This window comes from Quercus lobata, chromosome 4 (assembly GCF_001633185.2).
Source record: "Quercus lobata isolate SW786 chromosome 4, ValleyOak3.0 Primary Assembly, whole genome shotgun sequence".
NCBI classification, from domain to species: Eukaryota; Viridiplantae; Streptophyta; class Magnoliopsida; order Fagales; family Fagaceae; genus Quercus; species Quercus lobata.
In genome coordinates this window covers 13,806,473-13,940,942 of record NC_044907.1, presented here as the reverse complement: position 1 = coordinate 13,940,942, position 134,470 = coordinate 13,806,473, and the positions used below count along the sequence as shown (strand labels likewise).

Genomic DNA, 134,470 nt, shown 5'->3' with positions numbered 1-134,470 from the left:
AAGACCAACCATTCTAACATACTAACATTTAAGCTGGTAAGTTAATTTGTTAAGTACAATTTTTTAAAATGTATAACTGAAATTTTGTAGGATAAACCTATGAAGAATTTTATTTTATTTTATTTATTATAGAGAATTTCAACCTATGGCAGTGGGAGAGAGTAAGGCTTAGCATAATGATGGATTAGACTAAGAATAATTTGGTGGGTGGGTGGGTGGGTGGGTGGGACATGTTAGCACACTCCTTACAGAATTTTTTTTTTTTTTCCTTTACTTATTTTATGAAAATACGTGAAAGCATATCTTAAAATCATAACATTTATTTATTTTGAAATGGCCTAATTGGATTTTTTTTTTTTTTTGTTGGTCAACAAAGGACTATCATTAAACTTAGGAATTTATAAGTCTGTTACAACGAACGCAAGCTTTATCAGCCGCTAACAAACTATCCACCACAAGCAGCGGGTACAAAAAAATTACAAAAGAGTCTAAGCTATTAGCTCCAAGCTTGGCCAACGCATCAGCACATTGGTTAGCTTCCCTATAGATGTGGATTATCTGCTTGTTAGGAATCTCTTTCACCAGGTTCCTGCAATCAGTAAGCAACGGCTCCATTAACAAATTGTTGGTATTGTTATTCATGAGTAGAACAATACTTAAAGCATCTAACTCAATGATGAGGTTGCTTAACCCCATCTCCTTAGCTAATAGGAGACCATCCCTTAAAGCCCACAACTCTGCCATGCAGTTGTTGGTACACCCAAGCGGCCTAGCATAACCTTTCAACCAATTCCCATCATGGTCCCTAATAATGCCGCCACCACCTGCACGTCCAGAGGAACCAAAAGCAGCCCCATCTGAGTTAAGCTTAGCCCATCCCATAGGAGGTTTCTCCCACCCAACTGTAATGAGAGTTTTAGCTTTAGGCATCTTAGCATTCAGCCCAACAGAAAAAAATTCAGCACCATCTTTGATGCTTTTCCTGAAGCATGACCGGTCCACCCTACCAGTCCTAAAGATAACATTATTCCTATGAAGCCATAAGTTCCACACACCCATGGGAAACAATATCTTCCACGGGATGCCCATCCATCTGGACTTGATATCAGTTTTGCAGCTAGCTTCGAGCCACTCACAAACCGGCAAGTCAAAAGTTTCCCTCAGGCTAAGCGGGAAGTGAAGTTGCTGCCAAAAAATCTGAGCATACTCACAGCCCCTTAATAAATGATCAATTGTTTCAAAGCCTTTATTACATAAACAACAAATGGGATCAAGACTTAAACCCCTTGAACCCAAAACATCCCCGGTAGGAACACTGTTATGCAGACACAGCCAAAGGAAAAATTGAACCTTAGGCAAAGTTTCTACCTTCCACACCCAGGCTATCGAAACCGATTCAAGGTTCAAAGGGTTTAAACCCCTTGCCAAAAGGTAGGCAGATTTCAACGAGAAAAAAGCCGTTCTTGGAGAAGGCCCATTGAAGCGTATCCTCTGCCTCCTGATTGCAAGACAGCGGAGTAACTTTAATGGCATTGAGAATATGGTCAGGCAGAACAAATGATAGGCTATGGCCTTGCAATTCATAATTATGATCAAAACATTGCTTCACCGTAATCAAATCTTCATTGCGGTTCAAAGGGCCCTCAATAACAGATCTCAACACACCCATTGGAAGCCAAAAATCAGCCCAAAGCTTCACTGACTCTCCATTTTTTACCGACCATTTAAGCCCTTTAACATAAACCGGACCTCCCTCCTTAAACGCTGCCCAACAGCTAGAACAGGGGAGTTTCTTCCCTTCTTCAGTCATTCTCCTAGGGGAAAAGTACTTGGCTGTGATCATTTTTGCCCATGGAGCTTCCTTTTCACACGCTAGTCTCCAACACAACTTAGCTAATAGCGCATTGTTTCTATCCTTCATCTTATGCAGCCCCAATCCACCAAGTTCTTTGGGAAGTGTCACCTTATCCCATCCAACTAAATGCAATCTCCTTTTTTCTTCCGTTGAACCCCATAGAAAGTCCCTTATTAATTTATCCACTTGGTCACAAACCTTAGCAGGAAGAGATTGACACTGCATATAGTATTCTGCCACAGGGGTTGCAACAGCTTTAACAAGCACCAATCTACCAGCCTTCGACAATAATTTAGCTCTCCAACCATCCAGCTTGCTTTGAATTCTATTAATCACAAAGTTATAAGCATTCCCCATTCTACCTTGGTAAATGATGGGAAAACCAAGGTACTTACCTAAGTTACTAGTTTCGATAATCCCCAATCTTCTACAAATGCCTCTTCTCCTTCCACCAGTAACATTAGGAGAAAACAAAATTTTTGATTTCTCAAGATTAATTTTCTGCCTAGCAAGGTTGCAGAAATTATCCAAAACTTCGATAATGGCTTCGCAATTCTTCCTGTCTGCCTTAGCAAAGAGCATCAAGTCGTCTGCAAAAAACACATGAGAGAAGCTAGGCCCACTTCTAGATGCCCTAACCTTGTCCCATCTCCTACCTTCACACATACTAGTGATATGGGCTCCAAGGAATTCCATGCACAGAAGAAATAAGTAGGGAGAAATATGATCTCCCTGTCTTATACCTCTAGAGGGTTGGAAAGAATCCAGCTTGCTTCCATTGAACAATAGGGCTGTGTTAGTGGTAGCCACGCAGCTCATGATCAACTTAACCATACTCTCCGGAAACCCAAAGTGCTCAAGCACCATTTTGATAAAAGACCACTCTAAGCGATCGTATGCCTTTTGAAGATCAACTTTTATAACCATAACCCCTGTTCTCCCCTTCCTCTTCTTAAGGGAATAAATCAGCTCCTGGGCGATTATTACATTATTCGTGCCCCTTCTCCCTTCAAGGAAAGCTGTCTGCATAGGGGAAATTAGAGAAGGCAGCAAGTGTCGAAGCCTCAAAACAATGATTTTTGAGATAATCTTATAAATCGTGTTGCATAAACTTATGGGCCTATAATGGCTGACAGTTTCAGGGCCGGGTTGTTTAGGGATAAGGGCAATAAGGGTTTGATTAAGGTACTCCGGAACCTTTTGTCTAAGAAACACCTCCTTAATCTCCCTCTTAACCGAGTCACCCACCACAAGCCAAAATCTTTGGAAAAAGCCAGCATGTAGACCATCAACACCTAATTGGATTTTGTTAAAGCATTCTCATCAACTTCTTCAGAACCAAAAAAAAAAAAAAAAAAAATCATTTATTTATTTTACATAACCACTTTTACAACACATCCTACATCTCATTCTTTATTTTGTATTCCTAAGATATTAAAATAATATATTCCCAACACATTAAAATAATACCAGCCACTAAGAGAGGAGAGAGAGAGAGAGAGGGGGAGATTTTAATATTTGCATGATGCTATCGTAACATCTATTGTTAGATGTTATTCTAGCATCTTTTTTATTAGCTATAGTGATGCACAAACCATTGCAAAAGAGTTTTAACTTTTAAGTGTTTTTTTTTTTTTTGGCTACAGTTGCATTGTCTAATGGGAACTCTTGTTGGGGGAAAGTGTGGAAATATTGGGAATTTTTGTTTCATCAATAAGTTTATTGTTCTTTTGATTCTATAATTTTTTATAAAAAAAAAAAATATATATATATATATATATATTTTTATCTTATAAATAAAAGTTGATAGTCACAATTTTAAAATCTGAAGTGTGTCAAATTACTAGGACACATAACCAACTGGAATCCACGGAATCATATTGAAGTCATTAATAATAAAGTAGCTATTAAAATTATATTCAATTTTTTTTTTTTTTTTGGATTTGGTTTAGCATCTTTATATATTTATATACTAATAATAATTTCATTATAACTAATGAGTCAAAAAAGATGATTTATTTGTAATGGTTTGACTCACAAACCATTCTAATACCAAAGATGGATGAGTTTATTTCCTAAATGCAAGAAAATAAACTCAATTAACTAGATACAGTCCTTCACTCACTTACTTTTTATTAGTTGGTAGGAACAACCGCAGACTGATAGCACAGCTGCACAAGAGCCATACATTATAGTGCTCATGACCGTGTCAACTCACCATTTCACATATGATGTATATATTTTAAAAATATGTTATTGAGAGGAGAAGCATCGGTAATGCGTAGGGAAGAGAATGAGAAATTTGAGTAGAATAGCATTCGTAAGGCATGTGAAGAAATTGTTCAATATTATTGTTGCTACCATTGGTGTGGCTTGATTTCTAGACCTTTTAACTATTTAACAACAAAAAAAAATCCGACTTACAAATAGCAATTTTGGAGAAACCCACAAATTTCTTGTGCTTCTAAGAAAGATGAAAGAGAAGAAGTTGAGAAGAAGTTACCAAATGAATATGAACCACTTATTATACCTAATTAAAGAATTATTCATGACCCTTCAATAGACTCCTTTTAATTCAATATGCACGTTTTTGGTCAATAGGCACCTTTTCGGTCAATAGACATATTTTCGTTTAATAAGCACCTTTAATATCTATCAAATATAAAGAGCTATGACCTTTCAATAGGCACCTTTTGGTATATCCAATTTAAATGGTTATGAACTTTCAATAGTGTTAGGTTCATATTTTTATGTAATTGACATATCCTATGACAAAACGCACTTTACTTGTATTTGGGTAAATATAAGTAGGTTCAAGATAATCATTATAAGTGGTTACATTGAAGACATGACAATTACTTAAGAACTGCTCAAGAAAAACTGAATCAACAGGTCCCGATACCTCCTCAATACCTGTCAATCTATCGAGATTTATTAAAGCTTGATACCTATCTCGATACTTGTCAATCTATCGAGCTTATGGTATTTCTGATATAGCCTACAACGGTTTGATTCCTAAAGGCTATTTGTTTATGGGTTTGCATAATACACATTTAAAAGTCCCATTAAGCTCCTATTTAAATAAGGAGGTGGACATAGAAAACCCTAACCCTAGAAAGTTTCTTAAGGTTTTCTTTTTGAAATTCTAGCCTCCTCCTACAAAAAAAAGCGTTATTGCTGCATTTCTTGTACGTTTTTGGGTTCTATAACCAAGCAAATTCTCTAGCACCAACATTTAAGATCTTATTGGTGTTTCTATGTGAAGTTGTTGCAAATCAACTACGATAATCAAAGGGTTGCTATGGAGTTAGTCACATATTAGGATCCGTGCAAAGGAGTTAGTCGCAGATTAGAGATTTGTGCAACAAAGGAAAGAAGGCTGCTACAAGATCAAGTCTAATTGGGTATTGGAGCAAAGGTTCAACTGTAGATTGGTATTTTGGGATAGACCAAGGTAGTGGTAAGATTCCTTATACTTGTAACCGCTTGATTATTGATTAGTGGATTCTTGGGAATGATGACCTTAAATTCACTCGGTGGGGTTTTTGTCTTGCCAGAGGTTTTCCCCATTTGTCAACAAATCACCCATATCAATTTAATTTCCGCTGCATTTAGTTTATTTGGTGACTTATTAGTGCGTGCCTCCACGATTTGCATGTAATTTGAATTAATCAACTGGGGTCAATCTATTTTAACTCTACAAATAGGCACCTTTTGGTATATATATTGCAACCTATCGTGTATATACCTATATATACATTACATAACACAAACTAAACTAGAGATGTAACATTATGTCTCGTATTCCTTCCCACAAAAAACTAATAAATAATACAACATTACTTCTTCTTTTCTTTTTCTTTTTAATTTCCTAGAACTCATCCAGTAGACTAGTAATAATAATAATAATAATATCAATACGCAATCCATGTAAAAAATAACGTAAATCTAATAATAATTTAGCATGTCATAAGTTATAAGAAAATTGTATGAGTGATTGTTGTGATTAGCATAGCATTACTGTTGCCAGTTCGCAAAATAATAACACAGGCAGACAAAGTTGAATGATAAATCAAATTCACTTCTGTCAAAAGTAAACAATCAAAGGGGGAAGGTCTTCTTTCTCAAAAGAAAAGGGGGGGGGGGTGTGTGGAAGTTTTTACTTGAAAGTTGAAACTAATGTACAAGATTTATGATGTCATGGAAGCTTGAAGAAAACATACACATTTTTGGTTGCAAACCTCAAATTCACGAGGGATCTCTTGAATCCATAAGGTGATAGCTAGATCTGGAATCCACTAAAGAAAACAATAGACAAAATCTAAATTTTTATTAATAATAATATGAATTTATCTTTGGAGGTTGCAAAAGAAATAAATACAGAAAAGACAAAACCTTAGGACAATTAGGAAACCATCCAAAACCCCAATTTGCACTAATCACAAAATTAGGTGGCAAAATATCGAGTTTTACCAAAAATGACAAAATTGAGTTAAAAGTAAAACCATAAACCAAAACAAAGTAGGACCTTTGTAAGGTTGAATTTATTCAATCATGTGTTGGCTATATTTCATGCCAAATTTGCTTGTATTTCAACAATTAGATACCCTGTATTTACGTGGGAATTATGTAAGGGTTGTGTGTGAGAGAGTGTGAAGATTTCAAGTGTGTGAGCATTCAGAATGATTCTCGCGATTGGATCTCGCGAGTGACAAGCGAGGCAACTCACCAAAATGCCATGAGTGTGAAGCATGCAAGAAGCTGAATGGTCACGACAGCTGGAGCATTACAGGATAAAAAGTACAGTCTGGCCTGGCAGTTATCTCGCAACTCAAACTCGTGACTCATCCCATTCACAAGTGAGTTGCCAGAATGCCCTGTTTTGCAAAAAAATGACTTTTCACATTCCTCATGTACCCTACTATAAATACCCTTATACCCATGAAATGTAGAAAGCTTCCAGAGAGAATTTTGAGAAATAAACTCTAGAGAAAACCAAGATTGACTCATCCATAATCTTAGACAATTGATTCTCCAAATTCCTCTACTCTCACCTTCTCCATTGACATACCCTTGAGAGGTTCATTAGCTAAATCTTTATCTCACCATACCCATTTTAGTGAGGAGGTAATTTGGTACATGGGAAGCAGTTTGGAGATGACCAATTCACTTGGTTGATGCAACGGGCTTATTGTGGGATCCGAAAAGCTAAAGAAGACACGGTTAGGCTTAACCTTGTTGGAGCAAGAAGCTTGGATGGCTTAGGTGCATTGGGTATATTAGGCTTGGAGGGTCTATTGCTATTCGTGTATTCCCACTTTATTCTTTAGTGGATCATTTCACCGCTTGGAGGCCGGCAGAGAGGTTTTTCACTGAGTTCTTCAGTTTCCTCTTCAATAACAAGTGTCGATGTTATCTTTGTGTTTGCATCTCTCTAACCCTTACTCTCTCCTATTAATTGTTGTTGTGTTGTGATTAATTATGGTTTAGAGTAGTTTGTTTATTTGGGTATTGCTTATACTTATCATTCCACACATTTATTGTTTGAGTATAAGCATGTGTTGGTTAATTTGATATTAGGGGTCTAAACTTTCATTAGTGTTTTACACACTAAGTGAACTTTCAACCTTATTTTGACTTTTAGAGGTGTTAATGAAGGAATTCACCAAAATTGAGGGGCTCCAAATTTCATGCAATTCCGGCTCTGGGCCTAATGATTTGTGCTAGTGTCGTTTGCCTTGAGGATATGATTTCAGGTGCCCTTGCTATTCCAAAAAGGCCATTGCTGTCTGTCTGTCTCCAACTCCACTCAGTATTTTTTTATTAGATGTGAATTTTGACAAACTCATCATTAGATTACATTTTCTTCTCACATAATTCATTCTTGCAAAATTTTAAGAAAAAAAAAATCAATAGCTATATTATCAAAAAAGTTCAAATTTCAAGTTATTTTGTAATTTAAGATTATGCATAAAAAACAAGTTTATGGATCGAAAACATCCAATTGGCATGAAATTTGACATGCGTGTTAAGAACATAAATAATATACAATCCAACGGTTAAATTTCAAAATATGTAATCATGTAATTTTTTTAGTGGGTGTTGGAGTCAAACTTTGTCCTAATAAAAACTATCATTTTTACTCAAAATAGGGGGAAAAGTTTTTCTCTTGTTTTTTCTTATCCTAGATTTTTTCATCTTTTCTAGGTACAACTTTCTTCACAATCGTGAACTTCAACCTGATCTATTATTTCAGATAAAATTCAAAAAGCTAATGTGTAGTTTCTAAGAGCCTGTTTGGTTCACTCCATTTTATTCAGTTTCATAATCCATTTCTTGTTTTATGTAGGCCCCACCATCTCAAATATTGTTTGGTTTAGGTTTTTTAACTCAGTTTTCATAATTCATCATCCAAAAAGTGAGAATAATTTAAGAAAATGAGAACAACATTTTTGAGTTTTCATTTCTTAGAGAACTAAGTTAAATGGAAAATGAGTAATAAAAATGAAATACCCACATGCAAGACTTTTTATCATCAAGTCAGATTTCACACTTAAAGCTCAACGGTTCTTTCACTCCATATATAGAGAAATTATTAAGTCTACTAGGAGGACTACTGAATTGATCCTCCTAACCAATAAAACAATGTCATCTATGCAAATATGTAAATCAACTTTGTAATCAGTACAAGAAATAAAAATATAAAAAATCACTAGGTGATGTCACATTTGCATAAGTGGCAGCGTTTTATTGGTTGGGAGGACTAAGGAGGACCATGTTAGTAGTCCTCCAGTGGACCTAATAATTTCTTTCATATCATATTTTGCACTAAAGGTCCGTTTAATTGGGAGGATGAAAAAGTGGGAAGATAGAAAAAATTTTAGTTTCTCTCTTTTGTGTTTGGTTGGAAGGGTGGAAAAGTGGAGGGATTGAAGACTTTTTTGTTTTGTTGAGATTAAAAATGAAAGGATTGAAATAGAGTTTGTATAAATTTACAATCACGTCCCTTTTAAATAAAACAAAAAGTAACACATTATATACTTTTTTAAAAAATTGTGCATAGATGGGCACTTCAATAAAATGAGAAAAAAAAATAAGTATAAGAAATTAACCCAAAATTGTTTTCTAAAAAAAAAAAAAATCCAAAAAAAAAATATATGAGAAAATAAACATATGAGCACCGACCAAAAAAAAAAAAAAGAAAAAGAAAAAGAAAAAAAGAAGAAAGAAACGTCCAGATAAAGACCCATAAAAAAAAGAATCTAAAAGGTCCAAAACATCCCGAACGTTTATGTTGGGGTATATTTGTCCAAAAGCAACAAGGAGCAAAGCCACCTTGTTTTCTCTCCTATAATCTCTCTAATTTGGGGAGATTGGGTTTTGGTGAGCCTGAGGAGAAAACACCTAGCTCCCACCAGTTTTCTCTCCTCCCTCCCCTCCCAACTAAATTCCCCTTCCAACCATTTTCTCTCTCTCTCTCTCCTCCCCAAAATCATCTTAACCAAACATACCGTAAAAGAATAATAGAGCATTTCCTCTTATTTTCCTCTCATTTCCTCATCTTTGTCGCTCATCTCTCTTAACCCAACGGTTCTGCCTAGATCATATTAGCTCAGGTGAGTCTCTTTGCCTCACTCTTAGTTTGTTCACTATATTTCAAAACTCTTTTCTCTGTTCTTGATGTTGTGTTTGATGGGAATGACGAGATTACATCCCACAAACGAAGCTAACACTAATGACGAAGAAAGCATCCCTGACGAAGTCATCCTGAACAACGAAGAAAACAGTCATCACTGACGAAGGCAGGGGAGTCATTCAATGCAGTAAATCAATGACCTAGGCAGTTACCAAATCAACCAGGCAGATCGTTGGGAGCCTCTTAAAAGTCCCATTATTGGACCAGAGGCGTTACTTGGGAAAGCATTAACAACCACAACGGCTAGCCCCTAAAGTCGCATGTGTAAAGCCCTCACACAGTCAACAGAAGGTACACACATACACTCACACTTTAAGAGAGCATTCTGGTTCTTTATCTTGTTTTGTCATTACTCTAACTTTGGCATTGGAGACGTTGTGGCAGGCACCACATCGGTGACCCTTATAGAGCATACCCTCACACACAACATGGGATTCCATCTGCCCACTCTTACTGACGAGCTCGTGCTTCATCAGTTTGGCGCCGTCTGAGGGAAACGATATTTTTAGATTCATATTTGAAAACATAGTTTCCATTAACTCTCTACATCCATATGGAATCCAACCCAGATTCAGCAGCCTTGGCCCAACAAGTTCAAGCCCTTGCAGCCACCATTGAAGAACTCACCAAACAAAACTAGGAAATGAAGCTAGGACTCCAGCAGGTTCAACAGGCTCAACAGGACGAAAGCCGGTCCAAGGGTAACCTGGAGGGAGAAGGGGATAGCCACAGAAGAGGTACCCCTCAAAGGCCAGCTACTCCGGACGAACAGAACTCAGATCTTCTTTGAGAAATGAGGAAGGAGATGGACGAACTAAGGAGCGCCATCAAAGAGAAGACGGACCGAAGTGTAGACAAAATGGTAAGAGCTACGGATTCACCTTTCACCGCAGCGGTACTTGAATGCCCTGTACCGTCAAAGTTCCTTCCCAACCACTCTCAAAGGAGCTGCAAGAGAATGGTTCACGAAGTTGCAGACCTCGTCCATAGACAACTTCGATCAATTAAGTAGTGCCTTCTTGCGCCATTTCATAGGGGGGCAACGTCCAAAAAGGCCGGTAGACTACTTACTCATCATAAGGCAGGGAGAGAAGGAAACTCTGAGGTCGTATGTCAAACGATTCACCCGGGAGACTCTGGAGGTGGACGAAACCGATGACAAGGTGCAGCTGACGACCTTCAAGGCGGGGCTGAGGTCCAGAGATCTCGTGGCCTCCCTCGCAAAGAATCCACCAAAGACGATGGCGGAAATGCTCCTGAAGGCATAGAAGTACATGAATGCTGAAAATGCTTTAGCTGCCATAAAGGATGCCGAGAAGCCAGGCGACAAGGCCAAGAGGGAAGACGAACGTAGGGGGCAGAAGAAAGATCGACCAAATCGTCGGAACAATGACGGGAACAGGAGGAAAGATGATAAAAGTTCTCGGACAATAAGATTTACTCCTTTGGTCATGCCTGTTGACAAAATTTTCACGTAGATCAAGGACGAGCATTATCTCAAATGGCCCAGACCATTGCACTCATCCCCTAATGTCTGCGACAAGAACAAGTACTGCCGGTTCCACAAAAATCACGGCCACAACACGGAAGATTGCAGAGACCTAAAGGAGCAAATAGAGGAGTTAATACGGAAAGGGAAGTTACAGAAATATGTGAAGAAAGGAGAATATAGCAAGTTCAGAGACGACAATAAGATCCAGCATGAATCGTTCTCCGGGATGACGACCATCCGTCCCAGCCTCCACACAAGGTGATCGGGGAGATAAACACGATTACAGGAGGGCCGTTTTCAGGAGGGTCGTTTAAATCACTCAAAAAGGCATACCAGAGACAGGTTAACAGCGTCCACGCCGTACCCCCGTCCAAGCACCGACGAACATATCAGGACATGTCCTTCAGTGAAGGAGACGCCATGGGAGTGAAGCAGCCCCATAACGATCCCTTGGTCATAATGCTAAATATAAAAGGGTTCAATACCAAGAGGATCCTCGTCGATAATGGCAGCTTCGCGGACATCATCTACCTCCCAGCCTTCCAGTAGTTGAGACTAGATCCAAAAAGACTGCGCCCTTTTGACTCTCCACTCGTCAGTTTCAGCGGAGACAGGGTCTACCCTAGGGGTGTAGTAACATTGACGGTAACGGCGGGGACCTACCCAGTGCAGTTGACCCGGCAAGTAGACTTCCTGGTGGTGGATTGTCCCTCATCCTACAATGTCATCGTTGGAAGACCCACGCTCAACAAGTGGAAGGCGGCAACGTCAACTTACTGTTTGAAGGTAAAATTCCCAACATATAATGGTGTCGGTGAAGTGAAAGGAGATTAAGTCCTGGCAAGAGAATGCTACCAAGCCGTCCTGGCTGGGAAGGAGAACCACACGTGGATGATTGAGGAAAAGGAAGAAGACAGGATAGAGGCCCTGGAGACGGTGGAGTTGGTAGCAGGAGAGGCGAACAAGACGACCAAGATAGGAACGACGTTAAGCCTCGAGATGAGAACAAAACTCATAGGGTTCCTCAAAGAGAATCTAGACGTCTTCGCATGGAGTCACGAGGACATGTCGGGCATATCTCCAGAAGTCATCCAGCATAAGTTGAATATAGACCCAAAACGGAAACCCATCCAGCAACGACGAAAACCTTCGCTCCAGAACGAGACCAGGCAGTTGCAGAGGAAGTCACCAAACTCCTGACGGTAGGGTTCATCCGGGAGGTGTATTATCCTGAATGGCTAGCAAATGTAGTCCTGGTAAAGAAAGCAAACGGGAAATGGAGGATGTGTGTAGACTTCACCGACCTGAACAAGGCATGCCCAAAGGACAGCTTCCCCCTACCAAGAATAGACCAGCTCGTGGACTCCACAGTCGGACACAAGTTACTGACATTCATGGACGCGTTCTTAGGGTACAACCAGATAAAGATGACTGAGGAAGACTAGGAGAAGACCAGGAGAAGACCGCCTTCATCACAAGTCAAGGACTCTACTGTTACAAGGTAATGCCTTTTGGGTTGAAGAATGCCGGGGCTACGTATCAGAGGTTGGTAAACAGAATGTTCAGCCAACAGATTGGTAGGAACATGGAAATGTATGTGGACGATATGCTTGTCAAGAGCAAAGAAGAGTTCGCACACCTGGACGACCTGAAGGAGACATTTACAACCCTCAAAACACACCAAATGAGGTTGAATCCAAGTAAGTGTGTCTTTGGGGTTGCTTCGGGAAAATTCCTGGGATTCATGGTGTCCCAAAGAGGAATAGAAGCAAACCCAGAAAAAGTGCGAGCCATCATCGACATGACGTCCCCCAGGACCATCAAGGAAGTTCAAAAACTCACAGGAAGAATTGCAGCTTTGAACAGGTTCGTTTCCAGGGCTACAGAAAAAATCCTGCCCTTTTCCAAGACCTTGAAGCAGGCCTTTGCCTGGACCGACGAATGCGAAGCTACGTTCCAGGAACTAAAGCGTTACCTGAGCAGTTCACCCCTTCTAAGCCCGTCCAAAGAAGGGAAAAACCTATACTTATACCTGGCAGTGTCAGCCTCGGCAGTAAGTGCAGCCCTGATCAGAGAAGAGGGCAAGAAGCAGCTCCCGGTTTACTACGTCAGCCAAGCCTTCCAAGGAGCTGAGTCCAGGTACCCAAGGATCGAGAAGATCACGTTTGCGCTAATAGTAGCTTCGCGCAAGCTAAGGCAATACTTCTAGGCAAATCCCATTCTTGTAATGACGGACCAACCAATCAAGAAATCAATGAACAAGCCCGAAGCAGCAGGAAGAATGGTCTAGTGGGCGATTGAACTTAGTCAGTTTGACATCGAGTACCATCCCAGAACGGCGATCAAGGCGTAAGCTCTGGCAAACTTCATTGTAGAGTTCACTCTTCCAAACGAAGACAGGATTACCGACGAGGTAGATAGATGGACAATACAAACTGATGGTTCATCAGCTCAGAGGAAGGGGGGAGTAGGGGTCGTCATAACCACCCCTGACGGAGAAGTGCTGAAATATGGGGTACATCTAAGATTCCCGGCCACCAACAACGAAGCTGAATACGAGGCGATACTGACGGGACTGAGGCTTGGAAAGGCATTTGGTGCTAAAAACTTGTTGATTCAAAGTGATTCAAAGATAGTGATCAGGCAGATTAGGGGAGAGTACGAAGCAAAGGAAGAAAGGATGCAGAAATACCTCAAGCTGACGAAACATCTGACTCAAGAGTTCGATGTAGTGGAGTTCGTGCAAATCCAAAGGAGTCAGAACATAGGGGCTGATGAAGTCTCAAAGCTAGCGTCATCAGAAGAAGGGAAGATTAGCACAGATCTGGCAATGGAGGTCCAAAAACACCCCAGCATTGAAGAAATTGTAACATTCACCATCCAGGGCACAGACAGCTGGATGACACCCATAATATCCTACCTCCAGGACGGGCACCTCCCTTAGAGCACGGAGGAAGCTAAAAAGATCAAGAAGAGGGCGGCCAGGTTCACGATCCTTAATGACGCCTTATACAAGAGAGGCTTCTCTATGCCTTACTTGAAGTGTGTCGACGAAGAAGAAGCCAGATACATCCTGGAAGAAATCCATGGAGGAATTTGCGGCGACCACGCTGGCCCCAGATCCCTGGTAAACAAGGTAGTACAAACAGGATATTTTTGGCCAACCATACAGGTAGACACGGCTGAGATCGTTAAGAGGTGCGACAAGTGCCAGCGATACGGGAATGTGCAACGACTTCCAGCAGAGAGACTGACGACTATAGCTTCCCCATGGCCATTCGCACAATGGGGAATGGACATCGTCGGCCCGCTACCCCAAGGTAAAGGCCAGGTAAAGTTCCTGCTTGTTGCTATTGATTATTTCACAAAGTGGGTTGAAGCAGAGGCTCTAGCAACGCTTACTGAGGCTCAAATTCGGAGCTTTGTGTGGAAGAACATAATCTGCAGGTTCAGGATTCCCTTGACGATCATATCTGATAATGGGAAGCAGTTCGACAGCCAAGGTTTCAGAGAATTCTGTTCAAACCTTGGAATCAAGAATCAGTTCTCATCCCTGGGGCACCCCTAGGCAAACAGACAGACGGAAGTGACGAACAGGACGCTGCTCAAGATTATCAAAACCAGGCTAGACGAGGCGAAGGGTGCTTGGCCAGAAGAACTACCTAATGTCCTGTGGGCTTACAGAACCACAGCCAGAACCCCGACAGGAGAGACACCCTTCAAGCTTACCTATGGCACGGAAGCTGTAATCCCAGTAGAAGTGAGGGTAACAAGCATCAGACGAGGAACATTCAGCGAAGGACTCAATGACAATGAACTACGACTCAACCTGGACTGTCTGGACGAAGTAAGAGATAACGCATCCAGCAAGATGACAAAGTATCAGAAAAAGATGGCCGAGTACTACAACAAGAGGGTTAAACTCAGGCGACTGGACATAGAAGACCTCATCCTGCGCAAGACCACCACAGCAACTAAAGACCCTACTCAAGGAAAGCTGGGTCCTACATGGGAAGGACCTTACCGCGTCATTCATTACTCAAGACAAGGAAGTTACCACCTAGAAACCATAGACGGACAAAGGCTCCCCCGACCATGGAACATTGAGCATTTAAAGAAGTACCACTAATAAATGTAATAGACGAATGCATTCGTTCTTGAAATTAATGAAAGAATTATTCCTCTGATGTCTTTGTGTAGGCAGTTCTAGTCAATCATAAGGCCCATGAAACACTTAAGTAACAAGATTCCGTCTCAACGGATGTAAGTTACTGACGACCACCCTAACGGGTATAAATCACTAAAGTAACAAGATTCCGCCTTGACGGATGTAAGTTACTGACGACCACCCTAAATCACTAAAGTAACAAGATTCTGCCTCGACGGATGTAAGTTACCAACGACCATCCTAACGGGTATAAAACACTAACGTAACAAGATTCCGCCTCGACGAATGTAAGTTACTGACGATAACCCCACGGGTATAGAATACTAAAGTAACAAGATTCCACTTTGACGGATGTAAGTTACTGACGACCATTGTAGTGGATACAAAGGCTATAAAAGCAATAAAACGACTAAGTGACAAGATTCCGCTTTGATGGATGTAAGTCACCACAGGTACAACCCCCTAGCAAGTGCAAGTGACAAGAGCCCGTCTAACGGATTCACACAAAAAGAAAGGGTAAAGGGTAGAACCATGCAACAAATCAAAACAAACACTTAGACTGCATTCAAGATTGTCAAAAAAATCAAGTAACAGATTATTGACGAATAAACAGATCACAAAGTGCAAAATATGGACGAGTATAAATCAGCCAAAACATCTGTTAAACAAGTAAGTATGCTTCATTAAAAACCCATAACCACTGGGCCGCAAACATTGTTTTCAAAATAAAATTGATTGTTCCGGAATTAGATTTACAAAAAAGAAAAAGGCCGAAAACAGGACGGGCATCCACCAAAAATAAACAAAAGAAAAATTTTCTAAGTATTGAAGTCAGGCGTCAGCAACAGCGTCTTCACCGGCAGGTGCGTCAGTAGCAGGCTCAGAAGCATCACCATCCGGGGCAGAAGACTGAGCAGCTTCATCCATAGCCATCTCCTTATCCACCTCCTCCAGGTCCAGGCTCTCCATGTTGACCCCGGCAGGATGCTTGACCAGATACCTCCTGAGAAGCTCGAAGCCTTTGAAGTACCAACTGAAGAGTACAGTATTGTACTCGTCAGTGGTCTGGAAAGCCTCCACGAATCTGGCAGCGATGGTTACGAGTTTCTCTTTGGCTGAAAGAAGCTGCTCATCCTTCTCCTGAGTCAACTTGCGCTCAACCCTGAGGTCGTCATCCAGTATCTTGACCTTCTCCTTCAAAGAAGTTGTCTCGTCCATAGAGGCAATCAAGTTCTTCTTCAGGTCAGAGTTCTCTTTCTCCAAAGCCTCCATCTGGGATGTTAGAGATGCCACCTTGGCCTCTTGAGTGAGGTATTCGGTGGTAATATGGAGGCTCTCTCCCAACACCTGGAGGAAATTATAGAGTCGTCAGTAAAAAAAAAAAAAAAAAAAAAAGTGTGAAAGGAGAACACCGTACCTGGACGAGCTTGTGAACATGACGAGAAGCGACCTCGTTCAATGACATGTCGGAAAGAGCCCTCAAATCCGCTGGAGTGACAACCTCGTGAGCCCTGTCCACGGCCAGCCTTTCGTCATCCCATATTGTGGATGAACGAGTATCAGCCTTCTCCTTCTCCTTCTCCTTGCCAGTCACGCGTGGCCTTTTGGAGCCGGGAGTAGGGATCTCTTCTATTGACGTGGTTGGAGAGGCCGTCCTCGTCGTCTCAGAAGCTATGGGATGGACGGAACTAAGGGGAGTGGGAGTAGGGCCCTTCCCGGTCACACGCACAGTTTTCTTCCCCAGGTTGGACAGCGGTTCGTCCTTTTTGGATCTCATCTTCGCGTACATGTCTTTGTTAAATTTTGTCGTCATCTCTGCAAGAAGAAAACATTTAACAGGAATTCCTAAGTGTACATAAGAAGAATCAGCACTGACGAGGATAATACTTACTTTTTTTGTCCTTAATACTGACTTGACGAAGAACGTAAGGAGACGGGTCAGGACCGAGGTTGTAGAAAGCGAGGGTCCGGGGGTCAACCAGGTCGTCCCAGTTCTCAATCATCTCAGCGTACCCGATCGCAGTTTCAATGCGTTCCTTATGCCGGCTCTTAAGCTTAGGTCGTCTCTTAACTGTACCAAACAAGAAACAAAGGAGTTAGCAATACTAAAGCCTCAAAGGTGGCAAAATTAAAACGACGGGGAGAAATACTGACGCACCTAAGGTCGGGGTTCCCCACCGACGGAGCAACCTCGGAATATCACCCCAATCACTGCTGGATTGAGTCTCGAAGTCGTCCCCAGACACAAAGAAAAAGCGCGACTTCCAATACCTGAAGGACGAAGGTAAGCCCTTGACAATCCTTGTCTTTCTCTCCCAAGGGACTAACTCATAATATCCCTACTCCTTGGACTCTTTCAAACGGTATAGATAGGTGAGCTCACCCATCCTGATCATATCCCCGTTGGAGGCCAACCATATTTGCATACAGTTGATCACGATCCTCCACGAGTTAGGCATGAGCTACCCGGGAGCAATACCAAAATGAGCCAAAAGTTCCATCAGGAACGGGTGGACGGGGAGCCTAAGCCCGCAGGAGAAGGTTGACTCATAAAAACACACTTCACCGGGAAAAAAGTGGCCGGCCGTATCTTCGTCCTTAGGTAGACGGACACGAACCCTTGCCGGAAACTGGAACCTATCCTTGAACCTACTTACAGTTTCGGCGTCCAAACCACACACCTCCCTGAGGGCATAAAAAGCCCTAACCTCCCGAGGACCAGAGACGGCTGTATCCCCTTCCGCTGGGTCGCCATTAGACGACAACCCAATCTCGAGATCACTAGACCTAACCTCAGACATCACTTCTCTCCTTGCTAAACTCTCGAACCAATTAAGTGATTGACGGAGCAAAGGCAACAAGTCGCCCAAAACCACGCTCAGATAATTGCCCTCAAATACAAAATTTTCTAAAAACGGGTAAGTACCCAAAGACCCTCCTAGGCGCGCAAAAAGAAATGAGATCGATGGGCAAGCTATCCTAACCTCCAAACTATCGACCATGGAAGTATAGAAATCAGAGGGCAGAGAAAAACGATATAAGCTAAATCCCCAAAAAATCAAAGACCGACAAAAGAAGAGGAAGAAAAGGAAAGAGAGAATCAGAAGCTACACTGCAGTAAGAAAAAAGGAAAATATAAGGAAAGGACCAGTAAGGAAAAACGTACCTCCAATGGCGGAACACCAAAAGCACAACACAAACGATTTGAAGAAGAAGGAAGTCTCAAGAAAAAACGCTCAGAGTATCGCTTGGGTATTTTTTTTGTTTTGCTTTCTGAAAAGTAAAAGAAATTGGAAGAGGAGAAGTTTTAAACTTAGGCCAAAAAACGATTAAAAAACCAGCGGGAAACCCAAGAGTCATACCATTAATCCCACGGATCAGCACACGCCACGTGGCCACGTTGCGTGTAGCGCCGCCACTAAGCATTAAATGCAGAACAGAACCCCAAGAGTCACAGACAGCTCAAGAAAACTTTTCATCTTCCGTGATCGTCACAGAAGACCCTAGAACCTGGGGGGCAACTGATGGGAATGACGAGATTACATCCCACAGACGAAGCTAACACTGATGACGAAGAAAGCATCCCTGACGAAGTCATCCTGAACAATGAAGAAAACAGTCATCACTGACGAAGGCAGGGGAGTCATTCAATGCAGTAAATCAATGACCTGGGCAGTTACCAAATCAACCAGGCAGACCGTTGGGAGCTTCTTAAAAGTCCCATTATTGGACCAGAGGCGTTACTTGGGAAAGCATTAACAACCACAACGGCTAGCCCCTAAAGCCGCATGTATAAAGCCTTCACACAGTCAACAGAAGGTACACACATACACTCACACTTTGAGAGAGCATTCTGGTTCTTTATCTTGTTTTGTCATTATTCTAACTTTGGCATCGGAGATGTTGTGGCAGGCACCACACCGGTGACCCTTATAGAGCATACCCTCACACACAACAAGGGATTCCATCTGCCCACTCTTACTGACGAGCTCGTGCTTCATCAGTGTTGTTTGGTTTTTTGGTTAAATTTAAGTGGGATTTTAAGTTTCAGAGGTTTTTCAGTAGGTGTTTGGGTTTGTGAATTTCCTTTTTAGCAGTGGGTTTTGGAGTGAAGCTTTCAGTTTTAGTGGGTTAGTTACGTTGGGTTTTAAACTTTTCACTTATATCCGGTTTGTTTCTTCACTATCTCTTGCTATTATCCATCTATTACTACTTACTACCTAGTTGTCGATACCATATTTTGTCTGCCCTTGTTTTATACACAAAAACCACAATTTTATTTAAAAATGACAAAAATTCTATTTTCCACATTTGGATCACAAGGATGTTGAAAATAGTTTAATTTGTCCCTATAAATGTTGGATTAACCAATTTTATTGTTTGGCAATCAAAATTACCTAATGCCCTTTGTTGACTAAACTTTGTCTTAATTAACCGATAATCTAACAAAGTCAAAATTTAATTAAACCAATGAATTTCATCATTTTATATCAATATATACATTTTCAAACACTTCCCACAAGTTTGAGTGCGGTTAACTCGAACTTGACCTTGTTTTGACCAAAAATTTGACAATTTCATCGGAATATATTTGAACTCAAGATAAATAATATATTGAGACAACTTATTTTTCCCACCAATGTTATATTTTATTGAGTTCAGAACTATTGTTTATGCACGTGTGAGTAAAGTCTTACAATGAATAAGAATAAGATAGGTAAGTGATTAATATAACATAGTTAGTTCCAAACCATTGGGTCAAGTGATATCCCTATATGTTATATCAATTATTCATCTAGAGGCTCCCAAGGTGTTAAATCTCCCCAACAAGAACGTAATTATCAATTGCACAAATTAATCAATATTTTAAATATTAATTCATGTGAATATGGATGGGATAGTGCTTTTTATTAGACCAAAATTAATGGAAGGGTTTGAACAATTCATCTTCTATTGCTATGTTTGTCGTACACGCATAAAAACAGAGATACAGCGAGAGCAGAAAGGGCATGGTTTGAATTGGAAACAAAATCCCTTAAAAAAAAAAAAAATCAATTCAAAGGCTAAAATACTTCAGTGCAAACTAATTTTTGATTCACCAAGCCAAAGGCAGTAAGTAAATTGAACTAAAGAGGAAAAAAAAAAAAAAACCACCCTTCTTTTGAAGGCCCGAGGTGAACACATTGAGGAACCTTTTGCTGCTGAGCTGCATGGCTTGAGACTGGCATGGGATATCGGACTGAAAAGGGTGATAGTTGACTGAGAAAAAAACAACACCATCATTCTTTAAGAAAAGAAAAAAAAAAAAAAAATCACTGATAAAGTAAATGGTGAGCTACCCAGCGAAGCAAGAAACAATACTGAGATGCGAAATTTTGGTGGGCCATACGGGTGAGGTGGCAGGGCACATATGCAGAGTGTCAAATTTGTTGTCAATTTCCGTGCACAAATTCTATATCTATAATATTTTTACAAATCTTATCTGGTAGGCATTGTTACCGACCGGTAATAGTTACCGGTAATAGTTTGCTGCATCAAATTTGTTGTAAAATTATCATGAAAATATTGTAGATATGACATTTCTCATTTTTAGATTTATAGACTTACAGATTATTGTAATGAGAAGTGTTATTATCATACTATATTTACAATATTTTTACAAATATCATAGTTGGTAAGTTGATTTTGATTTGAATTCATCGTAATTACGTTTTTGTCTATTAGTAACAGTCAATATTAACTTGTTATATTTTTACAAATATTATAGTTGGTAAGTTGATTTTGGTTTGAATTCATCATAATTACGTTTTTGTCTATTAGTAACAGTCAATATTAACTTGTTATTTAGGAGTTGTCGTGAAAATGGTGTAAATATATTGTGACCATAACATTTCTCTATTGAGATGTCACAATATTTATCACATCACTATTCACAACTATCCTTTTACATGTATCTATCAGTAGGTGAGAAGTGGTTGTGATTCTATAGAATATTCAGTAGACTTTACTGGCTTTAGTCATCTTGGCAGTAATAGTCGGAAGACTTTCTTTGTTTCACACACCAAATGAGCACAGCGCCAACCTTAAACAGTCCATTCTCTTACCGACAGTACCAGCTGTCCTTCACCAAGCTTCTAGAGATAAAAGAAACTTGTGAACGATAGGAAATATCTTGGAAAATTTTCCACAGAGAGAGAGAGAGAGAGAGAGAGAGAGAGAGAGATTGAATTTTAAGAGTATCATCTCTATCACAACACACTGTGAGAGAGACGTGAGAAAGATGCTAAGGACTTTTTTAAGAGTCCAGGTGTGTTGTGATAGAGACGATACATGCATGCATTTAATACACAAGTTAAATGATAAATTAAAAGCCTTTTTTATGTTTACATTGCACTAGTAACATAAACTTAACTTGTAAACACACAATGTGTATAATGTTGTAAATATATTATTTGTCTACAATGTAAGTTTACATTGTTAGAGCACTCGTATTAATGCTTATATAATAGAAAATGTACCACATTTTAACCAAAAGTCCATAATTCACCAACATCAAGCCATGTAAAATTGTGTAAAAATACATAATTGTTGCATAACTGTGTATATGTATTCATTTTGTATTTAATTTTGTATTTTTTTTTTACATATTTCAAGGATGAAGAAAGAGAGTGAATGATAATTGTTGCATGTGAAGAAAGAAAAACAATTTTAAAAATCAGGAAAAATTGATATTTTTTTTAAATAAAATGTAGTGTAAAATAAAATATCTGAGATGGGGTATTTTAAAAAATAAATATGTAAAATAAAAAATACGAAAGTACATTTTAATATTAAAATATATATGAATTTTTTCACAAGATATGAATATTCGTACAATGTAAACTATGAATTTTTCTAAACGTTTTAAACACTCAAAAGGGAAAAGCTCCTTAAACGTGAATAAGTATTTTAAAAGGGAGCAAGTATTTAGAGAGTTGCAAAACACTTTCACAGAAAACATTCTCTCTCTTGTGGTACTCTTGTTTGCATTCTCTTGCCTTGGTTTTTCACCGCTCATGCCTTTCGCTAGGAATAAAGCATGGCTGAGACCATGGTGGTAGAAGCAGCTCTCTCTGCAATCTTTCACGCGGTATTTGAAAGAATAGCTTCTTCTGGCGTGGTCAACTATTTCATGGAAAGGAAACTCAATGATGAATCACTACAAAAGTTGAAGATGTTCCTGCTGTCTGCTAATGCGGTGCTCGTTGATGCGGAGGAGAAGCAAATTACAAACCCAGCTGTGAAAGAGTGGCTGGACGAGCTTAATGATGCTATTCATGATGCAGAAGACCTTCTCGATGAGATTGCCTATGAAGACTTGCAATATAATTTACGAGCAAAATCTCAAACCGGCACTAGCAAGGTATGGAATTCCATCACTGCTTTTATTTCATTTGACGAAGGGATACCATCTAAGCTAGAAAAGGTTCTGGCAAAATTAAAAATTATAATAGAACAAATAGGTGTCCTCCATCTGAAAGAGGTTGCTAGTGGGGTACCATTATCATCATCACGACCAACAACTTCTTGCCAAGAAAAATATGATGTGTTGGGTAGAGATATGGATAAAGAAGCGATATTTGAGTTGTGGCAATCAGATGATGCAAGTAGCGATGAGATATGTGTTGTGCCCATAAAGGGTATGGGTGGTATTGGCAAAACAACTCTCGCTCGATTTATATATAATGATAGTAGAGTAAATGAGAGATTTGACCTCAAAGCATGGGTTTGCGTTTCGGTGAATTTTGATAGTTTTAAAATATTTAAAACTATTCTTGAGGAGGTCAGGTCCGCTAATGACTTTCAAAACTTGAATTCTTTGCAAATTGAAATTAGAAAGACTTTGGCAGGGAAGAAATTTTTTCTTGTTTTAGATGATGTGTGGAATGAGAATTATAATGAGTGGGATGAGTTTCTTAAAGTCTTTAAATGTGGGGCACAAGAAGTAAAGATCATTGTTACCACACGGAGTGAAAGAGTTGCATCAAAATTATGCACAGTACCAACTGATCATTGTCTAAAAGAATTGTCAAATGACAGGAGTTGGGATTTATTTGTACAACATGCATTTGGAAATGGAAAGTTTTGTGCAGACCTAGAGGTAATTGGCAAACAAATTGTCAAAAAGTGTAGAGGCCTACCTTTAGCTATAAAAACAGTTGGGGGTTCATTGCGTTCAAATCAAAACCCAACACATTGGAAAAAGATTTTGAAGAGTCATATATGGGATTTACCAGAAGCTAAAACTAATATCCTCCCAGCTTTAAGGTTGAGCTATCATTACCTTTCATCGCATTTGAAGCGATGCTTTGCTTACTGCTCAATTTTCCCAAAAGATCATGAATTTGAAAAGGAAGAGTTGATCTTGTTATGGATGGCAGAAGGTTTATTGCAGCAACCCAAAGAAGATAGGAGTATGGAACCTGAAGAAATAGGTGATGAATACTTTAATGATCTAGTATCAAGGTCATTTTTCCAACAATCAAATAAGTCTAAATCACATTTCTTGATGCATGATCTTATTAATGACTTGGCAAAATCTATATCTGGGGAATTTTGTTTGAGGTTGGAGAATGGTGAGCCCAATGGAGTAACAAAAAAGACACGTCATTTGTCATATTATAGAGCTAACATTGATGCCTCTAAGAAATTTGAGATCCCTTTTGAGGCTAAAGGCTTGAGAACATTCTTAGGAGAAAGATGGTTATCATTTCTGTGGTGTGAATCTAAGGACATAATGAAGATGATAGATCATGATTTGTTTCAGAAATTTAAGTGCTTACGAGTGTTATCATTTTCTGGTAAAAACATAAGAGAGTTGCCAGTTTCTATTGGTAACTTGAAACATCTACGTTATTTAAACATTCGTAACACTAGAATCAAACACTTACCTAATTCTTTATGTAACTTGTATAATTTGCAAACCTTGATATTATCACCATACATTACTGAGTTGCCGATCAATATGGGTAAACTAATCAACTTGCGCCATTTGAATAACAGTGAAAGCAAAATGAAAAAGATGCCACCACAAATGGGTAAAATGAAGAATCTCATAAAATTACATATTTTTGTGGTGGGAAAACATGATGGGTCTAGCATTAGCGAGTTGGGAGAGCTCCAACACCTTTCGGGGAAATTGACTATATTGAACTTAGAAAATGTTCATTGCATTAATAAAGATACTATGGAGGTTATATTAAAGGATAAGCAAGATCTATCTAAGTTAGAGTTGAAATGGGAGCATGGTCATGGCACTGATGATTCAGAAGAGGAAAGAAATGTGCTTGAGCAGCTGTGTCCACATACAAAATTGAATTCTCTCACCATTGAACATTATGAGGGCACAAGCTTTCCAAATTGGTTAGGAGATTGTTCATTCTCTAATATGGTTTCCATAGTGCTAAGGAATTGCAAGTATTGCTTCTCCTTGCCTCCATTTGGACAACTACATGCCCTCAAGGAACTTAAAATTGAAGGTTTTGATAGATTATTAGGTGTGGGTCATGAGTTCTATGGGAATGATTCTTCTACAATTAAACCGTTCAGATCCCTTAAGTATTTAAGCTTTAAGAATATGCGAGAGTGGCAGGAATGGATTATATTTGAAGATGAAGTTTTCTCTTGTCTTCAGTGGCTTCACATAAATTATTGCCCCAAGCTAAGCAAGAATTTGCCCAATCAACTTCCCTCTTTGACCAAACTTGAAATTAGAGAATGTAAGCAACTTGTTGCTTCATTCCCTTGGGCTCCTGCTCTCCATGAATTGTACTTTGATGGGAAAATACAGTTGCCAAGTGATCGTTACTATCCATCACTTGAAAGTATGATCATGATTGGCGGCTGTGATTCACTTTGGTCATTTCCATTACAATTTTTCCCTAAACTCAAATTTATCGAAATTTTTAATTGTAAGAACCTTGAATCTCTTTCGGCATCAACAGGATCTCATCTGGATCTTACTTCTCTCACTTATTTAAAAATCTCTAGATGCCCAACTTTTGTATCTTTTCTTAGTGGAGGAATCTGTGCTCAAAAATTGACAGAGATTGAAATCTTTAGTTGCAAAAAGTTAAAGTCACTACCCGAAGGAATGGTCACCCTCCTCCCATCTCTTTCGTCTTTGCAATTGTACAACTGTCCAGAATTAGATTCATTTCCTAAGGATGGTTTGCCCTCCAATTTAAAAACACTTACGATCCAGTATTGTGAAAAACTCATTTCCTGTCGCAAGGAGTGGGGATTGCAAGCTCTTCACTCTCTGAGAGATTTCATAATTTGGAGTAAATGCGAAGAATTGGAGTCCTTTCCTGAGGAGGCGTTACTCCCTCCTACTCTTACCAATTTCAGCATCTCAAGTTTTCCAAATCTGAAATCACTAAATGGTAAGGGGTTTCAACACCTCACCTCTCTTCAAAGCTTGACGATTTGGTCCTGCGATAAACTCCAGTGCTTACCGGAACAAGGCCTGCCCACCTCTCTTTCTGTGCTACAAATCTTTGGTTGCCCTTTGTTGAATCAACAGTGTGAAAAAGAAATAGGGAAAGATTGGCTCAAGATTGCTCACATCCCCTATATAGAGATTGATTGACATGATCAGACAACAGGTATTATTCTACACTAATGTTTAACTTTTCTTCTACACATTTGCTCAATTTCATCAATACCCATCAAGCTAGGTCTGAGTTTTGTATGTATTTCTTTTCAAAGATTTTTTTTTTTTTTTTTAACTCCTCTAAAAACAACTTCATTAATATATTACAATATTTGCCCCATTTTCATTATACATCATCTTTTTTTTTTTTTTATGATAATTCTACCAATAAAAAGAGAGAAATAAAAATGTCTATGCTGCATTTGGGGAAAATTCATCTTCCCATAAAGAAAATGTTTTTATAAAAAAAGAAAAAAGGTGGGCATACTAAAAAACAACCATCTCAAACTACTCATCAATATGTTTACTGAATAGAGGAAGAAAAAAAAAAAAAAACCATAGAATTTTTTTTTTTTATATGGGGATATATGTTAATTTCATTGCCTTTTCTTTTGTAGTGTAACTTTTAGTTGTCAATAACAACTGCCCACACAATTGCTATCAATTTCATGCCACTGCTAATTGCTGGTCCATTTGGATCATGTATGAACTCCTATTTGATGTGTTTTCAAGTCACTATAAAAGCTCATTCTTTACTCTCATTCTTAATGGATCTACTCTTGCCTCTTTTTTTTTTTTTTTTTTTTTGTGATGATGTGAGACCTCAAACTCAAAAAGGTAGGCCCTTGGAACTCACCTTTGAAGAGTAAACCACGAATACATAACCCTACCCACCATAACTGTGTATCAAGTAATCCAAAGGAATTTTTTGTGGAGATTTAAACCCAAGATGTTTGGATCTACAACTCATCCAAGCCTCCCACCATTAGGCTGCACCTTGACGAATTGCTCTCTCCTAATTGTAGGTTTAGTACATATCTACTTTGGACTTTTGAAGTGCAAAAGACAGACTTTTCCGAAAATGATCAACCTAGGTAATGAACTTTTTCCAACATATGTCACATTTGTTTATTAAGTAAATAGTATTTTAAATAGTATTGTGATTTGACCTGCGCATTATGGCATGCTATTTAATCTCAGGTAGACACTAGGGGGGTTGAAAGATAGTGCTACTTATTTACCTTCTAATAGCAGATGAAACACACTGCTCATTTTTTGAGAGGAAATTTCTCAAACTCTCTCTCTCTTTGATATTTTGGAATTGGTGGTGGATGGATAGATGTCAATTCCTGCTTATGTGTGGAGAGGAACTTTCTCAAATTCTTTCTCAAATACTTGTTCTATAACATATTAAGGCCCATCTCCGAGCACTCTCATGTCATTACTAATACGCCCTTTGTTGTTAGATTTCTTCAATTGATTTTTCTTTTATTAGTTTAAACTTTGGACTAGTAATCATAAATGATTTATAAATCTTTATCAACTCTTATGCAGGTTTTTAGACACAAAATGGGAAAAATGTTGAGGCCAACACTACAAGCATCTTCTGTTTAGTTCAAGTTTTGATTGCCATATGTACCTTGATGTATTGAAGAGCAGAAAAGAGAATTGTGCCTTATTGCTTCAGTTTCAGCTCCTAGATTTGACTGGAAGCATATCCTTAAGGCAATTTATGGGAAATCAGTTACGATTGTGATCTCTGGAACTTTATCTTTTTTTATGTGAGTTTGCTTAAATGTTTGCTTCAGTATTCTACTTATTTGATTTTAATTTCTGTAATTTTGTTCCATGTGTGTTTCAAGGCCATTAATTATTTTTTATTAATTTGTTGTCTTTTTACTTGTATGTCCTTCATTTCTGAAACAATACCAAAGAAAGAAGGGAAATAGCGGTACAAGATTGCTCTCATCCTTTGCATACATATGAGCAACGAAGTCATTGTATGAGCCAAAATTCCAATGTGGAACAAGCCCTCGTTTTACAATCAGGTACTTTGTTGAATTTAGCTGCTTTTGTTTGATTTTATTTATATTTATTTTCAAGTTTATTTTTGGATAAATATGCATGCCCTAAAAAAAATTTATACTTAATAAAAGATTTAGCTAAAGAACAGTGCCATTATCAGTTTCTTCATCAAGCTCAAGTAAATGTCCGCCAAAAGATGGGCTGCCTACCTCATTTTCTTTACTGAGCATCATTGAGTATTGTCCATTTTTTAAGGAATGGTATCATATGAAGAAGGAAAAAAGGGCTAAATATTACTCACTTCCCCTGCATATCAATCAATTATTAAGAGATCATATGAGCCAAGAGTATAGACTAGTGATTCATCATCCGCTGTTTTCTTCATCCACACGTTCTGCAGAGACTAGCTAGCTAGTTGTCGAATTTATTTATTACCTTTAATATTGGATAATCAAAGTTATCCCACTAAATCTAACCCTTATTTATTTTCATAACAATTGAACGTAAAAATTCTTCATTTGGAGTGAATCTATAAAAAGTGAAAAAGGATGCATTACAGAAAACGATCGTGAGGGGCATTCTGTTTATCTTAACATTAGGCATATATTGACACATTCATATGTCCAGTATAATCCAACTTTCATCATCAGATGCAGCAAACTCACTCCATTGGGCTTGATAAGACTATATCTGTCTTTGAGACTTTGGATTTGGTGGCGGAAGTGAAGATATGAAGTCCTCTCCAGAAGGATGGGTGTTTTTTTTGTTTTTCAAGCTAACTGTCTGAAGGCACAGCTTTGTGGAACTGTCTGTCACGACCTGAACCCAAATAGGTCCAAATCATGAGAAAAAGAACCATCAAGAAAAATGGTAAGGGATTTTTTCCCCCTTTCTTTATGATAAAGATAAGTAAACATTCTGAACTCTCCACAATATAAGTCAGAGCTCTATAACACAATTACAAATGCTACAATTGAATCATGTGCCTCCAATTATACATAAACTATTTCAAAACTCCATATGAATTAACACAAGGTTACCCCCATTTATAGCCACACTTCTTTCTTTTTGGCAAAACCCAATTAATTTCCCCACCTACACCCCATCTATAGCCACAGTGCCACACTTCTTTCTTTCTTCTTTAGAGAACGAATTAGTTTCTTTTCATCTCAAGACCAAAAAACAAAAAACAAAAAAAAATGAAAACAAACAGATTAGTTTCTATCTCTCTCTGGTAAATTTATAGAGATCTACCGCCTACAGCTAGCATGGTTACCATATCCACAAGCCACCGCGACAAAGGGTGTTGGATACGAACACGGCAACCCAACTACTGTGTCCATGCTTTCCAGTTTGTAAAACTGTGAGAGAGTAGGATGAGCTAAAGCCCAGTAAGTAGCATAACTAATGGGGTGGGTGAAATGCAAGTTTAACGACAACGAGCACATTACAAAACATGCTATAATTTGAGAATTACTATTATTTTCTACAAAATCAATTTCAATAAAAACATGACGAGAATGATTATAATAATGTGGGTCCAAGCTTCCCAAAATAACCATGAAACTACATAATGTTTACTGTAAGTCATAAACAATGTCCAATGCTATTTCAAAACCAGAAACAAGGCCACATGACAAGGTGCCACAAAGACGTAAATGTCACCGAGACATCATACTGCCACAGACATGTTAGAACCCAAACACAATTGCATGATATGTACCTCTTTTGGCATGTGGTTTATCAGCCCTATAGGCAACACCCTCAATCACACTCTCAAGGATTTACCTCTCCCCCTCATGGGGGGCAGGGAATAATGCGTCATGTAGTACCTCTTTTGCATGTGGTTTATTGGCCCTGCCTAGCCTCACCCACACACTCAAAGATTTACCTCTTCCCGTATGGGAAACAGGGAATGACATGTCACATAGTACCCCTTTTGCATATGGTCTTTTGGCCCTATGGGCAGTGACCTTACTCACACATTCAAGGATTTACCTACGTCATGCAAAGTGGGAGGCTCTAATGTGGCTTGTCGTCATAAAGACAGGTAATCACACGTCACAAAGATATCGTCACAAAGACAGGGCAATCACACGTCACACAGACATCATCACAAAGACTAGGTAATCACCAGTAACATAGCACAATGGCAAACCCACATCAAAAGCCCATAAGTTATATGTATTCAAAAAACATATTTTACTTCCAAGTAGTTTCATAATATAATTCAATAGCCAAGATTTCTACAAAATTCTCAAATTCTTCAAAATCACTCCTTGCCAAAAAGATTTTGTATAACTTCCCAATTAATACAATTTAAGATAAAAAATCTTTTAGTATTTCCAAATAACACCATAAATATATGAAATACATTATCAAATGATGAGATCAAAGACGCTTGTCTTTCCATGCCAATAATTCATGCATTTCCCCATGTACAATATTAAATATGATGCACTTTCAATGTTTCATGTGTTTTCCATAATTTATTAACAGAATAGTTCAAATAGTATGTTTTAGGAAAACTATGAACAACACTTTAAAATGGGTTTAACTATAAAATACTTAAGTGCAATAATGATTCTTTTAAAAAATCCCATTAAGAAGCCACTTACCTCAGAAGACCAACTGATTTTACCTCAAACGGGCACCTTGTAATCAACCAATCCAATCACTAGGTCCATCACCAAGGATCTTGGAACCTAGAAACATTAGGATCAAGCCTATTAAGAATTGGGCCTATCACAAGGTATTATTACACTTTGTTTCATAAATCGAAACAACCCCCTAAAATCAAACCAAATGCCCTAAAGCCTAGCTTGCCCATTCTAAGAGAAGTACCCCTTTCCCAAACCGAAACCACACAAGCATACAAGAAACTCATACGGTTGTAAACAACCAAAGCATTTTATATCCCTACTGCAAATAATGTGCATTCATTAGATAAAATAACACACATCACTTTAAAAAATGGAGGTAGCTAGTCTCATGAATTCCATTTGGGTACTAAATAATAAGATCAAGCCGTAATAAAAATTAGGCAAGTGTAACATGTACAAATGAATAGTCATATAAAGAATTATCACATCCACAAACTCAAGCAAATACAATTTCATAACTCATTGAAGTAATTTATCAAACATTTGGTATGCAATAACCACATGCTTACATCCCTTAAACAAAGTTCAAAGTTAACACTACACTCACATCCACACATGCCAAAGCCATTCAAAATGCAAAGAAATTAAACACACTTCCAAAAATCAACCCCAATGATTGCTCAAGGAACCCAAATGATCACCACTTGTAAAAAAAAACCCCTTAACCATTTAACAAATGAGTCACCAAATCAAAACCCATATACTCAATCACGTGTATATCACTCAAGTAGCTTAGATTAAAAAAAAATCTTACAACAACATGAAAAGCTACCAAAATAGTTAAGATTTTTACCTTTAAAATTTGAGATAATGGAGGTTGCTATGGAGTTTTCCCCGGTAAATCCCACCGGAAAGTAATGGTGGAGGAAGTGGTGGTGTGATGCACCGGTGGGAGATATTTAAGAGAACATAGAATAACCTGCTTGCCATTGATGACATGGGTCTCTTGGATCATCTGGTCAACAACAGAAGGATCCTCATAGGTTATGAAACCGAATCCCCTTGGTCGATGTGAGTGCCGGTCTTTCATTATAACAGAATCTGTTATCTTTCCATACTTCTCAAAGTAACTCACAAAGGTTTCTGAACTCAGTCAAATACGAACAAGAACTACATCATATATATAATATATCACACATTCAAATAAAACCCATCAACGGAAACAAACACGCAAAAACAGTAACTTTTAACATACAACAACAATAGCAAACCCCCCATTACAGATTCAAAAATACCCATCAAGAGAAGCACAGTACCATCAAGAGAATCATAGAAAAGAATAGAATGCTCTCTCTTACCGTAGCTGGTGTCCTTGGCTAAGCCTCCAATGAAGATTTTACTGCACCAAAAAACAAACAAAAAAGAGGAAAAAAAAAAAAATCAATTCAATCGCACGCAAACAAAATAGTCAATGGCTTTTTACTAGAGACCGAAACAAACGCCCCCCAAAAAAAAAAAAAACCTATTATTTCGGTTTCAGCTGCCTTTTGCTTTTAATTCATCAATCGCTTTCATCAAAAACTCACTCACTCTCTCTCTCTCTCTCTCTCTCTCTTTCTCTCACTGATCACTCAACTCACTCACTCACTTTCACTACAATTTTTTCCCTCTCTTTCTCGCATTTTCTCTCTACATTTTTCTCTCTCCCCCAAACACAAATTAAGAGAGAGAGAGAGAGAGAGAGGAATCTTCGAACAAAACGGAGCTGCTACAGTGAGAGGAATTTCGAAAAATTCTCCCTACTTTTTTTGTCTCACATTCTCTCGTCGCCATTGTAATCGCACTTTTACACCTTTCTTTCTTCGGATTTAGATTCTGGTTGTGTTTTTTTTTTTTTTTCGGTGGAATTTGTCGTTTATTTGGTAGTGTGTGAAGCTTGAGCTGTGAGAGGATTGGGATCGAATTGCGGCGATTTGGTTCGGTGTGGTTCTTGGAGGAAGAGGAGGAGGAGGAGGAGGAAAAGGCAATGAGTAGAGGAGTAGGAGGAGGTGGTGGTGCATTGGTGGTGGTGAGGGAAGGTAGGGTTTCGTTTGGGAAAGTAGGTTCTTGATGTCACGCAAACTACTACTATTATTTTAGGAGCTTCAATTCAATTAGCCTTGGCAATTTACAATCTATAGGATTTTTTTTTTTTTTTTTTTTTGAGTTTAAATATATTATTTTAGTACAAACTACTAGTATCTGCTGCTTAGATCAAAACAAGACAAAAGGGATACTGCCTAAAACAGTTATTTATTTGTATAGAGATAGAGGGATGTGTGTGTAAATGTGTTTTAAAAGTGTGAAAGAAAAAGAAATAAGGGAGAGCCCTTAACTAGTCGGCCAAGAGGGAGAGATATTTACAAAATTTGTGTGGTTCAGACTTGAGAGGAGGTAGGTCACGTGTGGGCTTCTAAAAATCTGATTAAATGATTTGATGCATTTATTGGTTTATTATTTATTTAAAATAATTTGTTTATGAACGATTAATCCATGATTGTTATTTATTTTCCTTTTCTTTTGCAGAAGTAACATTTTATTGACCAGTCCCAAGAAGAGGCATTAATGTTGTCCATTGCAGAATATGCTTGTTCGTTATTTAGGGATGAAACAATGATTGTGGCAGACAAAGTATAAACAATTATTTAACTTGCCACCCATGCAAATTGACAGCCTTCACAAAATATAGTTTAGGTGACACTCTTTAACTTGGCACCTTGGGAATTTCAAACGATTAATAGTATGTTCTGACTTTTATTTTTGGTTACTATTGAATTAAGCATTTGCTTGACTATTCATAATCCTTGGTTTTTTTTGTGAATGTTATGGATTTATCAGCTCACTACAAGCAATTGCTATTCAACTTTAAAATGTTCATGGGATTGGCATGAGGAGATAGGGATGGCTATATTTCAAGGAGTGAACTCCAGGCGAATCTTAAACGCATGGATACAAGTTATGCCTTGGAATGAAAGACAGTTCTGAATCCACTTTGATTTTTATTATTTTCTTTGCTTTTAAAAAAATATATTTATATTTTCAAGGGGTGTTGCACTATTCTACATGCTTTTCAAACAACAATATGCTGTAAATAGCCATTTGAGATTTCAGTTTGTGATTTTGAAAATTATTACCTTGCTTTTAAATTCCAGGGTGACTGCAGCCAACCTCCCTCCACACGGATCGCACCCAATACTTCCTGTAAGTGTATTAACCTCATCTTCCCATCAATATTTCTGCAAGTAGCTGCACCACCTCATCCTTCTTTCAATATTTCTACACAGAAGTTTCCTAAGCTTCTATATTTGCTAAAGTTGCAAGTTGGCCCTGAGGGCTTGTGTTTACTTTTTTGCTAGACAAGACTCCTAAGAGCAATGGCAAGAATGGCCACAGGTGGTCCTCATTTTTATCACTGAAAGTTGATTAAAAGAACATGTCATTCAAGCTAGTCGAGTATGAATCATAATCTTGAAATATCTACAACTTGATTAGTTTCTATATGAAATATCAAGGGACTTTCTTGCAATTATATTGTTGTTCCTATTGCACATAGGTATTGATTTCCATTTATATTTTGTAGGACTCGTTGTTTGCTTGGTGAGAGAAGTGAGGTTAGGAAATTTAGGAGAAAAAGTATTGTTAAATGAGTATTAACTGTGGTAGGAGTTTCACAAACTCTAGACTACATGTTGAAACTTTAGAGAAGGATTGCTATGATCCAGTTCTTGAATTATTATTATTTTTTGGGGGGGGGGGGGGGGGGGGGGGGTGTTGGGGGTGTTATGTTGGAAAGGATGGGAGTTGTTATGAATATAGGGATTGTGCATTTATAATATCTTTGGTAAATCCTGATAAAAGTTCTCTCAGAAACTTTGAGGCTTTTGACTATGATCTTCATAATGATCATAATTCATTGCTAATTATCATTGATCACAATAATGTGAAAATTGAGAAACTTCTCAAAATGTTGCTTATGTAGGGCTTGTCCCCATGATCTGTTTAATACAGTTTGAGTTTAGTAACTAACATGGTGATTCAAAGGAGAGTAGTTGGAAGAATTAATTAGCTGATTCTCTAAATGTAATAGAGATATATATCTATCTTGGTGCTCCTTGACCAAAATATACATATTTTTTCACTTTGTATTGAATATTTCACAGATCTACTCATTTGTATTCTCATTATTTTCGCCTATGGCCATTGACCTCAGCATTTATTGTTGATATACTGCAGAATTGTGGCTAAATTCTGATCCAAGTTTCCTTAACAAATTGGGGCTTTGGACAATGATCTTATTGTTAGTTACTCCAACTCACTTCTTTATTATTATTTTTTTTAACAATGAGAATCATGAACCCCATCTCCAATGAGGGAATTTTAGCAAAAGTAGCTTAAAATCTCAGCCTCTATATTGAAAAGCAAATATATTATTTATTGATTCACAACATACAAAACATTAATATAAACTTCTATGCAAGAAATTGGTTCTGCTAGCTAAATTACTAATGTCAATCTCTTATAATCTTAAAACATTCAGATTTGATCTCAACAGGACTCATTACTCCAGTGCCACCTATGGCTCTGACAAGTCCATTATCGACATGGTATGATCCAAATGCTTGATGCAAATACCATATGCAAGGAAGGGGACATTGGACTTATGATTGTTATTACCTTAAACATAAGATTTCGGACCTCTGGAGTCTGTATATTAGCCCCATTAGTCGTTAGGAAAGAGAGGATGCAATACCACTTACACAATACCAGAGGCAATGACATGATCGATATTGAGAGCTATGGCTAGCTAACCCTATCTCCAATAGCTTCTAACATTCACAAAACTATAGGCTTGCCACCTCAATTGAATGTTACAATCAGATATATATTCTACACAATCCAGTACAGTATGCTTTGATTGTTGTCATGTATTTAACAATTGCTTCACATTTCTTTAATTCTTGGATTCTTCTTATTTGTGGATGCTTACTCTGGTTTTGCAAACCCACTACGTGCATGGAGTATATTGCTGTTGCACAAACAAGTTGTTTATCAAATACAAAATTTCATTTTACAGCCAGGTACCTGCCAAAAAAACAAGGATCAACATCAGTTTTCTTTTTTGTTGGTACTCATGAATCATTTTCCTAACCATCACCTATCCTTTTAATTCTTTCTAGCAACACATCCTTTGTTGCTAGAAAAATTTACTAGCCATTTCTGGGATATTATGCTCTATTGGATCTAATCCTCTCTTGTTGATTACAATAATGTTTGAATTTAAAAATCCATCATCCAGGGTGTATTTATCACAAGCAAAAACTAATGCATTCCATTTACCATATTGGGAAGGAAATTTTGTATATTTCATATCCCTAGTTTTAAATCCAATTTTGATCTCCAGATGCAACAATCTCACAATGATGGGCTTGCAAAGACTATTTGACATTTTGAAATCGGTGGTGGATGTGAAGATGTGAAGTCATCCCCTGAGGACAAAGTGCTATTTTTAGTTGTTCTCTTCCACTCCAGATGGCTCAAAAGTCTCAACACTCTTTATGTCATTGCTATGCTCACCAGTAGAAGCTTCCCAATTCCCTTTTGTACATCAAGAATTTTATATTGTCTTATGTCGAGACAATGGTTTCTAAAATACAGAAAGATGTAAATCTTGCTACTAGCACAAAATTGCTTAAGCCTTGTTCCTTGAAGGATCAAAGTCAGTCTTGAGGCTCTCCCATATCAGTACCAGACTAGTAGATTTTCACGCCCAACAAGAAGGTGCTCTGTGGTTGTCAACTTTGTTCAATTAATTTATGTTTCTCGGTATAAGATTCTGACTTCCAACCAATGATTATTTTTAAATTATTTGCAAACTCTTTCACAGGTTTCCAACACAAAATATGCAACACATTTGCGGCTTCTAACAACAGTAGACCAGGCAATTGCTCCACATGATTCAATTTACTGGCTTGGTTTGATATGGGTTCTTCCAAAAATATCACTTAATTTTTTTTTTCTCTTGTTGTACTCTCCAATGCTATCATGTATTTAGCTTCATGGGTTTCTTTTAGTTTTTATTAAAGCATAGGAAAGCCTAATGTTTCCTTTGAAATTAATACGAGTTGAAGATTTAAAAATACTATGTGGTTTGAAGGCATAGCTATAGGGAAGTGCCAATTTTCTTAGTGATTTGAATTTCAATAGTACGTGTTTTAGAGATCATAATGAGATCAAATCACTTTATTTTACAAAAATAGATAGGATAATGGAGTATTATCAAGTTTTAGTTATCTAATTTATGTTGCAAGATGTTGCATGTGAGATATTGGGGTCTCTCTTCTCAAATATAAGTAGTCTTTTTGAAGGAACTTCAAATCTCTTGCTGTAAGAATTTCGAACTATTTTTCTCCCATCTTTAGATTTAGACAAAGTTACTAATATTTTTTTATTTGTAACAAATTATGTTTTGCAATGCATGAAAGTTGTCCCCAACTGGAAACTTTTATTTATTTTTTTAAAAACGTAAAATTTGAATATAGAAGATTTTGTTTCACATTGGAGGGGGCCAGGGGGGGCAACAAACTCCTTCATCTAAATTCTTGTAGATTTTGCTGTGTTTTGCCATCACTTTGGTAGCTCCCTATCTCCAAGACCTCTCAGTTTTTATTATCCTCACAAAGATGGGTAATTGTTGTTACCTACACACTCTTGCACACAATTGAATATAGTGACTTTCAATGAAAATTTTGCTTGTGTATGTTTGTGTGCAAGAATTTGTATGTAATAAACACCACTCAAAGATACTAATCTCGTCCCTATTTCTTCCTTTATTGGGGTTGTGTATTTCACATTATTTTAATGGGCTTTTAAGCAGTTTCCTTAATGAAACATGCGATTCTATTGATCCAACTAAAAGCCCTTTGTATATTATCCATTCCTAGACTCGGCCCAAGTTCTTGAACAGTTCAGCCTATCAATACTATTTAATAATGATGTATCATATATTAATTCTTTGGGGTGTGACAAGGTATTTAATTCTTTGGGGCTAAAACATAAAGAGCTCTAAAAATTCTAAAATATAATATAAATGGGCTCATAGTCATGTCCGAATAAGAAAAACAAAAAAGGAAAATAAGTTCGTTCTTAAAGTGGGCTCTAAGTGGACCTAAAACCCAAATGCTGTTTCTAAAAAAACCTGACCTAGATTGAATTTACTTCCCAAGGAAATACCGCTTGTGTAACACCAAGTCCAACCAAGCAATACATTCATTATTATCCCACAACAATATTTTAAAAATGCAGTATCTCATGCTTTAGCTAAGTTAGTTAACTTTGTTAATAGTAATGTACTTATGTTTGTTGTAATAACTCTTCGAATTTGTTTGGTATACTTGGAGGAAAAACTCTTTATTTGCTTTGTTGAATGAAATTTTAGATTTAAAAAAAAAAAAAGGAAAAAGGTTTGATGAGATTATAAGGACCATGACCATCCAATATTGAGAATTTATTGGATCAACTTAATACTCGGCTGGATGAACTTATTTTCATATTTTATTTTGTTTATTTTTTTAAGTGCAATATTTTTTAAAAAATTGTGTAAAATTATATTTTTACACGATAAACAAAATTTATTGAAGGAAACGAATTCATCAAATGCACACACGACATCTCTATTAGAAACACTAGAAAGTACTAGTTGAGTTGCAAGATTCTTGACATAATGAAGGTTGAATTATATAGCTTACAGTTGGAACTGAAAATTAGAGACATCAAATTGATTTCTTTAGTGTTTGGCAATTTTGAATTTTTAGGAAAATTTAAAATGCTACAACATGTATAATTGGAACTTGTATATATAGGAAAATACATGTCCAAAAAACCAATTTATATTAACAGCTCAAAATAGTATGAATCTTGTGGTAAAAGTAAATAGTGTTGGCGTTGGCTTTCTCAACATCGGGAAAATTTTGTTATGGCCGTTATTGATGATGTGGCATGGTCGGTTAAAGAAATTGAATCAGAGGATTGTTCCAAATTTACTGTAGGGAATATTAGGCCCAAAAGTGGTTTGAAACCCATTAAATATGAATGAGGCAAACATTAATGAAGTATCATTTTCCCAACCATGGGCTTTGCAAAGTGGTAGATGCAAACTATTAGATCTTTCCCTCAAAAAGATCTCAATATGAAGCTCTTCGAGCTATTCTTGGAGAGGAGGTACTGAGTGTTTTTTTTTTTTTTTTTTTTAATAATTATTTTCTTAGGGTGCTAAAAAAAGGAGTTATTAAGTTACGAGTCCAAATCTTCTGTCCCTTTTTTCCTATACCATTCTATGCTCTACAAATTAAAACTTAACACATGGCCACTTATTTAATTAAATTTTACTCTTTTGCCTTTCTTATTTCAATTGCTCAAAATAAATATTAAAAAAACAAAAACCCAAAACATCTCATTGCCAATCCTCCGCCACCAAAGATCGTTGACGGCACTAACAAAAGATCGCTGGGGGCATCAACGCTGGCCATCCACCACCACCACCACCAACATTCATTTGGATTCCTATTCTTTTGTCTGATCTCCAAGGCTCTTAAGCTTTCAGCTCCTATTTTTTGATCTAGATCTATAAATTCAGGCCACAAAGTGAAATGGGTCTCTCTGGAAGTTTGGCTCTTTATGGTTTGTTGGGTGGGCTAAAATGTTGGTTGGTCATTTTTCTGGAGATCTATTGTAAACATTAGTGGGTTTTTGATCTTTTGACTTGTTGAAACTTGTATGGGATTTGAAGAAGACAAGGAGGCAGTGGATATGGGTTACAGATTCAAAGAAGACAATGAGCTGGTTGTGTGTGTTAATGTTCATGGTAGTTCTATTTCAAAGAAACAAAAGAAGGATGACAATGGTTGAATTACACACAGTGGGCACGAGGTTGAAGATGAGTTTCCAATGTACAGTGCAACGCACCGTTTCACTTAAAGTTAAAACCATAAATGCACCATTTTACTTAACATGCAGCGCACCGTTTTAAGTGATAGTTATTTAAGCTTATGAAGTAAGAAACGATGTCGTCTTGACTGTAGATTGTAGCTGTTGGTTTTGGCACCAAATGCAGTTGTGATTTTGGTGTAGATTCTGTTATAGTTTCCGCATATTGTGGATCGGTAGTTATATAGTTAGATAGGCTCAGTGTATTATAAATATCCTTGTACTCCCAATTTTATCATTATGTAAAAGATTCAGAATTTTTTCTTTTATCAAATCTCTCTCTCTCTCTCTCTCTCTCTCTCTCGTTCTTTCTCTTTCTCTCATTTTCATTCCTTTCTATCAATCTTTCTTACTTCACAAACAGAACTTATCTTGATTAAAATCTAGTTTTGAACTCTGTGATTGTGTTACATAAAACAACACAGATTTCTTCATGGTATCAGAGCCTGAGATTTCTGAAATTCCTGTACAGAACTCTTCCATGGCATCTTCAAGTTCAAGTGCTACTACTTCTTCAACAACTTTTGGTTCTACAATGAATGTAATGAATCAGCCACTACTTCTTCTTTCAAATATGTCAAACATGATGACAATCAAACTAGATAATTCCAACTATATTGTTTGGAAACACCAAATCTCAATGATTTTGGAAACTTACTCTCTGTTTGAGTTGCTTGAAGAACCACAATTGATTCCAGAGAAGTTTCTCAAGGATCTAAGTGGTGTTTATACTACAATTGTTAATCTAGATTACACACTCTGGAGGTCAAAGGAGAAAGCTTTATTGACTTTTATTAGTTCCACTCTATCACCATCAATTTTAGCACTCACAGTTGGGTGTACTTATGCTTTGGAGGTCTGGAAGGTATTGGAGAACAGATTTTCTTCAATTTCTAGGTCTCACGTAATGAATCTTAAGGGTGAACTTCATAACCTTAAGAAGGGAGCAGATTCTGTTGATGTTTACTTGCAAAAGATTAAAGTGGTGAAAGATAAGCTACTAGTAGTTGGTGTAGCAATTGATGATGAGGAATTGCTTCATATAACTCTTAAAGGGCTTCCCAGAGATTTCAATGCCTTTAGGTCAGCAATACGAACTAGGAACACTAAGTTGAGTTTTGATGAATTGTCAACTATGCTTAATGCAGAAGAGGAGTCTTTAAATGAAGGATTGGATATTAAAGACTTAATCTTTGCAATGGCTGCAACTGCTACTCCAAAACTAAGTGGAAATTTCAATCAGAATCAGTTCAATAGAGGAAGGTGCAGAGGGAATTTCAACAATAGAGGTGGAAGAGGAGGCAGAGGTGGTTATCACTTACCTCAGTACAATCCTTTCACTCTTCCCTTTCAGCCACATCAGTCAAATTCTGGTTCCTCAGCTCCTAAATCAAACAGACCTTCTTGCCAAATCTGTGGTAAACTTGGTCATATAGCCACTGATTGCTATCATAGGATGGATTATGCCTACCAAGGCAAACATTCACCTACTAAACTTGTTGCCATGGCCACTGCTTCCAATGCTTGTCTTGCATAGGAGTAACCTTGGTTAGCAGATAGTGCAGCTATTGATCATGTCATTGCCAATTTGAATCACCTCAACTTTCCTCAGCCTTATGGTGGTCAAGATCATTTGACAGTTGGTAATGGACAGAATCTACCCATCACTCACATAGGTAAAACTCTTCTTCCTTCAACTTATTCCACTCTTCAATTGAATAATGTCCTTAGGGTCCCTTCTATTTCTTCTAATCTAGCCTCTGTCCATAAAATCTGTCATGACAACCACTGTTGGTGTTATTTTGATGAAAATCTCTTATCCATTCAGGCTTTGGACACGGGGAAAGTCCTCTACCAAGGCAAGAGTGAAGATGGAGTCTATCCCATCTATCCTCATCAAGCCTCACATCTAGGTTTGTCTTCTAAAGTCTGCAACAATGTTGCCAAGTTTGTTGTTTTTAATAAAACCTTGTGGCACAGGAGGCTTGGTCATCCAAATGATCAAGTTCTTCAGTTTGTCTTTCCAAATGCAAAATTTGTAATGCATAAGTGTACTCCTTTTGTTCAATCTTGTACTCACTACTTATATGGTAAAATGCACAAGTTACCTTTTCCAAATTCTCATTTTGTTGCTTCTTCTCCTTTTGAACTTATGCATTCTAATGTGTGGGGTCCTGCCCCTGTGATGTCTATTGATGATTTTCGTTATTATGTTCTATTTGTTGATCATTTTACAAGGTTTACCTGGCTATATCTTCTTTAGTCCAAATTTGAAGTCTTTTCAAAATTTATTGAATTTAAGGCCATGGTTGAAACCCAATTTTCTACTAAGATTAAGACTTTAAGGTCTGATGGTGGTGGTGAATACACCTCTTCTGCCTTTAAGTCTTATTTACTTCAACATGGTATTACTCATCAAATTTCCTGCCCTTACACTCCACAACAAAATGGTCTTGTTGAGAGGAAGCATAGGCACCTTGTTGAGACAACCATTACTCTTTTGTCTCAAGCTTCAATGCCCACTGCTTACTGGTCTTATGCCATTCTTACCACTGTTTTCTTGATCAACCTACTTCCAACTTCTGTTCTTGTCTTTACATCACCTTGGTCCAAATTATACTCTTCCTCCCCACATCTGTCTCAGCTAAAAGTATTTGGTTGTGCTTGTTACCCTCTCCTTCGACCTTACACCTCTCATAAACTTGATCCTAGAACTAAAGAATGTTTGTTTTTAGGCTACTCTCCTAAATCAAAGGGGTATCTCTGTCTTGATCTTTCAACTCATAATCTCTATGTTTCTAGGCATGTTTTGTTTAATGAATCCAAATTCCCCACACTTACATCTTCTTCCCAATCTAACTCATCTTCTTCAGTTTCACATTTGTCCAATGCTCTTTGGTTATCTAACCTTCTTTATCTTCATGCTTCAAATCAACCCTCCTTATTAGGTCCTTATTCCTCCAACACTACACCTTTACTTCCTGTCACTCCTAACCCAGATATACCATCCCTTTCTACTGTTCATACCAGCTCTGACCATCCAAGTCCTGATCACCCTCTACCTACTCTCCTTCCTACTGCACTTGTCCCTTTACCTACATCATCATATGATTCTTCACCACCATTACCACCTACACTTCCTACTGTTACTGTGGCTAATTAGCATCCAATGCAGAGTCGGTCCAAGAGTGGCATTGTCAAGCCTAAACTTTGCTATAAGGCCATCTTGGATTACACCAAAACTGAACCTACTTCTTATAAAGTGGCTTCCAAATATCCTGTGTGGTGTACTGCTATGGATGCAGAGTTTCAAGCCTTACAAAGGCAATAGACCTGGACATTGGTTCTTGCATCTCCTCATGCCAATTTGGTAGGTTCTAAATGGGTATTTAAGATCAAACTTCACAGTGATGGGTCTATTGCTTGTTACAAAGCCAGACTTATGGCTAAAGGGTTTCACCAACAAGCTGGCATTGATTACTCAAAGACTTTCAGTCCTGTTATCAAGCCTGCCATAGTTAGATTGGTTCTTGCCATTGCTGTTAGCTGCAATTGGCCTTTGAAGCAGCTTGATGTGTCCAATGCCTTTCTCCATGGCTACCTTAAATAGGAGGTTTACATGCACCAGCCTTTTGGTTTTGTTGATGCAGCCCATCCTTCCTATGTTTGTAAGCTCCATAAATCTCTCTATGGTCTCAAACAAGCTCCAAGGGCCTAGTTTGAGAGGTTTACCTTCCACTTAATTCATCTTGGGTTTCAAGCTTCCTTTGCTGATAGCTCATTGTTCATCTACCAATCCAAGAGCACCATCATTTATCTCCTTCTTTATGTGGATGATATCATCATCACTGGCAATAATTCTCAACATGTTTCATCTCTGATTGCTGCCCTCAGTTCAGTATTTGAACTCAAAGACTTGGGTGTTCTCAATTATTTTTTGGGTGTTCAGATTTCTAGAACTCAGTTTGGGCTTACCCTTTCTCAATCAAAGTATGCATCAGAGGTCCTTCATTGTTTTCACATGGAAAACTCCAAGCCCACCAAGACTCCATGCTGCCCTTCCTCACATTTGCTTCCTAATGATGGTGTTGCTCTTTCTAATCCTTCAGAGTTTTGCAGCATGGTTGGTGCTCTTCAGTACCTCACTTTCCCACGCCCAGACCTTGCCTTTGGTGTGCACCAATTATGCCAATTTATGAGCAATCCTACCACAGTACATCTAGAAGCTGCTAAGAGGGTTCTCAAATATATCAGAGGTACTCTTTCTCATGGCATTTTGTTTACTCCAGGTCCCCTCACTCTCACTGCTTTCTCTAACATGGATTAGGCTGGTGATCCTTCTGATCGTCGTTCCACAACAGGTCTTCTTGTGTCTCTTGGTCCTTCTCCTATTTCTTGGTCTTCCAAGAAATAGACCACTGTTGTTCGCTCTTCCACTGAAGCTGAGTACTGTGCTCTGGCTACTACTGCTGCAGAGGTATCTTGGCTACGCATTCTCTTCAAAGAATTGCAAATTTTTCTCTCACATGTACCTATTCTGTGGTGTGATAATGCTTCAGCAATTGCCCTCTCTGCAAATCCTGTGTTTCACTCTCGCACGAAACATATTGAAGTTGACTATCACTATGTTCGTGAGAAGGTGTTGCGTCATGATTTATGTGTGTATTTTGTCTCAGGCAAGGATAACCTCACTGACATGTTCACCAAGCCCTTACCTTCTCCCTCCTTTCTTCTTCAACGTCACAAACTCCTGTTGGATGCCTCCCCCAGTTGTTTGAGGGGGGATGTTAATGTTCATGGTAGGTCTAATTCAAAGAAACAAAAGAAGGATGACAATGGTTGAATTACACACAGTGGGCACTAGGTTGAAGATGAGTTTCCAATGTACAGTGCAACACCGTTTCACTTAAAGTTAAAACCACAAATGCATCGTTTTACTTAACACGCAGCGCACCGTTTTAAGTGATAGTTATTTAAGCTTCTGAAGTAAGAAATGATGTGGTCTTGACTGTGGATTGTAGCTGTTGGTTCTAACACCAAATGCAGTTGTGATTCTGGTGTAGATTCTGTTATAGTTTCCACATATTGTGGATTGGTGGTTAGACAGTTAGATAGGCTCAGTGTATTATAAATATCCTTATACTCCCAATTTTATCATCATATTCACATTATTCCTCAATAAAATAGTTAAATTAAATTAGAGTTCAAAATTTGTAGTCAAATTCTTGAATCCTCAATTTTTCTAACTTCATATTTTTAAAGTACTTTTCTAGTATTATGGAGTATTCTACTTATTTCCAAAGGAGATTTTTAACTTCTACACTACGTAGAACTTTCTTATGTAAAACATCTAAACTATTTCAAATCAAATGAATATGTTATATCAAAATCTAAATAAAAGATAATTAAATCCTTGAGATTAGATCCTATTTGTATCATAGAAGGGGTTTATAGGAGGAGAACGTTGTACTAGTCTGGGCAAAACAAATGGGCTCTGTAGGGACAAAGTTTGGAGTCCAAGCCCAAACGTATGGAATCCAGGTCCAAAATAAGCCCAATACAATGAATTTTGTAGAGTATGGGTCAAAGAACTAGGTCTTGATGAGTTGGACAACGGCTAGCATGGAGTTAAGAATCAATCAAACACGAATAAAAGCTATTATGACCAGAAGAATTTTCATCCGAGGAGACCAGGATTTTACGTACATATATAGATCACAATATTAGGATTGTTTAGCATGCTACAGTATTCTCTCTCACTCTTTTTCTGTCCACCTCCTTCATAGGGGCTTTTCCACATTATATAGGTCCTTCCTGATCATCTGGACCTTACACTTGTTGATCACCTGAATCCCCACTTGAGTATCAATTTCATCAGACACCCCTTTTCAGGCTTCTGTGAGTTGCAGCAGCCAAGACAGCACTGTTCAGGGGTCTTCTCCACATTAATGCGGCCAAAAAAGTAGATGCAGTGCATTAAATGTGGTGGTGGCAGCTTTTCCTTAGATATTTTGAGTTTTCTTCCCTCTCACGTGCTCTGAGGGTGCACTTCAACTACTTGAGTATACACTTGGTCCGCATTTGTCGTGTCTGAGGAGGAGTTCCTCCTCGGACCATCTTCCCTTTGTCTCCCATTGATGAGGTTTGTAACATAGATCATCTAGGCCGTGTTTTCCTCCTCGGACTTGTTAGTGTCCTCGGACAAGGCCCAAGGCCCAATACATTATTAAGCCCATGGGCCATCCCAAGTATTTTTGAACATTCAACAATATCAAACTCATAAAATGAACAGTCCAAAGCACATGAGTCAGTCACTGATCTTGCTGTTATTGATGTTTTTGTTTTACCAATACATGTCCTTGTCCATGATTAAACTAAATTTGTACTCAATTAAAAAATATAAAAATAAAATAGTTAATCGGAGGGTGACAACAAAGTCCATCAAAAGACCTCTCTATTGCTCGACCAACTTATTATCTTTATAAAGACACTAATCTCATCCCTCTCTCTTCTTTTGTACAAAGCTTGTGGGATCCCTGAAGTTAAGTTACAAAGATATTAATCTCAATTTTGCCTTCGTGAGACAATCTCTAACAACAACCCAAATTTTAGCCATCATACTAATAGTGACTCTTAATAGCTCTACCAAAACCTGTAACCCATGTCCCATTACTGTCTCTCAAAGTACCACCCTAAAAAAAAAAGAAGAAGCAAGTTTCATGAACGTTATTATCAATTTCTTTCCCTTAGAAATGTTCTTACTCCGTTGGGTTCATAAAATACCCAAATTCCCATTGAAAAAACAAGATTCCAAGGCCAAGAGAAACATAAATCATGAAAAAAGATTGAACAACTCTGATTTGATTCAAGAAGTTGGTAGGAAACACCATAGACAGATAGAAACATTCCAATTCAAGACGCAATAGCTTACAAAAACTCGCAATCCTTCATCAATCAGATTTAATGGGTCATCAAGTCATTCTCTTAATGGACCATTGAACTCCAGTGATCCAAATAAAGCTCACAATTGGCCCATTTCTTACACTGAACCTAAGTTCTTAAATAGTTCAGCCTATGACTATTTAATGATTTATTAATTCATTTGGGGTGTAATGTGATGAGGTATTTAGTATTCACTCCATAATGTCTGGATCCCTAAGCCCGTTTGGTTTGGTAGTAATTTGGAATTAAAAATTATGGTAAATTTTTTTTTTTTTAAAAAGTATATTTTGAGTATTCATAATGTAAAAAATTGTGTTTGATACCATTTTTTTTTTAACTTTTTTGAAAAAAAGAAACTGAAACCACACACTCAAGTGTTTTGCATAAGTATTTCTTTTTAACAAAAGTGTGTTTTATGTATTTTTCAACATCTTGTGGGTCCCATGATTTTGAAATTAATTATAACCATGGCATTCAAAACTGTTACTTGAAAACTAAGTATATATATGTGTGTGAAACCCTCTCTTAGAGACATGAATCACAACCCTTATTCTCCAACCCACAAGAATTTGTACTTGTGGAGTGATTATCATGCCAAAGATACGTAGCAATCACAATTTTTAGCACTTAAAAATTAAGAATTGTAGTTTAAATCTTTCTACCAAACACGCCTAAGCCTTACATTTCCATTTCTTACTCGGATCAAGATTTTTAGAGCCCTTTAGAGTACTCTACCAGGTAGAGTTCATTTAATTTGGACCATTCAATTTCTTAACCAATAACTTATGTTATAAAATGTCATTAATCCACCTAGAAAAGCCTTAAATGATAATGTCATATCAGGCTGTTAAAAAGGACAACAACTTTACAAGTTAGATTGTAAATGTGCCTTTTGGAAGACCAATAACTGTGTGGGATCTACCACAACGCGTAATACAGTCACCCCATTAAAATCAGCTGTCCTATCTCTTTCATCTTCATTTTTAGCAATCAACTTCCACTCGATTTTTTGATTTTTACTTTTGGAGCCTAAACTTGTTACTTGACTTCCTTCCACAGAAAATAGTTACAAACATTACGAGACATCTATCTCTTGATTTGTCTCATTTTAAAAGAATCCTCATGTAGTTAGCCTTTACAAGTCAACAACTATGTTCTCCACTTCTCCTAAAGCAAGTTACATGAATGTTATTATCAATTTCTCCCCCTTACAAATTTTCTTATTCTAGTGGGTTCATAAAAACCCAAATCCCCATAGAAAAAAAACAAGATTCCAAGGTCAAGAGAAACAAAAACCATGAAAAAAGATTGGACGGCTCTGATTTGATTTAAGAAGTTGCTAGGAAGTGACTTCCACTAGGTTTACTATTTATTTTTAGGAAGTGAAGTTCCTTTCACTGGCTGAAAAAAAACCTTGACCCGCATTGAATTTTCTTCATATAAAGTTACAAACAATACAAGAAAAGACGCCCCAATCCAATTGTAACCTCAAGGAAAATAATGGTTTGAGTAAAAAATTCTACTTGTTGATTATAATCTTTCAACTGCTCCTTTCTATTATCAGAAATTACAGAAAAAGAGACACCTCGCACCAATGCTAACCTAAGGATATAATGGTTTGACTAACACCAACCATTCTAAGATCAAAGCTGGATGAGATTATATCCATTGCGTCTTTAGTTTTTTTTTTAAGTACACTTTTTTTAAAATGAATAATTGTAATTTTGTATAATAAACCCACGAAAATAAACTCAATTAACTAGATAAATTTTCCTGGTCACTCGATCACTTTTTATTTGTTAGCAGGAACCACTCAGACTGATAGGCAGCACAGTTGCACAAAGAGCCATAAATGTCAAATTCTTTGTCAATTTTTGTGCTTATAACTGTGTCTGGAATGTGGGATCCACCAGAACGCGCAATTATTCATTGACATCAATCAGTGGCTCACATTTGGTTCACACCTAGATTAGTAAACAAAGGACCTTTCAGCTGCACGCCTTAAAAGCAATAGAGGAAGTATTTTAAGAGTTTCTGCAAAACAAAAAAAAACACTTTCACCGATCACATTTCTCTCTCACTCTCTCTTGGTTCTCTTATTTGCATTCTCTTTCACCACTCACGTCTTTTTGCAAAGAAGAAAGCATGGCTGCAGAGTTTGTGGGTGGAGCAGTTTTCTCTGCATTCCTTCAGGTGGCGTTTGACAGAGTGGCCTCTCGTGACGTTGTCAACTTTCTCAAGGGAAGCAAAGTTATTGAAGGATTGGTGCGAAAGCTGAAGTTAGTGCTGATAACTGCTGATTCAGCGCTCAGTGATGCGGAGGAGAAGCAATTTGAATACCCAAATGTGAAACGGTGGCTGAACGAGCTTAAAGATGCTGTTTATGTTGCGGATGACCTCCTCGATGAGATTGCCACTGAAGCCTTACGATCCAAGTCAGAAGCTGAATTTCAAACCAGCACTAGTACGGTATGGGACTTCTTCTCTGCTAATTCATTTGATATACAATCGAAGCTAGAAAAAATTCTGGATAATTTAGAATATATTATAAAACAAAAGGATGTCCTTAGTCTTGTTGCTAGTGTTGCCCTGAAGGATACCCCTGGTCTTAAAGGTATACAATCAAGACCATTGACAACTTCTTGCCCTGAAGAATATGGTGTATTTGGTAGAGACAAGGACAAGGAGGGGATATTTGAGAAGTTCCAATCTAATGGTGCAAGTGTTGATGGGATATGTGTTGTTCCCATAGTGGCTATGGGTGGAGTTGGAAAAACTACTCTTGCTCGGTTTGTTTTCAATGACAAAAGAATAAATGAGAGTTTTGATCTCAAAGCTTGGGTTTGCGTTTCAGAAAATTTTGATAATTTTAGGATAGCAAAAACAATTTTTGAGGAGGTCACTTCCTCTGCTTGTGACAATCAAAACATGAATTTTCTGCAAAATAAAATTAGAGAGAAATTCATGGAGAAGAAAGTTTTCCTCGTTTTAGACGATGTTTGGAATGAGAAATATAGTGATTGGGCTGAGCTACTTAAAGTTTTCAGATGTGGTGCAAAGGAGATTAAGATCATTGTTACTACACGCAGTACAAAAGTCGCATCAAATGTCCGCACTGTTGCAGATTTTTTTCTAAGACAATTATCAGAAAAAGAGTGCTGGTCATTGTTTAAAAAACACACATTTATAAATGGAAAGGCTAGTGATCCAATTCTAGAGGATATTGGTAGGCAAATTGTCCAGAAGTGTAAAGGCTTACCTTTGGCAGCAAAAACACTTGGTGGTTTGCTGCGTTGTCAGCAAGATCCAAAGGAGTGGACAATGATTTTGAAGAGTGATATATGGAATTTACCAGAAAAAGAAAGTGACATCCTTCCGGCTCTAAGATTGAGCTACCACTACCTCCCATCACATTTGAAGCATTGCTTTGCTTATTGTTCCGTCCTTCCAAAGGGTTATGAATTTAAAAAAGAGGAGTTGGTCTTGTTGTGGATGGCACAAAATTTTTTACAGCAATCCAAAGGAAATGGGAGGATGGAAGAAATAGGTGAACGGTACTTTGATGATCTTGTATCTAGGTCACTTCTTCAACAATCAAGTACTAATGAATCACGTTTCATAATGCATGACCTAGTCAATGACTTGGCAACATTTATATCTGGAGAATTTTGTTTTAGGTTTGTGGAAAATGATGAGTTGAATAAAATAACAGAAAAAACACGTCATTTTTCATATCCTAAAGGTCGATTTGATAACTCTAAGAAATTTGAGTTCCTTTATGAAGCAAAGGGTTTGCGAACCTTCTTGGGAGAAAAACAGTTACTGTTACCATGGGAAAATTATAACTCTGCAGAGAAGATAATGATAGATGATTTGTTGGAGGAATTTAAAACCTTACGGGTGTTATCATTGTCTAGCATGGGAATAAGAGAGTTGCCTAATTCCATTGATAATTTAAAGCACCTTCGTTATTTGAATATTCTTTGCACTAAAATCAGTCACTTACCCGATTCCATATGTAACTTGTATTGTTTGCAAACCTTGATATTGTCACGGTACATCACCGAGTTGCCTACGAACACGAGTAAACTAATCAACTTGCGCCACCTAGATAATAGTGGAGCCAAAATGGAAGAGATGCCACCACATATGGGTAAAATGAAAAATCTCATAAAATTACCTGTTTTTGTTGTGGGCAAACGTGATGATGGGTCCAGTATAAGAATTAGTGGAGCTTCAGCATCTTTCTGAAACTTTGTCTCTATTGAACTTGGAAAACGTTCAATGTATAATTAAAGAATAAGCAAGATTTATCTGAGTTGAAGTTGGAATGGAAACACGGTCATGGCGCTGAAGATTCAGAAAAGGAAAGAATTATGCTCGAGCAGTTGTGTCCTTGCACAAACTTGAATTCTCTCACCATCACTAATTATGAGGGTACAAGCTTTCCAAAATGGTTAGGAGACTCGTCATTCTCTAAAATGGTGTCCATAGAGCTTCGTGATTGTGATAATTGCTTCTCCTTGCCTCCGCTTGGACAGCTACCTTACCTCAAGAGCCTTGAAATTGAATGTTTTGGTGAAATATCAAGTGTGGGCCCTGAGTTCTAAGGGAATACGATTAACCCGTTCAGAGCCCTTGAGTGTTTATCATTTGAAAATATGCTAGAGTGGCAGGAGTGGGTTATATTTGAAGGAGAAGTTTTCTCTTGTCTTCAAAAACTTTATATTGATAATTGTCCCAAGCTTAGTGGGGGTTTGCCCGTTCAACTTCCCTCTTTGACCGAACTTCGTATTAGTCAGTGTAAGCAGCTTGTTGCTTCGCTTCCTAATTCTCCAGCTCTCCATCAATTAGTATGCACAGGGAAAATACAGATTCCACGTGGTCATGACTATCAATCACTTAAAACTGTGTTCATAGCGGGCGGCGGTGATTCAATTTTGTCATTTCTACCAGAGTTTACTTCCCTCTCTCGCTTGGAATTCTTTGAGTGCCTTGATTTAGTTTCCTTTCCCAGCGGAGGACTGCGCGCTCCAAATTTGTCTCAGATTGTAATATTTGTGTGCAGAAATTTAAAGTCACTGCCTGAAGGGATGCATACCCTCCTCCCATCTCTCGTGGGTTTGAAACTGTATGGGTGTCCAAAACTTGAATCTTTTCCCGAGGGAGGTTTGCCCTCCAGCTTAGAAAGTCTTGCTATACACGGGTGTGAGAAACTCATTTCCCGTCGCATGGAATTGGGATTGCAAGGTCTTCACTCTCTCAGAAGTTTCACAATTTCTAATCATTGCAACGAGTTGGAGTCCTTTCCAGAGGAGGCGTTGCTGCCTCCTAATCTTACTGATTTCGCCATCAGTTATTTACCAAATCTAAAATTGCTCAATGGTAAGGGGTTTCAACTCCTTACCTCTCTTAAAAACTGGCGTATTCGGAGCTGCAATAATCTTGACTGCTTACTAGAAGACGTTTTGCCTACCACTCTTTGTGAGCTACATATTTCTGATTGCCACTTGTTGAAAGAACGGTATGGAAATGAGAAAGGGGAGGGCCAGGTCAAGATTGCCCACATCCCCAGAATATGCATACGTTGATTGAGCTATGAGTCGAAGAACGCTTCTGCCCAGGTACTAATTCTCATTTTCATTAACTCCCATCAAGCTACAGTGAAAAGTTTAAATTTTTTTCACCAAAATCATTTTATTTCATCTAACTTTTTAATGCCAAGCTTTGAAGTATCTTTTCTTTTAACTTAATCATAAGCTCTATAGACCATATATCATAAACCACAGGTTTAGTTTTAGTTTTAGTGTGTTATTTAATTATGAATTAAAGAAAAACTCCCCAACATGCAGAACTATATACATATATAAAGGAAGCATTGGACCATGCTACAGTTGAAATATTTGAACTGGGTGATTTTCAACATTGTTATATATGCTCATTTCATTGCCTTTTCTTTTGCAGTGTTACTTTTACCTGTAAATAACAAGTGTCTTACACACCCGCTGTCAATTTCATGCCACTGCTAGCTGCTAATCCTTCTACATTGTGTATGAATTCCTAAATGTCAATTCTCCAAAAAAAAAAAAAAAAAAAAAAAAAAAAAAAAAAAAAGAGACCTCCAAAATATCTGATTAGTCTTCAAGTCACTGTAAAAGCTCATCCTCTACTCTCATTCTTGCCGGTGATGCTCTTGCCTCATTATACATTCACTACATTTCTACTCTAGACTTCTGAAATACAAGACAAAGACTTCTATGGGAATGTTTAAGCTAAGGTAATGCTAATTTCCAGCATATGTATTTGTTGATCAACACATTCATTTAAAAAGTTAAAAGCATTTTTTAACAATCAACGAACTGCAAACTACCAATCAATTTGTTTATTGAATTGAGAAAAAAATTATAAAAAATTGTTCCTTCAAATTATTTTATTAAAGTTTTAGAGGATAAAATAACAAATGGATAATGTATAGTAGTAAATAAAAAAAATTAATTGGTTTTATAATAATTTGTTCAAGGTATGTCATTTATGGCTTGCTGATCCGGGATGCACAAACTTTGGCAAACCGGTTAAGTGGGGTTAGGTTCCAATACGTAGGTAGAGAAAATAACAAAGTTGCTCACAACCTTGCTAGATATGCACGCCATATCACAGGTTATTATGTATGGATGGAGGATGTTCCAGCCCATTGTTTGAATGTTTACCAAGCAGACATGCCTTAAGGAATAAAATTCAAGTCATCTTTCTCAAAAAAAAAAAGTATATATATATATATATATCATGATATTGATACCACAACTTTAGTATTAGACGTTTCAGTTTTTATTTTATTTTTTTTATTTTTATTTTTTAAATTAATTTATAGAAAAACTTCATGGCAACCAGAAAAATGTTCAGATTTATCTATCTATATATATTCCAGAACAAAGTAAAGCTTTCTAGTAGTAAAAATATTTTTGGCACACCTGTGTAAGAGATGCTGTTAGATTTCAACTAGAAGCTCTGCATCCCAAGATTATACTACAGTTGGCATATATTTTTTGAACTAGATGATTTTCAACGTGCTCATTCATTGCCTTTTGTTTTGTAGGGTCACATTTACTTGTAAATAACATGTGCCTCACACATCTGCTGTCAATTTATGCCACTGCTAGCTATTGATTATTTTGCATTGTATATAAATTTCTAAATCTTTGATATGTTTTCAAGTCACTATGAAATCTCATCCTTTTCTTAATTAAAGAATCGTTTACTCTTATTCTTGCTAGGGCTGCTCTTGCCTCACTATACTTTCACTGCGTTTCGACTGTTCCATTTTGAAGTGCAAGACGAATACTTTTGAGGTAATGCAATTTTTCCAGCATATGTATTTGATGAATAATACATTTGTTTTATAAGTTTAGAGTATTTTAAGAAATATTGGGTTTGACTTGGCCAGTTTGGCATGTTGTTTAATATCAGGTAAACTATGTTGATAGCTAGTGCTACTTCTTTACCTTTTTAACAGCCGCTGAATCACACTGATCAAGTGTGGAGAGGGACTTACTCAGGCTTTCTCTTTGGAATTGGTGGTAGATGGGAATATGTGACATCCCCTCCAGAGGATAGGTTGCTGCATTTGGTTCTTTTTTTCTTCCTAACCTGAAAGAACTCAAAAGGTTCAGCCAGAATATGACTGCTCTTGCTGTCCTCACCTGTTGGGGCTACCATTACTATCGAGAATTTTAAATGCCATATTGTGTGACAATGGTGCCAAGGCAGAGGGGGGAAAGCTGGCCCAAAGATTGCTGAGATTCTTGTTCCATGATAGATCAAGTCCAAAGATGCCCTGTGATTGTTAGGTTTGTTCAACTGAATTGTGTTTGTTGTTATAAACTTTGAACCTATCATCAAAAATGCTTTTTAAGTCTTTGTCAACTCTGCAAAGTTTTAAGCCTCTAACAAATGCATAAGGGACAATTGCTTCAAATCATCCCATTGATGAATATAATGATTATAAACCTACCAAATGCATCTCTTGCGATCAATATTTTCGAAGAGCTAAATTTACATTCAGTGAGCCGTAATTATGTATGTCCTGCCAGCATGTTTTGTTTTCTTCAAGTTTAGACAGCCCTATATACTGTATTGTAATGAAGAATAATGTAGAGAATGGTGCCTCATAACTCCAATTCCGGCTTCTAGATTTGAAAGAAAAGATATCCTTTAGGCATTTTACAGGATATCAAGTGTGATTGTGAGTTCATGACACCTTGAGAACTTGATTGTCTTCCATGTGAGTTTGTTTGGATGTCTTCCAAATATTCCTAACTTCATAATTTTTTTTTGTTACTTTTCCATCGCTCTCCATTATTCAGCTTATCCACTAATTGTTTTCCTTGTACCTATGCGTGCTCAATTATACATTTATTGAATTTAACTTGTTGTCATTGTACTTGTATTTCCTTTGATGATGAAATGATACCAAAAAAAGAAGGGAAAAAAGTGACACAAGATTGATCACATCCCTTGCATACATATAGATGACTAAGTCATTTTAGGAGCTAAAATTCCAATTTAACCCAAGCTACTGTTTTACAATTAGGTACATTCCATTCAATTTTATATTAATATAAGTTTATGTGTTGATAAATATATCTGAAAAAGTGTTACTACTTGATGAAGGGCTGGCTGAAGAACGGTGTCATAATCTGTTTCTGCCTTGAGATCAAGCACTTTTTAGGTGTTGTCCTTTGTTGAAGGAATGGTTCCATTAAGAAGAAGGGCAAAGAATGGAGCAAGAATGCCCATTTTCTTCAACATATTAATTGATGATGAAGTGATCATGCGGCCTGAAGGGATGCACACCTCCTCTGTAAGAGATGCTGTCAGATGTTTTTCAACCAAAGGCTTTGGATCCCAAGATTATGCTACAGTTGACATATAGTTTTTGAACTATGTGATTTTCAACATGCTCATTCATTGCCTTTTGTTTTGTGTGGTCAATTTTACTTGTAAATAAGTGCCTCACACACCCGCCACCAATTTATGCCACTACTAGCTGCCGGTCCCTTGCATTGTACATAAATTCCTAAATCTCTGATATATTTTCAAGTCACTATGAAAGCTCATCCTTTTTTTAAATTTGAGAATCATTTACTCTCATTCTTGCCAGAGCTGCTCTTACCTCATTATACTTTCACTGCATTTCTACTTTGCACTTTTGAAGTGCAAGACAAATATTTTTGAGGGAATGATTAACCCAAGGTAATGCAATTTTTCCAGAATATGTATTTGATGATTAATACATTTGTTTTATAAGTTTAGAGTATTTTAAGAAATATTGGGATTTGACTTGGCCCTTTTGGCATGTTGTTTGATCTCAGGTAAACTATGTGATGGTTGATAGCTAGTGCTACTTCTTTACCTTCTAACAGCAGCTGAAACGCACTAATCAAGTGTGGAGAGGGACTTGCTCCGGCTTTCTCTTTGAAATTTTGGAACCGGTGGTAGATGGGAAGATGTGAAGTTTCCTCCAGGGGATAGGTTGCTGCTTTTGGTTCCTTTTCTCTTCCTAACTTGAAAGAGCTCAAAAGGTTCAACATGTGACTGCTCTTGCTTTCCTCACTTGTTGGGGCTATGACTAGCACCAAGAATTTTAAAATGTCCTATTGTGTGACAATGGTGCCAGAGGCAAAGGGGGGAAAGCTGGCACAGGATTGCTGAGATGCTTGTTCCATGACAGATCAAAGTCTAGAGATGCTCTGTGATTGTTAGGTTTGTTCAACTGATTTGTGATTGTTGGTATAAACTTTGAACCTGTCATTTGTTGGTATAAAATTTGGACCTATCATCATAAATGCTTTTTAAGTCTTTGTCAACTCTGCAAAGTTTTAAGCCTCTAACAATATTAGCATAAGGGACATTTGCTTCAAATCATCCCGTTGATGAATAGAATGATAATAGACCTACCAAATGCATCTCTTTCAATCAACATTTTTGAAGAGCTAATGTTACTTTCAATGAGCTGCAATTATGTTTGTCTTGCCAGCATGTTCTGTTTTTTTAATGAAGAATAATGTAGAAAAACTCCCGTACAAAGACTTTTGTGAATGTTTAAGCTAAGGTAATTCTAAATTTCCAGCATATGTATTTGTTGATCAACACATTCATTTAAAAAGTTAAAAGCATTTTTTAACAATCAACGAACTGCAAACTACCAATCAATCTGTTTATTGAATTAAGAAAAAAATTATAAAAAATTGTTCCTCCAAATTATTGATTAAAGTTTTCGAGGATAAAATAAAAAATGGATAATGTGTAGTAGTAAATAAAAAAAAATTAATTGGTTTTATAATAATTTGTTCAAGGTATGTCATTTATGGTTATAAATGCCTTATCCTATGCTCTACAGACCGTATATCATGATAGTGATACCACAACTTTAGTATTAGACGTTTTAGTTTTTTTTTTTTTTTTTAAATTAATTTATAGAAAAACTTCACGGCATCCAGAAATATGTTCAAATTTATCTATCTATATATATTCCAGAACAAAGTAAAGCTTTCTAGTAGTAAAAATATTTTTGGTACACCTATGTAAGAGATGCTGTTAGATGTTTTTCAACCAGAGGCTCTGGATCCCAAGATTATGCTACAGTTGAAATATATTTTTTGAACTAGGTGATTTTCAACATGCTCATTCATTGCCTTCTGTTTTGCAGGGTCACATTTGCTTGTAAATAACATGTGCCTCACACATCTGTTGTCAATTTATGCCACTACTAGTTGCTGGTCCTTTTGCATTGTATATAAATTTCTAAATCTCTGATATGTTTTCAAGTCATTGTAAAATCTCATCCTTTTCTTAATTAAAGAATCATTTACTCTCATTCTTGTTGGAGCTGCTCTTGCCTCATTATACTTTTACTGCATTTCTATTGTGCAGTTTTGAAGTGCAAGACAAATACTTTTGAGATAATGCAATTTTTCCAGCATATGTATTTGATGAATTATACATTTGTTTTATAAGTTAAGAGTATTTTAAGAGATACTGGGATTTGACTTGGTCAGTTTGGCATTCTGTTTAATCTGAGGTAAACTATGCAGTTGATAGCTAGTGCTGCTTCTTTACCTTGTAACGGCCGCTGAATCACACTGATCAAGTGTGGAGAGGGACTTACTCAGGCTCTCTTTGGAATTGGTGGTAGATGGGAAGATGTGACGTCCCCTCCAAAGGATAGGTTGCTGCATTTGGTTCTTTTTTTCTTGCTAACTTGAAAGAGCTCAAAAGGTTCAGCCAGCATATGACTGCTCTTGCTGTCCTCACCTGTTGGGGCTACCATTACTAGCAAGAATTTTAAATGCCCTATTGTTTGACAATGGTGCCAGAGGCAGTGGGGGGAAAGCTAGCCCAAAGATAACTGAGATTCTTGTTCCATGACAGATCAAGTCTAGAGATGCCTTGTGATTGTTAGGTTTGTTCAACTGAATTGTGTTTGTTGTTATAAACTTTGAACCTATCATCATAAATGCTTTTTAAGTCTTTGTCAACTTTGCAAAGTTTTAAGCCTCTGACAAATGCATAAGTCACTATTGCTTTAAATCATCCCATTGATGAATACAAAGATTATAAACCTACCAAATGCATCTCTTTCGATCAATATTTTCAAAGAGCTAAATGTACATTCAATGAGCCGCAAATATGTATGTCCTGCCAGCATGTTCTGTTTTCTTCAAGGTTGGACTGCCCTATGTACTGTATTGTAATGAAGAATAATGTAGAGAATGGTCCCTCATAGCTCCGATTCCAGCTCCTAGATTTGAAAGAAAAGATATCCTTTAGGCATTTTATAGGATATCAAGTGTGATTGTGAGTTCATGACACCTTGAGAACTTGATTGTCTTCCACGTGAGTTTGTTTGGATGTCTTCTGAATATTCCTAACTTCATACTTTTTTTGATACTTTTCGATTGCTCTCCATTGTTCATCTTATCCACTAATTCTTTTCCTTGTACCTGTGTGCGCTCAAGTGTACATTTATTGAATTAACTTGTTGTCATTGTACTTGTATTTCCTTTGATGATGAAATGATACCAAAAAAAGAAGGGAAAAAAGTGACGCAACATTGATCACATCCCCTGCATACATATAGATGAGTAAGTCATTTTAGGAGCTAAAATTCCAATTTAACCCAAGCTGCTGTTTCACAGTTAGGTACATTCGATTCAATTTTATATAAATATAAGTTTTTTTGTTAATAAATATATCTGAAAAAGTGTTACTACCTGATGAAGGGTTGGCTGAAGAACAGTGTCCTAATCTGTTTCTGCCTTGAGATCAAGCACTTTTTAGGTGTTGTCCTTTGTTGAAGGAATGGTTCTATTAAGAAGAAGGGCAAAGAATGGAGCAAGAATGCCCATTTTCTTCAGTATATTAGTTGATGATGAAGTGATCATGCGGCTGAAAGTGTAGAAAGAGTCCTCATTTGCTGTTTTCTTCATTCACTTGGCATCATTTAAATATTAGAGTCAGGTACATAAATGTTCGACTAAAACCATTTAGTTCTCAAATTGATTTAGTACCTTCTATTATTGGATAGTTTAACTGATGTTAATTATGATGAATTAGAACACTTTCCAGCTTCCTTCACTATTTTGGATAATCAAATTTATCTGACATGAGTAGGTATGAAAGGCTGAAACAAGAAAAAGCCCATACAAAATCAGGAAGTGGTCGGCAATTCTTCTGCTTTATTATGTGTGCTTCTATTGAAATTTGATTAAAAGGAAATCATTTCCTTCAGAAAAAAATATCAAGTATGAATCAGGATCTTGAAATTTCTTCTTCATTATTTCTTTGTGAAATATCAAGCAAATGTTTTGAGATAATAATTTTGTTCCTTTTGCACATAATTCTTGAATTCAAATTATATTTTCTAAACCTTGGCATATGCTTGACAAGAGGAGGCTGGGAAATTCAGGAGAAACTTATCATATCATCGAAAGAGTATTGGTGGTGGTAGCATTCCAAAGCTCACCAAGTACTCCATCCTAGTTTATGCTAGACTAACCCTTCATTTATGCACTTCCAAGTTTCAAATCCTTTGAATCTTTTTCCTTATTTATTTATTTATTTATTTGAAAAAGGTTAAGAAATGATAGACATCAGCTTAACTTTTTGGTAGTACTCGCTAAAAATTTTCCTTACCATCACTAGTCCTAATATTTTATTTTGTGCAGCCCATGAACAAGGCAAATGTTTCGGATTTCTCAACTCACCACCAGTAAATGCCCTTGTTTGGGTGTGGATGGGTTTGGTATCTCATCAACTGATTAATGAATTTGAGCAATCCAGTGATGTAACATCCTCAAGAGATTTTTAGAGACACATCTACCGATATGTTTCTTCTGATTAGTCCTAGGTAAAATCCTTTAATTTTCTAACAGAAGCTTATAGAAGTGCAATTCTTATGTTGAATTTTAAAAAATTGAAGCAGTAGTTCTAATGAGAAATAAGTGGGCTTGCAAGTCATGGAATGAATAAAATCCATAATGAACAGATAATGAACTAAATAGGGGCTAGCTCATTTATTTCAAACTATTGCTTTGATTTATCATTGTTTTAAAAATAGAAAAGCATTTCTGAACAAATCCTTCTCTTGTTAAAGAATTTCTTCTTCAATTTGACAAACCAATCTTGGCAAATTTTGGTGCTTGATAACGCTGAGTTATATCCCATCTTAAAAAATTGTTGATTTCCATAGCATTTGAATGTAAATATCCATGATCAAAAGTGAATTTATCAATGCATTTCAGAAAATAAAAATAGTGCATTTATTTATCTTATTTTACTAAAGTGGGGGTAAGGGAATGAAATATTGTATATTTTCTTATTTTCAACTTAGGAATGATATATTTTATATTTCATATGCCCAGTTTAATCCAAATAACATCATCAAATGCAACAAACACACTGTCTATGGATGGATTTGGGCTCATAGACTCTCTTCAAGATTTTGGTATTGGTGGACATGAAGATTTGAAGTCCTAACCAGAGGAAATGTTGCTACTTTTCTTTTTACTCCTCCTAACTACAAACAGTTCATAGGTTCAGCAAGTCACTCCTCTTGCCATGGTTGCTTTCGTCACCAGTAGGAACTAACCAACTCTCTTTTTCACATCAAGAATTTTATATTGTCTTATGCTACTACAATGGTGCCTGAAAGAAACTGGGAAAGCTGGCTGTTGACCTAAGATTTCTCAACTCTCGTTCCTTGAATATAGCTAAAAGAGATTAGATTAAATCAAACTAAAATTATATAGGGTGTGATTAGACGTTAGAACAATATATAAAAAAATCAAATGTGAGTAGTCAAATATTACATTCTTATATTTATCATATTGAAAATACAAAGCCATATAATTTTATCAACTAAACCACCATTAAAATCTCAAACTTTTTTACACGCAACCACACACATGCATGCGCACACACATTTGAATGACTCACAGATAGAACATCCCCATCTATCTTAATATCCTCTTCCATGCTGATGCTGCTTTCATGTTGCATAGAAGGTCTATCAGTGTCCATGGTATTGAACACAGTTTTTGAATTTTGTTGATTGTTTTGTCCTGAGTAGGTCATATAATGCTCAAATTGATGACTCATGTATCGTTCCTGACATCAATAAAAGTACGAGTCTCAGCTTCAGAATTTAGTAAATTTTGCAATTATGGGTAACATAAAAATAAATTTTAAAAAAAAAAAAAAAAACAACGTTAAGAAAGAGGTCCCAGATAATAGATTAAACCATCACCCTCTGTTGATGCAAGATATAGATTAGATTTAAAACATTATTATCACTATTTTCGTGTATTCTAATAAATATTATTGTTTACTTCAAAAAAAAAAAAAAAAAAACTCAGAATTGCTTTCTAACTCGCTAATTGGCAATCCTTCATTAGCAAAATTTAGTGGACCTTCAAGCAATTTCCTTAATGGACCATTGGGACTCTAGTGATCCAAAGTAAAAAAACTCACCAAAGCCTATTATACATCACCCACTCTTACACTCCGGCCCAACTTCTAAAATGATTGGTGAGATATTTATACTCCATAATATCTGAGCCCATAAAAATTACAAAATATAATACAAATGGACTCATTGTCACGGCCCAATAAGAAAAACACACAAAAAAAAAAAAAAAAAAAAAAAAAAAAAAAAAAAAAAAAAAAAAAAAGAAAAAGAAGTTGTCTGTATCGTAATCAATCTCAGTGGACCTGAAGCCCATGCCTGAGATGTGCAAAATCTCCTTCTATACTATTGAATATTTTTGGAATGTTTTTACTTTTTCCACAGAAAGTGTGCGGGGAAGATGTCGGTAGGGTAAAGCAAAAAGGAAAAGAAAAACAACTATAATAATATTAATATTAAGAATTGTTGTACATAATATTTAAGCAAAACATTATTAGAAGGTAAGAATAATTAGCATTTGATCCTCCAATTGAAAGCATAACCATGCAGGCAAGTAACGGATAAAAAAAGGTTAACACGTTTATCTCTTAGTACGGCCTATCTGAGTGAAGAAACATCTTCCAAATCAAGCGAAGATGTTTAACCCTGTAGAAGTGCATTACTTTTCCTTTCTTGGTTAAATTCACTCTTCTTTCCCTATGTTTAAGTTTCTAAGCATTGCAAGTGAAGGAGAAACTTTCAGTTCTTTGCAAACTTCTATTCAAAATCCATGTGCTCCTTTACCAAAAGTTCTAATCCGTAGTATCTTTTCTTTTTCTTTGTAGATCTTCTTGTTGGCTCTTAACGACCATTAATTCTGTGGAGCTTCCTAGTCAGGGCAGGGACTCAAATATGTATTCAGGTTTGTTTACTGATTTTTAACTTAAAATTTTCATCATCATTCTTGTAAACTTATTGTGATGTTTAGGCTTTGTTTTTGAACACCACCTTAATTTGTTTGTGCACATTTGGAAGCTTTATCATGTTTTGGTGCTCTAGATAAAGTTTACATTTACACAATGGTCTAAGTCTAGTAAGTAATAACAAGCACTTCAAGGACCATTATTGCTCATTCAATTTTTATTATCCAGAAGGAAAAAAAAAGTATAATACCCTTGCATTTTATCCCAGTTTCTGCATGCAGGCCTTGAAATAGACTAATTATAGGAAGCGATTGAAAAATATGCAAGGCCTAAAATGAAGGCTAAAGTTGGCCTTGCAACAAGATGCGCAATCCAAACTCATTAGCTAAGAGAAGTTGAATTAGAGCAAGAATTTTAGTAGTGAGAGTGATTAGTACTAACGGAAGATGTTACTATTTTGTTAAACTACGATAGGGTGCTCATCAAACTTCAAGGTTTTAACATGTTACTATTTTGTTCTAACTTGTATGTTACCTCGGCATTTGTGAAATTGAGATTCAAATATAATGATTAATTATTATTTTTAATGTCCTTCCTAATAGAGATTATTAAAGGGTTTTTTTTTTTTTAAATAAAGAATAAATAAAGTTTTGTTGGTGGACGGGGTCATGTTTGTGTTTGAGTTGTCTTGAAGCAGAAGTACTCTATTATATTCATCAGTCCTAACTTGACTTATTTAATAATTATCTTAAAATCCCTTAATCCTACTACATCCCGTTTACTAATCAAGTTAACACAACGCAACCTACGTACGTAATATGCTTCATAATCATCTAAACTATTATAGATTTTGTTGTGGTTTGCCATCATTTTTGCAGCTCCATATCTCCAAGACCTCTCTATTGTTTATTATCCTTATCAAGATGGGTAATTGTTGTTACACAAACTCTTGCACACAATTGTATACATAAGCAAACTTTGCACTAAAATCATGACTTCAAGTCACAATTTTAGTGCAAATTTCATGTGTACAGTTGTGTAAATGAGTGTGTAATAAACACCACACTACAAAGATGCTACTCTCGTTCGAGACTATTTCTTCCTTTTTTTGGGTGGTTGTATATTTCACATTATTTTAATGAGCCTTCGAGCAGTTTCCTTAATGGACCATGCGGCTCCATCGATCCTACTAACAGCCCTTTGTATATTACTCATTCCTACACTTGGCCCAAGTTCTTGAACAGTACAACTTATTACTATTTAATAATATATCATATATTAATTCTTTAGGGTGTAACAAGGTATTAATTCTTTGGGGCTAAAATATAATGAGCTATAACAATTCAAAAAAAATAATATAAATGGGCTTGTAGTCATGACCCAATAAGAAAAACAAGAAGGGAAGACAAGTTCGTTTTAAAAGTGGGCTCTGAGTGGATCTGAAGCCCAAGTATAAGATGTGCAAGTGAGATTTCTAAAAAACCTTGACCCAGATTGAATTTACTTCACAACGCTAACCCAAGGAAATACCAGTTGAGTAAGTCCAACAATACTTTGAAAATGCAATATCTCATGCTTTAGCTAAGTTAGTTAACTTTGTTAATAGCAATGTACTTATATTTGTTGTGACATAACTCTTCCAATTTGTTTGGTATACTTGGATGAAAGACTCTGTTACTTGCTTTGTTGAATGAAATTTTAGATTTATCAAAAAAAAAAAAAAAGTTTTGATGAGATTATAACTACCATGACCATCCAATATTGAGAACCTCTGACATGAAACTTAATACTTGATTGGATGAGCTTATTTTCATATCTTATTTTATTTATTTCTTAAACACAATTTATAAAAAAAATTAATTAAAAATATTTATATGATAAACAAAATTTATTGAAGGAAATAAATTCAACAAATGACAGAGTTACGAGATAAGTTCCTTCTTGTTAAATGGAGGTGGTGTTTTGTATAACTAAGATATTTTAAAACTCATTGGTGTTATATATCCAATTACATAAGGTCTTTATCTTTTTAATAGTGGGTAGGAAACACCACATCACTTTAGGAACAAATAAAAATAAATAATGGTTTTCTTATTATTGTGAAAATGAAGGAACTAAATTTTGTCCATAAAGAAATCTCGTGGGAACAGGAAATAACGGTTGCCTTGCCTTTCTCATTAACAGTAAAATTCTGATATGACTATTATTGATGACGTGGCATGGTCAGTTAAAGAAGCTGAGTTGGAGGAATATTCCCAATTTACTGTGGGGGAAGACTGGGCCCATAAGCGGTCCGAAGCCCAAAATATATGAACGAGACAAACTTCTTTCTTCAACCCAAGTATAGGCTTGGAGAGTTCTATTCTGTAAATATCATTTTCTTAATGGGCTTTACGAAAGTGGCAGTGCAATTATTGGATCTTTCCCTCAAATTGATCTCAATATGGGCGTTGAATGCACTTCAAGCTCTTTGGGCTATCATTGGATATGACTTGTGAAGTAGCGAGGTTTTTTTATTTTTATTTTTTTTAAGGATTATTCTCTTTTAATCGTGAGGAAATTGTTTCACAACACCTTAATTATTTTGCTGCTGGTATTACACTATCATGTGCCAGCCATTTTTGGGTGCTATTTTGCGTGAATACATAATGATGGTAGGACATATTTGCTTAGTGCTTTGTTATTTATGTGAACAATATCCAAGAACCTTTCATGAGTAAGCATCTTCTTGGTATTTTGTAAAGAAGTCATTTCATCATTTTCCTTAAAAGATATTGGAACTATGATAAAATGGGATTTTCCTTCACATTATGTATCTAGCTGATGTTTCATTTTACACAAGTCCAAAATATATTGTCATGAATCCTCCTTTTCATCGTTGTTGGTTTAGAGGTTTTGAGTACTATTATACAGCTGAAACAAATTGATTGAGATCACTATCATCATTATATGTTGCTTTGTGACTCTACTATTTAGAGCCCTACTTTTTTCAATAAAATTTATTTCACACACATATATATGCTAATGAGGTCTAGCTCAATTTGCACCTCCCCTTAAAAGTTCTAGGTGGAGGATGATGTTGTGGGTTCAAGACCCATCAGCTGCTTGTGTAAATTTCTAATGTTTCTGTGTGTGTTGGTTTGTAAATCCATTTTTTTCCTTTCTCTTAGGCTTTCTCAATATGAGTTTGAATGGGTACATTCCTTTTCTGATGGTATTTATTTAAATCCTTCTAATTCCTCATTACTGACCTAGGATCTTGTCATTATCATCTCCTTTTATGCTTTCCTGTTTTTGTTTGATATATTTATCAAAACTTGTCCATGTTTCATTAAGACCCTTAGCCATCCCTAGATTTGGCTTGATGGCATTCATCAATTGATTAGTGAGCATATGATGTACGTGTCTACACAATCTATCTTCTTCTCTTCTTTTACCTTCTTCTGTTCTGCTTCCACCAGAATTATCTCTTTATTGTGATACAGTAGCACCCCTATTTTTTAGTAATTATTGCTGAAAGGCACCAATCCTTAGGGCATCGAGCTTAGTAATGACCTAAACATATACATGTGAAGCATTGGATTTCTTCATTACCTTTGAGGTAGAATCGTACTTCATTGAGTGTCATATGAATCAGCAAAGTTTTCTTTAAGTACAATAATTAGGTTTTTTATGGTTATCTTTACTAGTTTAAACAATTTCAAACATTGGACTGTATTTTTGGATGGATCATTTGAAGACCAGATGTTTTAAAGATGGGATCATAGTGCTGTTGCCAAAGTAAATAAATAGTAAGGCAACTGAATTAGAAAGGAAATATGTGTGAAGTGATCTTTAAGGATGGTGAAGTGCTAGGCTGCGAAGCATAAGACTGTGATTTGACTCTTCTGAGCGGCCACTAAGAAAGTATTTGAGGATAGCCACCCCTCCTAGAATCCCACTTATAGGAACTAGCACTAGGAAATGGCCTTTATTATATGAACTGGTATAAAAGGTCTTCATAATTTTTTTTTCATTTTGTGTATCAACCTTCAGGCTGGTAGCTTTGTTAACTTTCTACCCAACAAATGTTGTTCCCTTTGAAAAAATGTACGTTGTAACAGCATTGTAACAGAGTCATATTGACTGATTTGACTTCAATCTTAAATGCTGTCCTTAATACTATAATGTGGGAATAAAAGAGAGGAACAGTTGTAGCTTGAGGGATCATTTGGGGGAGTAGGAAAAACTTACCAACCAATATTTGAAATGGACAGTTTTTGGAATAGAGCAAATTGAAGGGTGGAGGACAATGTTTACCAATTGAGGTGCTAAAAATGTTTAAAAAAATAGTATTTAGCATTTTTAACAAATTTGAAAGAATGTTCTAATTCTGTAAATGACTCTTATTTCCTCAAAGCTATATTACTGCCCTTTGGCATTTAATTAAAAATTTAACCTTTGGGAGTGATGACCATTCTGGCGTTCAATCCAAGGTGGGTAAGAATCTGTTGTGATTTTCTGCAATCTGCATTAGCCAATAGCCACAGCATCACTTTGTTCCAAATATCAATGAGGTTTATGTCCGTTGATAAGTAAATCCAAAGACTTGTGATCCTGGAGGGGCAAAAAGATTACGGCCGTTTAATAGAGCATCTTAAACACGTGCTTTCAGTTTTTAAACAACATTATTCATATTTATATATACATTTTTACCCACACGTATATTATAAAAATACAAACAATATTACACAAACTCTTTTATCAAACGGGCCCACAAATCTACAAATATATTTCTGAAATGCGAACAAATAACTTAATAAATATTATATGTGTGTGTATATATATATATATATTTGTTGAGAGGAGGAGCCTTAGGGTATGTTTGGTTGGGGTGAAAATAGGAAAGATGAAAAATAGGGTGAAAAATGGCATTTTTCAATGTTTAGTTGAGGAGAGAAAACAAGAAAGACAGAAAATAGGGGGGAAATTTTCCCTCTGGGCCACCTTTTTTTATCCTCCCAATTTGGGAGGAAAATAAGGAGGGAAAAATGCTGAGAGATGCACTTTACACAAATACCCTCAATTTAAGTTTTTTTTTTTTTTTTTTCTTTCTTCTCTCTTCCTTAGGCAACAGCATTGCCTCCTTTTTTTGGGGGGGCAATCATATTGCTAGTTGTCACTTTTTTTTTTCTTGGGCATTAACATTGCCTCTTTTTTTTTCTAATTTTTTTTCTTTTGATTTTTTAGGGCTTGGGCGTGATATTTTATTTTTATTTTAACTAGATGTGATTTTTTTTTTGGAACATATTTTTTATTTTTATAAAAAATTTTGGGTGATTGCTATTTTTTGTGTGGTTATTTGTCACTTTTTTATTTATTTTAAATTTGGCTACATTCTTTAACAATGGTATATGAGTAAATTTATTCAAATTCATTTTTTCCATCCCTCCATTTTTCCACTTCCAACCAAACAAAAAAGAGAGAAAATAAAATTTTTTCTATCCTCCCATAATTTTCTATACTCCCACTTTTTCACCCCTTCAACCAAACGAACCCTTAATTCATATTAAACCTGATTAATCTTTGGGTTTTATGTCCTCAAATATATATTACTACTCTTTGGGTTTCAAATTATGTAGAAAAACACTTGCGAGTGGTAGTTACTCTGGAGTTAAATTCATGGTGGGTAAGACTTCTGGTTTATGATAGTCTGCATTAGCCACAGCATCACGTTGTACCAGATATCCTTGAAGTTTATGTCCATTGATGAGTAATCCGAAGACCTGTGATTCCTGAGGGGTATAAAGATTGTAGATCTACAGAAACATATTTCCGAAATGTATAGTTTTTTTTTTTTTTCGTTGTTGTGTTGTTGGAGAAAAAGGACCTTAATTCATAAGTGTCAGTGATTTATGGGTGTACCTATGCTAATTGTTTTGTCAAACAATAGAAGACCTTTTTCAATAGTTTGTTGTTTTTTATGGTTCCTTAGCACATTGCCTGTGCTTTGGTTTTTTATTGTACCTTTTCATCCTTTTTTGGAATGAAGCATTATTTACTTGGCAATTGAAAAAAAAGAACCAAGAACAACAACAGAAGACCTTATCTCCACAATTTTTAATACTCACAACATGCCAGACCCAAGACCTTGACTATTAAAGGTGCAGAAATACGCTACCCTAATGATGCCACTGGTTATATGCCGTTAATTTTAGTTGTAATGCTTTTGATCCACTTGAGCTGATGCCAAGCTTTCTATTGGTGTCTATAGCTCCTCAACATCTATTCATAATTTGTTGCTCTCTACTTAGATGTTGGATTGCTCTCTGTAATTTTTAGCTTGTTATATAATTTGCTTGTATTTGATTGTTCTGCTCGGTATCTCTTTGTTGCTGTTTCAAATAACATTAGGAACATTTGATCAAGATGAAGCTTAGATTGAGTGCCCATTTGTTTCAACTTTTAGAGGCTAAAACGCATGTTTGTTTAAAAGCTGGACAGAAATTACCGTTTGGTTCAGCAGAAATGCAACTTTTATATAAAAGTTGCGTTTTTGGCCAAGGCATAAAACACGCAAGCCAATTATGGAGCTCTGGAGGTCCATAAACAAAAAGTCCATGCGCGTTTTGAAGCTATCCGTTAGGATCTTTCAAAAATTACCAAATTACCCTTGATAAAACATCAGTTCTCACGTTGTCCCTCACTCCTCTCATCTCATCTCTCTGCTCTTCGAACAAATTTCCAAATCCAAACACAAAAAAAAAAATCTATAACAAATTCCCAAATCAACTAAGGAAAAAAAAAAAAACAATCCCTTGCAAATTAGGATTCCTCAAAATTCAAAACAAAAAAAAAAATCAGAATATAGCAAAATGATAGAATTACAAGACGAAATTGAAGGCGAATGTGTCAACAACACCGACTTCTACTTCGATCAAATCGACGAACCCCTCCCAATCAAACCCTTCGACTCCGACCCCATTTTCGATCTCCAAGCCCTTCCCTCTCAGCCACTCACCGTCTTCGAACTCCACCGCCTCATCTTCGTCGCGCACTCTGATGGATTCTACGTCGCCAGAACCTAAGTGGGACACTATCGATTCCACCAAGAACCAATAGGTGAAGTGCTAAGAGGAAAAAAAAAGGAGAGCTTTGGAACGTTCTGGAGTTTGGAGGAATGGTACGGAAAAAAAAGGAGGAAAGAAGGATAAAAAAGAAAAGAGTAAGGGTACGTGTGTGGAGGAGAAAAAAAGAGGGGAAAAAAAAGGAAAAAAAAGAAGAAAGAATTGCCGGGTGTGGAGGATAAAAAAAGAGGGAAAAAAGAAAAAGAAAATGTTATCACAATTTTTTCACAATAAATTTTAAGGGATAGGTTATTATTAGCTAATATTTGTGAGAAAAAAATAATTTTTTTAGAAAGAGAAAAAAATAATTTTAGTAGTATGTTAAAATTAAAATCAGTATCAATTTTTTATCACAATACTTTCACAATAAATTTTAAGTAGTAGGTTATTATTAGCTAATATTTGTGAGAAAAAAGTAATTTTCTTAGAAAGAGAAAAATTGATTTAAGTATGATGAAGTAGTTGATTTAAGTATGAAACAAACTCACATAAAAAAAAATAAAAAATAAAAAAATAAACTCCATTATATATACATTGTCCTTTTTGGTAATTTACCCCTCAAACTACCACTTTTATAAGTGCTAGCCAAACACTCAACTTTTTCAAAAAGCATTTTTTAATAGGTTTTACCAAATACTCAGCTTTTTGAAAATATACTTTTTCATTATGCACTTTTACAAAAAATTGAACCAAACTCACCCTGATTGCGCTTTGTTTTGCAGTGATTGTGGCCCCAGATATGCTTAAGCTAGTTGCTTGTTATCAATCATACACTGTCAGGTATATTTATAGAAATGTGAAACATCATAACTTTGATGATGGAACCTTTTTAGTTTCATATGACGGATTTGAGGAACTGGCAATTATTTTTTCCTTCATATTTGTAATTGTGATTTGTGAGACTGATATTATCTCCATGGGAGAAAGTGGGAGCTTAGCATAATTAATATGCAATTTAAATTTCACGCCATTCGAATATTATTTAGGACAAAATTTGACTACTAACTTAGTTTTAGCCTAAAGCTACAACTTTCATTAAAAAAAAATGGTTATGTATTTTGTAACAATCAAATGTTATTTACTTTTTGATCCACAAACTTACCTTTTATGCATAATTTTATACTACCAAAATTTGAGATTTAAATTTTGATTGATGACATAACTATTGGTATTTAATCTTCTAAAAATTTTGTAAGCATAAAGAATAGATGAAAAAAAATGATAATTTAAAGGTGGATTTGTCAAAATTCACACTCAATAAAAAGATAGTAAGTGGAATTCTACCCCTAGACTATAACAAAGTTTGTTGCCAAAGTTTATCCTATTATTTATCATTCAATCTATAAACTTATTTTTTGTGCATAATTTTATACTACAAAACTTGAAATTAAACATTTAATTGATGATATAACTATTGATACTTGATCTTTTGGGAATTTTACAAACATGAAAGATATAAGAAGAAAGTGTAATCCATAGTGGATTTGTCAAAATTCATATTTAATAAAAAGATATTGAGTGCAGTTGTAGCCATTGGCTAACTAAGTTTGTAACTAAATTTTGTCATTTTTCTAATAAGTCAATTGATTTGTTTAAATAATACACATGAATAATTTTAAATGGACAAAGTTCCAATAATTACAATTCTTACTAAAATACTAACGTGACCACATATTAAAAAAATTAACCATTAGATTACATGATATTTATGTTTTTAACATATATATCAATTTTTTTTCCAATCAAATATGATTTACTATTTGATCCATAAATTTATTTTTTATGCATATTTTTAAATTACAAAAATTTAAAATTTAAACATTTAATTGATGATATAAATATTAATTTTTAATTTTCTGAAAAGATACAAGTTGGAAAATATAATAAATAAATATTATGGATTTGATGAAAGGACAACAACTGGAAAATAGTAAATAATGTTAATCAGCATTCCCTCTCATTAAGGTTCTTTCTCTTGCGCATTAAACCTAGGGCCCCCTCTTAAAAAAGGGGGAAAAGATATTACTCGGACTAAAAAAGAATTACTATTGCTAGTCAACAAAATAATTACACTGACCGACAAAGTTGATCATAAATCGAATTCACTTTTTCAAAAGTAAACACTCAAAGGGGGAAGGAAAATGCCTTACAGCTGGTTAAAGGTAAGTCTTTTCTCTTTTCTTGTCCTCATTTATTTATTTATTTTTACTGTTGCTAGTCAGCAATGTAATTCACTCGCCAACGTAAGTTAAAGATGTTGTCGTCCATTACTCTTAGGTAAATCGTTAATCTATTATTTTAAAAAAAAATTGACATGACTTTTTATGGAAAAAAAAATCAAAATATTAATTTTTTTCTTAAAATTTTTTAAATTAATTTTTTTCTTAAAATTTTTTAAAAATGGTTTGTTAATTATTGTATTTTTTTTTAGAGAATTTCTATTTATGACGTTTGCTATTGAAGATGAGCTTTTGATAATAATTTTTTATTATCAGATCAAGATATTAATCAATTTTTGGTATAGGTAGATATTGAATCTCAAATATTTTATTCAACCATAAAAAATTTACCAATTAAATTAATTGAAACCTGTTAACAATTGCATTTAAGTCATCTTTTTAACTTTTTAAAAGTAAACACTGGGGTCTTTCTTTCTTCCTTTGCAGGTACAAACACTACAGGAATGCTAACCCATAATGGTTTAAGTAACACCAACCATTCTAACATACTAACATCTAAGTTTTTTTTTTTTTTTTTTGATCGGAAACATCTGAGTTTTTTTGATAAACTACTAACATCTAATTTGGTAAGTTTAAAACTGAAAATTTGTATATTAAACCGACGAAGATAAACTAGAGAAATTTCTTCTCTCTCTCACTTTATAGTAGTTGGTAGGAAGTAAGAACCACCACAACTGATAGCACAGCTACAAAAGAAAAGAGTTGAATTTTCAATTATTGTGTTTCCTGGAAAAGGGGCAATGACCGAGTTTGGGATCCACCACCATGCGCAATTATTCAATCATCCCGTTGAAATCAATTCAATGGTTCACACTTGATTTGCTTGTCACCCATTTATTTTGTTGAAAATAAAAAAATTTTGTTGAAAGTACTCTAAATAAAGATAAAGTTAGCTGAAATAATACAATAAGATTTATGAATATTATTAAAAAATATAGTGAAGTCCATAAATAATAATAAAAATAAGTTAAATAATAAAATAAATTAACAAAATTAACCAAGCCAAATGAACAATATGATGTAAAGGACCTTTATGCTGCACACCTTAAAAGTAAAAGATGATTTTTTTTTTTTTTTTTTAAAAAAAAAATATATATATATATATATATATATAAGAGATAGATTTAATTATAATATCATATTTTTTATGATATTTAAGACATATAAAAGACAAATTATCTGTAAAAAGTACTAAAAACAAATTCTAACCACAAATTACATTATTTAAAAAAAAAAAAATTTAGGCAAAACTTCCCTCTTATTAAAAGGGGGAAAAAGATATTACTTGGACTAAAAAAGAATTATTGTGGCCGACAAAGCATATTACTGTTGCTAGTCAGCAAAATAATTACACTGGCCGACAAAGTTGATCATAAATCAAATTCAGTTTTTCAAAAGTAAACACTCAAATGGGGAAAGGGATATGCCTTATAGTTGGTTAAGGATAAGGGTGAGTTTGGTTTAGCTTTTTGTAAAAGTGCATAATGAAAAAGTTGAGTTTTGTTAAAAGTACTGTACGGCACCGAGATCCCAGGCCCATACAGGCCCTGGGCCCAGTCCCATACCGGCCTTAGGCACAGGCCCAGCAGAAAGGTCCAGTTATCCTGCGCCCTTCTCGAAGCTTCCTCAATGTACAAACAAGTTTAGGGTATTGAATTCCAAGAGGTGATCAGTTAAACGTTCCCGGTCAAGTATATGAGCCGTGCCCGGGAAAATGTGATATGCACGGGAAACTGAGTTGCCGAACATAATCGGTCAAGATGGAACCAAGTTCCAAGATCATAAATGCTGCACCGCCCTCTCACCTAAACATCCACTTTAATCAGATAATATTGGACCTTCAGTAACACTAACGATGACTGTAATCATAACCTCCCCACTAACCTTGGCTATAAATAGAAGAAAGTTGGGAGAAGAAAGGGTTCAGAAAAATGGAGAGAAAACAGTCAAGGAGAGAGTATCAACTGAGTGTTGCTTTGAGTCTCTCTGCCGAGAACGACCCATAGTAAGAAATCCTCAAGCCCACTACAAATAAATTGTGAGCCCAAGTGATCTAAGGCCCAGAAGTCTTATACTTGGTTCTTACAATTGGCGCCCACCGTGGAGCCCTCCTACGAAGCTGTGGTTCGACTGAGACTCAAACGAGGGGAATGTCTGAGGAGCGTTCAGGAGAGCGTGCACCGAGCGGCTCCATAGGATCTTCTCGGGGATCAACGTGGAGGGAGAGAAGGTAGAAACGGCGGGAAGATAGGGAGCACCCAAGAGGGGAGGAAAGGTCCGGACTGGGAGAAGGATCGGCCCAGACACACCGGACGATTTCAGGCATCTCGGCGCATCGGCAGCATGATGATAGAGACCGAGAGTTGGAGCGGTTGCGTAGATTGGTAATGGATTTAGAGCTGGAAGCAAGGGGTCGGCGACATGAAAGGAATTGCAACTCCCAGCAAAGGAGAAACCCGGGCGATGGCTCCAGCCGATCCAGTACGCAACGATCCCGAGACCGATCACGCTCCCAAGAGTCACACTGGCAACCACGGGAACCACGTCTTCGGCGGAACCACTCACGGTCGCATGGTTACGATGACCAAGGATCAGAATCGCCGGAGGAGCGACTGCACCACAATGCCGCCATGGACGCCATGAGCCGAGCCTTGCGGATGGCGACCTGGTCTCCATTCTCCGATGAAATTGAACAGGCCCCAATGCCGAGCAGATTCACGCGACCGCTTTTCAATTCGTATGAGGGGAGGACAGACCCCGTGGAACATGTTAGCCATTACATCCACATGATGTCTTTGCATGCACACAATGACGCACTGATGTGTAAGGTATTCCCCTCTAGTCTCAACTCTACTGCACTGAGATGGTTCAATGGGTTGCGGAAATGTTCTATACACAGCTTCGCCGAGCTGATTCAAGAGTTCGGCAGCAGGTTCGTGACCTGCAGCCAAGTGCAACAGCCAGTTGACGCACTACTTTCCATGAAAATGAGGGTCGGAGAAACCCTTCGGAGTTATGCCAGCCGATACTGGGAACTCTATAACGAGATTGGTGGAGGAAACGAGAAAATTGCAGCAAGCACCTTCAGGATGGGGCTCCCCGAAGATTCGGAATTACGGGAGTCGCTGACGAAAAGACCCCCCGAGGATATGAGGCAACTGATGAGACGCATAGAGGAGTACAAACGCCTGGAGGATGACTGGTTGCAGAGTAGGGGGAAAGCTCCTTTAGTGGGGAGATCTCGGCAAAGCATTTTGCCGACGAAACCGAAAAGAGAATTCAAAATGCAGGAACCAGAGGTGCAAATCGAAGGGGTGAATATGGCGTTTAAAGAACCCGTGCACAAAATCTTGGAACGGACCAAGAACGAGCCATTCTTCAGGTGGCCAAACAAAATGGGGGGCAACCCATCTCGGAGGAACCAAAGCCTATACTGCACCTATCACAGAGACAAGGGACACACCACCGAGCAGTGTCGGGTATTAAAAGATCATCTTGGACAGCTAGTGAAGGCAGGGTACCTGAAAGAGTTTGTAGCAGATTCCATTGACCGAGAAGCCAGGCAGGGTGCCCAATAGAAAAGGAACCCCCTTCCACCACCCTTGGGGGTAATCGAAGTCATCCATGCCGCAACAAGAAGAGCAGCAGCGGCAAAAAGGGTGTTGACAGTGGCTTGCGCGGGGGAAGAATCATCCAAGAAGAAAAAGAAAGTTGAACGGCTGGCCATCTCGTTCGGAGAAGACGATTTGGAAGGAACGGTCTAACCTCACGACGATGCTTTGGTGGTGACAGCCCAGATAGGCAGATTCCTGGTGAAGATGGTGATGATTGATCAAGGTAGTGGGGCTGACGTCATGTACCCGGACCTCCTTGAAGGGCTCGGGTTAAAGACCCAGGATTTGGCGAAGTACGACACGCCGTTGGTCTCGTTTGACGGGAGAGTTGTAATTCCCGAGGGGCAAATCTCTCTCCCAATGGACATGGAAGGCAAGGGAGTTATAGTCACATTCATAGTAGTCCGATCATTCGCACCGTACACCGCAATCTTGGGAAGGCCGTGGATTCACGCCATGGAGGCTGTTCCATCCACCCTTCACGTGAAAGTAAAATTTCCTACTGAGTATGGAGTTGTAGAGGTAAGGGGGAACCAACAGGTGGCGAGGCAGTGCCTTGTAGCCGCGATCAGGTGGGAAAAGGAACAGCTCGGTCAAGCTGAGCATGCCGAGAAAGAGACTTCATAGCAATTACAGAAACCCCAGGGGGAAACTGGGGCGGACGTTGCCGAGGAGGTGCTAAAGGTAAGAATTCTTCCAGATACTGACAGATATTTCCAGATAGGTACAAGCATGAATGACCGGGAAAGGGTAGAGATGTTGTTGTTCCTGTTGCAGAATATAGATGTTTTCGCATGGAACCCGTATGAAGTGCCCGGCGTAGATCCCGAGTTCATTGTCCACAGACTCAATGTGGATCCATTATTCCCCCCGAAGAAGCAGAAACCGAGAAGGGCGTCAAAAGAACACGTCGATGCAGTAAACCTGGAGGTACAGCGGCTGAAAGAGGCCGGAGTCATAAAGGAGATATTCTTCCCGAAGTGGTTGGCAAACACTGTCGTGGTGAAGAAGAAGAACGGCAAATGGAGAGTTTGTGTGGACTTCACAGACTTGAACAAGGCATGTCCCAAGGACCCATTCCCGATGCCCAAGATTGATCAGCTAGTAGATGCAACATACGGGCACCCGAGAATGAGCTTCCTAGATGCCTTCCAGGGCTACCACTAGATTGCCTTGGCACCCGAAGACCGAGAAAAGACAGCATTTATCTCCCCGAATGCAAACTATCACTACGAGGTCATGCAGTTTGGATTGAAGAACGCCGGGGCCACGTATCAGCGAATGATGACGAGAATGTTCCGAGAAAAAATTGGATGCACGGTTGAAGTTTACATCGACGACATGGTGGTAAAAAGCAGAATTAAGTCACAACACACCGAAGACCTCCGGGGAGTATTCGAGATACTACGACGGCACAAATTGCGCCGAATGCCAAGAAGTGCACTTTCGGAGTGGGGGCCGGTAAGTTCCTGGGATATCTGATCTCTACTCGGGGAATAGAAGCTAACCCCGACCAAATAGAGGTCGTGAACCGCCTCAAACCACCAAGCAATCCTAAAGAGGTGCAAGTGCTCACTGGAATGTTAGCCGCCCTGAACCAATTTATCTCCAAGTTTGCCGATCGCTATCGGCCGTTTTATCAACTTCTGAAAAAGTGAAAGGGGTTTCGATGGGATGAGAGCTGTGATGAGGCTTTTCGAGAGCTAAAGGAATACTTGGCAAAGGCGCCGAGGTTGACGGCCCCGGAGCCCGGGGAGGATCTGTTTATGTACCTTACAGTCACTGAACATGCCGTAAGTGCTGTGTTACTAAGGGACCGGGGAGTACAAATGCCAATGTATTACGTGAGCAAAACCTTAGTAGATGCCGAGACAAGGTACCTGCCCCTTGAGAAGTTAGTTTTAGCCCTGGTGCACGCCACGAGGAAGTTGCCACATTACTTCCAGGCACACACGGTGTTCGTCCTCACCGAGTATCCATTGCAGTCACTGTTAAAGAGATCTGACTTCACAGGTCGGATTGCCAAATGGGGGACTCGGTTGGGATCGTTTGACATAAGATACCGACCTAGAAGCTCGGTGAAGGGACAGGTTCTCGCTGATTTCATCGCAGAATTCACACCTAAGAATGAAGGCAAGGTAATCTGTAGTGCGGAGATTCACTTGTGGAGGGTATTTATGGACGGCGCATCAAATGCTATGGGGGCCGGGGCTGGTGTTGTCATAATCACCCCTGAGGGTATACGACTGGAACACTCCTTCAGATTGGGGTTCAAAGCCTCAAACAATGAAGCCGAGTATGAGGCCCTACTGGTCGGATTGAGGGCCGTATTGCATCTGGGCGCAAAGGATGTAGAGATTTACTGGGACTCTCGGCTGATTGTTTATCAGATCACTGGGGACTTCGAGGCTCGGGACCCTCAAATGAAAGCTTATCTAAGTACGGCAAAGCAGATTCTCGGTCAGTTTGGAATGGTAAAGATATCCCAGGTAGCTCGGTCACAAAACAAGCACGCTGACTCTCTTGCCACGTTAGCCTCATCGGCCACCGAGGACACGCCGCGGCTTATCACGATAGAACTTATAAGGGAGCCAAGCATCTATGTGAATAGTGTTCCCAACCAGGCCGGAGCAGAAGTTGCGCAGGTAGCAGTGGCTGGTCCATGTTGGATGAACCCGATCATAGACTTCCTTGCCGAAGATAAAGTTCCAGAGGATGAGGCCGAGGCCAACAAGATTCGCCAGATGACTCCCCGGTACTGGCTGTCTTCGGACCGAAAGTTGTACCGAAGGTCCTTCGCAGGCCCTTACCTCTTGTGCCTACATCCCGAAAAAGTTAAAGAGGTTCTGACCGAGCTGTATGAGGGAGTGTGTGACGGGCATGCTGGGGGACGATCTTTAGCACACAGAGCGATGACACAGGGGTTTTGGTGGCCACAGATGCAGAAGGATGCCGCTGAATACGTTCGGAGCTGTGAACAGTGTCAAAAGCATGCCCCAATGATCCATCAACCTGCAGGACGTCTAAATCCTGTCAGCAGCCCGTGGCCGTTCACACAATGGGGGCTTGACATCCTCGGGCCATTCCCTCGAGCAACGGGGAACCGCCGTTTTGTATTGGTGGCTGTAGATTACTTTACAAAGTCGGCTGAAGCTGAAGCCTTGGCTAATATCCGGGATACTGACGTGAAAAAGTTTGTATAGAAAAATATAGTTACAAGGTTTGGGGTGCCGAATTCGCTAGTAACAGACAATGGGCTACAGCTCGACAGCAACGCTTTTCGGACCTTCTGCAGCGAGCTCGGCATCAGGAACAAGTATTCAACCCCGGCATACCCACAAAGCAACGGCCAAGCTGAAGCAGTAAATAAGACTATTTTGAACGGGCTCAAGAGAAGGTTAGATGGAGCGAAAGGAAGATGGGCAGAGGAGCTACCCAGTGTATTGTGGGCTTACCGCACGACCCCCAGGAGATCCACGGGGGAAACCCCGTTTTCTCTGACATACGGAGCAGAAGCAGTGATACCAACTGAGGTGAGCTTATGCAGTGCATGGGTTGCCGGGTTTGACCCCGTCCAGAACGCCGACCTAATGATGGAGCATTTGGATTGGCTAGAAGAATGCAGGGAGGCTGCGACTGTACGGCTCGCCGAGTATCAGCAGAAGCTGGCCCAAAGATACAACCGAAATGTAAAGGGGAGGGAATTCAGTGCCAGGGAACTAGTGTTAAGAAAGGTAGTGGGGAACATGCGAGACATGGCTGCAGGGAAGCTTGCTCAAACCTGGGAGGGACCATACAGAGTCATAGCCATCGCGGGTGCAGGCGCCTACTACTTGGAAGACCTTGACGAAAGGCCACTCCCCCGACTATGGAACGCCAACAACTTAAAGAAATTCTACGCATAATCATCCGTGTAAGCCAGAACTTGTATTCCATTGAAATTAAGAGCATGATGAACTTTTTTGTATATGCTGTTTTTGACTTTGTAACCGTACACCAAGAGAATTGCAAATAAAGTTCTAAGGACAGAAGCCTGACTCTCGGCTCGATCAAAATCGCCGAGTAGGTGAAAACCTTACGAATAAAACTCTAAGGACAGAAACCTGACCCTCGGCTCGATCAAAATCGCCGAGCAGGTGGAAACCTTTCGAATATAACTCTAAGGACAGAAGCTTGACCCTCGGCTCGATCAAAATCGCCGAGCAGGTGGAAACCTTACGAATAAAACTCTAAGGACAGAAGCCTGACTCTCGGCTCGATCAAAATCGCCGAGCAGGTGAAAACCTTACAAATAAAACTTTAAGGACAGAAGCTTGACCCTCGGCTAGGTCAAAATCGCCGAGCAGGTGGAAACCTTACAAATAAAACTCTAAGGACAGAAACCTAACCCTCGGCTCGATCAAAATCGCCGAGCAGGTGAAAACCTTACAAATAAATCTCTAAGGACAGAAACCTGACCCTCGGCTCAATCAAAATCGCCGAGCAGGTGAAAACCTTACAAGTAAATGCTCTAAAGACGAAAACATGATTCTCGGTTAAACTAAAATCACCGAACAGGTCTAAATCTTATAATCAAATGCTCTAAGGACGAAAACATGATTCTCGGTTAAACTAAAATCACCAAGCATGATGAAAACCTAACCCTCTACAAATGCTAAGTCCATTAGCGCTCTCGAAATCCCCAAAGCACCGCACAACAGGTTTTGAGGGTATCATTCCATTAAGCGGCCAGAGCGCTGGCATGATTCAAGCAACACATACAAATGGATATAAAGTCATTCAGCAAATTGAAACAGAAAAAGAAAATAGTCTATCAATTAAACAAATAAAGGCAATTGTTCAGTCACCACATCCCGGTGACGTAGGCAAATAAAACCAACAAATTAAAAATAAGATAATAAATAAAAGAAGAATCAGCTGGGAGGTTGGGTCGGCGGGGTCGCTTCCTGCTGGATGGTCAGGGGGAAATGAGGGTCTTCACCGAGAAGCTCCTGCACAGTCGGGATGCTGGTGGCTTCCATTTCCTTGGGCTCGGCATGAGCATCAATTTGTTCAACCAGCTCCCTCATACTGGCCGTCTCCTCCTCGTCAATAGTAACCGGGGCTTCCTGGGCGGCAGTTACGGGACTCGGAAATGGAATTTGGCCGGGGTCTCTCAGATGCGAATCTTCGGGAGCTCCTATTGCTTGGAGAGCGGCAAACCACCCGGCCTCAAAACCCATATTCCGAGCCCGAGCCACCACCGGCTCTGCAGAATTTTCGGCATCAGCGAAGCCTACGTCATACCACTTTTGCTCCGCGGCCGCCAAGGCTGCCCTGAGGTCAGCTAACTCGTCGGCGTTGGAGGTATTGAGGCTGATGGCTTCTGCTAACTTGACCTCTGTCTCATTCTGCTTGGTCAGGAGCTCCGCATACCTCTTTTCGGCCAATGCCCGGTTCTTCTCCGTGGCAGCAGTCTTTTTCTCAGCAGACTCAGCAGCTTTCAGCTTTTCCTTAGCCGATTTCACCGCTGACTCCCGCGCCCCCTTCTCGCGCTCGTTTTCCTCAACAAGATCCCGTGCCCGGGCAGCCACAATGTGAGTCAGTTGAGCGGCCTAGCAAGCCCTAAGGTTAGAAAAGAAGCAAAAAGAAATCTGTATGAAGGAGTAGATAGACAAAAGAATTACCGCAATGGCGTGCCATTCTAACCGGCGCCCCACAAACTCCTCGGATCCATCCTCGAAGGCGTGCACATCATCGGGGAGTAGAAGACCCTCGGCTAGCGTCTGGGCAATCCGGCCACCTTCACCCTTCTCCCACATCCGCACGCAGGCGGTAGAAGGCAAAGGTTTGCCGTCCAGCAGGAACTTGGGTTTCCACGTTGGGGCCACCTCAGAGGAGGACGCAACCCCCGCTCCAACCTGGGTCTGCGGCTCGCGGATAACAATCCCCCCTGCTGGTTGGGGAGGGGTATGCACGGCAGAATCCCCCAGGCCGGTTGAGGGTTGATCGGTGACTTTTTGTTTCTTTTTGGCTCGCCCTGCCTGGGAAGATGGTGAAGGATGAGGCACCTGACCCCGACCCTGAGAAGGTGGTGGCTGGTTGGGTTGCCGGGCACCGGGCACGAACCGGTCTATTGTCATGACCTTCCTAGATACCATCCTTCCACCAGTTTGGATTGCTTCAGTTAGCAAGGTAGCCGCTTCTATCACTTGTTGTTGAGGCTCGACGGTTGGATTCTCGGGATCGGGTTGCTCTGGGACTTAGTCTTCTTGCTGTATGGCTTCGTGGGCTCTCTCCCTGAGGTGCCGAGATACCCGTTCCGCGAACTCGTCTCGCAAAGGAGCTAACTCGTCCGAGCAAGTAAACTGCCGACCAAATTCCCTTGCCTCCCCGGTTGTAAGTTTTGGCGGCAAAAAGTTTACGTACCGGACGTCTATATACGATAGCAGGGGGCTGTCAACTAATAGTGCCTGCTTGAAGGGCTGCCAGGTAGAGTAAACTGGCTCTACTCCGAGGATCAAGTGCGAGGCCCGGAGTTGCCCGTCCCAATGCACGTATATCTCGGAACGGAGGATGAAGTTCAAGTCCTTAGCGTGGACGGCTCTGATGTCCTGAACAAACACCTTGCCGTCTGCAAAAAAGCAAGTGTCGCATTAGTCTCTAAGAATAAAAATTTACTTCAATAAGAAGAAAAGGAGGAGTGGAGGAAAGCAATTATATCAAGGGGATGGTACGAACCCACTTCACGCCGTGAAAGGGGGCAAGGGACGTCCCCGGCAAACCAGTTGCCGCGCACCCTAACGAACTCCCCGGCGGAGTTCCTGTTCGAATCAGGCAGGCATGATATCAGCCGTACCCGGGTATCTCTTGTCTTTAAGTAATAGTTGGTGGATTTGTTTCCATAGAGGCTGTACATTTGGTTAATGTCATGGTGGTTTAACTGTAAGTTAAAGGTGTGGTTCAACTTACTGACGCAGCTAACTACTCGGTAAAAGTTGGGGGGAAGCTGGTTAGGACACAGACCGTAGTAAGTAAGTGTGTTTATCAAGAGGGGATCCACGGGGAACCTAACCCCACCTTCTAAAATTGACATCAAAGGAAAGAAGGCTGTACCCCACCCTCGGTGGAGTTCAATATCACTCTCATGGCAGTAAGCCACATCCACGTCATCAGGAATATTAAATTTACTCCTAAGGTGGCCAAAGCAGCCGGGGATTCTAGAAGGTAAGAGTAACCCATCTATAACGCCTAAAACTACAAAAGGGAACTTAAAGAAATAAAGCTGAAGGAACAGGAAGGGGAAGAAACACTTACTTTAGGTTCTAAGGAGGAAAAGAACACTGGGCAAGCAAGTAAGCGCACAGAAATGTGGTCGGCAAAGAGTAAGCACTAAAGATCAGAGGCGAAGGAAAAATGAAATGATGTTCAGAGGGGGACTATTTACAGAGCCAAAAAGAAATGGGGGAAGAAGAAACGCTTAATCAAGCAATAAATGGGCACGATTTACGAGCGACCCAGCGAATGCCAAATGTAACCGATTCGCGCGCTGCTTCGGTTCACGAACCGTCAGGCAATAATGACGACTGCGCCTGGCGCTGCGAAACGGCGCGTCTTTTGAGATGAATATTAATGAGAAGTCAGTCATAAGTCCCAGGCTATAAGATTCCCGAGGTCCAGAAGCCCATACAACTCCTTGATTCTTCTCGGCGACCGAGTATGAATCAAGGGGGGGCTATTGTACGGCACCGAGATCCCAGGCCCATACAGGCCCTGGGCCCAGTCCCATACCGGCCTTGGGCACAGGCCCAGCAGAAAGGTCCAGTTATCCTGCGCCCTTCTCGAAGCTTCCTCAATGTACAAACAAGTTTAGGGTATTGAATTCCAAGAGGTGATCAGTTAAATGTTCCCGGTCAAGTATATGAGCCGTGCCCGGGAAAATGTGATATGCACGGGAAACTGAGTTGCCGAACATAATCGGTCAAGATGGAACCAAGTTCCAAGATCATAAATGCTGCACCGCCCTCTCACCTAAACATCCACTTTAATCAGATAATATTGGACCTTCAGTAGCACTAACGGTGACTGTAATCATAACCTCCCCACTAACCTTGGCTATAAATAGAAGAAAGTTGGGAGAAGAAAGGGTTCAGAAAAATGGAGAGAAAACAGTCAAGGAGAGAGTATCAACTGAGTGTTGCTTTGAGTTTCTCTGCCGAGAACGACCCATAGTAGGAAATCCTCAAGCCCACTACAAATAAATTGTGAGCCCAAGTGATCTAAGGCCCAGAAGTCTTATACTTGGTTCTTACAAGTACATAATGAAAAAGTGGAGTTTCAAAAAACTGAGTGTTTGGTAAAAGCTGTTAAAAAGTGCATAATGAAAAAATTGAGTCTTTGGTTAACACTTATAAAAGTGATAGTTTGAGGGATAAATTACTAAAAAAGATAATGTATATATAAGAGAATTTATTTCATACTTTTTTTTTTTTTTGGGATGTGAGTTTATTTCATCTATTTCATATACTTACAAAAAGATGATGATAATAATAATAATAATAATTATGGGGGTAAAATTCATCAGTCAACAGTGAGCCTTAGGACCCGTGCGGAGCCCAGCCATAACAGGAAGTGAAAGCAGGGCCGGAAGACTCTCAGCCCAATCCTGTTAGGCCGGACATGTTTAAGGAGCGTCCGAAGAGGAGTGTCTCCTCGGACGCACCAAATAGGAGTCCAACACATGCCCTGTACACGGTGAGAAATCGTCCCATGTAGAAGGAGAATGCTAGACATTCAGGAGACAACCGCAACTGCCGCATTAAATGCAGAGAAGCTACTTTTCCAGCTGCATTAATGTAGAGAAGACAGGTGAATAGTGTCATCTTGGCCAGTGCAACTCACAGAAAAAGAAAGGGGATGTCCGATGAGATAGGCACTCAAGTGGAGGCCTAGATGGTTAACAAGTGTAAGGTCATTATCGATTGAAGGATGCTATATAAGAGAAGAAAATCCCCAAAAAGAGGGGATCGAAAAATTGAGAGAAAGGAGAAGGAAAAGAGAGAGAGAGAGAAAAGGATTCTTTAAACAAAGCATAAGTGGCATACGTATTGCTCCTCAGACTGTTACATCATGAAACTTAATGAAATATCCCCACGTTCAAATTGTTGCATGGCTTACTAACAGTTACGTTCACTCTGTCAAGACCTAGTCCTGTGACCCACTCTCTACAAATTCATTGTTGAGGGTCTTTTGGACCAGAATCGCCTGCTTGCTGGGCCTGGGCCCCAAAAACCACCCTTACAATTGGTGCCGTCTGTGGGGAGGAACTTGTGTCTCGACAAGTGAAACCGCGAGAAATGGAAGGATTAGGTCCGCACCAAACTGGACGTGCAGATTCTCAATGGCAGGACAATTTTTTGAATCTTGAACGAGAGCGGGACCAAAATAAACAACGTGCAGGCAGTGTGAACACCTCTCACACGAGTGAAAGCCGTTCAAAGGGGAGGGGTCATGCATCCCCTGAGCAAAACGATCGAAGGGCTCTACAGCAAGAGATCGATGACTTGAAGAAAAAGTTGCGCCGAGCGCAGCGAAAACGTCCTCCACCCAGCTCGGACAATAGCAGTGATGAGGATAACGAATACAGGCAAAAATCAAGAACTCCTCCGAGCGAGTCCTTTTCCTACGAAGAAGAGTGGCCTCACAAGCGCGGCCACAAAAATCCATCTTATCAGGGCACGGCAATGATGCCATGAGCCGGGCTTTGGATCGCATATCCCAATCACCTTTTACGCGTAGGATAGAAAGGGCAGTGCTTCCTCGGAGGTTCCATCAACCGGCATTCGCCATATACAATGGTCGGACCGATCCAGTAGAACATGTAAGCCAATTTAATTAGACGATGGCCGTCCTTTCCAGGGATGAGGCACTAATGTGCAAAGTGTTTCCGTCCAGTTTGGGACCTATGGCAATGAGATGGTTTGATGCCCTCCCACCAAATTCCATTGACTCCTTTAAACAGCTGACACAGGCTTTTGGATCCCGCTTCATAACCAGCAGTAGAGTTCCTCGGCCCCTAGATTCCCTCCTGTCCTTGTCCATGTGAGAAGGAGAGACGTTGAAAGCCTACTTAGACAGGTACTAGGAGATGTATAATGAGATAGAAGGGAATTATGATGACGTCACCATTAGCACGTTCAAGAGGGGCCTGCCGACAGAGCACGGCCTAAGAAAGTCCCTCACTGGAAAGCCAGTCACCAGCGTGCGCCAACTCATGGACAAGATTGACAAGTGCAAAAGGGTCGAGGAGGACCAGTAAATGGGGAAGGGTAAAGCGAAGGTTGTCCTTCCGGAGAGGAGGGACTTCAGGTCGGAATGATTTAACAACAGTAACAGGCCGAGAAGAGACTTTGTAGAGCAGACCGGATCTATTGGGGCTCAGGCAGTCCATGCTGTGTTCCGAGAACCGCTTCACAAGATCTTAGAGAAGGTGAAGTATGAACCTTTCTTTCAGTGGCCGAACAAGATAGCTGGTGATCCTTTGAAACGCAATCAGAACTCGTATTGCGCATACCATCAGGAGCCAGGTCATACCACTGATGATTGCAGGAACTTGAAGAACCATTTAGATCATCTTATCCGAGAAGGGAAGCTGAGGCATCTGTTGTACCGCCCTGAAGGATGGTAGGAACCGTTGAACGACGAAACCAGACAAAGTACGTTAAGGCCACCCATTGGCACAATTAATGTCATTCTCGCCGCACCCAGAAGGACAGGCTCTGCCCCTTTCAGGGTAATGTCAGTGAGCAGGTTCCCAACTGAGCCAGATAATAGGGAATCTAAAAGAGCCAGGGTGGACGCCACGCCCTTGATCGGGTTCTCGGAGGAGGACAAGCGAGGTATCCTTCAACCCCACGATGATGCCCTGGTCGTCACGCTTAGAATTGGAGGTTATGACGTGAAAAGGGTGTTAGTTGATCAAGGTAACGCTATGGAGGTAATGTATCCCGACCTATATAAGGGGTTAAACTTAAGGCCAGAAGACCTGTCACTGTACGATTCCCCTCTAGTCAGCTTTGAAGGAACAACCGTCATACCGAAAGGCATGATTAGGCTGCCTGTGCAAACGGACTCAGACGTGGTGAAAGTGAACTTCATTGTGGTAGAGGCGTATTCCCCCTACACAGCTATTGTGGCCCGGCCGTGGCTTCATGCACTAGTGGCTATACCATCAACCTTGCACCAAAAAGTGAAATATCCGTCAGGAGGTCAAATAAAAGAAATAATGGGGAACCAAGGAATGGCCAGGCAATGCATGGTGTCGGCAATCTCACGACGACAAAGCGGTGAACCTCCCGCTTCAGCCGAGAACATATTATAGCAATTAATGAACTCTGTCCTAACTGCGGGTGATCGAAAACCAGCCACGGAGGTAAGCTGTGAAGATCTAGAGAAAGTACTCGTCGGATCAGACCCTGAGAGGTTTTTTCAAATTGGTTCAGAATTACCGCCCCAGGAAAAGTCAGTACTGATTGCTTTTCTCCAACAGAATGTAGATGTGTTTGCTTAGGACCCTTATAAGGCCCCCGGGGTTAACCTAAATTTCATCTGCCACCACCTTAATGTGAATCCAGCTATAACACCTAAGAAGCAGGCTCCTCGACGACCATCGAAAGAACATACTGACGCCGTGAGAGAAGAGGTCGCAAGATTGAAGAAAGCAGGGGCTATCAAAGAGGTCTTCTACCCCGAGTGGTTAGCCAACACGGTCGTGGTAAGGAAGAAGAGCGGGAAATGGCGGGTCTGTGTAGACTTCACAGACCTAAACAAGGCGTGCCCGAAGGATCCTTTCCCTATGCCCCGGATAGATCGGTTGGTAGATTCAACTGTCGGACACCCTAGAATGAGTTTTCTAGATGCCTTTCAGGGCTACCATCAGATACCCTTGGCTGTCGAAGACCAGGAGAAGACTGCTTTTGTCACCCTAGTTGGAAATTATCATTATAAGGTGATGCCCTTCGGCCTGAAGAATGCCGGGTCAACCTATCAAAGGATGATGACCAGGATGTTTGAACCGCAGATGGGTAAGAGCGTTGAAGTGTACATAGACGACATGATGGTTAAAAGCAAGTTGGTGCCCGACCATATTGAAGACCTCGGCAACGTTTTTCAAATACCGAGAAAGTACAAGCTACGACTGAACGCAACTAAATGTTCATTTGGGGTGGGATCAAGAAAATTCTTAGATTATATGGTGACTCACAGAGGCATAGAGGTTAATCCTGACCAAATAAGAGCCATCCATAGCTTGCAGCCTCTTCAGAACCCTAAAGAGGTCCAGAAGCTTACTGGTATGATAGCTGCTTTAAACCATTTCATCTCGCGCTTAACAGACAGATGCAAGCCATTTTTTCTCCTATTACACAAGTGGAAGGGATTTGAGTGGAATGAGGAGTGCGCTATAACTTTCCAATAGCTAAAGGAATACCTCGCCCAACCACCCATCATGTCCAGTCCCGATGCCGACGAGGTTTTGTTCGCCTACATCGCAGTAGCCCCTCATGCAGTAAGCTTGGTGCTAATCCGAGAAGACAACGGCACGCAGCGACCAGTCTATTACGTGAGCAAATCACTGCAAGAGGTAGAAACCCGTTATCTTCCCCTCGAAAAGGCTATCTTGGCCGTCGTACAGGCCACACGAAAGCTTCCCCACTACTTTCAAGTACACACTGTAGTGGTGCTAACACAAATCCCCTTAAAGTCCGTCCTACGCAGCGCCGATTACACAAGCAGAATTGCCAAGTGGGGAACGATCTTGGGCGCTTTCGATATTAGATACATGCCTCGCACTGCTGTAAAAGGCTAGGTCCTTGTCGACCTAGTAGCAGAATTTGCGGAGCCCACGCTAGAAGGACAAAAGGTGGCGGGATCACTAGGGGCTGATGAGAAGATGATCAGCACAATTTCTCAGTATGAACACACTTGGTGGAAAGCGCACGTCGATGGCGCAGCGAATCAAAGGGGCTCAGGGGTAGGACTCGTTCTGCTCTCACCCGAAGGGATAACCATAGAGAAGTCATTGAGACTCGGATTTTCAGCCACGAATAACAAAGCCGAATATGAGGCGCTATTGGAGGGAATGTCGATGATCCAGAAAATGGGTGGGAAATCTGTGGACATGTTCTCGGATTCGAGACTCATTGTGGGACAGGTAAATGGAGACTTGGAGGCTAAGGACGAAAGAATGCAAGAGTATTTGGTTCGGGCTAAGCACCTACAAACCCATTTCCATCACTTCCGCTTGACGCACATACCCAGAAGTGGGAATATTCATGCTGAGTCTCTCGCGATGTTGGCTACCTCCTCGGCTCAGCCCCTTCCTCGAGTCATTTTGGTAGAAGATCTCATCTGTCCATTAACGGAGAAGGCCAACGGGATTCGAGTACATAACATCAGGACAGGACCGAGCTGGATGGATCCTCTAGTGCTGTACTTAAAGCACGACACCTTGCCAGATGATAAGGTTGAGGCTGACAAAATCAGGAAAAAAGCTACTCGATTCTGGTTATCTGAGGACTCCAAGCTCTACAGACATTCGTTCTCGGGGCCATATTTACTGTGTGTGCACCCAGAGGCTACTTAATTCATCCTGGAAGAGTTACACGAAGGAATTTGCGGAAGTCATACGGGGGGTAGGTCTTTGTCCCACAGGGCCTTAATGCTGGGTTATTGGTGGCCGAGCATGCATAAAGAAGCCTTGGAGTATGTGAAGAAGTGCGACCAGTGCCAGAGGTTCACCCCGAACATACACCAGCTTGGCGGAGAGCTGAACCCATTGTCCAGTCCCTGGCCATTTGCACAATAGGGCCTAGACATACTTGGTCCGTTCCCCAAGGCAACAGGGAACAGGAAATTTCTTCTCGTCGGCACTGACTACTTCACCAAATGGGTGGAAGCTGAGGCACTGGCGAACATTAGGGACGTCGATGTCAAGAGGTTTCTTTGGAAAAATATTATCACCAGGTTCGGCACCCCACACACCCTAGTGTCGGACAACGGGCTCCAGTTTGACAGCAAAGCCTTCAGAAGGTACTGTAGTGAGTTAGGAATTGTTAACCGGTACTCCACGCCAGCTTACCCCCAGGGTAATGGACAAGCAGAAGCCGTCAATAAAACCATAATGAATGGATTGAAAAAGAGACTAGATGACGCGAAAGGAAGATGGGTTGAGGAGCTAGCCCATGTCTTGTGGACATACCGCACCACGCCTCGTAGGTCCACAGGGGAAACCCCTTTTTCAATGACCTATGGAGCCGAGGCTATCATCCCATTGGAGGTGAACTTCCCAACCCAGAGGACTACCACCTTCTGCTCCGCTGCCAATGACAAACTTCTGGAAAAGAGCTTAGACCTCATCGACGAAAGAAGGGAAGGCGCGATGGTCCACCTAGCTAACTATCAGCAGAAGCTCAAGCAAGGTTACGACGCCAAGGTAAAGTCCAGACCATTGGCACTAGGGGATCTAGTACTGAGGAAGGTCTTGGGCACTGCGAGGAACCCCGCATGGGGAAAACTCGGACCAAACTAGGAGGGACCATACCGTATCACTTCCGTAGCCGGCATAGGAGCCTACTTTTTGAAAGACTTGGATGAACATGTAGTGTCACGCCCTTGGAATGTAAACAACCTGAAAAAGTACTGTTATTAATGAAAGATATAATTCTTGATGCCGTATTACTGTGCAGTTACCTGATTTAAGTGTTAAACAGAACCCAAGTCCTGCATGGCTCCTCGGCCACAGACTTGGGGGAAATTAACCGCGATACGATTCTCGGTAAGTGTTAAACAGAACCTAAGTCCTGCATGGCTCCTCGGCCACAGACTTGGGGGAAATTAACCACGATACGGATTCTCACTAAGTGTTAAACAGAACCCAAGTCCTGCATGGCTCCTCGGCCACAGACTTGGGGGAAGTTAACCATGATACGGATTCTCACTAAATGTTAAACAGAACCCAAGTCCTACATGGCTCCTCGGCCACAGACTGGGGGAAATTAACCGCGATACGATTCTCACTAAGTGTTAAACAGAACCCAAGTCCTGCATGGCTCCTCAGCAACAGACTTGGGGGAAATTAACCACGATATGAATTCTCACCAAGTGTTAAACAGAACCCAAGTCCAGCATGGCTCCTCGGCCACAGACGTGGGGGAAATTAACCGTGATACTTATTCTCGGTAAGTGTTAAACAGAACCCAAGTCCTGCATGGCTCCTCGGCCACAGACTTGGAGGAAATTAACCGTGATACGGATTCTCACTAAGTGTTAAACATAACCCAAGTCTTGCATGGCTCCTCGGCCACAGACTTGGGGAAAGTTAATCGCGATATGGATTCTCACCAAGTGTTAAATAGAACCCAAGTCCTGCATGGCTCCTCGGCCACAGACTTGGGGGAAATTAACCGCGATACGATTCTCACTAAGTGTTAAACAGAACCCAAGTCCTGCATGGATCCTCGGCCACAGACTTGGGGGAAATTAACCACGATACGGATTCTCACTAAGTGTTAAACAGAATCCAAGTCCTGCATGGCTCCTCGGCCACAGACTTGGGGGAAATTAACCGCAATATGATTCTTACTAAGTGTTAAACAGAACCCAAGTCTTGCATGGCTCCTCGGCCACAGACTTGGGGGAAATTAACTTCGCAGCCATTTTTGTCTAATTATGAACTATCGTTATTTTCACGTATTCATTCATTTATACTTAACTTTCAATAGTAAATGACAGAATAGACATCCATTCATGATAAAAACAGAAGAGAATAAAACAACAATATCTGAAGGGAAATAACTCTTATCATTAAAACACAAAAGCGGTTCTTTTTAAAAACGTCAGCAAAACAAAGCGAAACAAAATACAAAAGATAAACAACAAAATCCTACACTACTTTCCTATGAACCCTGAGCAGGAACGGGCTGATCATCTGCTGCTTGGGGCCTCGGGGCAGTCTCCTTGACCTGCGCAATAAGCTCATTGATACAAAGGCTGTCCTCTGGTAACTTGCCCTGCGCGGCCTGCTGCGTACCACCAGCTTCAGGAATGGAGGAGTCCGTTGGTAGAGGCTCTTCAGAGGCAACCTCGTTGGGAATCTCACGTATATCATCCAGAAAGAAGATGTTCTCAACCTTCCGGAGGTCGGAGTCCGCCGGGACAGCTGCTCGATCCAAGGCTACACCCCAAGACATGGTGATGTAATCCCTGCAAATGGCAGCCACCTCCTCGGTCAGCCTAACCTCAGTATCACGAACTCCACGATCATATGAGGCGGCCACAGCCTTCTCGGCCGCCTCCCTGGCCAAACGGGCCTCCTCTTTGATTTTCGCGAGCTCGGCCTTAAGCGCTGAGACCGCCTGCCTCTCTATCGTGAGTTTTTCCTCGGATTGGCGAAGCTGTATGCGCAGATCGTCGGCCTGCTTGGTGGCATTCTTAAGGCCAACCTCCGCACTTGCGTGAGCCTTCTTCACCTCCTTCACTTCATTATTTAGGCGATCAAAATCCTGCTTAAGATCGCCAGTGGTCTTCTCGGCAGCACTACGGGATTGGACCTCCCTATACAGGTCTTCACGAGCCTTTTTGGCCCACTCCTCAGCGACATAAACTTGTTGAGTGACCTGCGCCCAAAAAGTAAAGACCTTGTTAGAAGATGATGACAAGTAGATACACAAAAAGGGGACGAGGTAGAAGACTCCATTTACCATAGCCATATCCCTCTTCAATGATTTGAAGAGGTCTGGTTGCCGAGTATTCCTAAGACCCTCCATATCGCGAGGCAAGAGAAGAGGCTGCTACAAGGCTTCAGCCAAGAATGATGCCGGCCCTCGTTGGGATTCCCACATGGTCGCATCCAAGGAGATTGGGGCGCCGTCTAGTTCGAGCCGCGGCGACCATGTTCGTTGTTCTCTCCGAATGGCTGCTTCATCTAGGCTATCGACGGACCGAGTCCTCTTCTCTCGGGGCTCCTTCATCTCCTTGCCCTTCTTCTGAGGCCGAGCCTTTTCGCGGCCAACCTCTCCCTCCTCCGGCTCTTCTACAGGCCTTTTTCGCCTCAAATTGGGCATAGGCTGTAGCGCCGTATCCGATTGGGGGGGGGGAGAGGAGGAGTGGGAGCCTTAGAGGCAGGTTGCTCCTTAGGGACGTCCTTAGAGGATTGCCCTTTGTTCCTGTTGGATAGAAGGCCCCTGAGGCCAGACCTTGGTTTCATGTCCATTCCTTCTTCCTCAGTTTTTTGGCTGGTATCAACTTGTGCGATGACTAGGCCAAGGTCAGGGGCTGCTGAGGCACGGTCTAAATCAGTGTCAGAGTCCGAGAGCTCTACTACTCTGGCCGACACCTCTCCCTCCTCGGCAAATTGGAACTGGTCTATTTGTTCCTCTAAGGATGAGTGCGAAGAACCAGCCGCCTCCTCGAGGACAATCGCTGCGGGAAGAGCACCTTGGGCAGGCAGCTGAACGGGAGGTAAGTCTATTGAAGCAAGAAACCCCGGTATTGATACGTCAATACGTGCCAATCTTGGACTACCAGCCCTTATAGCTTGATCGGCGTCCACTAAGGATCATGTAAGGGGAACGTAGTCCAAAATCAAGGGAGCCGCCCGTAATTGTCCGTCCTCGCTTACGAAGATCTCGGATCTCAGGAGGTAATTTAGAGCCGGGACGTTGACCAGGCTCAGCCGAGGGGATGTTCGCTCCTTGTCTGCAAAGACCGTAGAAAGGGTTACGTTAGTCCGAGGGGCATGCAACCAAACCAATTAAAAAAAAAAAAAAAAGAAGGGGGGAGAGCTCAAAACTAAGGTCCCCTCTACGGAATTTAGGTCTATGACACCCCACCTGGCGTTCCTGCCCTAGTTGGACAGTGAATGTCGTCGTGCCATGGTCCAGAGACGATCAAATGGTCATCCTTCAAACCTTTGCTGGACTTGGGAAGGCAGGATATCAACCTAACTTTGTCGGACCTGGACTTTAAGTAGTATGAGTCGCTGAGCTTATGGCATTCATAGAGATGAACCACGTTGTGCCACGAAAGGCCGAGGTTCATCTGATCGTTCAGGGCGTCTGTGCATCCCAAGATCCAGAACAGGTTCGCGGTGCACTGGTGGGGGGCCAACCTATGACCAATCAGGTAATCCCTGGTTATTCTCCCCATTGGAATCGTCATTCCTCCTTCCACGAAGGCTATCATTGGAATGGCGAATTGCCCTGTCCTTCTCTTGAGCAAAATTTCCTCCTGGTGGCAATACTCTAAACCTATCTCCGGTGGAATACGATACTTCGCCCTGAAGCCCGCCATACCGGCCGGAGAGTTTACCATTTTTTCAAGCTTACCCATCCCCCCTAATCCTTAACAACGCGAAGGCAGTTTGCTTAAAGAAGAGTAACGAAGAAGAAGCGCGCACTTACGAGTAAGAAACTGGACGGAATCTTTAAGAGAATGGCGGCGAAGGTATGAGCGTGTCGAAGGAGAAGGCATTGAGATGTTTTGAGTACTGGAGTGTTCATCAAAAGTGAGGAACGAACGCCTTCAAAACCTTATATACTCAGAGGGAGTTGGACAGACATACTCCCGTCTAGAGCAAATAAAATATTGTCAATCGTTGATCTGGTCTCCAACCGTTGGATTAAAGGAGCGTAAAACTCCAAAAGCCGCAACTAACTCCCCCTGGGTCATTAAATGCCTTCAGCATTAATAAGGCACGTGGGGGCACGCCCTTGCACGGGTGAAATAAGAATGCACAATCAACTATCCCGTAAGTATCAAAATCCCGCCTTTCCTCCTCGGACCAATGAGAAAGAGCCGAAATTTTGAGGGACTATTGTGGGGGTAAAATTCATCAGTAAACAGTGGGCCTTAGGACCCGTGCAGAGCCCAGCCATAACAGGAAGTGAAAGCAGGGCCGGAAGACTCTCAGCCCAATCCTGTTGGGCCGGACATGTTTAAGGAGCGCCCGAGGAGGAGTGTCTCCTTGGACGCACCAAATGGGAGTCCAACACATGCCCTGTACACGGTGAGAAATCGTCCCAAGTAGAAGGAGAATGCTAGACATTCAGGAGGCAACCGCAACTGCTGCATTAAATGCAGGGAAGCTACTTTTCCAGCCGCATTAATGTAGAGAAGATAGGTGAATAGTGTCATCTTGGCCAGTGCAACTCACAAAAAAAGAAGGGAGATGTCCGATGGGACAGGCACTCAAGTGGAGGCCCAGATGGTTAACAAGTGTAAGGCCATTATCGATTGAAGGATGCTATATAAGAGAAGAAAATCCCCAAAAAGATGGGATCGGAAAATTGAGAGAAAGGAGAAGGAAAAGAGAGAGAGAGAAAAGGATTCTTTAAACAGAGCATAAGTGGCATATGTATTGCCCCTTGGACTGTTACACCATGAAACTTAATGAAATATCCCCACGTTCAAATTGTTGCATGGCTTACTAACAGTTACGTTCACTCTGTCAAGACCTAGTCCTGTGATCCACTCTCTACAAATTCATTGTTGAGGGTCTTTTGGGCCAAAATCGCCTGTTTGCTAGGCCCGGGCCCCAAAAACCGCCCTTACAATAATAATAATAATATATTATTGGTATTATTTTAATAATGTTTGGGTAATTTTTCTTTTTTAGTGTCATAATTATTTGTTATTACTATTAATGACTTCTTATTAATATTAATTAAATCTAAATAATTTCCATCATCATGAAGCACAAAATAAAAATGTAAAAAGATGATAAAATATACACCAATAATCTAAGTTTAAATTGTACTACATAAAAATGTAAAAACATATAAAATACAAATCAATAATCTAAGTTTAAATTGTACAACACAAAAATGTAAAAAAGATGATAAAATACATACCAATAACCCAAGTTTAAATTGTACTACAGGATATTATAAAAAAAAGAAAAAAAAAAAAAAGACAACTACTAATTATTATCCCCCCAAATGGAATTAGCAATGGAATCACAAAGAACTACCATCGTAGGGTCTGTTAAAAATCCTGAGTTCTACTCATAACTGCTATCTGCTTCACTATTATTTTTACTGCTGCAAGTCAGCAATATTTCAATGGCCAACGTAAGTTAAAAGATATATATATTTTTTGAAATAAGTTAAAAGATATTGTTAACCGTAGTTTTAAGTCAATTGTTAATCTCTTATTTAAAAAAAAATTTAACATGACTTTTATGAAAAATAAAAATAACTAGTATTAAAATATTAATTACTTTTTTTTTTATCTTTAAAACTTTTTAAAAATAGTTGTTAACAATTGTACTTTTTTTTAGAGAGTTTCAACTTATAATATGTGTTCTTAATGATAAAGAGCTTTTCTAAAATGGTTTGTAACAATTGCACCTTTTTTTAGATAGTTTTCTAAAATGATTTATTAATAATTGCACTTTATTTTTTTAAAGAGTTTCAAACTATAGCGTCGGTTCCTAATGATAGCTCTTTATCATCAAACTAAAAAACTAATCGGTTTTTTGTGTAGTGAAAATTGAATCTTAAATCTCTTATTCAACCATCAAAAATTTTATCAAATGAGTTAATTGAACTTGCATTAACAATTGCACTTAAGTCATCTTTTAACCTTTCAAAAGTAAACACTAGAGTCTTTCTTTCTTCCTTTGCATGTACAAACACTACAGGAATGCTAACCCAAGAATATATAATGTTTTAGGTAATACCAGCCATTCTAACATACTAACATCTAAGTTGGTTAGTTTATAACTGAAATTTTATATATTAAACCGACGAAGATAAGCGAGGGAAATTACTTTTCTCACTCAATTTATAATAGTCGGTCGGAAGTAGGAACCACCACAACTGATAGCACAGCTACAAAAGAAAAGAGTCCAAATTTTCAATTGTTGTGTTTCAAGGAAAAGCGCAATGACCGTGTTTGGGATCCACCACTACGCGCAATTATTCATTCATCCTATTGAAATCAATTCAATGGTTCACATTTGATTCACACATAGAGTGGTACAGAACTTTTCTGCTGCACGCCTTAAAAGCAAAAGATGATTATTTTTTATAAAATATAAGTGATAGATTTAATTATAATATCTTATTCTTTATACCATTTAAGACTAATAAAGAATAAACTATCTATATAAAGTATTAGAAACAAACTCTAATCACACATTATATTATTTATAAAATATTTAGTCTTATTTAATAATTGAATGTAAAATATATTATGTTTTCTTGAAGAAAAAAATAGCAAAATTTAAAACATTTTTAAATAACAAATATTGATAACTTAATTTAGAAAATCTAATATATTGTATCAACTATACTTTGTTAGAAAATAATCAAATCATTTTATGAAGGGTTTGGAACGAATCCTTATAAGCTTCCTTTATTATTTTCATTTTTTACTTAAAAAAAAAAAAAAACCAAATCGCTGAATTTTTTTCATGTATAGTGCAGGCCTAGGTTTGTGACTAGAATTAAAATAAATATATTGTCTTGGGTTGCCACTAATACGACACATGTCAACTTATTTAAAGAATATAACCCAAAGTGATTAACATATTTTTATATTTTATATGCACATAAATTATAATTATTATTAGAATATAAATTCTACTCAAATTTTATTTCATATAATTATAGTTTAAAATCTAAAATTTCTTATTACAAGAGTTTCCACCAAAATTTATTAATACAAATCTAAAAAAGATAAAATGAAATGAGACTTTTTTCTTTATTTTTGGTGAAAGGAAAATGGGTCTTAGAGTTTCAACTTTCAATGGAGAATTCAACACCATAACTAATTATTCAATTCTATGTTTAAAGTATAATTTATATTGGAAAGAAATGAATTTTATTTATCTCTATACATTAAGAGGACTTAGAAAGTTAGTTATGACTTCAAAAAATATCAAAAATACCCTTAATCTAATTAGATAATCCTTATTCTTAAAAAAAAAAAAAAAAGGGTTAAAATTGCAATTCAAAAACAAAAAACTACTAGAGAAACTTTTTTCTTAAAAATTAGCACACACTCTCTATTTAAATATATCTACGCACGTTTGATATATTTTTGTTCCTAAAAACTAGCACACACTAAACCCAGTAGTTTACTCATTTTCAAAATCTTAAATTTTAATTTCTTAATAGTAACCTCACAATAATAGATAAATTCAAATTAAATAATTATATTAAACTCAAAATAAATAAATAAAAAGCCTTATCGCACATGCACAGCATATGTGACGAAGTTAGTATAAGTTAAACGAGTTTAGTTGTGGCAAAAGAGGTCAATCTGTCTTGATAGAAATAATGAATCAAATCATTTGGGGTTATTCACATTATGTTGGACAACGACAATTAACTATAAAAATTCACATTATATTTGGAGAACATATGGTTGGTGTTATCCAATGTTGACAAGATTATTAAAACTCAACAAACTCATTTTCTTTTTCCTAGAAAGATTATCTATTTTGATTGATTTTTTTTTTATGAATAGCCATATCCAATTCCTTTTGTTTATTATTTAAAAATACAAAAAAAAAAAAATCATTTAGTCCCATGGATCTTCAATCTTCTTGTTTTTCATGAACAACCTTATAAAACAACTTTCACTCAGATTTCTTAATTTTAACTTTTGGGAAGTAAACTTCATAGTTCCTTCCACACAAAAAACACTTCGCTCCACTTATATATTTTTGAGAACTAAACTTCCTTCCAACTAGTCAAATTTGTCATTTTTTTTATCTTCCTTTTCAGAAACAAGTAAGCAACTTCCACTATATTTATTTATCTATTTTTAGGAAGTAAATTAAGTTCATTCCACTAGCTCAAAAACTTGACTCCGCATTGAATTTTCTTCACATAAAGTTACAAACATTACTAGAAAAGATGCCCAATTATTGTAACCCCAATGGAAATAATGATTTGGCTAAAGCACACCAACTATTCTACCACAAAAAAAAAAAAAAAAAAAAATTGTGGATCTCGATCTTTCTACTGCTCCTTTCTATTATCGGAAATTACAGAAAAAGACACCCTACTCCAATGCTAACTCAAGGACCAATCATTCTAAGATCAAAGCTTGATGTGTTTATTTCCATTATTGCTTCTTTAGTTTATTTGTTAAGTACAGTGTTTTTAAAATGAATAACTGTAATTTTGTACAATAAACCCATGAAAATAAATTCAATTAACTAGATAAATTTTCCTTGTCTCTCACAATCTCACTGACCTTTTTGTAGTTGGTTGGGACCACACAGACTGATAGGCCATTGAAATCATGACCGTGTCTGGGATCCACCACAACTTGCAATTATTCAATCACTCCATTGAAATCAATCAACGGTTCACATTTGGTTCACACATATAGTGTTATATGATCTTTCTGCTACACGCCTTAAAAGCAAAAGAGGAAGTATTTTGAGAGTTTCTGCAAAACAAAAAACACTTTCACAGATCACATTTCTCTCTCTCTTGGTTCTCCTGTTTGCGTTCTCTTGCCTTTGGTTTTTCACCACTCACATCTTTGGCAAAGAAGAAAGCATGGCCGGGGCTTTGGTGGGTGGAGCATTCCGAGGACTTCCCAAAAATGGGTCGAATCCAAGGTCGAACCAGAGGTTAAGTACCCACAATAAAAGGAAGCCAACTAATGGTAAACTACTCCTTTGCTTCAGAGCTTATAAGACAGAAAGAGGGAGAAGATTCTTTTGATGTGAGATACAAAACCAAAGGCTTTCGAGAACTTCCCAAAAATGGGTCGAATTCGAGGTTGAACCAGAGGTTAAGTCCCACAAAGATAATGAATCAGATCTTTTGGGATTATTCACGTTATGTTGGAGAATGAAAATTAGCTATAAAAAATCACATTATATTTGAAGAATGTGTGGTGGGTGTTATCCAATGTTGATAAGATTATCTAAAACTCAACAAACTCATTTCCTTTTTCACTAAAAGATTATCTATTTTGATTGATTTTTTATGAATAGATCGCCATATCCAATTCGTTTTGCCTATTACTTAAAAATACAACTAAAAAAAAAAATCAATTAGTCCCATGGTTCTTCAATCTTCTTTTTCATGAACAACTTTATAAAACAACTTCTATTCAGATTTCTTAATTTTTACTTTTGGGAAGTAAACTTTATAGTTTCTTCCACAGAAAAACACTTCATTCCGCATATTTTTAGGAACTAAACTTCCTTCCAACTAGTCAAATTTGTCATTTTTTTTTCTTATCTTCCTTTTCAGAAACAAGTAAGCAACTTCCACTATATTTATTTATTTATTTTTAGGAAGTAAAGTTCATTCCACTAGCTCAAAAACTTGACCCCGCATTGAATTTTCTTCACATAAAATTACAAACATTAATAGAAAAGATGCCCCAATTATTGTAACCCCAATGGAAATAATGGTTTGACTAAAGCACGCCACCTATTCTACCCCAAAAAAAAAATTTGTGGATCTTGATCTTTCTACTGCTCCTTTCTATCATCGGAAATTACAGAAAAAGACACCCTACTCCAATGCTAACTCAAGGACCAATCATTCTAAGATCAAAAGCTTGAAGTGTTTATTTCCATTATTGCTTCTTTAGTTTATTTGTTAAGTACAGTATTTTTAAAAGGAATAACTGTAATTTTGTACAATAAACCCATAAAAATAAACTCAATTAACTAGATAAATTTTCCTCGTCTCCTACAGTCTCACTAACCTTTTTGTAATTGGTAGGGACCACACAGACTGATAGGCCATTGAAATCTTGACCGTGTCTGGGATCCACCACAACTTGCAATTATTCAATCACTCCATTGAAATCAATCAACGGTTCACATTTGGTTCACACATATAGCGTTCTATGATCTTTTTGCTACACGCCTTAAAAGCAAAAGAGGAAGTATTTAGAGAGTTTCTGCAAAACAAAAACACTTTCACAGATCACATTTCTCTCTCTCTCTCTCTCTTGGTTCTCCTGTTTGCGTTCTCTTGCCTTTGGGTTTTCACCACTCACATCTTTGGCAAAGAAGAAAGCATGGCCGGGGCTTTGGTGGGTGGAGCATTTCTCTCTGCATTCCTTCAGGTGGCGTTTGACAGGTTGGCTTCTCGTGATTTCCTAGACTTTCTCAAGGGAAGGAAAGACATTGATGGATCGCTTAAAAAGCTGAAGAAGTTGCTGAGGTCTGCTAACGTGGTGCTCGTTGACGCGGAGGAGAAGCAATATACAAACCCATCTGTAAAAGAATGGCTGGACGAGCTCAAACATGCTGTTTATGGTGCGGATGACATCCTGGATGAGATTGGCTATGAAGCATTGCGATGCAAGGTAAGTGGCTTGATCCCTACTTCTGTTGTTTTGCTTGACACAAGGATTAAATCTGAACTGGAAATGATTCTAAACGAATTAGAATCACTCACAAAAGAAACGGATGACCTGGGCCTGGAAAAGGTTGCTGGTGGAGTTCCATCACGACCATTGACAAATTTTCTCCCTGAAGAATATGGCGTGTTTGGTAGAGACAATGATATGGAGGCTATATTTCAGAAGTTCAAATCAGATGATGCAGCTGTTAATGGCCTATGTGTTGTTCCCATTGTGGGTATGGGTGGGATTGGTAAAACAACTCTGGCTAGACTTATATATAATGACAAAAGAGTAGCGGAGTATTTTGATCTCAAAGCTTGGGTTTGTGTTTCAGAAAATTTTGATAGTTTCAAGATAGCAAAAGCTATTTTTGAGCAAGTCACTTCATCTGCTTGTGACTTTCAAGACATAAGTTTGCTGCAAAATAAAATGAAAGAGAAATTCATGGGGAAGAAAATTTTCCTTGTTTTAGATGATGTTTGGAATGAGAGCTATACTGATTCCGTTGAGCTACTTAAAGTTTTTAGATGTGGGGCAGAGGAGACTAAGATCATTGTTACCACACGTAGTGAAAAAGTCGCATCAAATGTACTCACTGTTGCAGCTTTTCACCTAAAGCAATTATCAGATGAAGAATGCTGGTCATTATTTGAAAAACATGCGTTTATAAATGGAAAGGCCAGTGAATTTCCAATTCTAGAGAAGATTGGTAGACAAATTGTCCAAAAATGTAAAGGCTTACCATTAGCTGCAAAAACACTTGGCGGTTTGCTGCGCTGTGAGAAAGATCCAAAGGAGTGGACAATGATTTTGAAGAGTGATATATGGAATTTACCAGAAGAAAAAAATAGCATCCTTCCGGCTCTAAGATTGAGCTACCACTACCTCCCATCACATTTGAAGCATTGCTTTGCTTATTGTTCCATATTTCCAAAGGATTATGCATTTGGAAGGCAGGAGTTGGTCTTGTTGTGGATGGCACAAGATTTATTGCAGCAATCTAAAGGAAACGAGGGAATGGAAGAAATAGGTGAACGGTACTTTGATGATCTCGTATCTAGGTCACTTTTTCAACAATCAAGTACTAATAAATCACATTTCATAATGCATGACCTAATCAATGACTTGGCAACATTTATATCTGGAGAATTTTGTTTTAGGTTGGAGGACAATGAGTTGAATGAAATAACAGAAAAGACACGCCATTTTTCATGTTATGATGGTGGATTTGATTACTCTAAGAAATTTGAGATCCTTCATGTTGCAAAGGGTTTGCGAACCTTCTTGGGAGGATTAGTATGTAGTTGGCAAGTACCTGACAACATAGGGAAGATGGTACGTGATTTGTTGGAGGAATTTAAGGCCTTGCGGGTTTTATCGTTGTCTAGTTTTAGAGTAATGGAGTTGCCTAATTTTGTTGATAATATGAAGCACCTTCGTTATTTGAATATTAGGAACACTAAAATCAAACATTTGCCCAATTCTTTAAGTAACTTGTATTATTTGCAAACCTTGATATTGTCATCGTCCATCACCAAATTGCCTACCGACATGAGTAAACTAATCAACTTGCGCCACCTAGATAATAGTTATACCAGGATGGAAGAGATGCCACCACACATGGATAAATTGAAAAATCTCAGAAACTTACCTGTTTTTGGTGTGGGCAAACATGATGACGGGTCCAGTATTAAAGAGTTGGGAGAGCTTCAGCATCTTTCTGGAAAATTGTATCTATTGAACTTGGAAAATGTTCAATGCATTAACAAAGATACTACGGAGGTTATATTAAAGAACAAGCAAGATTTATCTGAGTTGAATTTGGAATGGAAACATGATCATGGCGCAGAAGATTCAGAAAAGGAAAGAATTTTGCTCGAGCAGTTGTGTCCTCATACAAACTTGAATTCTCTCACCATCGCTAATTATGAGGGTACAAGCTTTCCAAAATGGTTAGGAGACTCGTCATTCTCTAAAATGGTGTCCATACAGCTTCGTAATTGTGATAATTGCTTCTCCTTGCCTCCGCTTGGACAGCTACCTGACCTCAAGAGCCTTCAAATTGAAAGTTTTGGTGAAATATCAAATGTGGGCCCTGAGTTCTATGGGAATACAATTAAACCGTTCAGAGCCCTTGAGTGTTTGACATTTGAAAATATGCCAGAGTGGCAGGAGTGGGTTATATTTGAAGGGGAAGTTTTCACTTGTCTTCGAAAACTATGTATTAGACGTTGTCCCAAACTAAGTGGGGTTCTGCCCGTTCAACTTCCCTCTTTGACCAAACTTGATATTAGAAAGTGTGAGCAGCTTGTTGCTTCGCTTCCTAACTCTCCAGCTCTCCATGAATTATTATGCTCGGGGAAAATACAGATTCCAAATGGTGATGACTATCAATCACTTAAAAGAGTGAACATAGAGGATGGCGTTTATTCAATTTTGCCCTTTCTACCAGAGTTTGCTTCCCTCTCTCACTTGGTATTCTTTAAGTGCCCTGATTTAGTTTCCTTTCCCAGCGGAGGACTGTGCGCTCCAAATTTGTCTCGGATTGTAATCGAAGGCTGCAGAAACTTAAAGTCACTGCCTGAAGGGATGCACACCCTCCTCCCATCTCTTGTGCGTTTGTCTCTGTACGGGTGTCAAGAACTGGAATCGTTTCCCGAGGGAGGTTTGCCCTCCAGCTTACAAAGTCTTGAAATATGGTGGTGCGAGAAACTCATTTCCCGTCGCATGGAATTGGGATTGCAAGGTCTTCACTCTCTCAGAAGTTTCCAAATTTGTGTTTATGACAACGAATTGGAGTCCTTTCCAGAGGAGGCGTTGCTGCCTCCTAATCTTACCGATTTCACCATCGGTGGTTTACCAAATCTAAAATCGCTCAATGGTAAGGGGTTTCAACACCTTACCTCTCTTAAACGCTTGATTATTGAGCGCTGCAAAAATCTTGACTGCTTACTAGAAGACGCTTTGCCTACCTCTCTGTGTGAGCTATTAATTTCTGACTGCCGTTTGTTGGAAGAACGGTATGGAGACGAGAAAGGGGAGGGCCGGGCCAAGATTGCCCACATTCCCAATATATCCATATTTGGAATGTGAGTCGAAGAACGTTTCTGCCCAGGTACTAATTCTCATTTTCGTTAATTCCCATCAAGCTACAGTGAAAAGTTTAAATCTTTTTCACCAAAATCATTTTAAATCATCTAACTTTTTAATGCCAAGCTTTAAAGTATCTTTTCCTTTTAAATTAATATATAGGTGAATATGTCATCAAAAGCCTGAAAGTATGTTTATAAACACTTAATCATAAGCTCTATAGACCATATATCATAAACCGCAGGTTTAGTTTTAGTTTTAGTTTTAGTTTTAGTATGTTGTTTAATTGTAAATTACAGAAAAACTCCCCAACATACAGAACTATATACATATATAAAGGAAGCATTAAATCATGCTTCAGTTGAAATATTTGAACTAGGTGATTTTCAACATTGTTGTATATGCTCATTTCATTGCCTTTTCTTTTGCAGTGTTACTTTTACTTGTAAATAACAAGTGCCCTACACACCGGCTGTCAATTTCATGCCACGGCTAGCTGCTGATCCTTCTGCATTGTGTATGAATTCCTAAATGTCAATTCTCCCAAAAAAAAAAAAAAAAAAAAACTCCAAAATATCTGATTAGTTTTCAAGTCACTGTAAAAGCTCATCCTTTACTCTCATTCTTGCCGGAGATGCTCTTGCCTCATTATACATTCTCTACATTTCTACTCTGGACTTCTGAAATACAAGACAAGACTTTTGTGAATGTTTAAGCTAAGGTAATTCTAAATTTCCAGCATATGTATTTGTTGATCAACACATTCATTTAAAAAGTTAAAAGAATTTTTTAACAATCAACAAACTGCAAACTACCAATCAATCTGTCTATTGAATTGAGAAAAAAAATTATAAAAAAATGTTCCTTCAAATTATTTGATTAAAGTTTTAGAGGATAAAATAACAAATGGATAATGTATAGTAGTAAATAAAAAAAATTAATTGGTTTTATAATAATTTGTTCAAGGTATGTCATTTATGGTTGTAAATGCCTTATCCTATGCTCTACAGACCGTATATCATGATATTGATACCACAACTTTAGTATTAGACGTTTTAGTTTTTTTTAAGAAAATTAATTTATATAAAAACTTCACAGCATCCAGAAAAATGTTCAAATTTATCTATCTATATATATTCCAGAACAAAGTAAAGCTTTCTAGTAGTAAATATTTTTGGTACACCTATGTAAGAGATGCTGTTAGATGTTTTTCAACCAGAGGCTCTAGATCCCAAGATTATGCTACAGTTGACATATATTTTTTGAACTAGGTGATTTTCAACATGCTTACTCATTGCCTTTTGTTTTGCAGGGTCACATTTACTTGTAAATAACATGTGCCTCACACATCTGCTGTCAATTTATGCCACTGCTAGCTGCTGGTCCTTTTGCATTGTATATAAATTTCTAAATCTCTGATATGTTTTCAAGTCACTGTGAAATCTCATCCTCTTCTTAATTAAAGAATCATTTACTCTCATTCTTGCTGGAGCTGCACTTGCCTCATTATACTTTCACTGCATTTCTACTGTGCAGTTTTGAAGTGCAAGACAAATACTTTTGAGGTAATGCAATTTTTCCAGCATATGTATTTGATGAATAATACATTTGCTTCATAAGTTTAGACTATTTTAAGAAATATTGGGATTTGACTTGGCCAGTTTGGCATTCTGTTTAATCTCAGGTAAACTATGTGGCAGTTGATAGCTAGTGCTGTTTCTTTACCTTGTAACAGCCGCTGAATCACACTGATCAAGTGTGGAGAGGGACTTACTCAGGCTTTCTCTTTGGAATTGGTGGTAGACAGGAAGATTTGACGTCCCCTCCGGAGGATAGGTTGCTGCATTTGGTTCTTTTTTTCTTCCTAACTTGAAAGAGCTCAAAAGGTTCAGCATATGACTGCTCTTGCTGTCCTTACCTGTTGGAGCTACCATTACTACCAAGAATTATAAATGCCCTATTGTGTGACAATGGTGCCAGAGGCAGAGGGGGGAAAGCTGGCCCAGGATTGCTGAGATGCTTGTTCCATGACAGATCAAAGTCTACAGATGCTCTGTGATTGTTAGGTTTGTTCAACTGATTTGTGTTTGTTGGTATAAACTTTGAACCTGTCATTTGTTGGTATAAAATTTGAACCTATCATCATAAATGCTTTTAAAGTCTTTGTCAACTCTGCAAAGTTTTAAGCCTCTGACAATATTAGCATAAGGGACATTTGCTTCAAATCATCCCATTGATGAATAGAATAATAATAGACCTACCAAATGCATCTCTTTCAATCAACATTTTTGAAGAGCTAAAGTTATTTTCAATGAGCCGCAATTATGTTTGTCCTGCCAGCATGTTCTGTTTTTTTAAAGTTTGAACTGCCCTATGTACTGTGTTGTAATGAAGAATAATGTAGAGAATGGTGCCTCATAGTTCCAATTCTAGCTCCTAGATTTGAAAGAAAAGATATCCTTTAGGCAATTTATAGGATATCAAGTGTGATTGTGAGTTCATTACACCTCGAGAACTTTGTCATCTTCCATGTGATTTTACTTGGATGTCTTCTGAATATTCCTAAATTCATACTTTTTTGGTACTTTTCCATTGCTCTCCAGTATTCAGCTTGTCCACTAATTCTTTTCCTTGTACCTGTGCGCATTCAAATTATTCATTTATTGAACTAATCTGTTGTCATTGTACTTGTATTTCCTTTGATGGTGAAATGATACCAAAAACAGAAGGGAAAAAAGTGACACAAGATTGATCACATCCCCTGCAGACATATAGATGACTAAGTCGTTGCTGTACAGTTAGGTATGTTCCATTCAATTATACACACACACACACACATATATAAGTTTACTTTTTGATAAATATGTCTGAAAAAGTGTTACTACTTGATGAAGGACTGACTGAAGAACAGTGTCATAAGTTGATTCTGCCTTGAGATCAAGCACTTTTTAGGTGTTTTCCTTTGTTGAAGGAGTAGTTCCATTAGAAGAAGGGCAAAGATTGGAGCAAAAAATGCCTATTTTTTCAGAATATTAATTGATGATGAAGTGATCATATGGCTGAAAAGTGTACACCGTGTCCTCATTCACCGTTTTCTTCATTTAAATATTAAAGTCAAGAACATAAATGTTCCACTAAAACCATCTAGTTCTCAAAGTGATTTAGTACCTTCAATTATTGGATAGTCAAATTTAAATGATGTTAATTATGATGAATCAGAAGGCTTTCCAGATTCCTTCCTTCATTATTTTGGATATATCAAACTTAACTGACATGAGTAGGTATCTTTCATGTCACCACCTGAAAGGCTGAAACAAGAACAAGCCCATACAAAATTAGGAAGTGGTCAGCAATTCTTCTGCTTTATTACGTGTGCTTCTATTAGATTTTTAGGAAAAGTGACTGATATGTTGCATTTATGCAGAAAGTTCATTTGTTTTAGGTATGATATGTAAAACTTATATTTCTAAAACTGTCCTTTGCAATGATGATTTTTGCAGACAGATCCTAGGGAAGTGTTGCCTAAGATTTCTAATGTCTATCCCAAATCAATTGACACTCTTCACAAAACTTAGTTTAAATACAATGATTTAATTAGGAAATTGCGTGAATCAATAATCTTTTTTTTTTTTTTTGGTCAATGTTGTCACTTTCTCAGCTTGCTACCAGCATTTTGCTATTAAACTTTTTTCCATTCTTTAATATTTTAATTTATTTTCAAGGCTTCTGCACAATTTTACCTGGTTTTCCATCTGACTTGTATTTCTTTCGTGCTTCCAGATATGATATGCTATAAATAGCCCTGTGAGATTCAAGCTTGTGATATGAAAATTATTACCTTGCTTTCAAAATCCAGGGTGACTTCAGCCAACCAACTCAAACTTCCTCAGCAACCAGCACGTTTGGTAAGCATTCAAAGCTCTTTCTTCAAGATTTCTAAAAATGGTTTACTACTGCTTATTTATTTTTTTTTTGTTTTCAAGATTTATTCTCAAGTTTCCTAACCTTCTATTGTTACCGGTGCCTGGAGGTTGGCCCTAAGAGCAATGGAAAAAATAACCACTGGTGGTCCTCATTGTCAGCATTGAAATTTGATTAAAAGGAAATAATTTCCTTCAGGAAAAAATCAAGCATGAGCCCGGATCTTGAAATTTCTTCAACTTCATTATTTCTTTGTGAAATGTCAAGCAAATGTTTTAAGATAATAATTTTGTTCCTTTTGCACTTAATTCTTGAATTCAAATTTTATTTTCTAAACCTTGCCATATGCTTGACAAGAGGAGCTTGGGAAATTCAAGAGAAACTTATCATATCATCGAAAGAGTATTGGTGGCAGTAGCATTCCAAATCTCACCAAGTACTCCATCCCAGTTTCCACTAGACTAACCCTTCATTTATGCATTTCCAAGTTTCAAATCCTTTGAATCTTTTTCCTTTTTTCTTTTTGTAAATAATAGGCATCAGCTTAACTTTTTGGTAGTACTCGCTAAAACATTTCCTTACCATCACTAGTCCTAATATTTTATTTTGTGCAGCACATGAACAAGGCCAAAGTCCTGGCTTTTTCTGCTCACTACCAACAAATGCCCTTATTTGGCTGTGGACAGATCTGCCTGTATGCTTCTTCTGATTAGTCCTAGGTAAAAATCCTTTAATTTTCAAATAGAAGCATATACAGGTGCAATTCTGATGTTGAATTTAAAAAAAGTGAAGCAGTAGTTCTAATGAGAACCATGTGAGCTTGCAAGTCATGGAATGAAAAAAATTCCTACCGAACAGATCCTGAACAAAATAGGGGCTAGCTCATTTGTTTCAAACCAGTGCTCTGATTTATCATTATTTTAAAATTAGAAAAACATTTTTGAACAAATCCTTTGTTTGTTAAAAGGACTTCTTCTTCAATTTTACAAACCAATCTTGGCAAATTTTGGTGCTTGATAATGCTGAGTTATATTCCATCTGATACTTACAACACAGTATAAAAAATTATTGATTTACATTGCATTTGAAGGTAAATATCCATCATCCAAAGTGAATTTATCAATGCATTTCAGAAAATGCACCATTTTTCTTATTTTATTAAAGTGAGGGCAGGGGGTGATATATTGTATGATTTCTTATTTTCAACTTAGGAATGAATTATTTTACATTTCATATGCTTAGTTTAAATTCAATTAACATCATCAGATGCAGCAAACACTACCAGCGGGTGGATGGGGGCTTCTAAGAATCGAACACACTACCTGCGGATCGATATGGGCTCATAAAGACTCTTCAAGATTTTGGAAATGCTGGTGGTCGTGAAGATTTGAAGTCCTTGCCAGATGACATGTTGCTACTTTTGTTTTTCCTCTTCCTAACTACAATCAGCTCAAAGGCTCAGCAAGTCACTCCTCTTGCCACGGTTGCTTTCAGTCACCGGTAGGAAGCGTCCAACTCGCTTTTTCCCATCAAGAATTTTATAGTCTTTTGCTGAGACAATGGTGCCTGAACTAGACAGGGAAAGCTGGCTGTTGACCCAAGATTGCCCAGCTCTTGTTCCTTGAAAAATCAAGGCAATTCTTGATTTTAGTAACAGTAATTACTAATATGTTTTCTCCAACCAGAAGGTGCTCTGTGATTGTTAGGTTCATTCAATTGATTTATTTGTTTATAGACATTCAAAGATTTATGTCTCATGGTGTAAGCTTTGGACCTCTACCAAACATCTTTGCACACTCTTCTCTATGTGTACAATTATACAATGAAGAGCAATGGACAGACTGGGGCCTTAACACCTAGATTTGATAAAATTTGTAAATAAATGGTTATTTTCATGCTTAAGAACATTATGGAATTGACAATTTGTATTTGTAAGCTTTTATATAGCAAAGAACATTAAGTGTGAAGTGATTCAAGCACACTTGTGTGGGCTCCAGCATATGAGTTCAGACCTAATTATGTTATATTAACATTTTTTTCTTGTCGTTTGTATTTGATGTGAGACTTTACTAAGGTGTATAGTGTAAACCCAACACCTATCTTATTCTAAAATATCGGCTCTATTCAAATCTAATGAACATGTACTATCATAGACATGGGGACAGACGGTGTTTAAACGTTAAAGGAGGCCGAATGCTCCTGGGTTATCCGGGGAAAAAAGAAAGAAAATAAATAAGATGAACAAGAAGTATTTCACAAAATATCTATTTGAAGTATAAACCAATGAGGATGCCAATAAGTGAACCTAGACTGGAAAAATACATTTCTAATTCTAATATAAATTAAAGAACTATTCTATATTTTACATTTTTCTTAAGGTGTTTTTAAATATAAAAAGGCAACTGTGCAAAAACATCCCAAATGTCACGTATTCGTAATTAGTAAACCAATGGAATACTACGTGACACTTTCATTAGTAATTTGATACAAAAATATAGCTAAAAGAGATGAGATTAAATCAACCTAAAAGTATAGAGGGTGTGATTAGACAAAAAAATAAAATAAAATAAAAAAACCAAGTGTGAGTAGCCAAATACAAGCCATCTAATTTCATCATCTAAACCACCATTATAATCTCAAACTTTTTTATGCACACGTGCGCACACAAACAGTACAAAATGAGAGTACAGTGAAAACATTTTCCACCATTAGTAAGAAAAAAAGCATAGTCATAGTTGGATTAAATTAGCAACAACATTAGCTAAACCCAAAATTGCATGATGCTTTACTTACAATTAGTATTTGGTATAGACAGCAGGAACAGATAATTTCCTATCTCAGGATATAAAAATGTTCAACAAATTTGGCATTGTACAGCTGAAACATATTTTGATATGCAACATGCATCTTTTCTTTCTGCCACATGACGTGCTTGCTCTTCAGTAGTTTAGTCTCACAACTTCCAGGCCTATTTTTGAGTTCCAAGTTTTTCACCTAAACACCAATGAAGGACTTGAGACCTAGTTTCTGCAGTTATTAGCTTAATACCTCAGTTTTAGGAAAGGCGTTGGCTGGTTGCCATGATTGTGATTGACATAAAACTGAACCTCCAGATCATTTAAAATTAGCAAAAGAAGAGGACTCCTGTGAGAAGCACTATTAACTACACTACTCCGTCATATTTTCCTCACTTGAATTGCTGCTTTCAGGTTGCCTATAATTTTCATCATTTTTACTAGCTTCCTTATCTACTTCCCCATTTGAATGACTTGCAGGCAGAACATCCCCATCTATCCTACTATCCTCTTCCATGCTGCTTTCATGTTGCACAGAAGGTGTATCGGTGTCCATGGCATTGAACAAAGTTGTTGAATTTTGTTGATCATTTTGTCCCAAGTAGGTCATATAATGATCAAATTGATGACTCATGTATCGTTCCTGACATCAAGAAAATTACAAGTCTCAACTTTAGAATTCAGCCAATTGTGTAATTACAGGTAACCAAAACAATAAAAGTTAAGAAAAAGGTCCAGGTTAACAGATTAAGCCATCATCCTGCGTGGATGAGGATATAGATTACATTCAAGTGTGATACAAATTTAAGCAATTAAAAGCATTTCTGCATAACCTAAAGTCAAAACTTCTTTCCAAATCGATGCAACAATCATGCACTAATGAGGACAGAAATTTAAAACCCGAAAAAGAAAGCCATACATACCTGATACCTCCAGTTAAAAATGCTAATCATCTCCTCAACACCACTGACAAGATGGATAGGTCCAGTGTCTTCAACATGTCGTTCTGTATATGATGTGATCTCATTTAGATTGAGGGCAAGGCGATCAGGTCTCTGAAGCAGAAGTTGAAATGTAGGCTGCAGTTCATAGCATTGTTCAAACAGAGATCGGCGACAAAACACATACAAACCAAGTCGGGCACGAGACATGGCAACAACCAATCTTCTAACATCACGAAGGTGACCAACAAAGCGAGTACGCACAAGAGACAGCAATATAAAATCATTTTGCTGACCTTGAAACTTATCAACAGTTGTAACCTATACACAAACATTAGTGAAAACAGTAACATATTAATATGATAACATAGCGCGGTCCTACTAATATTTTAGAAGAATAACATCTAAACAGGCAACAATGACAATAAAATAAAACCTCACACAAGGATGGCTAGGTTAGTTAATCATGTTTAACATGCACACAGGATATTAAAAAAGTGAAACCATCAATTAGAAGAGTCCAACCAGGCCTCTGCTCTTGGTAGAGCACATGTTCATCCCGAAAAATGTAAAATTTACACATCCTGACCCACAATTTAACTGTTGATATGCCTGCTAATTATAATGTAAAAGGGGGTTCGCTTCGTAATTTACCTTGCTGGGTGGACCAATGAAGTCATATGGAACACATCTTCTATTGATAACATCACGGATCAAAAGTTTCTGGCCATTGTAAGTTGTCAAGATGGATATCTTATTTGCCGGGTACCCAAGTAAACGCAGGTACATATAGACACTGACAACATATTCAGCTTCTCCCTCATTTTGATAAAACCAAGGGGAAGGGGCGCTTTCACCTCTACCTTGGTAATCGGGCACATCCACTAACTGATACTCATAGGAGAATCCAGCATTTGCTCTATGGAAGACAGCATCCTCCTTTACGTAAGGAAGGTCACCCAAATCTCTGTACCTCCAGTTGTACAGTTTGGCTATACTTGGCCTGGCTCTACCCTGGGCATTGAGCTCAATATAAGGAATGCCGAGACGAACAAACCTTGTAAATAGACTCTGATCCATGTGGCTATACTTCTGGAAAGCCATGTTCTTCACAACAGGAGGCAACTGATGATGATCACCAATCAGGATGCAGCGCTTAAGCCGTGCATAACCATCTTCTTGCCTCTGGAGCAACATTGGGATGAAGGTCTCAATCTCCAATATTTGGGCACTTTCTTCCATCAACAAGTTGTCATACTTGAAACCTAGCTGAAGAAAGTCCTTCCTCTTGAGAGCTGCATGAGTGCAAGTCATTGCAACAATCTTTGCCTGCTTGGTCATGAGATAATTTGCTCGATCAGCCGTTGACTTGAGCAATTCAAATGCCCTACACTCTTCAAGCTCTTGAAACATGGTCTTAAGATGACGAAAGCACCCCTTAGCTGCTCTCATGTCTTTCTCAAAAGACTCACCCATAAAAATTGGATGCGGAGTGTCAGAGAAAAATTCCTTGAAGGGAAAGCGGTCTTTAACAAATGTTGGTTTATCTTCATTCTCAGCACAAGCCGCCAAGAATTGTTCCCAGCGCGAGTATACATGAAGCAACCAGAAATATCCAGCAGTTTCGCATGTATAACCTACATCCTCAGGCAGTTGAAGAGATCTAGCCAACCTCTCCACTTCACCAAGCAGTTCTAACCGTCGGACAAGCATTGCATTCACACGGCCTTGCCTACTAAAATCGAGATCAGTCGCTAGTTCTTGTTCTCCTTGACCAAGACGGAGTAGATAACGTGCAGGTACATCCCTCTAAAACAATAAACATGAAGATGCATTAAAAACTATCCTACTAGTAGCCAAAGAACCGTACACACTACAAGCTCAAGCATAATCACTATACAAATGAAGTGGAAGGGCAAAGTTATCATCCTGAAGTGGTACCTGCATTATCTTCTCAAAAAGGTCATTCAAAGCCTGATTTGAATGTGTGATTATCAATGTCCGCTGAGAAGGACAATTGTGATAAAGCACATTCAGGATTTGCACAGCTGTATCAGTTTTTCCCGTACCAGGTGGACCCACAACCATAGTTAGTCCAGGCTGAATTCCAGAGATGATTGCTCCAATCTGTGCAACAAAAAACACTACAAATACTTAGTGACACTTTCAAAAAGATGTAAACATGGCAAATGTAAGTAATGATGTTCACACAAACACCAGTACCAATGTTGAAATGAATCTAGAAGCAAAATATGAGAACACTAGAACTAAACTACAGTTGCATATTTTTTTTTAGAGTCGAATAATTTTTCCAAAGTGGCACAAAGATAAGTTTATTCACAAAAATCCTCACAAGACTGCAACAAAAATTGAATTCAATCGAAACAAAGATTTTAGGATCCCAGAAAATGACTTACCACATATATAACCCACAATTTACACTTAACACAAAAAGGTATCAGGATAATGTTTTTCATCCATGTGTGAAACTAAAACAAAAATAAAGAGAGATATCTTCCAAGCCAAGAGTCTGTGCATTTTATTATCAACATGGAGTTGAACAAGTTAGCTCCAACATAGAGCTGGATGCCTAATTATGCACATGAGGTATGCTAGTCTATGTACCTTCTCAATTGGCTATACTACGAAAGGGTATTCAAAATGATTACATGCATAATATCATCCATTGAAATTAGCATATGTACCATTCACAATACCAGCCATCAATGATCACGGCTCTCAGTATGAAAATCCAATGAGAATCCTTGATATTCCAAAATCTTATATATGTATCATTCACTTTCACAAGGTAAAATAAACACAAAAGACAACCAAAATGTCTCTAATCAGTAAAAAAAATATCAGATGCCGTGTCTAAATCATAAATTGCTTGAGCATAAAGATGAATTTCAAAGCTAAAACTCTGGTAGCAGAAACTTCAGTCATACAACCATGATAAACAGATGACCAATTCAGTCAATAAAAAGAGAGAGCAAATTCAGCCGAGGAGAAGATTAAAGTCCATTTACTTTCTTACTTCTCATTTCTCTTTCCTGTTAGAAGGGAAAACTCACACAGCCTGGGGTTGGATACTTAAGCTAGGTTCCTCTCATAAGCCCTAGTAACTGTTAGTGTGGTTCAGTACTGTTTCTTTCCAGTCAAAATGTTCAGGGGGTGAATTGCCCTCTCTTCCCCATCTGATCATCCCTATTTAGATACTAGTATTAATCTAATTAGAACAGGACAGTTAAGAGCTAACTATGACTTTATAGTCTAACATAATAATCAAGTTTAAACCGAGATACAAGTTGCATATAATTATATAAAGGCCCACTAAATGATCAATTTAGTTAACAAATTTGCCAATTCAAACTTAAATTCACGCAGCCAATGGGATAAGTACCAATTATGTAAGGATTACAATAAATAGGCAAAGGACTTTGGATCATCAGAAAGGATTTAACACAAATAAGCATGAAAATAATACAGTGCAATTGAAAAAAAATAGTTGCATAGCACCTGTGTAGGTGTAAATCTAACTGAGTTCTGTTTTGGCTGATCTTGGGGATAAGGACCTGGGTCAGGAGGAGTGTATGCCTCAACAATGAGTGTATCCTCCATATTGACACCATCTGCTGAATCAACACCAGATATCTTATTCCCAGTAAGTGCATGACTACCGCCTTTCTGTGTCTTGGGAAGCCTAATTCGAAAAGGAGGCATCGGCTGCAAGTTTTCTCTGCCATCTGGATTCATAAAACAAACCTAAAAGAAGAGAAGGAAAGGTAGTTTTTGAGTGACATTATTTTTACTCAACGCATGATTATACATAAAACATCAAAAGAAAGGGCAAACAATAGCAAACCTGATAATCCGGAAAACTGTCTTTCAAATGGTCAGCATCAAGAAAAGTATCTTTGAAATCTACTATTTCCAAAAGATCAGGCATGTTAGTCCATTGTGCTGCAGAAGGATTCCCATAGCCCAAAAATACGTTGTGCAGCCAATCAGGAACAATACAATATTCATTCATAAGATCTCTTATAGACTCTAAAATTGCTTTGAAATTGTTTTCTTTTGGCTTCCTCCTCATCAATATATTGAATGTCCCGTAAACATCATCTGCACCTTTCTCCGCAATATTGCTGACATCCATGTGGTATTGCGCTGTATCTAAAGCAACAGTTACAGTTCTCAGTTCCCCTTTTGGAGGCTTCCACTCATCTCTTTTAATTCTTCCTGTGAAATCATTCATGAGAGTTCCCTCCTCATCACGAACCTCAATAATCTCACATCCCCTCACATACTGAAGTCCAAGCCTTTGTGGCACACTTGCCTTGGCAGCTTCTTCAGCACTTAGAGGCTCAAATGAAGGGCGAATCGAAAGTAAAAACAGAACATCGTGCTCTTTAAGGGCATTCCACTCTGATCTTATTTGTGCTTTATAACTGGAGATGCTAAAAGTCACGTCTGCAGTAACAGATGACGGCTTGACTTCTCCAATGTTTGGCTGTTTTACCTCGGTGATCTTAAATTCTTTAATTGGCACAGCCATTCTTGACCAACCACGAAAAGCAGTTTCTCCTTCATTATTGATGTAGGCAAGGAGATGTGGTACAGCTTCCTGAATATCCTCACGTATCTCATATGTTGATTCAAGACGGAAGAGATTAAAATTTCGCAGAAGATAATCATGAAGCGTTAAGAATTGTAAATTAAGTTTTGGAAGAGCTAGACAACCCTCGCCAGAGTAATTTATGCTTGGTACAAGGCTTTCATCCCACATAATTTGCTCGTTTGGGTAGAGTGGGAGAGCATTTATGGCTTCTTTTTGAGATTGTTGTTTCTCAAAAAAGGAGACCATGACTTCAATAAGAAAATCAACCCTTTCTGACCAGGGATCTTCCTCTGAGATCAGTTTGAGCTGCAAAAAGGGATCATGTCAGCTAGTGTCCAAAAATCATACAGTTTTTAAAACAATATCTTTATACGTAAACACAGTCACACACACAGGGAGAAAGCATGAGAGGGGAGAGTACATTAAGAAAGAATATTACAGCCAAACGGTTTTATGACATGATTTTAAACTAGTGCAACACAAGATGAATGGCAGCATCAGAATACCAGATTTGCCCCAGACAGAATTACAGAAGAATAATTTCCTCTTGAGTCTGCAAGGGACAATATAGGGACTTTCATGTAAAAAAAAATTATTAAAATATAATTCATTAAAATATAATTCATTTCTAAAACCCAATGGCAGTTAAAGCCAGAAATTTTAATATAGTTACAATACTACATGCAGAATCATTAACATTAAGGCCTTCACAGGGTAAATCCCAGAACTTGTTGTTCTAAACAAGTACTTATAATCAACTTACCACTTAGCAGAGACATTAAAGAATATATTATTAATTTGCATCCCCCTTCCCCAACCCACCCCCAAAAAAATAAAAAGAGAAAGAAAACCTTATCAAATTTCTCATACACTCCTAAAATAAAAAATACATCTAGTTCTTCTCAGTACAGTGCTAACTGATGGTAGAATTTTATGACTTGTGATTTTAGAGGTAAAAGACTGATAATTGTTGGGAGCCAACAGCAACAAAAATGACCTTTGTATAAACAGTTGTGCAAGAGTAGAGGAAGCACTAACAAACTCCACATGAAGATCAACAAGAACTCATTCAGGTCCTAGGCATGAGATCGAAAGTGACTATCAACATAAGGCAACATGTAATCAATCATTCATTTACAAACCTTGTGGCAAACCAAATCCCTCAAATCCATAGGAGAAAGCTCAGACAACTTCTTAGAGAGATCAGCCCGCTTGTTAATTGCACCAATGTTAGCCAATGCAAGTTCTCGCAACTACAAGCACCAATGGAAAGAAAGTTGAGACACTTATCGAATTGAATTAAACAATAATCAGAGCAATAATAATGATAACAACTAATTGTTCCTTAATATTAACATCATAAGCAGTGACATTTTCAATTCAGAACATTTATAAATGCCTGCTGAGACACGGACCTTGGGGATCTTCTTGAATGCAAGCAGTTGAAAAGATTGGAAGCGGTCATAATGAGACTGCAGCACCTCATCATCTGTCAGTTGAGTCCCAACATGATCATTAATCTCAAATTTCTCATAGAACTGCAGTAAGTCAACCAGTTGTGCAAAGAGTTTCCCCTTCTCATGTTTATAGAGTGCACTTAGATGGCACTTAGCAACAACAGCCACATCAGCAACAAGAGGTCTCAGGTACCTGTATGCCCCAGAAAAGAGAAAATGTTTTGAAAAAAAGAGAATAAAATTATTTTCATAAAAAAAATGATATATAGAACTCAAGAAGAAAAAATAATCATAAAACATAGCATGAGTAAATAACTTGACCAAAGGATTCCACCATTCATGGATCATAAAAGCTCACTTTGAAAAATCTTTTCCAAGGAAGATCTAGTATGTGATAAAATAATCACCACAATCTAAAGAAACCAATGTCAAATAATGTGGGGAACAGGAACCAGTTGTATAGTATCATTTTGGATTTTAAGATTATTCTCCACATAAAGGCAAGATTAAAGAACAAAACACTAAGATCTCAACTTTAAAAACATAAAAACCAAGGAAACTATTATAGATCAGAACAGAAAGAAGTCCCATTTCATCTTTCTACTTGCTAAACTTAATTAAGTGTAATTTCAAACTAAAATTACCATTAAAAAAACACAGAATGCAATCACATAAGCCCATCCACATCTGCTCAGATATAAGTTTACGAAACTTTTTTTTTTAATGAAAGTAAGATAATTTTATTGAAACAAGATTACTTCATGAAAAAAGTCACAAAGTACCCTTATGTATTACAAACGGAAAAAAATATATACATATGAATGGACTCTATGAAACATTGAACAGAATTACTATCTGTAAGACCCAATGCAAAAGACCACTCAAAAAGAGAACAAATGAAGGATGCTAGCAATTGAGTTGACGTGCACTCCACATCTTCAAAAGGGAGCGTGGAAAATGATAAGGAAAAAAAAAGTGCACTTTACCTCCTCGTTGGCAGTTGGCTCAAGAGATCAATAAGAAATTCCATAAACCTCTCACAGTACAAAACACAAGCATCGTCAACTTGCTTCAAACCATAAGGATCAATTATTTTATTATCTTCATTAACATGTTGTTCTTGGGAAAAAACCGTTGAATCCAATACCTGGTACAAATTGATAAACTCAAACATAAATGCCTTGCGCGCCATAGTTATAGATCAAACAATTACTTCATAGTTTATTGTACGATAAAACCTCCAGAAATTCTTCAATAAGATTTCTCAAGAATTTCACTTCAAGCTTAGTTGACGGGTCAAAAAGCTCTCCTCGCTTTGTTGCCTCCTTAGCTTCTCTCTTTATCATTCTTTTCCATTTCTTGATCAATTCCTGATTAAGACAAAGCTCCATCTACAGAGAAGAGAAGCAGATATTTAATAAATGCCAACCACTATGGAAACAGATTAAGAAAGAGCATGTGTCATACCTGAAAACGACCATATGACAAACTGTGCCAGGATTGCAAACTTGCTAATCTCAACACAGTCTCACTGACAACCTCATCTCCCAAGCTCTGTTACACAACATATAAATCAACAGACAAACAACTAAACAAGAACTCATTTATTTGCAAGAATGAATTGTACAATATAAGTTTATAGGCGCAAGCATATGTATACATGACCAAGTGTATGACTGCGTTGAGCATGTAACAACATCTGGACATACTTGAGTTTAGATGACTTTCAATTATTTCTTATCATAAGGGCAATAAGCGTTATGCAGCTCTACTTAGGAAGAATCAAATACAGGTATATTTTAAGTGCGTGTCTGAAGTTTATTTCTTTCCACTGAGAATTTAGAAGTGCGAAAAACTAACCATCAGCAACTTAATCATTCTAACTTCATAAAGACCATGAAATGAAAATTAAAATAAATGGAAGCATTGATATAATGAGATATAAATAATATATTAGTACATATCACATAAATAGAGTATGACTGCTAATTAAGCAAATTAAAAGGTTTAGGAGATAATGCATATATGGACCACATAATAGGTTAGAGACATCCAACAAGTGATTGTTTCTAGCATCTAAATGTATATGATCAAAGCATAAAGTAGGATGCTAGCATACCTGAAAGGCATTGATCATGAAAACCAAGTAATTCGTCTTCTCGGCAATGCTTAATTCTATTCCCTACAGTTACATTTGACATATAAGAGATTCAGATACATCAACAGTGCATCAAGTTCATCATATAATCCGATCATATGTTTAAAAGTAAACCTACCTTCATATAAGTTCTTTTAAAAAGCAAAATTCATAACCGCCTTTTCTTTTGACAAGTAATAAATTATATCAGGAAAAAATCAACAAGCACATGGACTACAATAGCTGAGAACATAATAAAACCGCCTTTGGAATGTCATACATTCAATAAGACATTTACAAGTTTGTAAATTCTCAAAGAGTTAGACCATTTAATCAGAGGTTTCATTAGAAATCTTGTTAGTTTATGACCATTAGACATTCAAAGAAAGTGAGCATATATTATGGGAGTGCACATACTAAATAATCCTTTTAAACCTAAAACAGATAATGCAAAAACCAGTCTTATCATGATACACGCAAAAACCCAACAAACATGCTGCAAAAATTCATAAGCAAACAAAACAACTACAAAATTCCTTATAATAAAAGGACCAAAATACAACCATAGAAAGAAAAAGTAGACAAACCTCCTTCAGCCGAAGGACCCTCTCAAGGAATCCCTTAAAAATGTCTTTTCGATCATAAAAGCATACCCAAGCTGCCACATTCTCCCGAAACTGCAAGTTTTCCACATAAAAAAAAACTGTGATTTCAGAATATCATCATAACTATCCATCCCATTCAAAATCAATCCCCCATAACCACATTTACAAAACAGAACACCAAAAACCTCATGCTTCTACAACTAAAATGTCACAAAACTATTACACCAGATTAGACTGAGTCTTTTATCTGCTTCTTTTAATAGAATAAAAAAGTGCATATTACAGTATTATACACATGCATATAGCACTTTTTTATGGTAAATTACACATGCAAACAACATAGCTGTTATATGGTCCACAAAGCATCTGTCATTTGCAGGAAGATTACAATTGCTTCAATCTGTCTTGCATGGAATTCAGGTATATTGGACCAGTATTTTTATTCTCCCTGCTAAAATTGTGAGAATCATTGCTCTAGGGCTTCTTGTGGAAGGGCACCAATAAGTGATGACTCATCTTTAGTGGCAAACGAGGCTTGGGATTTGGTGTGTGCCCCAAAAAGAGAGGGAAGATTAGCTTTAAAGAAAGTAGTTTAATGGAATAAGGAAGAAATTCTAAAGCACGTTTGGAATATTTTTGTTAAAGCAGGTTCCATATGAATTCAATCGGTTTTGAGTATCTGTTAAGGAATAGAAGATTTTGGGTTGTCATATTCCTTGTGATGCATCATGGGATTGGAGAAAAAATGGAAATTACTTCTTAGAGAGCTAGCTAGGCATTTACAAAAACATAGAATTGAGCAGGGAGGAGATGTTTTTGTGTTGCTAGATAACTCACGCACAGATGGTCCTTTGTTTCCTAAACATGGTTTCAGAGTTGTTTATGATACTGGCAGCAACATCAATTTTCAAATCTCCAGTGTTTTATCTGATCAATAATTGGTGATAGGTGCTAGCTAAAGCTGATGTTCTGGTTGAAATTGAAGTTAAAGTGTTCAAGGTGAGCTTGGGAAGAGGGATTCTGTTGCCTGGCCTGTCTCCAAATCCAGTGTCGTCAATTGTGCAAATACGTGGGAAGCTATCAGGTCTAAACTTCCAGTTGTGGATTGGTGGAGTATGGTCTAGCACTCTTTTAGTATTCCAAGACACATTTAGTGCATGTTTGGATTGCACTGAAAAGGAAAGTATACGCGCGTCTGCGTTTTTTGTATGGGTCCCATGCACTATTCACGGGACCCGCAAGTACTTTTTTCAGCAAAAACAACTTTAAAACTAGGTTTCACGGCATTATTCACACATTTAAAAATTATTTTGCTACAGTATTTTCATTTTTCAGTTTTCAGCAATAAGCGGTATCCAAACAGCCCCTTATAAGCTAGCTGACCTTAGAAATAGGCTTAGCACTTGCGATAGATTCTTGAGTTTGCGCTATCAAGGCAATTCTCTCTGTGTTTTCTGTGGGGGTTACATTTAGAGCAGGGATCACTTATTTATTGAGTGTAATTTTATCATAAGAATATGGCATCATATTGAAGGCAATCCGGGTACAACATTTTTCAACAAGCTGTCAGTACTTCAAAGGAAAAAGGGTCCAAATCAGTAACCCGCAACTTGTAAAAAACCTCTCTTAGACATTACCGACCTATTCAACTTCTGCTCAAAATAAAAATAGAGGAATGGCAATGGGTTAGATTTGAGACAAAAAGAATGCTCCAAACCCAAACCATTTAAATATTTTAAATACCAAACCCTATTAAATTTTAGGAATTCCATCCCAAAATTCATTCAGAAAAGGGTGTCAAATCAGTAACCCGCAAAGTAGCCTGGGCTCTGGCTTTGTATAATGGTGTTACCAAATCTAAAGAAAGCCTTTATCAAGCTATTAAATGGGATGCAAAAATCAGAACTTTTTAAACCTCATTGCATACCAAAACTTTGTGTAATTTGTGGGTTATATTCCTTGTACAGTTTTCTTCTTCTTTTTTTTTTTTAACTACGAAACCTTTCTAAAGAAGAGCCCTTTGGACTCGCGTCTAATCATTAACACTTATAAGCAACTGACCCCACCCACCAAAACTAGTTACCCGGTAATCCAAGTGCATTATTCACTCCTAACGGGCTAAGCAGTTAATACAGTTTTAATGAGTGCAAAGGGTAGTTTTAGCTAAAGATTTTGAGTTTCACACTTCAAAGTGTACTTCAAAGTGTTCTGACTATGCTGTGCTTAGTAAAATCTCAAGCTCATTCATACAATTATAAACTAAATTAATAAAAATAAAAACTTTATACTTTGTATATGAACTTCACAACAACTATTTTACCTTCTCATTGACCATGAGAATCATCGACATGACGTGCTCGAACGACGCCGTATCGGGGTCGAAATTGGGCCAGAGGTAGTTCTCCAAATACTGACTCACCTCCAAAATCATCACCCTCTGCAACGGCACGGGCTTTCTCCCTCCTTTGACCAGCAACTCCGTCTTGTAAATCTCCTTCACCAGCTCCGGATCGAACCGCTTCTCACTGCCGGAGCCTTTACCTCCTCCACCTCCTCCGGCAGCTTTCGACCAGTTATCCTCCGCGATCTTCGTGAGCCGGTCCCGCTGAATCTCCAACAGCGTTATCGTGCTCGGCAGCGCAGACTCCACCGGCTTCTCCGCTGCCGGCTGCGTCGCCGACGACGTTGGATCCACCGGGTACTCCGCCACCCTGTGCCGCTTGAAATCGTACGCGCCGGTTCCGTACACTTTCGTCATTGCGAGCAATTCGAGAGAAGAATCAAGGGGGTTTTGAAATTAGGGTTTTTTTGAATTTGGATGATAAACCCTAACCCTAGAGAGCGAATTGGGGTTTTTTTTTTTTTTTTTTTTTTTGGGGTTTTTTTCAAAACTCAATAATTTGATAACGTTATTAGAGGCGATGAAGGAATAACCCAACGGGCAAAAACTCGGGTTTGTTTGTTGAGATGGGCTTAACCCGGTTCGTTTTCAGTTCTTTTTGTAGAGAGAAGGTTGGGGGGCCATTAAACCCGATGAAACCGACCCAACCCAATATCTCGTATGAGGGTTTTATTTTTGGGCTCCAGTTGAGTCAAATGTTGATATAGGGTTTGTTGAAGAACTTTGTGGATTTTGAGTAGTTTATTTGTATTCTGACTCTTCTATTTTAAAAAAAAAAAATTTGAAATAACGTTTATTTGAATTTTCTAACCCAAAAAAAAAGGTTCTTATATTTAAAAGAAAAAACCATGTTGATTTTTATAAATAAATAAAAACTATCTTTATCCCATATTTTCATGTAGTTTTTGTTTTTATATGCTTTTTATGAGATTATTCCATGTAATTAAAGGAATATCCAACTATCTACTACTCTTTTCCACTTATTTAAGTAAAATTATCAAATTTTAGCTTAAATGGTTTGAATACCCCTTAACATCAAAGTTCTCAAAAAATATAGTTTTTAGCAACTCAAAAGCCTCCTTTATCTATTTCAACAATTTACTTTATAATATACCCAACACCAAAAATTCTATTTTAACATTCAGCTTATTAAAATAATATAGACAATGACAAAATTTAGCTATAAAATTAGTTGTAGCCTTAGGCTACAAACTTACTTAATATCTTTTTATTGAATGTGAATTTTGACATATCTACCATTGGATAACATATTCTTCTTATATCTTCCATGCTTGCAAAATTTCAAGAAAATTAAAAATCAATAGCTATGTCATTAATAAATTTTTTAAATTGCAAGTTTTTGCAATTTAAAATTATACACAAAATATAAGTTTATATATCATATAGTAAATGATATTCAATTGACACAAAATTTAACATGTATATTAAGAGCGTAAAGAACATGCAATTCAACGGTTAGATTTTCAAAATATGTTGTAGTATTTATTTTATTGAGTGAGTTTATAGCCGTAAGCTACAACTAATTTTGTAGCTAAACTTTTTCCTATAAACAATACAATAAAATAATATATCCCAACACAATAACTTTAGCCACAACAACCACCGCCTCAGCCACGATCAGACACTGTCACATCCACCACCAACATCACTCATAACCGTAACCCCCAACCACCACAATCACAATAAATTGCAACCCACCACATCCAAAATGAATTAATCACCCAAAACCATCATCTTCGCCACCCACAACTAGCAAATCGAAACCCCACCGCCGAATCAATCAACCCACAGCCACAACCCAAAGCCACCCCTTTCAATTGACACCCATAACCTAGCTAAAGGACCCAAAGTTGCTAAAACCCAACAAAACCACCCAAAGCTAGCAAATTGTAACCTCAATGAGAAAGAGGGACTGAGAGGCATAAAGAAAGAGAGAGACAGAGAGAAAGAGATAGAAAAAGAGAGACCTGGCACAAGAGAGAGAGAGAGGGAGACTGAGAGGCATAAAGAAAGAGATAGAAAAAGAGAGACTTGGCACGAGAGAGAGAGAGAGGCTACAATATAGTAAGTTGCTAAAAAATTTTAGATTTAGCACCTTTGATGTAGAGCATGTTTTGATGTGAATGCTCGCAAAACATAGTTGTCAGTATCGTATGATACGTATTGTATCGTATGCAAAATATTTACGTATTGTAAGTGCTCATGAATCATCTGATACATAAATGTGTATCACCTTTGATGTAGAGCATGTTTTGATGTGAATGCTCGCAAAACATAGTTGTCAGTATCGTACAATACATGTATCGTATGCAAAAAGTTTACGTATTGTAAGTGCTCGTGAATCATCCGATACAAAAATGTGTATCATATAAATCGTATCGTATCGGTGAATTATATAATACGTACGACACATAGACATGGGGGTTTAAAATGAGTTTTTTTGTTAAAATTTGTGGTTTTATTTGATTTAAATAAGTTGTTAGAATTTTTTAACACAAAATTATTGGGAAACTTAATTGAATCTAATAAAATAGCAAGTCCATGAGTTTTTTTTTCCTCCCCTCTCTTTCTCCTATAAAATTTAAACTATACTCATAACACTTTACTTTCATATGTGCAAATTTATTTTCTATGCTATTAATAATGTATTAAATGAAAATATAATTTTATTATTATTATTATGAGTCTAAAAAGCTAGAATGCCATGAAAAAATATAATGAATAAATTATTAGAATTAAAAAAAAAAAAGTAAATGTTGATAATAATGAAGAAGATTTCTGTGAAAAAATAATTTTGCAAGCTGCTGATGATAACATTAACTTCAATGGAATTGATTAGCCAAGATGATGACTAGATATTATTATTTTGGTTCATATATCATATATTATCACTTTTGAGTTTAATAAATTTGAATATGCATGTTTTGGGGTCACGTTTTTCAGGCCAAGCCCAATATGCATGGGACCTTAAACCACTGAGCTTGATACAATGAATTTGTAGAGAGTGGGCCAAAGAGCTAGGCTTTAGAGTATGGACAGCGGTCGTCACGGCGTTCTTTACGTCACGTCGAGACAAGCTGGATTCATCTGAGAGGACTGATCCTCGGCCCGGCCTGGGAAGTTCTTTTTTTTGGGGCCTCTGGTGTGTTGGGGGGTCTTCGCCCCCTTTTCTCTGCCTCTCTTTACCCCCCCTTTTTATAGTGGTTTGCTTCCTCCTGAATGGGGTCCCTAGGGTATGTAGTTGTCCCATTAGCTCTTCCTTCCAGTTGTTGGGAGTAGTTGTAAGGACAGAGAAGTATGACTGTATCAGGTACAAGGTACTGAATGCAATAATGACATCCTTTCCTTTAGATACTTTCGTTGTTCTTTTCTGCTTTAATACTTTTCCTGCTCCATGGGGTGATAGGGAGTGTCACCACTAGTGGCAGGTTGCCTCCTTCATTCTTGGCTACACCGTGCTGAGGAGAGTTCTCCCCATGGCCGAGGAGGGGCCTTTCCTCCCCGTGACCGAGGAGAGATTTTTCCCTTGGGTTGGGCCTTTGGCCCAATGTAGACATTGACATGAGCCTACTGGTCTTTTACCCCCCACACATGTTATAAACATAAGTTAATTTGATTTATTTAGTTAGTTTTGTTAAATTTTATTACATAAGTAATGATTAAATTGATCATTAGTTGACCTAAAAATCGATTCACAATACGATTTATGATTTGACAACTATGCTCTCAAATAGTAGTATAGATTATCTAAATAAAACTCTTCAATTTTAGGTAAATTTTAAAAAATAGTTTTTTTTTTTTCACAACATTTCTCCATATCCCATAAAATTAGGTAGACCTCTCCTTAAACTTTCTAAGTTTTTTTTTTTTTTTAAATCAACTTGGGCTTATTTCTAATAGAGTTAAACATGTGCAAAAAAAGAAAAATGTGAGTGAGAGAAACAAAAAAGGAGAGAGATTTTATAGGCAACCTAAAATTTTAAATTTTAAAACTTAATAATTTTACTTAGATAAGTTGAAAAGAGTAGTGGATAACTGGGGTTTTTTTTTTTTTTTTTTACTACGTGGGATAATCTTATAAAAATACAAATAAAAATAAAAACTACATGAAAATATGGGATAAGGATATGTTTAAAAAAAAATTAACATGGTTTTTTTTAATATATGAACTAATGATTTTTCATTGCAATTTTAATGATATTGGTTACGTCAAGTTTCTCATTACACTATTGAACACTACATATAGAATATCAATTCACCATCATTGTTCGTGAAATTCTACGAAATAAAAGAATAAATTAGTTCAATAGTATCTCTTAAATTGAATGGGGATAAGTGCACAGGATCATTTAGCTCAATTACAGTTTGTTATGTTCAAGATCTTCATATACAAAATATTTAAATAGAAATTGTATAAAATATCTAGTCATTAGTTCACAAAAAAAAAATAATAATAACAGAAAAATTCTAAATAATTTAATTTGTATGAAAAGATTTCAAGTGCAAAATCTAATGTTGTTTCTAATCAAATTTTCTCAAAGATTTGGCGATATATATATATAAGATGATTCTCCTATTTCAACTGGACTTTTATGTGGTTTAAAAATATTCTAAATAAGGAAGGATAACTTCATTTAGAAATAAGGTCATAAATACCAAATAACAAATTTTGAAATAAAAAAAGAGAACTCCTAATGTAGGGGTATTGGGCCCAAGAGCTCATTATCTGTATATATATTGGGCCTGGGGCTCGATCCGAGGACGAAAGGTTGTCCAAATAGGAGAACACATCTTCTAGGGAGTCTGCGTTAGTGAATGAAGAAGTTAGTTTCAGTCATAAGGGCCCAGAAGAGTAGGTCGAGGATGAATGCCTCCTCGGCCAACCAAAGCCGAGGTCCGAAAAGGTGGTCTGCCATTTAGGGGAATGTTCCAGGAAGTTCTGATGGTACAAATAAGCATTGCAGAAACATATGACAGGGGGGAGTCCTAAAATATCTAAAGAGAAGGCCGTTACCACCGTATTGAATTCTTGTTAGGATCATAATTGTAAACTGCTTAGTGTCTGCTTAGTTGTAATGTGTTGTATTTAGTTGTGATGTAATCTATGGTGTAATATTGGTGTTGTATCTCAAGGTAGCTGTCAAGCCTATTGGGTAGTTAAGTCTGTTAGTTAGTTAGATGGTACTGATGACGTGGTAGAAGTTAGTTAAGGGAGCTAGTTAGTTACTGGCAATTCATGGGGATTGATTGTACATTGTATATAGCTGAATTGATGAATGAGAAAGGGTAAGAAAGAACATTCCAATTAATTCCTCTTCTCTCCCTTAACCCCTGCTCTGTTCTGGAGGTAGTCCCCTTGAAGAAACACTCTCTCTTTTCTCTAATTCACATATCCATTGTCTTCTTCCTTCCTTCCATTTTCTGGTTTAGCTAAGCTCTTAACAATTGGTATCAGAGCCCTCTTTCCTGCAATCATGACTGAAACACGACCCACTTCATACATCAATGAATCCATTACTTCCCTCAAAACTACCACTGACCACCATGTCCATTCTCTTCAAGAAATCACCCAACAATTGACTGTCAATACCCAACAATTGAATGCCATTAGCCTTGCTTTGCAGAAGCTAACTGAAGCTGAAGAAAAGAGACAGCAACCACCATCACCAAAGTCATCTCCAATACCTCACGCTGTTACTCTACCATCACCAAGTTTATCGAAGAGTGTGAGGCTTGAATTTCCTAGGTTCAAAGGAGATGATCCTGTAGCCTGGGTGTATAAAGCTAATTAGTATTTCAATTTCTATCATATTCTACTCAATGAGAGGCTTCTTATGGCTTCTTTTCATATGGATGGCGATGCTTTAATTTGGTTTCAAGACTGTGAAGCAACAGGTGGGTTCATGACTTGGGAGAGCTTTAGGGAAGCATTGTTGATCAGGTTTGGTTCTTCAGCTTATGAGGATCCAATGGAGGCTCTGACGAGGTTGCGACAAACAAGTAATGTGGTTAATTACAAGGTGCAATTTGAAGCTCTCTTTAAAAAAATTAGGAATTTGTCAGAGAACCATAAACTGAGTTGTTTCCTTAGTGGTCTTAAAGATGAAGTCAGGCTGCCTGTGAAAATGCTTAATCCAAGGAATCTCAATGAGGCTTTTGGTTTGGCAAAAATTCAAGAAGAGTATTTGATGAGCAGCAAGAAGTCTCAAAAACCTTTTTCATCAGAATTGTATAAACCTTCAATTCTTGGAACAAGACCTAATGTCAAGTTGGATTTAAAGTTTAAACTGCCTTTACAGAGGTTGTCACCAGCACAAATGGAGGAGAGAAGAAAGAAGGGACTTTGTTTTAATTGTGATGAGAAATTCCAACCTAAGCATCATTGTAAGTCTACTAAACTTTTCTTGCTAGAAGGTCTTTACCCATTTCAAGGTCCTAGTTCTCATGTGCAACTGATAGAACTTAATGATAATGAGTTGCCTTTGTGTGCTAAATCTAATGTGCTTCATTCTGAATCTATTGAGACTGAATCTAAAATGGCTGAGGCAGAAATTACTCTTTATGCTCTCTTAGGAAGTCCTTCACCTGGTACTATGAGAATTAAGGGTAAAATTAATGGGCATTGGGTTGTTATCTTAATTGACACTGGCATCACTCATAATTTCTTGGATGCTGCCATACTTTCCAAGTTACAGCTATGCTTAGATCCCACTGTTTCATTTGAGGATAAGGTAGCTAATGGAGCAATAATTAAGACCAAGGGTGTTTGTGTTGGGGTTAAAGTTGTTCTGCAAGGTCACATGTTTTTAGTGGATTTGAATGTTTTGCCCTTAGGGGATTGTGAACTAGTCTTAGGCACTCAATGGCTTAGGACTTTGGGTTTGGTTCAATGGGATTTTCTGAAAGTGTCAATGCAATTCTTGCAGTTTGGCAACACTATTACATTGAGTGGTATGCACACTACTGATTTCACTCTTCAAGAATGTGAGCATTTCTTTAGACAACCTATCAAGAAGGGTATTCTGCTGCAAGTGGTGTCATTGGGCTCAGGAACTCCTTCCTTCTAGCACCAATGTGACCCTTTGATTGAGAAACTATTGATTGAATTTGCTTCTATCTTTGACACACCCTCTGGTCTGCCTCCTTGTAGAGATCATGAACATCAAATTGTCTTGAAGGAAGGGATTGTTCCAATTTGTCAAAAGCCCTATAGATACCCTCACTTCCAAAAAATTGAAATTGAGAAAATCATTACGGATTTGTTGGAGGTTGGTTCAATCAGGCCTAGTCAAAGCCCATTTTCTTTTCCAGTATTGTTGGTAAGGAAGGCTAGTGGCTCTTGGAGAATGTGCATTGACTATAGAGCTTTGAATCAGGCTACAATTAAGGACAAATTTCCTATACCAGTGGTGGATGAGTTGCTAGATGAGCTTGCTGGTTCCACTATATTTTCCAAGTTGGATTTAAGGTCTGGGTACCATCAGATTCGTATGAGAGAGGAGGATATTCCTAAGACAGCTTTTAGAACCCATGATGGACACTATGAGTTCTTGGTTATGCCATTGGCTTGACCAATGCTCCATCAACCTTCCAATCTCTCATGAATGATGTTTTTAGGCTTTGTTTGAGGAGGTTTGTTTTGGTGTTCTTTGATGACATCTTAGTTTTCAATTCTACCTTGGATCATCACCTCGAGCATTTCAAAATTGTCTTAGAGTTGTTACAGAAAAATCAGCTATATGCCAAGAGAAGTAAATGTGTCTTTGGCTGTCCAGAAGTGGAATATCTTGGTCACATCATCTCTGGCCAAGGTGTTAGTGTTGATCCAAGGAAGACTACAGACATGATGATTTGGCCAACTCCTACTTCTGTCAAGGCTTTGAAGGGTTTCTTGGGTTTGACTGGGTATAATAGAAAATTCATCAAGAATTATGGTCAGATAGCTGCCCCATTGACTGCATTGTTGAGAAAAAATGCTTTTGTTTGGTTTGCTGAAGCTGAACTAGCCTTTCATCAACTAAAGGTTGTTGTTAGCCAACCCCCTGTCTTAGCTTTGCCTAATTTCAATCAAACCTTCATTATTGAGTGTGATGCATCAGGAAGGGATTTAGGAGCTGTATTGATGCAAAATCAGAGGCCCATTGCCTTTCATAGTCAAACTCTCAAAGGTAAAGCTCTACAACTATCCACTTATGAAAAAGAACCGTTGGCATTGGTCACTACAGTGTACAAGTGGAGACCTTATCTATTGGGGAGACCATTCATTATTAAGACTAATCAACAAAGCTTGAAGTAAATTTTAGAGTAGAAAATTGCCACTCCTGCCCAGTAAAAGTGGCTGACTAAGTTGTTGGGTTACCTATTTGTGGTGGAGTATAAAAAGGGATGTGAAAACAAGGTGGCAGATGCATTGTCTAGGATGTCAGATTCTACTTTTGAAGGCTCAATCAACCCCATTACTTTTGATTCTCATTCAACCTTGTTTTTTATTTCCTTTCCATGTCCTTCTTGGATTAAGGAATTGAAGGATAGCTATCACCATAACCCAAAGTTGCAGCAACTATTACAGCAACTTGAGTCTGGTTCAGCTTGCTCAAGGTTTTTTTCATTGCATAATGGCCTCATCTTGTATAAAGGTAGGGTATTTTTGGGTCCACAGTGTAGCCTCAAATTTAAGATTCTTCATCTGGTTCATGATAGCCCACTAGGGGGCCATTCTGGCTTCCTTAAGTCCTTACATAGATTGAAGCAGGATTTCTTTTGAGTGGGAATGAGATCAGATTTGAAACAACATATTAGGGAATGTGGAGTTTGCCAACAAATGAAATATGAGACTTGCAAACCTGTTGGACTTCTACAGCCCCTATCAATCCCTAATAGACCTTGGTCTGCTGTTAGTATGGATTTTATTAATGGGTTGCCTATGTCTCAAAGGTTGGATACTATAATGGTTGTGGTAGATAGTCTCACTAAATATGTTCATTTCATAGGCCTGTCTCATCCTTATTCTACTGCTAAGGTGGCTGCCTTGTTTGCTCAGAATATACTGAAATTGCATGGGATGCCTACTTCTATTGTGTCTGACAGAGACTCTATCTTCACTGCCAAGTTTTGGGCTAAACTATTCAAATTACAAGGGGTGTAGTTGGCTATGTCTTCAGCATATCATCCCTAAACTAATGGCCAGACTGAGGTTGTGAATAAATGTTTAGAGCAATATTTGAGGTCTTTTTTTGCTAGGCCTACTGAGTGGTCAGATTGGTTGTACCTAGCTGAATTTTGGCTCAACACCAATTATCATTTAGCTACTAAGTGTACTCCATATAAGGTTGTGTATGGCTTTCCTCCTCCTCATTTGTTGGATTACATACCTGGTACAACCCAAGTGGCAGCTGTGGATTCTATTTTGCAATCAAGACAGCTTATTCTTTCCTTAATAAAGTAGAATTTGGTGGCTACCCAAGCCAGGATGAAGTAGCAGTATGATCTCTATAGGTTTGAGAGGGAATTCAATGTGGGTGATTGGGTGTTTCTCAGGTTACAACCCTACAAGCAACAGTTAATGGCCTATAGGGCTTCTTATAAACTCTCTCCTAGGTTTTTTGGGCCTTTTCAGATCCTTGAAAGAATTGGTGAAGTAGCTTACAAGCTGGATTTGCCTGCTGGTTCTGTAATACATCTAGTGTTTCATGTGTCTTGTTTGAAGACTAAGTTGGGCAAGCATAATGTGTCTATGTCCTTGCCGCCATCAGTGAACTCTCAAGGCTTCTTGACACTTGAACCAGTAGCTGTTCTTCAAACTAGATCTCACAAGCTTCGAAATAGGACTATTACTCAACATCTCATTCAATGGCAAGGTGGGACTGTTGATGATGCTACTTGGGGGGATTTGTTTCATCTGCAACAACAATTTCCCTATCTTGTGGGCAAGCTGTTCTAAAGGGGGAAGGTGTTGTTAGGATCATGATTGTATATTGCTTAGTGTGTGCTCAGTTGTAATGTGTTATGTTTAGTTATGACGTAACCTGTGGTGTAATATTGGTGTTGTATCTCAAGGTAGCTATCAAGCCTATTAGGTAGTTGAGTCTGTTAGTTAGTTAGATGGTACCGATGACGTGGTAGAAGTTAGTTAAGGGAGGTAGTTAGTTACTGGCAGTTCATGAGGATTGATTATACATTGTATATAGCTGAATTGATGAATGAGAAAGGGTAAGAAAGAATATTCCAGTTAATTCCTCTTCTCTCCCTTAACCCTGCTCTGTTATGGAGGTAGTTCCCTCGAAGCAACACTTTCTCTTTTCTCTAATTCACATATGCATTATCTTCTTCCTTCCTTCCATTTTCTGATTTACCTAAGCTCTAAACAATGCTTTGCAACTAACTTTCTGACTGCATTAATGTGGAGAAGATTCCTAAACAGTGTTGCATTGGCTTCCCCAACGCACAGAGGGCCTGAGAGGGTATCAATAGGACAAACACTCAAGTTGTAGCTTGGATGATCAACAAATGGAGAGTCAAGATTGTCTAAAGAGAACTATATAATGGAAGAGATCCTCCACGGTAAAGGGTTCGAGAATTAGAGAGAGAAAAAGCACTATACAATCAAGAACAAAACTTTTAATCAAACTGGTGGATTAATATATAAGAACTGATCTCCTTGGACCTTGCCGATGACGATTTTCTTTAGTTTAAACTTGTCTATCTTCATTCTCTTGTCATCAAATCTACCTTATCTATTGTCTGATTTACTAAAGCCCAGTTTTCTAACCTACTCTCTACAAATTTATTATTTAGGGCTTTTTGAGCCTAAATCCATCCATCTTGTGGGTTAAGGACTCAAATCTGGTCCTTACACCTAAAATTTAGGGGTTTTTTTTTCCCTTCACCTTCAAAAAATAAATTATAGTTACTGCTTATCTCTAAATTTTATACTTTTTATTTGTTTGAAAAATAAAAAGTTTATATTTCTAAATTATAATAGATGCAAATTATTAACCTTTATTAAAAAAAATAAAAGAACCTCTGAGCACATGCATAAGCGCATGCTCAGAAGCTAGTATATAGATAAGTTTTTGATTTCATTAAACTTATACTTCTACTTCTATTTCTATGATCGAATATTTATTTTATAACAATCGATAAATTACCCATTGCATATTCCTTTTTCCACATAATTTAAGAATTGATTCTGATCACCCTCATTTAAAAGAACATTAATTACAATACAATGTAGTTAAAATCAGCCAACATTTTTCTAGATTGAATCTTGTGTTGTATGCAATTGAATTAAAGAACCAATTGACTACTTTTCAACAGTATTTAGTGTTATTTTTCAAAAAAAAAAAAGTATTTAATGTCTGTCTCATTTAAATGAGATAGATATTAAATCATCATGAGTAAGTAAGGATTTTTAGTTTGTGCACTTGTAATAATAATAATAATACACACCAACAATAAAAAAAGATACCAATAACATAAAATCAATAACACTAACAATAATTTTTAAAATATAATAACAATAACAATAACAACAACTTGTTTATATTTTTTATACATTTTTTTTGGTTCTAACGGAACTTTATGAGAAGAAAAGTAATAATTATTATGTTTAAACATAATAAACATAAATTTTCTAAACCTAAATTGTCTAAAAATCATAGTGATTACTAAAAAAGAACAAACATAATTAAACACAAATGAAAAATTCACCCCCTAAATTTTACCGAAATTCATTTCAGGCATGGCCATTCATAGCAAAAATCTAGTTCACATTTTTCAACAATAAAAGAATAGCAGTATGAATAAAAACTTTGAAAATTTTTTTAAAATAAAAAATCTATAAAAAAAAAAAAAAAGGCTATGAAAACTCTTTCAAAAGAGTTATAGATATGGTGGAGATTAACTTAAAATCTATATTTGGGCTTTAAAAGAGGGCTTTTACAACATGTGATACTTAGCAACTTGGAGAGTTGTAATGGAAATCGTGATGAATGATGTGAGAAGGATTGTCATA

The 134,470-nt window shown here is 38.0% G+C and overlaps 4 protein-coding genes and 3 long non-coding RNA genes across 16 annotated transcripts; 5 read left to right on the top strand and 2 right to left on the bottom strand.

Moving 5' to 3' along the window:
* Positions 1-22,169: 22,169 nt before the first annotated feature.
* Positions 22,170-33,485, top strand: LOC115986919 (putative disease resistance protein At3g14460). Of its 4 annotated transcripts, XM_031110345.1 has the most exons (7): positions 22,170-25,857; positions 26,711-26,779; positions 26,886-27,122; positions 27,240-27,466; positions 27,620-27,733; positions 32,879-33,092; positions 33,191-33,485. In XM_031110345.1, the coding sequence occupies exon 1, from the start codon at positions 22,290-22,292 to the stop codon at positions 25,839-25,841; it is 3,552 nt and encodes a 1,183-aa protein (XP_030966205.1). In that variant the 5' UTR covers positions 22,170-22,289; the 3' UTR covers positions 25,842-25,857; positions 26,711-26,779; positions 26,886-27,122; positions 27,240-27,466; positions 27,620-27,733; positions 32,879-33,092; positions 33,191-33,485. The 4 variants fall into 4 exon arrangements, with proteins under 4 accessions (XP_030966205.1, XP_030966204.1, XP_030966203.1 ...); XM_031110344.1 differs by lacking the exon at positions 26,886-27,122 and having other exon boundaries at positions 32,879-33,046; XM_031110343.1 differs by lacking the exon at positions 26,886-27,122.
* Positions 28,208-32,339, bottom strand: LOC115986922. 4 transcript variants are annotated; one of them, XR_004090936.1, is made up of 4 exons: positions 31,672-31,813; positions 31,167-31,456; positions 30,329-30,415; positions 28,208-28,529 (listed from the first exon to the last, which is right to left on the bottom strand). It is a non-coding gene; the product is annotated as an uncharacterized LOC115986922 (long non-coding RNA). The 4 variants fall into 4 exon arrangements; XR_004090935.1 differs by having other exon boundaries at positions 31,167-31,813; XR_004090937.1 differs by lacking the exon at positions 28,208-28,529 and adding an exon at positions 31,836-32,339 and having other exon boundaries at positions 28,572-30,415; positions 31,167-31,712.
* Positions 33,486-35,352: 1,867 nt separating the features above from the next.
* Positions 35,353-36,537, top strand: LOC115986924. The gene is made up of 3 exons (XR_004090938.1): positions 35,353-35,430; positions 35,754-36,130; positions 36,237-36,537. It is a non-coding gene; the product is annotated as an uncharacterized LOC115986924 (long non-coding RNA).
* An 11,754-nt stretch (positions 36,538-48,291) lies between these two features.
* Positions 48,292-50,527, top strand: LOC115984638 (putative disease resistance RPP13-like protein 1). The gene has a single exon (XM_031107662.1). The coding sequence runs from the start codon at positions 48,422-48,424 to the stop codon at positions 50,525-50,527; it is 2,106 nt and encodes a 701-aa protein (XP_030963522.1). The 5' UTR covers positions 48,292-48,421.
* Positions 50,528-51,707: 1,180 nt separating this feature from the next.
* On the top strand, positions 51,708-54,377 carry LOC115986913. Its single transcript, XR_004090928.1, has 4 exons — positions 51,708-51,900; positions 52,241-52,553; positions 53,548-53,622; positions 53,741-54,377. It is a non-coding gene; the product is annotated as an uncharacterized LOC115986913 (long non-coding RNA).
* Positions 54,378-56,194: 1,817 nt separating this feature from the next.
* On the top strand, positions 56,195-109,417 carry LOC115986912 (putative disease resistance protein At3g14460). 3 transcript variants are annotated; one of them, XM_031110282.1, is made up of 8 exons: positions 98,359-98,670; positions 100,157-103,586; positions 103,993-104,282; positions 104,874-105,126; positions 105,246-106,363; positions 107,342-107,466; positions 108,097-108,201; positions 108,749-109,417. In XM_031110282.1, exons 1-2 carry the CDS (start codon positions 98,656-98,658, stop codon positions 103,562-103,564), a joined length of 3,423 nt encoding a protein of 1,140 aa, XP_030966142.1. In that variant the 5' UTR covers positions 98,359-98,655; the 3' UTR covers positions 103,565-103,586; positions 103,993-104,282; positions 104,874-105,126; positions 105,246-106,363; positions 107,342-107,466; positions 108,097-108,201; positions 108,749-109,417. The 3 variants fall into 3 exon arrangements, 2 of the variants coding, with proteins under 2 accessions (XP_030966142.1, XP_030966143.1); XM_031110283.1 differs by lacking the exon at positions 98,359-98,670 and having other exon boundaries at positions 100,344-100,432; positions 100,515-103,586; XR_004090927.1 differs by lacking the exons at positions 98,359-98,670; positions 100,157-103,586; positions 103,993-104,282 and adding an exon at positions 56,195-56,384.
* Positions 109,418-110,202: 785 nt separating this feature from the next.
* LOC115986371 (RNA helicase aquarius) lies at positions 110,203-122,899 on the bottom strand. 2 transcript variants are annotated; one of them, XM_031109303.1, is made up of 14 exons: positions 122,356-122,899; positions 120,018-120,107; positions 119,413-119,475; positions 118,761-118,847; positions 118,532-118,684; positions 118,280-118,440; positions 117,252-117,486; positions 116,979-117,089; positions 115,084-116,142; positions 114,738-114,983; positions 113,160-113,345; positions 111,873-113,027; positions 111,201-111,539; positions 110,203-110,920 (listed from the first exon to the last, which is right to left on the bottom strand). In XM_031109303.1, exons 1-14 carry the CDS (start codon positions 122,791-122,793, stop codon positions 110,651-110,653), a joined length of 4,593 nt encoding a protein of 1,530 aa, XP_030965163.1. In that variant the 5' UTR covers positions 122,794-122,899; the 3' UTR covers positions 110,203-110,650. The 2 variants fall into 2 exon arrangements, with proteins under 2 accessions (XP_030965163.1, XP_030965164.1); XM_031109304.1 differs by lacking the exon at positions 120,018-120,107.
* Positions 122,900-134,470: the final 11,571 nt, after the last annotated feature.

Bases quoted from the DNA above. Each gene is read 5' to 3' on its own strand.
- LOC115984638 (XM_031107662.1), top strand. From the start codon at position 48,422: ATGGCTGCAGAGTTTGTGGGTGGAGCAGTTTTCTCTGCATTCCTTCAG.
- LOC115986919 (XM_031110347.1), top strand. From the start codon at position 22,290: ATGGCTGAGACCATGGTGGTAGAAGCAGCTCTCTCTGCAATCTTTCAC.
- LOC115986371 (XM_031109303.1), bottom strand. From the start codon at position 122,793: ATGACGAAAGTGTACGGAACCGGCGCGTACGATTTCAAGCGGCACAGG. The intron at 119,476-120,017 runs GTTTGTCTACTT...ATGTAACTGTAG, and splicing joins GGGTCCTTCGGCTGAAGGAG to GGAATAGAATTAAGCATTGC. The intron at 116,143-116,978 runs GTTTGTAAATGA...CCCTTTTTGCAG, and splicing joins GGGATTTGGTTTGCCACAAG to CTCAAACTGATCTCAGAGGA.